The sequence below is a fragment of the Euphorbia lathyris genome, chromosome 10 (assembly GCF_963576675.1).
Source record: "Euphorbia lathyris chromosome 10, ddEupLath1.1, whole genome shotgun sequence".
NCBI classification, from domain to species: domain Eukaryota; kingdom Viridiplantae; phylum Streptophyta; class Magnoliopsida; order Malpighiales; family Euphorbiaceae; genus Euphorbia; species Euphorbia lathyris.
Genome location: NC_088919.1, coordinates 11,466,994 through 11,611,172, shown reverse-complemented (window position 1 = coordinate 11,611,172; position 144,179 = coordinate 11,466,994). Strand labels below are relative to the sequence as shown.

General features: G+C 36.4%; 5 protein-coding genes, 1 long non-coding RNA gene, 3 other non-coding genes and 2 pseudogenes across 21 annotated transcripts; 2 read left to right on the top strand and 9 right to left on the bottom strand.

The window, feature by feature from the left end:
- Window positions 1-44,125: 44,125 nt before the first annotated feature.
- On the bottom strand, window positions 44,126-44,232 carry LOC136210177 (small nucleolar RNA R71). The gene has a single exon (XR_010677888.1). It is a non-coding gene; the product is annotated as a small nucleolar RNA R71 (small nucleolar RNA).
- Window positions 44,233-52,981: 8,749 nt separating this feature from the next.
- LOC136208012 (pentatricopeptide repeat-containing protein At2g17525, mitochondrial-like) lies at window positions 52,982-54,523 on the bottom strand (annotated as a pseudogene).
- A 12,068-nt stretch (window positions 54,524-66,591) lies between these two features.
- TRNAR-UCG (transfer RNA arginine (anticodon UCG)) lies at window positions 66,592-66,664 on the bottom strand. The gene has a single exon. It is a non-coding gene; the product is annotated as a tRNA-Arg (tRNA).
- Window positions 66,665-67,438: 774 nt separating this feature from the next.
- On the bottom strand, window positions 67,439-79,464 carry LOC136208230 (uncharacterized). 8 transcript variants are annotated; one of them, XM_065999016.1, is made up of 6 exons: window positions 79,363-79,464; window positions 75,997-76,087; window positions 70,631-70,924; window positions 69,693-69,831; window positions 68,147-68,232; window positions 67,439-68,039 (listed from the first exon to the last, which is right to left on the bottom strand). In XM_065999016.1, exons 2-6 carry the CDS (start codon window positions 76,006-76,008, stop codon window positions 67,908-67,910), a joined length of 663 nt encoding a protein of 220 aa, XP_065855088.1. In that variant the 5' UTR covers window positions 76,009-76,087; window positions 79,363-79,464; the 3' UTR covers window positions 67,439-67,907. The 8 variants fall into 8 exon arrangements, with proteins under 8 accessions (XP_065855088.1, XP_065855094.1, XP_065855087.1 ...); XM_065999022.1 differs by lacking the exon at window positions 79,363-79,464 and adding an exon at window positions 78,154-78,230 and having other exon boundaries at window positions 70,631-70,910; XM_065999015.1 differs by lacking the exon at window positions 79,363-79,464 and adding an exon at window positions 76,238-76,348 and having other exon boundaries at window positions 75,997-76,089.
- Window positions 73,999-75,990, bottom strand: LOC136208229 (pentatricopeptide repeat-containing protein At2g17525, mitochondrial-like). Its single transcript, XM_065999014.1, has one exon. It carries the CDS (start codon window positions 75,755-75,757, stop codon window positions 74,273-74,275), a length of 1,485 nt encoding a protein of 494 aa, XP_065855086.1. The 5' UTR covers window positions 75,758-75,990; the 3' UTR covers window positions 73,999-74,272.
- On the bottom strand, window positions 76,236-79,469 carry LOC136208232 (dolichyl-diphosphooligosaccharide--protein glycosyltransferase subunit 4A). Of its 4 annotated transcripts, none has more exons than XM_065999026.1 (3): window positions 79,363-79,469; window positions 76,492-76,643; window positions 76,236-76,368 (listed from the first exon to the last, which is right to left on the bottom strand). In XM_065999026.1, the coding sequence occupies exon 2, from the start codon at window positions 76,641-76,643 to the stop codon at window positions 76,530-76,532; it is 114 nt and encodes a 37-aa protein (XP_065855098.1). In that variant the 5' UTR covers window positions 79,363-79,469; the 3' UTR covers window positions 76,236-76,368; window positions 76,492-76,529. The 4 variants fall into 4 exon arrangements, with proteins under 4 accessions (XP_065855098.1, XP_065855097.1, XP_065855095.1 ...); XM_065999025.1 differs by having other exon boundaries at window positions 76,243-76,371; XM_065999023.1 differs by lacking the exon at window positions 76,236-76,368 and having other exon boundaries at window positions 76,377-76,643.
- On the bottom strand, window positions 77,879-77,951 carry TRNAR-CCG (transfer RNA arginine (anticodon CCG)). Its single transcript has one exon. It is a non-coding gene; the product is annotated as a tRNA-Arg (tRNA).
- Window positions 79,470-90,256: 10,787 nt separating the features above from the next.
- Window positions 90,257-91,722, top strand: LOC136209764 (uncharacterized). Its single transcript, XR_010677656.1, has 2 exons — window positions 90,257-90,537; window positions 91,384-91,722. It is a non-coding gene; the product is annotated as an uncharacterized lncRNA (long non-coding RNA).
- A 12,388-nt stretch (window positions 91,723-104,110) lies between these two features.
- On the bottom strand, window positions 104,111-111,049 carry LOC136208541 (tRNA-splicing endonuclease subunit Sen2-1-like). Of its 3 annotated transcripts, none has more exons than XM_065999502.1 (3): window positions 110,774-111,049; window positions 108,787-109,512; window positions 104,111-104,518 (listed from the first exon to the last, which is right to left on the bottom strand). In XM_065999502.1, exons 2-3 carry the CDS (start codon window positions 109,506-109,508, stop codon window positions 104,359-104,361), a joined length of 882 nt encoding a protein of 293 aa, XP_065855574.1. In that variant the 5' UTR covers window positions 109,509-109,512; window positions 110,774-111,049; the 3' UTR covers window positions 104,111-104,358. The 3 variants fall into 3 exon arrangements, with proteins under 3 accessions (XP_065855574.1, XP_065855576.1, XP_065855575.1); XM_065999504.1 differs by lacking the exon at window positions 104,111-104,518 and adding an exon at window positions 106,403-107,893 and having other exon boundaries at window positions 110,774-111,040; XM_065999503.1 differs by lacking the exon at window positions 104,111-104,518 and adding an exon at window positions 106,404-107,914 and having other exon boundaries at window positions 110,774-111,040.
- A 239-nt stretch (window positions 111,050-111,288) lies between these two features.
- LOC136208540 (glutamate receptor 3.6-like) lies at window positions 111,289-115,177 on the bottom strand. The gene is made up of 7 exons (XM_065999501.1): window positions 114,945-115,177; window positions 114,498-114,804; window positions 113,063-114,414; window positions 112,705-112,982; window positions 112,578-112,609; window positions 112,080-112,486; window positions 111,289-111,991 (listed from the first exon to the last, which is right to left on the bottom strand). Exons 2-7 carry the CDS (start codon window positions 114,751-114,753, stop codon window positions 111,506-111,508), a joined length of 2,811 nt encoding a protein of 936 aa, XP_065855573.1. The 5' UTR covers window positions 114,754-114,804; window positions 114,945-115,177; the 3' UTR covers window positions 111,289-111,505.
- Window positions 115,178-141,672: 26,495 nt separating this feature from the next.
- LOC136208536 (putative disease resistance protein RGA3) overlaps window positions 141,673-144,179 on the top strand; it is a 5,958-nt pseudogene continuing 3,451 nt past the window's right edge.

The window sequence follows — 144,179 nt, the reverse complement described above, 5'->3', positions numbered from 1 at the left end:
AATAGTTCAATAACCAACTCAATAGTGCAGTAACCACCTATTTAATTAAATAAACAGTAACCACCTATTTAGAAGGAACAATTGATTAGCAAAGAAAAAAAAGATTTCAGAAAAAAATAAAGAACGATCGATCGAGCAACAAGGAAAAAATCGGTTATTTGGGACTGAGTGATTGCAAAGAAAAGCCAAGGCAACCGATTTTTGGAGAAGAAGATCGAACCAGAGAGATCGATTTCTAGAGAAGGAGATCGAACCAGAAACAGGGGACGATAGAATATAGGGGATCCAACAGATGAGGAAAGGATCGTAATCGGGAATTAAACCCTTAATGCTCTAATACCATGTAAGTTAAGTATATCTGAGATAATTTGCTCTTATGTTATTGATAGGGGTCAAAAACCCCTATCTTTGGGTACGGTTTTAGGATGGTTTTTAGCGTTATTTCATGAATAAGCGAGCAATTCTCGCATTTATATGCTTTTGTGTGAGTTAGTTAGAAATTGGAAATGTTTTATTTACTTTTCGTTGTTTAGGCTCGTTTTCTGGTTATTTTAGGCAAATATGGCCAAAATAGCATGTACGTTAAATTTCCATTATCTTTTATAGCTAATTGATCCGCCAAAAGTCGCACCAAACGGAGTGTTTACTCAAAATGAGCGATTGGCGGGTCAATTTAGCCTCAAAACTAATGTTGTTTGGAGTTTATGTGTGTTTGCAGGTTAAAACATGATCAATTTCTGGCAAAAATCGCGTCTCGGGGACCCCCGGCAGTCGCTTGGCGAATTAGGCATCGGTGAGCAGCCCAGGCGATGCTCGGCGCGTAGCCCAGGCGCTACTCGGCGCGCAGCCCAGGCGCTGCTCGGGCGAGTTGGCCCCTGGAGGCCAGCTCGCGACGAACTGCCCTACGGGAATCAGTCAAAAAACTGATTCCCGGCCCAACGAAGCCACGATTGACCCCACGACTTCCCACCTGCAAAAGGATACGAATTAGGTCAGAAAGAGGGCTCGAACCGCGTCTATAAATAGAACTTTTCAATTGTAAATTAGATATCTTTTATCTTTGTAAAAACCTAAGCTCTCACCTTGAGAAATCCTCTCCACCTCCTCCGTCTCCTTCAACCTCCATTGAAGACAGCTCCGAAACTCCGTTCACCGAGGATTGCTCAAGTTCCATCCTTAAGTCCTAGGAAGACGTATGCATTGGTAGACAGGTTCCCTAAAAGGGATTTTTCTTCTTTTATATTCTGTCTAGCCTCTGATCCATGTTATGAATCCTAGGCTCATTGTATCTTCGTGACAATACTTTTCATCTTTGATATATATTATAGTTTTGTTTGTTCAATTGCTTTATTGCTTTAATCTTTGTCTTACGCTTTGTCTGATTGGTTTAACTCATTCGATAATCCCAAAATTAAGTTGGCACATATTGCGAGCTGAATCTGACCTAGTCAGTGCCTATAGGATTGACGACCCTATAGAAGATTAAGCCCAAATTGTTGAGCCTTAGACACAAGTGAATTACAAGGGAATCACGAACTAGGGACCTCAGGAGGATAGGTAGGGTTAATCGCCTCAGACACAAGTGACTTAGATTAGGTTTTAATTCCGTTGTCTAAACAATCTATTTTCATTATCATCGTATCCCCTCATGTTCCTTCGGGTAATTACATTGGTAAAAGATCACCTAGGAGTAGTTTAACTTAATTAGGAGTAGAATAACTTAGTTCGAATTAGTATAACTTAGCTAGAAGTAGAATAATTCAACTAGGAGTGGGTTAACTTAATCAAAACAAACTCAAAACCCACACAGCCTAGGTAACACCTGAAATCGAGTAGCTCGATACTTGTAGTAAATAAATCATGTGGATTCGATACCTGGACTTGTCCAGATTTTATTACTTGATAACGACGGGGTACACTTATCCCTTAGTGAGTCTTCTACGGAGACGCATCAAGTTTTTGGCACCGTTGCCGGGGATTTATTTCTTCTGCAATATCGAACCAAAGGTCGATTTGTTAGTTTAGGCATTCCTTTGTGAATATCCTTTGTTTATATCGTCTATACCTGTTTATACATATACTTTTTTATACATACACTTGTTTATATACGATTCTTTTTGTGAATATCCTTGTTTATATCGTTTATACTTGTTTATACATATACTTGTTTATACATACACTTGTTTATAAACGATTCTTTTTGTGAACATCCTTGTTTATATCATTTATACTTGTTTATACATAATTCTTCATACATGTTTACCTATACTTATAATCGTACACATGTTTATATTATTTATACTTGTGTATATATAATTCTTTATACTTATTCTCTATACTTGTTGATATATAATCTTTATAACTTCTATACTTGTTCATATCTTTTGTATTTGTTCATAACTATATACTTTTACTTATCAACTTTTGTGCTAGAACTTCACTTTTTCTCAGCATTCTCTGATCAATGAATTGGCAAGAAAGAGTCGAGTGGCAAGCTCAAAAGTTTACTATCCCATCAAGACAATACATTCATGCCCTGGAGAATGAGGCTCTCAATCCCTCCATAATCGGGTTAAATAAGAAAATGGATATCTTGATGGCGAAACTGAGCCTCAACACCAATGAAAGTGTAAGTTTTGTGGGTAATCACCAAAGGTATAATTCTAACCCCAATTCTTACAACTTTTATGGTAGTGATTGGAGGAGACCTCTGGTGGGTGTCGAATCCACCAAAGATAAATATAACTTTACTTGACCGAAATATGGATTTGTAACAAGGGTAAGCAAAGGTCGAACCCAAGGGAATATTACTGACTCAAAACAATAACGACTTGATAAATAAACAAGGGGTTTTGATTTGTGAGATTTAACCAATTGTGAAGAGAATTTCAAATAAAATAAAATCAGCAAGAATAAATATGATTTTGTAAACAATGTTTGGAGAAATCCGATCAAGGGGGTTCGCAGGTAGATAATTCACTCAGTATCGATCACAGACAGATAAAATAGACTCTTATACACATACCGGATCGGTTTGGAGTATTCTTCCTTAATATTAAACTAGTCAAGCACGCGCGAATAACCAGTTCCTAATCAATAAATAATCTTGCCTCAGCGGTCAGGATTTAATTTATTGACAGCCTGATGAATTAGAAGAACCCGACCTTAGCCAACCGACACTCAGCGTAGACGATTCAGAAACTAAATCACTTGTTCATTCGACTCAAATAAACCTAATTAATTTTGTATTAATGTCACATGAAAGAAAATCTCAGGTTGTCAAATCTGAATCTATTCAGGTTGTCAAATCTGAATTTATTCTTTCAAATACAAAACTAACCTAATTTATATTATCGATTGCTACTATGATTGGTTCGTTTAGGTGAAACTCTAACTTTACCAATTCAGCCGTATGACAATCCAATTCAAAGAACGACCTGCAGTTATCATTCGAAGATTGAATAATCAATCGAGAATAAATCCCTAAATGCAATGAACAAATAAACGGTACATTAATAAGAATAATTAAAGTGCAACAGTCTCACGATAATGAAGAAAAACCTCCTTTGAATTAAGGCTAAGTATAGCAGCGGAAATATAAAAAATTTAGCCTACTTCCTTTTAACCATAGGATCCGTTAATCGTTATTTCATATAAAGAGGGATAAGAAGAAATACCTTTCGATGATCAATCTACCGTTGCAAACGAAGTGCCCACAACTTCAAAGGAGATGTAAACTGTTTACCAATCTGCCCCTATCCGAAACAGACCTTCCCGACCTCTTAACGACAATCCCTTCGGTGGAAACGTGAAAGAATATGTCTAGAAGCTACTGTCCAAAAATCGCGACGATCCGACGGTTCAATCTCCGGGAATCCTCGAAATAGTGAACTGACCTGATGTAGGCGAAGAAAAACGAATTTCTCCCTTTTGATTGTTTTTCCTTCTTTCGTGAACACGGTGAGATTAAGTTAGAATCAACCCTTATGAGATGCAACCAAAATAGATTGCCTCTAATAAACCAACACGAGATCAAAGAGAAAGAGGGATGAATAAAATTAATCAATCGATGGAATGTCATATGAATTCTTGTTCACGAACTTGGGAATAGAATTCTTTTCTCTCTCTCTTAAGCAATTTCGAAAATCACAAGTGGGGAGGGATATGTGCATTAGTCGAAATTCATTAGGGGAGGGGGTATATATATTAGCTTGTATCTAAACCCTAGTTAGATAGGAATAGGTTACTTAATAAGAATCCAATTCGGAAAAGGATTCCTAATTATTATCTCACTATATATCTAATATATTTAGGATAATAATAAATAACCTAATTGGATAATAATAGGAGAATATTAATCTAATTAAAACTCCTAATTAAATTATCTCTTAATTAATTTAATTCATAATCCTAATCTAATTAGGATTAATGGAATAAAATTAATTCCTTACTAATACATATAAATTTCGGCCCCCTCCTAGTATTTGGGCCTTACTGGGCTTAATTGGGCTTCCATATATTAATCATATCCATCTCTCTTTTGGTTCTAAGTCTTATGTGTGATCCATTAGGTCCTTACTACTTCTGGCTGTATGCAACCTATTAAATTAATTTCTTCAAGAATTATATTTAATCCCTTGCATAACGGAATGATGTACAGAGTATGTTATTGGCAAGTCCGTAATCATTCCCCCAGAGTCCGTTAAGAAGACAGGTTGATTCTGTCGTTAACCCTTCCGTATTAGTTACGGTATAATACGATCCTTTATCAACTACATCCTTGAACTGAATCTTATGACTATGGGTAATGTCAAGTCACATATAGCGAAACGTTCATTTTACTTGTTATTGGCCGAGTCAACTCAAAAAGATAGGTTAAGTGAAATCCGAATTTCTACTCTTAAGCTATCACCTTGCAAGGGTTTAGAGTCGAGTCTTCCACAAGTGATCCTTGGATGTATCTCCCATTAATCGGGAGTGATAAATGCTCAATCCAATGTATAACTACCCTGAAATTACTTCCTGTGACACCCAACCTTTGCAGTTCACACCCCAGAGTCATCTCTGTTAAGGATCGTGGGACCACAGGATCAAAGTCTCACATTCAGTAATTCAGGATGACCAATTAACATTCCTTTGAGTCTGAGGATTAGTTACACCTATTAATACCAATGAGATGAACAGTTGACAAGGATGAATCTACCCATCCTGTTATCTCAAGTCGGATCCCCAATCCTAATGAACAACATTTCACCGGATCTATGTAACTGTCCAGATATCTATATATCTGAAGCTTGTGAGATCAGCTTTCTGTCGGACAGAAGACATTGTTACATACAAGTCTCAACTGTGATATATCAATCCTAAATATATCACTTGACTTGGGGTGGTTTTAAGTTTATTAGTTTATTATAAAGTTTTGTCTCACTTTATGCTTGTATGAACACTTTATAATCACTTTAAACAAACTTACGGATTTCCTTTTATTAGACTTTATTTAGTGCTTAAAAGGGATTGCCTTTATAGAGTTATAAAAGATATATCTCATTAAAACAAATGATATAAAGAACAATTCATTTACAATAAGTTTGTATCCTGCAACAATTGACTATAGGACACAAAACCCCAACATACTCCCACTTGGACTAAAGCCAATTATTTCTAAAACTTATCCCAGTAGAAGTTAAATGACGATCATGTACTTTCTGGGTTAAAGGCTTTGTTAACGGATCTGCAACGTTGTCCTCTATAGGTACTCTTTCTATTCTCACATCTCCTCTAGCCACAATCTCTCTAAGGATGTGGTATCGCTTTAAGTAGTGCTTGGATGCATTATGAGACCGTGGTTCCTTTGCTTGCGCAATGGCTCCATGGTTATCACAGTACAGAGTAATGGGATTGACAATGTCAGGCACCACACCTAGTTCTGTAATGAACTTTCTAATCCAAACCGCTTCCTTTGATGCTTCCGCATCAGCGATGTACTCTGACTCGGTCGTAGAGAAAGCTACGCTTCCCTGCTTGGAACTTTTCCAACTGACCGCGCCCCCATTTAGGATAAACAGGTATCCTGATTGTGATTTAAAATCATTCTCATCTGTGAGATGAGTAGCGTCTGAAAATCCTTGTATTTTCAGATCTCCTTCTCCGTACACTAGAAACATATCTTTAGTTCTTCTCAAGTACTTAAGAATGTTCTTGACGGCAATCCAGTGCTCGTCTCCCGGATTCCCTTGGTAACGACTCGTTACAGATAACGCGAACACTACGTCGGGTCTAGTGCATAGCATAGCATACATAATCGAACCGATCGCGCTGGCGTACGGGACTACAGCCATGCGTCGTTTGTCATCATCAGTTTTAGGACATTGATGATTGTTTAACTTTACTCCATGTACCATGGGTAAGTTACCTCGTTTCGATTCAAGCATGCTAAACCGATTTAGCACCTTTTCAATGTATGTAGCCTGTGAAAGACCAATCAGTCTACGTGATCTATCCCTGTAGATCTTTATACCAAGTATATAGGCTGCTTCACCGAGGTCTTTCATTGAGAAGTTACCGGATAACCATATTTTCACTGACTGTAAAAGAGCAATGTCATTTCCCATTAACAGGATATCGTCCACATATAGTATGAGAAATGCTATAGAGCTCCCACTTGCTTTCTTGTAAATGCAAGCTTCTTCGCAATTTTGTTCGAAACCAAATTGTTTTATGGTTTCGTCAAAACGCTTGTTCCAGCTTCTAGATGCTTGCTTGAGTCCATAAATGGACCTCTGAAGTTTGCAAACTTTATTTGCATCCTTTGATATGAAGCCTTCAGGTTGCATCATGTATACATCCTCAAGCAGGTTTCCGTTTAGGAAAGCTGTTTTCACATCCATTTGCCAAATCTCATAATCAAAATGAGCGGCAATTGCAAGCATGATTCTGATTGATTTGGACATAGCAACGGGAGAGAAGCTTTCGTCATAATCAACACCTTGTTTTTGACGATATCCTTTCGCTACCAACCTAGCCTTGTAGGTGCTAACCTTTCCATCCATGTCAGTCTTCTTTTTGAAGATCCATCTGCACCCTATGGGTTTTATCCCTTCGGGTGGATCAACCAAAGTCCAAACTTGGTTAGTATACATGGAATCCATTTCAGAATCCATGGCCTCAAGCCATGCTTTAGAATCTGGACTAGTAAGAGCCTCTTCGTAGTTTTTGGGTTCGTCGTCTAACACGGGAACCTCGTCATCATCTTCCACTAGAAAACCATATCTAACTGGGAGTTCACGAACTCTTCGTGATCTACGAATAGGTGCCACTAGAGTCTCATCTAATGGGACTTCTTCGGGTACCTCGACCGCCTCCGTTGTTTCAGTTGGTGTTTCTTCCTCTTGAACTTCATCGAGTTCAATCACGCTTCCCTTTTGTGTTTCTTCGAGAAACTCTTTCTCTAAGAAGGTTGCGTGTTTGGATACGATCACTTTCTGATCATCTGGATGATAGAAGTAATATCCCATAGTTTCCTTAGGGTATCCAATGAAGAAACATTTATCAGATTTAGAATCTAATTTGTCGGACGCAACGCGTTTGACATATGCTGAACAACCCCATACTCTCATGAAAGAGAACACGGGTTTCCTACCAATGAACAATTCATATGGCGTGGAACTAGCGGATTTAGTTGGTACTCGATTCAGGGTGAAGAGGGCAGTTTCTAAGGCATAGCCCCAGAACGTCTTTGGAAGTAAGGCCATGCTCATCATGGATCGTACCATATCTAATAGGGTACAGTTTCTCCTCTCGGATACACCATTGTGTTGTGGTGTATAGGGAGGTGTCCATTGTGAGCATATCCCACATTCAGTTAGATAATTCAGAAAATCATCAGAAAGATATTCGCCACCTCGATCAGATCGAAGTGTTTTTATTTTCTTTCCTAATTGATTTTCCACTTCATTCTTGAAGCATTTGAACTTGTCAAAAGCTTCTGATTTGTGCCTCATCAAGTAGATATAACCATAACGAGTATGGTCATCTATAAAGCTAATGAAGTATCTGAATCCTCCTCTTGCTTGGACTGACATAAGGCCACATACATCTGAATGAATGAGTCCTAGAGTGTCTGATACACGCTCACCTTTATTGCTAAAGGGTGTCTTTGTCATTTTACCTTTTAAACATAATTCGCATTCCAATGATTCAGAATCGATTAGATCTATAAGCCCATCTGAATGTAGCTTTAGCATGCGTCTCTTGTTTATATGGCCTAAACGACAATGCCACAAGTAAGTTGAATTATCTAGCTTATGTCTTTTGGTATCAATTGAAAAAACAGGAATTTTATCATCTAACACATAAATCCCATTTTGTGATATTCCTGAAAAATAAAAGATCGAATCTTTATAAAAATTGCAACTATTGTTCTTTATTGAAATATGAAAACCGTCGTCAACGAGACGGCTAATAGAAATAATGTTACGAGACATCTCAGGAACGTATAAATAATTCCTTAATTCTATTACAAGCCCAGAGGGCAAAAGTAAAACATAATCTCCAATTGCGAGGGCGGCAACTCTTGCTCCATTTCCCACTCGCAAGTTTATGCTTCCTTTCTTTAGTTCCTTAGTCTGTTTTAGCTCTTGCATATTTGTACAAATATGAGATCCACATCCGGTATCAAGTACCCAAGATTCAGACAATGAAACCATATTTATTTCAATATAGAACATACCAGATGAAGAAGCACCGCCTTTTCCCTTCTTGAGGGTGGCTAGATACTCCTTGCAGTTTCTCTTCCAATGCCCGTCTTTACCACAGAAGTGGCACTCTCCTTTGGGCTTCTTAACTTCCTTTCCCTTGGACACATCTTTCTTACCTTTCTTGGGATGTTTAGAATTGGGAAATTTCCCTTTTCTTTTCCTCGATCCCTCGATTACAAGAGCCGGTATGGCCTTGTCTTTCTTCATATTGGGCTCAACTGATTTGAGCATGTTTGCAAGCTCTTCAAGAGAGGTTTGCAAGTCATTCATTTGGTAGTTCATGATGAACTGTGAATAACTCTCTGGGAGGGACTGAAGAACCAAGTCGGTACTTAATTCGTTGTCCATCACAAATCCAATACTAGAAAGTTTGGTAATATAGCCTATCATCTTGACACAATGTGTCATGACAGATGTGCCCTCTTGCATCCTGCAACGATATAACATCTTGGATATCTCGTAGCGTTCGCACCTGGTCTGTTTCCCAAACAATTCCTTTAGGTGCATGATGATGGAACAGGCATAGTTGCCTTTGTAATTCCGATGTCATCGATGCAAGTATGATGCATCCGGCATGATCGTCATCAGCCTTGTGCTTCTGATAAGCATCGATCGGGAGCATCATCCTCAGAGATAGGGGGTATCGATGTATCAAATACATACCCAATTTTCTCGAACTTCAAAACAATTTTGAGGTTACGAAACTAGTCGGTGAAGTTTGAACCATTCAACTTGTTATCGGTAAATGTTTTGCAGATTGGTGTTAGTCATGATTTTAAGAGTGTGTGTTTAAACAAAACCTGAGAGTGAGAAAGAGTAAACGTATGTCATTCATTTGCTTTAAAGTTTAACAATCTAAAATTATAGGCCTTTTAATTTATTTCAGATTGCTCCCACTATTTTGCCAAATTAATAACCCTCCATATTAATTCGAAGAATTTCACAAATCCTTTAGTGAGCTAGGATCCTAACTCCTGAGATTTCGCCTTGAGTTTACTCAACAAGCTAGTCTCATTTATTAGGTAGATTCATATAATCAATCACATCTCTAATGTGATTCCTAGGTTATTGGGTTACTAACCACATTAGTAACTAATATGCTATTCATATTAATCCCAACCGTTTTGCCCATTAGTTTATGACAACATGAGTTTACTCATCCAATTATCATAATCTAATTTAAGTATTACCCCATATTCATGAAAAATAATTTTCGATAATTCAGGTGTTACCATAAGACCCCGAGCTTGAGTTTACTCAACAACCCAAAGGCCCCCAGTACTGCCGGCTCAATTATAATATTAGGGAGGGGCAACCGATTTTAATAACTTACTTATTTACTTAACTTTTTAATGAGGGATTTTATTTAAGTCTCATAATCTAACTTAGTCTTGATTTGCTTTAGCATACATCAGACATACATACATTCACATACATTGGCGTTATGGACATATCATCTAAATTATTCCGTCGAGCCAGAGACGGAATAAAAGGCCAAACCTAAGGAAATACTAACTATTACATATTTCTCTTTAGGTCCTCCGTCTTCTCCTTGGCGCCTTGAAATTACATATTAATTTCTATACTACTATAAGAAAACTTCAATTGAATTGAAGGGAATCAGATGAGAGGAGAAATTACAATAGATAGTAGAAAGGCAGGACGCGCAGGCCCTATTTCAAAAATACCAAAAGACTAAAAGAGGGTCCAAATATGTCCATAACTCCAAACATGCATAGACTCAATTAAATAAATTTAATTGGTTGATTACATAATCGGCTTATGTAATATTTAGGTTAATCACATTAACTCGTCAAATTAACTTTCATCCAATTTTACTTCTAATCGTTTTGTATCTTTATATTAATCATTAGATTAATATAACCATATAAAACGTTGATTATGCTCGTCCCATTTATTTTGATTTTAATTCATTTAACACTTTGATTTACATATTGGTAAAAACAAACATTTAAACGAATTATTCATTCGATAATCAAAACAGAAAACTATTAATTTCTGAAAACATTCTAAAACAATTTTAAAACGGTTTTCAGAAATAGGATAATCTACAATAGATTTTCGTTTTATCATTTAGAATTAATAAAACTAATTTTATCAACCTAACTATAAAACTAATAGATTTTGTTATAATGATTATCAACTGAAATAATTAGGAACATAAGCATAATCAGTTTTAATTAACAATTAATCAAAACTTTATTTATCTTTAGAATTAATCAATCAATACTATTTGTCAATTAATCCTAACCATAAATATTTATTCAATCCTATTGAAAACTTCTATATTTTCATATATGAAATAACGGATTTAACGATGGCTCTGATACCATTGAAGGAAATTAAGGCTAAGTATAGCAGCAGAAATATAAAAATTTTAGCCTACTTCCTTTTAACCATAGGATCCGTTAATCGTTATTTCATATAAAGAGGGATAAGAAGAAATACCTTTCGATGATCAATCTACCGTTGCAAACGAAGTGCCCACAACTTCAAAGGAGATGTAAACTGTTTACCAATCTTCCCCTATCCGAAACAGACCTTCCAAACCTCCGAACGACAATCCCTTCGGTGGAAACGTGGAAGAATATGTCTAGAAGCTACTGTCCAAAAATCGCGACGATCCGACGGTTCAATCTCCGGGAATCCTCGAAATAGTGAACTGACCTGATGTAGGCGAAGAAAAACGAATTTCTCTCTTTTGATTGTTTTTCCTTCTTTCGTGAACACGGTGAGATTAAGTTAGAATCAACCCTTATGAGATGCAACCAAAATAGATTGCCTCTAATAAACCAACACAAGATCAAAGAGAAAGAGGGATGAATAAAATTAATCAATCGATGGAATGCCGTATGATTTTGTAAACAATGTTTGGAGAAATCCGATCAAGGGGGTTCGCAGGTAGATAATTCACTCAGTATCGATCACAGACAGATAAAATAGACTCTTATACACATACCGGATCGGTTTGGAGTATTCTTCCTTAATATTAAACTAGTGAAGCACGCGCGAATAACCAGTTCCCAATCAATAAATAATCTTGCCTCAGCGGTCAGGATTTAATTTATTGACAGTCTGATGAATTAGAAGAACCCGACCTTAGCCAACCGACACTCAGCGTAGACGATTCAGAAACTAAATCACTTGTTCATTCGACTCAAATAAACCTAATTAATTTTGTATTAATGTCACATGAAAGACAATCTCAGGTTGTCAAATCTGAATCTATTCTTTCAAATACAAAACTAACCTAATTTATATTATCGATTGCTACTATGATTGGTTCGTTTAGGTGAAACTCTAACTTTACCAATTCAGCCGTATGACAATCCAATTCAAAGAACGACCTGCAGTTATCATTCGAAGATTGAATAATCAATCGAGAATAAATCCCTAAATGCAATGAACAAATAAACGGTACATTAATAAGAATAATTAAAGTGCAACAGTCTCACGATAATGAAGAAAAACCTCCTTTGAATTAACCCTTAACCGAATATAGAAGTTTAGCTACGAATAGCCATGGAAGAACACAGTTTCTGTTTCAAAAAGAGAACAAAATTATTACTGAAAAATAGAAAACCTAAAAAGAAGCTATTTTAAGAACGTAAATCAGGCCTTTTGTAGAGAAAAGCCTCTCCTACAAATTAGCTAACAAAAAGATAGTTTTTCCTAATCACAAATCTTTTCTAATCTGTCATATCTCCTAATTTCGTGCATGCGTAGTCATTCCCAACTGTCCAGGTTCATTCTTGATAGAATAAGGGAGAGTCCTGATCAATTCTGGAGTCTGTGATTCCCAAAATCCTTAGTCTTGGGCAAGACTAACTCCATTTTCGTTTCAGCTCCTCCGAATCAGCTCCAAATTCCCTTCTAGTCCAAATTTGCTTCAATTAAGTCCAATTATGCTCCGTTTAATCATTTGAGTCATGTGGAGGCAAATCAAACCAAAACAAGCAATAATACCCAAAATAACACCAAATTAATTAAATAACCTAGCATTAAAGTGGACATTTGAACGTTGAATTGGACACTTATCAAATACCCCACACTTACCCAATGCTTGTCCCTAAGCATATCAGATCATGTCAACAGCTCTTTTACTCTTATGATTTCGTGTTAACCAACCTTTCCCAATTCCCCCTCGTAATGTGAAGATTATTAGCCATCAACTCTTAAAGCCAAGACATTATTCATGTTTGAACATACAATATAACCACTTGAAAAATCTCAGCAAACAAGCTTTTGACCATGTACATAAGGTGTGAATTAAAATCAACAGCACCCTCACGAAAATCACTCATTACACTCAAGTGTTTAGGCTATGATTAATTTTCAAGAAATCGCTCAATTCACAACCTAGAATGCAATTGCCATAGGCTTGCCAATATATCAAATCTCCACCACTTAGTATGAATTCAAGTCAATAAATCAAAGGGACTTAAAACAGGGTGCAATGCAGGCTGGGGTTAAGGTTTGAAAAAGAAAGGGAGAAGAAAAGGAAACCAAGAGTAGTAAAAATATACATTCTACTCTGAAAAAGGCCAAAATGAAAAATCAAAACTCAATTATTTACAAACGACTTACAATTCTTGAATTTCAATATGAATGAATGTTCAAGATGAACTTAGATAACTATTAACATACTCTTTCTTTTCTGCCTCTGATTTGTTTTTTTTTTTCTTTTTTTCTTCTTTTTTTTCTTTCTTTTGAGGCTCTTTTCCTGGGTTTTCTTCTTTTCTAAAGATAATACTGGAATAAGAAATCGTCTATTTAAACACCTTTTGAAGCACAACCACATATAACTAAAGGACTATTCAATTGAATCCTTATACTTTAACGAATTCGTGGTTTTTGAACATGGACACTGCTCAAAGCAACAACTAAACATAGAAATAAATGAAAGAATGTACATACTCTGATGGCTAGAACGTCCCTGGCCAAGGGACTCGAACAAAGGTGTGTCAAGAATGGGAAAAGGCTCAAATGTGGCTAACTAAGGGCTGGTACTGTTATTTTTGTTTGTCTTGAGCAAGACTACGGGTTCGAATTTTATTTGAAATGGCTAAGAAAAGAAACCTACTGCCCTTATCATTTTTAATGCTTGAATACATCAGTGTGGTCTCGAAATGCATAACATGGCAAGTTCTAGAATTCCAAACTAGAATTGGATAACTCTCAGAAAGAATAGAACAAAGTGTAATGTTTTTGTTCTTGTATTTAGGCTAAAAAACTTTCCAAAAATTGGGGTAAATTGGTGTTGTTTCATTCAAAACGTCTGTCATGTAATGGGAAATTAATCAAGTGGTTCATATGCATGCTCAAGACAATTGTGTAACCCTGACCTTTTGAAATCGACAGCTTTACTCAAAACAAGACTTAGGGGTTTCAATACTAAGTTGGCAACCTAGTTTCAACCGAGTGCAAAACTGATAGCTAGCATTGTTATTTCTAGGGACAAAACAAAGGGTGGACACCCCACACTAGACTCGAGCATATTTTCCGGTTTTTTTTCCACTTGAGGTGGACACCTCACACTAATTTAGCACATATTCCATAAAACTAAACCGAGAAAATTGCAGCAGTAAAATAAGGAAATTTCAGCAACAGTAAATTTTCAAAACAGTCAGAAGCCCTTCAACAAATTAACCATCACAATCAGCCAATTAACCATGAAATCAAACACTTCTATAGCAAAGATCCTTCCCCCACTTTTCTCCTCGCATTGTCCTCAATGCGAAATTCAAATAATCAGGGGAGAAGGGCAGCAGATAAGAGAAAAATTAATTAAAAAGAAAAGTGTGCTTACTGCCCTGTTTTGAGGAGGATTTCAGAGAAGAAGGAGGTTGTCGACGTCGAAGTTAACGGTGGCACTGCCTTGGTGAGATGGGTCTGAAACGGTGATAGCAGGTCTGAAACGGCTGAGAACTCACCGATAGCAGGTCTGATCATCAATTCTTAGGAATTTCAGCATCAAACAGGTTCCGTCCCTTTGTTTGTGGTGGTTTTGACGGCAAGGCAGTGAAGGTGGGAGTCGAAGTGTGAAAGAGATGGTGTTAGGGCTTCAATTTTTTTCTTTGAGTAAATGAGGTGAAACCGTGAGAATTGTAAAAAAAAGAAAGGGATAAATATCATGGTTAAATTATGATTCACCCCCTCTTTTTATTTTTTAGCACATCAGGCTTCCCTTAGGGTCTATTTGACCCCCTTATTTCACCAATTAAGCCTAGTTCTCCATTCTTTCCTTTCTTCAACACCTGAAAATTAGATTCATGACTCCATTGTAGAAGATGATGGCAGTTAAGTGAATTATTGTGAGAAAGAAAAAAAATATAAAACAAAACAAAACAAAAAATAAAGGATAACTTGGGTCTTGAGAAAGACCAACTTGGGCTGCCTCCCAATAGCGCCGCTAGTTAACGTCTTTGGCTAGACACTCTTGAACTGGGTCAAGATATTGAACTTCTCCAGAGACTCCAATTGGGATATTCTTATAAAATGGCTTGAGTCTGTGGCCATTTACTTTTTGCACTTTCCCATTCTCCAGGCTCTTAATTTCCACAGCACCTTGAGGGTAAATCTTCATGACCATGAAAGGTCCTATCCATTTGGACTTTAATTTTCTGGAAAACAATCTCAATCGATAATGGTGTAAAAATACCTTCTGTCCTATTCGAAATTGTTTCTGGATAATCATATCATCATGAAATTTCTTAGTTTCCAACTTATTGATTCTCGGGCTTTCGCAAGCTTCATTCTTCAACTCTTCAAGCTCCTGTACTTGCAGCTTCCTAACACTTTCAATTTCGATGCTCTTTTCAACAACCACCTGTAATTCATCTTCCCTATGGAACTCAAAATCATGTTGTGTTATTGGTTCGACAACATCTATACCACAAACAGAATGCATTTCGTTAGGAAATTTTATGGCATCATAAACATTAAATTGAACTATTTTACCATCGAATTCCATAGTCAGTGTCCCTTTGTGAACATCTATCTTCGTCTGAGCAGTTGTTAGGAATGGTCTCCCTAACAAGATTTCTGATGCCTTTGAGGAATTATCATCATCTTCCATGTCGATAACAAAGAAGTCGGCTGGAAAAATTAATCCATCAACCTGCACCAAAACATCTTCCAACAACCCTTCAGGGTAAATAATAGATCGGTTAGCAAGTTGGATTACTACTCCTGTTTCCTCTAAAGGACCAGCATTTAAAGATGAATAAATTGATTTAGGCATGACATTTATGGACGCTCCTAAATCACACATTACCCTTTTAATGCTGGTATTTCCAATTTGACAAGAAATAGCAAACATGCCTCTGTCCTTGCACTTTTGGGGCATTTTTCCTTGTAGGACAGCAGATACATTCTCACACATTGTTATCTTTTCATATCCAACTTTCTTGGTTTTATTAGCACACAATTCTTTGAGAAATTTTGCATATCGGGGTATCTGTTTTATAGCATTAAGCAAAGGAATATTTACCTCCACCTTGCGGAATGTCTCAAAGATGTCTTTCTCCTCCTTTTCTTTCTTTGATTTGGCCAAACGGCTAGGGAAAGGTGGTCTAATTACCAAAGGTGTGTCTTGATTTATGGCTTTTTCTTCAGATGACTTACCAACTGAACCTTCTGTCTCTTTTTCTGTCACCCCCTCTTTGATTGCAGATTTCTCTGACACAGGCTGTTCTGATTCGGAAATAGACTTAGTCTTGGGTAAGACTAATGCTTTTCCGCTGCAAAGCGAGATTGCACTGACATTCTGTCTCGGATTCACCTCAGTTTGTGAAGGTAACTTCCCCTGGAATTGTATTGCACTCAGAATGGTCGATATCTGACTCATTTGCTTCTCTAAATTTTGGAAATTTGCTTGAACATTTAAATTGATATTGCTTTGTTCTTCCTGAAATTTCAACAAGTTAGAAAGAACAGATTGGTCATTAGGATTTGGGAGCATACCTGAATTTGGATCTGTTTGAACATGTCTATATTGTTGAGGTCTTTGCTGATATTGTTGGGGAATATTTGGTTGAAGCACATTATTTTGCTGCTTGTAGCTGAGGTTCGGATGATCACGTAATCTGGGATTATATGAATTTGAGTATGGGTCATACTTATGTGGAGGTTGCCCCTGATATCCGAGGACGGTATTAATCTGTTCCGGTGTTCCTTCATGCAATGTGGGACATTCATTTGTGGCATGTCCAGTAACTGTACAGATCCCACATGCCTTAACTTGAACTACCTTTCCTACAACCAAATTTTATACAAGAGATGTCAAAGCATTTATTTTTTCTTCAATGGAAGAAGTACTTACCTCATAAGCTTCTGCCATACTTTTGATCAAATCTTTAGCCGCATTTGGTGTTTTATCAATAAGACTTCCCCCACTAGCAGCATCTATCATCTTTCTTTCCATGCCTAACATTCCCTCATAAAAATATTGAATAAGAGAATGTTCAGTTTGTTGGTCCCTTATAACGTTGCAAGTATAGTTCCAAGGGGGGGTTAGGAACTATTTAAACTTTTTCTCAAGTTTGGGCAAACTTCTTTTCTTAAGAGAAAAGGTTTTAACAGCGGCGCTGAGTGATCGGTAAGATACTGGCTTAGTCAACTGGTGACTAAGTCAGTTTCTTGACTTGAGTCAGGAGATAGCACTTAAAGTCTATTCTTGAGCTCAGATGTTCGATGCACACAACTCAGGTTGACCTTTTTACTTGGTCAGTTTTGGTTATTTAAGCAAGCAATATATATAAGGAGTTTAAGGTAAGAAATACGTTACTCAGCAGATTTATCCAGGTTCGGCTTCTTCTAAGCCTACGTCCTGTCCCCGGAACACGTTCCGAGATTTCAAATCCTCTACTGAGCTCTTTAAAGGTAGAGCCTCAAACCTTTTACAATCTTAGCAACTGAGTATAACAAGAGTACCTTCCTCTATACCTCTACTCAATCCTAAGCTCTCGCTGAGTACTATAACCGAGTACTCAGCCTCTCCTTTCTAATCTCTAGAAATGATAAGTGTTTGTCCTAAACAATGATTTGCTAAGACACCTTAGATGATTGAATAATCACTCTAGACTTTTACACAAAAGATATTGAATGTAGTGTAAGGTTTCTTTGCTTTTTGCTTGCAGAACTTTGTGTAGAGATTTGGTCAGCGTAATGGCTTGATCAAGTTCTGTGTTTTTGAAGCTTCTGATGGCACTCTATTTATAGAGACGTCTGGGCATCGGTCATTTCGAATTTCGAAATAACCGTTGGAGGGAAACGGCTTCCTGTCGTTATCATCCTGACTTGCTCAGAGCTCTCGGCCAATCAGATTTGTGTATCTTCTGTCCTCGGTCAGCTTTTGGTCAGCTCGGCAGAGTGTCTCACTATTTATGGTAAAGTCAACTGGACAGCATACTGTGTCGTCTGAATTTTACCCAAAGTGGAAATGCTTTGTCTGGAAGTTTTCCTTAGCCAGCTGCTGTCTTGTACGTTTGTCGAATCTACTCAGCAGCTTCATCTTGAAGTTGTTCCCGAAGGTCTTCCAGATCCTTCAATTGCTGAGTTGCGTTTTGTACACAGCGACATCGTTTTGAGTAACGCGGGCCGAGTTGTCTTGAGTTGTTTGACTTGGGCTTTGACACTTGTATTGGGCTTGTGCCTTTTAATTCTTGTGTCTTATAAACAATTTAACTCAACATTGAACAAACACATTAGTAGAATAAATCAAAGCATTTAAACTTAGTGTGTTTAGAATATGTATTTCAATTATACTTAAACAATTTTGTCAAATCAAAATTATGTGGAAAGGTGTTTCAACAAACTCCCCCATTTTGATGTTGGCAAAACTATTCAGCGAGAAACTCAGTATTGAGCTCCCCTATGATAGTTGACCTATTATAACTTAGCAAACTCCCCCGTGAGGGTTGAGCTACTGACTTAGTTTTACTCTAAACATTTAAAGGTTTAGTCGAGTAAGTCTAAGGTCAGTTTTCAGATATAGGTCAGCTTATGTAACATATTCTATTTACTCAGTATTAAGCGGAAGATTTAATCATTTAGAGTGCGCTGAGTAATTTGTTGTTCAATGAGTTCTTAAAAGACAATGTTTTATAAACACATAGGTCAATGTCAAACATGTTATCAGCATTTGATTCATAAGTATTAAACATAGCTGATTTAATAGAAGATACAGAATAACATAATACATAGCATTGTAAACAAATAATTCATAACTCAGAGTTTTGAACGGAATATGCAAAGTATTGATATTAAAAATAGGTATTCAGTGTTTACAATCAACAGTTCAAAGATAGGCAAAAGAAGTACAGACTACATACTTAGCCTATACTGAGCTAGTCTATATATCTATTTCTTTTTCTTCTGTTGGGACTGACTTGACCCATGATGTGTTCTTGCTGGTGTTCTCGCTTGTTCTTTCTCCCCCGTTTTGTCAGCATCGGGAGGAGGAATCCTAAAGCTGTCGGTTAAGACGGCCCTAGTCAGTTCGTTGGACAGCGCTTTAAGGCGGTCATCGCTTTCATTTACACCATCAAAAATGGCAACTCCCTGATTTGAGACTTCATCAGGTATATTGAGTTTGGTAGCGCTGATCATACTGACGATGAAGGCTTCAGACTTACCAATCCATATAAGTGCATCAGTCAGTCCAGCAATGACTTGATGAAAGGTTTTGAGTAGGTAGGTGTCAAAGTACTGACGCTGAATATTTGTGTGACGGATGTGATTGAAGGTTTGTCTTGTGATAGACAGCATCTCGTTTTGTTTCATTGCGTCAGTGTCCATCTCCTGCTTGTTCAGATTTAGCAATAGAACAGCTTCACCAATTTGCTCCACTGAGCACTGAGAGTAAGAGACCATTTGCTCATTGGTCTTGAGTTGCTCGGTGTGAAGCTGAGCAAAGAGCATCTTGACCTCAGCAGAGGTTGCATAGCCTTGGTTCGCAGCTGACAAGTTTTGAACCTGTTGTTGTAGAGAATTCAAGCGTTGAACGGTTGTCAGCTGGATCTCAGCCAGCTTGGCGATGGCGTCCTGCTTAGCTTGCTGTGTTTGATAAGTGATGATGACGTTCAGCAAGTCCTTGAATCCCTTAACTTCGTTGAGAAGCTGAGTGACCTGGGAAAGCTGAGTAGTCTCAATAGATGAAGATCCAGCAGCAGGAGTAGTGGATTGTTGAAGGTCTTTGATCAACGCTTGCACTGAGTCGATTATCCTTTTGCCGGACTCAGTGGCATTCAGATAGCTTTGAGAGCCTTCAGTGACATCAGTGTGACCGGTAAGAGGAGGAGTCAAAGGAATGACATGGTCAGTGGCTGGAATGGTGTTTTCAATCTGCACTTGGTTCATATGAGTACGAGTTTGATCGGAAGATAGAGGAGTTGGAGAAGTAGTAACGCGAATACTGTCAGTGCTGACGGGGGCGGATATGTTTGGAGTCAGCACCATGCTTGGAATAATAGCATTTACAGTAATCGGCTCAACTTGACTGGTTGAGTTGGCGGAAGCACTTAAGTCGGCATGTTCCTGTTGAGAAGAAACAGAGGCTTGCTTTTCTATAGATGCCGATGCAGTAGAAGGTTGTTGTCGTTTGAAAAATGTGAGCTTAACTGCAGAAGGGTCTTTTGTTGGTTGTTGATTGACGAAGTCAGAAAGAGTTGGTAGATCAACAGGAGTCTCACTGACTTCTTTCTGACTTGCCTGGATAAGTTTTCTTCTTCGAGGAGGAGGAGGATTGTCAGCTTGAATTGAGTGAGAAGGAGAGGTTTCTTCCTGATCATGATGAAGGAGGTCATCTTGCTTTTGGACTTGATCAACATTGTGTTGGTCAAGTTCTTGCTCTTCTCCAGCAGCCAACCCAGTATTGGCGTGCTCAGCTTCGATTTCACTAGATGTCTCCTCGGAGTCAGCATCATCGTTGTTCTCATCATCGTTATCAGAATCCCCATCCAATTCTTCCTCAACTTGTGCAATGAACTGGTCATCCAGATGCACTTCTTCTTCTTCATACTCAGCCTCATTTCCTTGACATTGGGTGAAGTGAGAGTCACCAGGCACAACTATGTCAGTAGGTATAGCGTCGAGGGGAGTCAGTGTAGAAGGCTTCTGTTTCTTCTGAGGTTGCTCATCAGTTTCCTCAGTTTCAGGCTCATCTCGCCTGCTCCATTTCTCAGCTGACTTAGCAGCTGACTTCTGCCTCCTTGGCTAGAGACTCAGCATCATGTGAGGTAGTCTCAGCAGCTTTTCTTTTTCGGGAAGCTGGGGCCTTAGTCCTTCTCACTTTCTTTGGGACAGCAGTTTCCTCAGCTTGTCCAGCAGCAGCTTTTCCTTTCTTTAGAGGCTGACCGAACTTCAACGCTCTCAACGAAGCCACTGTGATCTCAGATCCTCTAGCTGTTTCTTCATCGGTCAAGTCTACCTGATGATCAATGAGGATCCTGGTGATGAGCGATCCTAGCCTCAGCGTGCCAGTACTGCGTTGAAAGCCAGCGATAAGGAATACTGGCATGTTGATCGGTTTGTACGTCAGCATATGCCAGATGAAGCATTGTTCGAAGTTCGTTGCTGAGGTAGTGCAGTTGATCTTTGGGTAGATAAAATAACTCAGTAGGTAATGAGCCATCTTCTGGTGCTGACCCATAGATGAAGCTGAGACTTCTCCTGAGTGGCCTGCAGGTTTACAGAAGTTGACTTCATACCCAGTGCCATCCTGATCTCCAGATCTCCTTAGCCTTGCTCCCTCAGTCTTTAACTTGAGCAAATTTCCTAGGTAGAGAGGGTTGACGAAGATGGTTTTCTCTTTCACTACTGTTACCAGATAGTCCTGGTTGTCGTCAGCAACGCGAAGGTTGTGGTAAAACTCCTTTACCAGGTCAGGATAGGTGTGATCCCTAATCGAAAACAGCTAAGTCCATCCATTTTGTGAAATCCAATCGCAGAAGGGTTGTTCGTTTTGTACGAAGGCTTCAGATACCCATCTTGAGGGCTCAACCTTCCATTCGCGGATGTTTTCGAAAAACTTTGTATAGGTCCTGGCTTTTTCAGGCTTTCCCTTACCAGAGGATTGGCCAGTTTTACCTTTGCTCGGCGAGGTGACCTTGGTAGATTCCGGCACAGAGGTTTGCCTGGAAGTGTCATCGGAGCTGGGCTTAGGGTGGCCAGCACCGGAGATGTTGAAGGAAACTTTAGTCATAGTTTTGGAGAAGAAGGTATGGAAATCTCAGAGAGAGCGAGTGTTTGGAGAGAAAGCTTTCTTTGCCTTAGTGATTCGATAATCGTAAAGAATAAAGAATGGGGAATTACCCATTATTTATAGAGGTGAGGTGTGGTGTGGATTTTATCGAATCCATGTGTCAGTTTTGCCTTGGGATTGTCAACCGACAAAGATCCTGGCATTTATGACACATACGGCATATACGTCATCCTAGGGGCTATACGCGTGCTATTGCATTTATTCTAACGGATCTAACACTCAGCGTTTAGAATACTAAGCGTTTGGTATTCTGAGTGGTCAGTATTGCATAAACGGATGATTTCTAAGTTTAAAACTAACTTACTCAGTGTGCAAGTTTACTCAGTATTTGCTGTTCAATCAATTTCAATGAGCATATAGCAAAAACAATCATTCAGCATAGTAATTCACTCAGCATGCATATTCATTTAGTTCAGGAATTTACTGAAGAGGATTAAACATACCAATATCTTCTCTCAGTATGCTGAACTGCTCACGGGCCAGTGGCTTCGTGAAGATATCCACAAGCTGCTCGTCTGTTGGGACAAAGGTCAGCTTGATCTCACCCTTGAGTACATGATCTCTAATGAAGTGATGTCTGATGCTGACATGCTTCATTCTGCTGTGTTGAATTGGGTTCTTTGAAAGATCAATTGCACTTTTGTTGTCACATTTGACTTCAATTGTCTTTGTTTGAACACCATAGTCTTCAAGCTGTTGCTTAATCCATAGGACTTGAGCAACACAATGACCAGCAGCAATGTACTCAGCTTCAGTGGTAGACAAGGCTATTGACGCCTGCTTTTTGCTGAACTAGGACACAAGACAGCTTCCTAAGAAGTGACATCCTCCAGAGGTGCTTTTTCGTTCCAGCTTATCCCGTCCATAGTCAGCGTCAGTGTATCCGATGAGTGTGAAATCATGAGTATTGGGATACCATAAACCTGTGTTCACTGAGCTTTGCAAATATCTAAGGATTCTTTTTACAGCAATGTAATGAGATTCCTTAGGGTTAGATTGATATCTAGCACAGTAGCATACTGAAAACTGAATATCCGGTCTGCTTGCTGTTAAGTAAAGTAGAGAGCCTATCATACCTCGATATAATTTGCTGTCTACCGACTTACCATTCTCGTCAGCGCATAGGACAGTGTCAGTGCCCATAGGAGTGGATATTGGCTTGCAATTTTCCAAATCATATTTCTTTAATATCTCCTTGGCATATTTGGCTTGACTGATGAAGATGCCATTCTTTCCTTGTTTAATTTGAAGACCGAGGAAGAAGTTGAGTTCTCCCATCATGGACATTTCAAACTCAGTCTGCATTTGTTTGCTAAACTCCTTGCACATTGATTCGTTAGTTGCACCAAATATTATATCATCAACATAAATTTGGGCCAGCAGGGTATCTTTACCCTTTCTCTTAATGAATAAGGTTGTATCAGCTTTGCCCCTGACATAATTTCTAGTCATCAGAAAACTGGTCAGCCTCTCATACCAAGCACGTGGTGCTTGCTTGAGGCCGTACAGAGCCTTTTTGAGTTTATAAACGTGGTTTGGGAATTTAGGGTCCTCAAAACCTGGAGGTTGATTAACATAAACCTCCTCGTTTATAACTCCATTAAGAAATGCACTTTTGACATCCATTTGGAATAATTTAAAGTTCATGTGAGATGCATATGAACATAAGATCCTAATAGCTTCTAGCCTTGCCACTGGGGCAAAGGTCTCACCGTAGTCAATACCTTCTTGCTGACTGTAGCCCTGAGCTACAAGCCTTGCTTTGTTCCTGACTATATTTCCTTGTTCATCCATCTTGTTCCTGAAGACCCATCTTGTTCCAATGGTCTTTTGACTCTTTGGATGAGGCACTAGCTCCCATACATCGTTTCTTCTGAATTGATCGAGCTCCTCTTGCATTGCGTTCATCCAGAATTCATCTTCCTCAGCATCAGCGAAGTTCTTAGGTTCCTGTACTGAGACGAAGGCTACATTGCTGAGGTACTTCCTGAGTTGATTCCTCGTCATCAGGGTATTCCCAGCAGAATCAAGGATTGCACTTTTCGAGTGCCCTCTTGGAATCCTTATCTCTTTAGGTAGATTCATGTCTTGTGCTGTTTGTGTTTCAACAATCTCTGCAGAGGTAGATGGGTCAGTAAAAGTAATCTTAGGTTCACTCTTACTCTTGGTCAGCCTTTTAGTGAATGACTCAGTAGCTGGTTCTTGGTCAGCGGTTACTGAGTGTGGATCATCTTCGGTCAGCGGCTGGTATCTACCTGCAGGGTTAGTTTCGTCGAACTCCACATGTACTGACTCTTCTAGAACTTGAGTTCGCTTATTAAAAACTCTGTATGCTTTGCTGTTTGTTGAGTAGCCCAAAAAGATAGCCTCATCAGCTTTTGAATCAAACTTTGCTAAGCTATCTTTGGTATTTAAAATAAAACATTTACAGCCAAAGGCACGAAAGTATCCAATATTAGGCTTTCGTCCTTTCCAAAGTTCATAGGGGGTTTTCTTTAATATATGTCTAACTAGAGCCCTATTAAAAATATAGCACGCTATGTTAACAGCCTCTCCCCAAAAATACTTTGGAAGCCTATGCTCATCCAGCATTGTCCTGGCTATTTCAACCAGAGTTCTGTTCTTCCTTTCTATAACCCCATTTTGTTGAGGTGTTCTAGGAGCAGAGAAATTGTGGTCAATGCCGCTGGCTTCACAGAATTCAACAAACTTTTGGTTTTTGAATTCTCCACCATTATCGCTACGGATGTGAGCTAATTTTAGGTCTTTATCATTTTCAATTTTTCTAACCAAATTTGAAAATGTCTCAAAGGTCTCATCCTTGCTAGTCAGCAAGATGACCCACGTGTACCGAGAGAAGTCATCTACAATGACCAAGGAAAATCTTCTTCCACCCAGACTCAGCGGCTGGACTGGACCGAAGAGATCCAAGTGTAGTAACTCTAACGGACGCTTAGTTGAGACAATGTTTTTGCTATGAAAAGATTGCTTGGTTTGTTTTCCAGCTTGGCAAGCGTGGCATAATTGATCTTTTTCAAATTTAAGTTCAGGCAGTCCCTCAACCAATTGCTTTCTTGCTAATTTGGCCAAGAGGTCCATGCTTACATGACCAAGTCTCTTGTGCCATAGCCAGGAATTTTCTTCCTTTGATACTAAGCATACAGTTTTTGAAAACTTTTTCTCTAAGTCTAGCATAAAGACATTATCTATGCGAGGGGCAGTTAAAATTAACTCATTTGATTCACCCTCGTATATTTTACATCCAGTAGCATCAAATATAACTTTTCTCCCATTGTCACATAGCTGAGCTACACTGAGTAAGTTATATTTGAGTCTGCTGACTAGGGAGACAGATTCAATAGTAGGATTACCTCCAATGGTTCCTGACCCTACTATCTTACCCTTCTTGTTGTCTCCAAAACTTACACTTCCTCCTCGTTTACGCTCAAACATGATGAACTGAGTTTCATCACCAGTCATATGCCTCGAGCATGCGCTGTCAATATACCACATCTTTGACTTCTCGGCACATCTCAGGCTTACCTGCATTGTAACTAGTTACTTTTAGGTACCCAATTCTTTTTGGGTCCTTGCTTGTTAGGTGCAACAGGTAAAGCATCATATTTTATTTTATGGCGACATACTTGGACAGTATGGCCATTCTTTCCACAGAAGTCACAGCTGACCTTCTGTTTAGGATGTTTCACTAACTTGTCAGCACCCCAGTGCTGAGCGTGCCAGCACACCTTAGTGGTGTGTCCTTTCTTCCCACAAAAGTCACACTGGATTTTTCGCTGGGGATTCCATCTCTGCTGAGTACCTTGGTACTGAGTTCTCAGAGAAATGTTTCTTTTATTTGGAACCTTTAATTGGTTCTGGATAGTTGTGACTTCCTTTCTCAGTTTCTTTGAAACTGATTGGACTTCAGAGACAGACTCATGTATGATTTTCATGTTATCATGCAACGTTGAGTTGTCCTGAAGAAGGTATCTGAGGTCACTCAGCTTGACCTCTTCAACCTCATCACAGCGCCTGCTGAGTGCTCTAATTTTCTTATTACACTTTTTGATAAGTGTATAGAGATCACTCAGGGCATTACCATTTCGTTTCTGAGCAGAGAAAGTGATATTACCTCATTTGATTGCTCCTCATCGTCAGATTCAACGGAGGGGTCAGCATGCTCAGAGACGCATGGCTCAGCAAGTTCGTCAGCCATGAAGCATATCTTCGCTGACTCGGTGGCCTCAGCTTCTGTTGATGAAGACTCATCACTGTCGCTCCATGTAGCCACCATTGCCTTTTTGCCATTCTTCTTATCTTTCCTCAGCGTGGGGCAGCTTGACTTAATATGGCCAGTTTGATGGCACTCAAAGCATGTAATGGGCTTTGAGCTGTCCTTTTTGTATTTGCTGTCGCTTGAGTCAGCTTTATACTTATCAAACTTTCTATAAGGCTTCTTAGAATATTTGTCATTCTTCCTGAATAGCCTTTTCATCTTCCTTGTGAACATAGCCATCTCCTTGTCATCAGTTGAGCTCCCGTCAGTGGAGTCAGCTTTCATGACAAGAGATTTCTGCTTCTTGTCTTCAGATTTTTCCTTCACCTCGAAGTTTTTCATAGATATATCATGGGTCAGCAACGAGCCGATGAGTTCGTCATATTTGTAGGTGGTTAAATCCTGAGCTTCCTCAACAGCGGTCTTCTTTGCTTGCCGGTCTTTAGGAAGACTCCTGAGTATCTTTTTGACTTGTTCTTCCTCAGTGAAGATTTTCCCAAGTCTCTTGAGCTCATTAATGATGTTGGTAAACCTTGCATTCATATCTGAAATGCCCTCATCATTGTTCATTTCGAACAGCTCGTACAGTCTCATCTGCTGATTCACCTTGGACTCCTTTACTTTATTGGTTCCCTCGTAGGTGACTTCCAGCTTTTTCCAGATCTCTTGCGCCGACTCACAACCTGAGATTTTATTATATTCTGCAGCATCGAGCGCACAGTGAAGCATATTGATAGCCGAAGCGTGATTTTGAAGCTTCTTAAGATCATCCTCTGTCCATTTGGCCTCAGCTTTTACAACTGTTTGGCCAGCCACAACTTCGATAGGTACAAATGGGCCTTGAACTATAGATAGCCAGGCACTCATATTTGTAGCCTGAATGAAATTTTTCATCCTATTCTTCCAAAAGGTATAGTTAGACCCGAAGAATAGGGGAGGCCGAGTGATGGACAGCCCCTCAGGCAGTATCTGAGTTGTTTGGTTTCCTGGGAGAAACCGAGTACTGTTTTCGCCCATGGTAGGGATCAGCTCAAGGTTGTTAGACCTTTTGCAGTGAGCTTTTAAGCTCTGATACCACTTGTTGGTCCCTTATAACGTTGCAAGTATAGTTCCAAGGGGGGGTTAGGAACTATTTAAACTTTTTCTCAAGTTTGGGCAAACTTCTTTTCTTAAGAGAAAAGGTTTTAACAGCGGCGTTGAGTGATCAGTAAGATACTGGCTTAGTCAACTGGTGACTAGGTCAGTTTCTTGACTTGAGTTAGGAGATAGCACTTAAAGTCTATTCCTGAGCTCAAATGTTCGATGCGCACAACTCAGCTTGACCTTTTTACTTGGTCAGTTTTGGTTATTTAAGCAAGCAATATATATAAGGAGTTTAAGGTAAGAAATACGTTACTCAGCAGATTTATCCAGGTTCGGCTTCTTCTAAGCCTACGTCCTGTCCCCGGAACACGTTTCGAGATTTCAAATCCTCTACTGAGCTCTTTAAAGGTAGAGCCTCAAACCTTTTACAATCTTAGCAACTGAGTATAACAAGAGTACCTTCCTCTATACCTCTACTCAATCCTAAGCTCTCGCTGAGTACTATAACCGAGTACTCAGCCTCTCCTTTCTAATCTCTAGAAATGATAAGTGTTTGTCCTAAACAATGATTTGCTAAGACACCTTAGCTGATTGAATAATCACTCTAGACTTTTACACAAAAGATATTGAATGTAGTGTAAGGTTGCTTTGCTTTTTGCTTGCAGAACTTTGTGTAGAGATTTGGTCAGCGTAATGGCTTGATCAAGTTCTGTGTTTTTGAAGCTTCTGATGGCACTCTATTTATAGAGACGTCTGGGCATCGGTCATTTCGAATTTCGAAATAACCGTTGGAGGGAAACGGCTTCCTGTCGTTGTCATCCTGACTTGCTCAGAGCTCTCGGCCAATCAGATTTGTGTATCTTCTGTCCTCGGTCAGCTTTTGGTCAGCTCGGTAGAGTGTCTCACTATTTATGGTAAAGTCAACTGGACAGCATACTGTGTCATCTGAACTTTACCCAAAGTGGAAATGCTTTGTCTGGAAGTTTTCCTTAGCCAGCTGCTGTCTTGTACGTTTGTCGAATCTACTCAGCAGCTTCATCTTGAAGTTGTTCCCGAAGGTCTTCCAGATCCTTCGATTGCTGAGTTGCGTTTTGTACACAGCGACATCGTTTTGAGTAACGCGGGCCGAGTTGTCTTGAGTTGTTTGACTTGGGCTTTGACACTTGTATTGGGCTTGGGCCTTTTAATTCTTGTGTCTTATAAGCAATTTAACTCAACATTGAACAAACACATTAGTAGAATAAATCAAAGCATTTAAACTTAGTGTGTTTAGAATATGTATTTCAATTATACTTAAACAATTTTGTCAAATCAAAATTATGTGGAAAGGTGTTTCAACAAAGTTATCCTATGTTGGGGACAACTTGCACATAGCCTTTTGAACCTCTCCCAATAGTCATGGAGTGTCTCAATATCTTTTTGCCTTATTCCACTAATCTCCCTTCGAATCATTGCTGCTCGAGAAGCTGGAAAATACTTTTCTAGGAATGCTTGTGCCATACCCATCCATGTTGTGATGGATCCAGAGGGCAGGTTGAGAAACCAATCTTTAGCCGCATCCTGCAAAGAAGAAGGAAAAGCTCTTAATTTCACTTGTTCCTCGGTTATTCCTTGGGGACTCATACCTGAGCAGACCGCATGAAATTCTTTGAGATGATTATGCGGATTTTCGCTTTCCATTCCATGAAACTTAGGCAAATAATGAATCAATTCCGATTTAAGTTCAAAAGCCGCATTTAGGACTGGGTATGTGACGCATAAGGGCTGTTGTTCAGCTTGAGGCGCATGAAGCTGTCTTAAGGTTCTGTCTTCCATCGTTTTTGCTTCAGATGACTCGTTTTCCTCGCTGGAAATTTCCTCTTCTTCACTAGAACTGGAAGTTTCAGACCTGGTCATAAATTGCTTTAAATCAAGTTAGAATATTCCCCGGCAACGGCGCCAAAATTTGGTGGGTGTCGAATCCACCAAAGATAAATATAACTTTACTTGACCGAAATATGGATTTGTAACAAGGGTAAGCAAAGGTCGAACCCAATGGAATATTACTGACTCAAAACAACAACGACTTGATAAATAAACAAAGTAAATAAACAAGGGGTTTTGATTTGTGAGATTTAACCAATTGTGAAGAGAATTTCAAATAAAATAAAATCAGCAAGAATAAATATGATTTTGTAAACAATCTTTGGAGAAATCCGATCAAGGGGGTTTGCAGGTAGATAATTCACTCAGTATCGATCACAGACAGATAAAATAGACTCTTATACACATACCGGATTGGTTTGGAGTATTCTTCCTTAATATTAAACTGGTCAAGCATGCGCGAAGAACCAGTTCCTAATCAATAAATAATCTTGCCTCAACGGTCAGGATTTAATTTATTGACAGCCTGATGAATTAGAAGAACCCGACCTTAGCCAACCGACACTCAGCGTAGACGATTCAGAAACTAAATCACTTGTTCATTCGACTCAAATAAACCTAATTAATTTTGTATTAATGTCACATGAAAGACAATCTCAGGTTGTCAAATCTTAATCTATTCTTTCAAATACAAAACTAACCTAATTTATATTATCGATTGCTACTATGATTGGTTCGTTTAGGTGAAACTCTAACTTTACCAATTCAGCCGTATGACAATCCAATTCAAAGAACGACCTGCAGTTATCATTCGAAGATTGAATAATCAATCGAGAATAAATCCCTAAATGCAATGAACAAATAAACAGTACATTAATAAGAATAATTAAAGTGCAACAGTCTCACGATAATGAAGAAAAACCTCCTTTGAATTAACCCTTAACCGAATATAGAAGTTTAGCTACGAATAGCCATGGAAGAACACAGTTTCTGTTTCAAAAAGAGAACAAAATTATTACTGAAAAATAGAAAACCTAAAAAGAAGCTATTTTAAGAACGTAAATCATGCCTTTTGTAGAGAAAAGCCTCTCCTAAAAATTAGCTAACAAAAAGATAGTTTTTCCTAATCACAAATCTTTTCTAATCTGTCATATCTCCTAATTTCGTGCATGCTTAGTCATTCCCAACTGTCCAGGTTCATTCTTGATAGAATAAGGGAGAGTCCTGATCAATTCTGGAGTCTACGATTCCCGAAATCCTTAGTCTTGGGCAAGACTAACTCCATTTTCATTTTAGCTCCTCCGAATCAGCTCCAAATTCCCTTCTAGTCCAAATTTGCTTCAATTAACTCCAATTATGCTCCTTTTAATCATTTGAGTCCTGTGGAGGCAAATCAAACCAAAACAAGCAATAATACCCAACATAACACCAAATTAATTAAATAACCTGGCATTAAAGTGGACATTTGAACGTTGAATTGGACACTTATCAACCTCAACACTCAAATCTGTCCTACGGGAACCCTAACATGTTGAGGCCTCCAAATAGGTTTGTTAATGAGCACAGGGAAAACGAATTGGGAGTGTTTCCTTACGAACAAGCAAGCCAAGTTTCTCCACAACCCTCTAGTTCACAAGATGAGGTGCTGTCCCTTTTGAAAGGAATATCAGCCCGACTTACAATCAATGAGGAGGTTTGCAAGGACTTGAGCAACCAATTGGCTCAAATAAACCATGAGATGCAAGAGCAATCCCGAGATGCTCTCCCAAGCATAAAGGAAAACATAGAAATCTCACAAAGGGAATCAGTTCAAGCCATCTCTTTGAGGAATGACAAAAAGGTAGCACCAAGTCCACTGTCACATACATCACTCAAGGTAAGCGAGGACCCGGAAGCGGTAAGCAACCCCGGTTCGAAATCTGAAATTCTAAATCATGTGAAAGAGATAAAAGATCAAATCAAAACTTGTGTATCTCAACTACCTTTTCCTCAAAAGTTGGAAAAGTTTAGGTTTGCTTCATACTCAGAAGTTTTCACTCTCTTCAACCTACTAAGAGAATCCAAAAGGTAGCAAACCAAAAATTTTCATAATATGTTTAAATTTGGCCGCTTATTTTCATTAAACTTATTTGAGGCCCCTAATCTGTTTTGTAGGTACGGATTATTTATTAAGGAATTCGAGTTCCTAACGCGGATAGAAGCTTATACTTAGGAAGGAACTCTATGTCGAGCTAACCGACTATAAAAGTAGCGCTTCTTAGGAGGCAACCCAAGTTTGAATACAACTTTCAGGTTTTTACTTTTTAATAAATTCTATAGATATACTTTTAGGTTGGTTTAGTTCTTTTACGTTTTTATTTTCAGTGCTCGGGTTAAAAAAAAGCGTAATTTCGCCCCGGGAGGCCCAGCTCGGCGAGCTGGGCACTGCCGCTCAGCTCGCCGAGCTGCTCGGCCGAGATAAGCAACAGTTTGGGATTTTTTCCCGAACGGAGCTGAAATAAATATAAATAAAAAAAGGAAAAAAATTGGCACCGCAAATCATCAAGTTTTTGGCGATTGCGATAAAATCAGTAAGTTGTCTATTCCACCTAACTTTTTGCACATGCGATTGATGGTTTTTAGATGCAATGTTGGAACTTATTGCATATTTTAAGTGTGAGGAGGAGGGGTAGACAAACTTACAAAAATTTGTATAATTTTTAAATTTTTGTGGCGTCGTGTCTAGTTTAGTTTAAACGCTTTCGGGTTTTATTTATGTTTTTGCATGTTTAGGACCTAAAACTGTAAACCTCCTTCGAATCTAAACTTCGTTATTTGTACTTGAGGGCTGAGAACCGAATCTAAGGTTGCATGACAACTAGTTTAGGTGTAGGACACAATCCTTGTATCTGTAAAAGCATGAGCTAAAGTTTGCATTTAGACCCTACTTTTGAAGAAATGCTAAAATCATTACTTAGGTAGATAACTTAAGAATTGAAGGCATGTGATATTAAACTTGAGTTTGGGGAGAACTAGTAAGCACAAAATTGAAACCCAAGAACTGTGAGTTGAATTTGAGCCCAAGAGCGAACATCAAAAAGCTCTTTTTCTTGACATTTTTGTGTGAATGCTTTGACTTGTGGAAAGATTACAGATTTTGCACCTAATACTGAGTTGAACCTACATGCAATGATTTGAGATGATAAACGATGAATCAGCCTCATTAGAATTAACCTTTTCTTTACCTTCTTTTTCTTTTTCATCTACTCTAGGAAGCCCCTTTGAGCTTGTATTTTGTACTTTATAGTTTTTCTTTCATTCTAACCCAATTTTTGCAAACCATCACTTGGTTTGTTACTTAACCCGAGTTTTTGCAAAGCTCACATTGAGCCTTTGTTTTCTTCTAGCGCTTTATCTTTGTTTATGGCATCATAGTAGCAAGCCAAAAGGCTAAGAAGTGAATGAGCATTACTATCCAAAAGAAAAAGAAAAGAAAAAAAAACAACAGAAAAGGAAAAGAAAAGAGACGAACAGAAAAAAAAGGGAGAACTCTATCTCCCAGTTCTTAAAATTAGAACGTCTCAGAAAAAAAATATATGTGAATAAAAAGCTCAATCACTTCACAATTTGCTAAAGCCATTTTAAACTTTGTTTTTCTAACGCTAGAACTCCTAACCCTTGTTGTACCTTTAACCCTCTAACCACATTACAACCCCAATTCGAGGCTGTTTTTGATAGCATCGAAGTCATATAGCATAGTAGAGGAACTCAGATGAATGTGCAAAATCAACGTAATCCTAAGCAAGAACATAAGCCGAGAGTAAACACTTTAGCCACCAAAATTGTATGAATTGAGTGAACTACCTATGGTGAGGTGTTTTATTTAGCTATCCCCTTAAGCTCATTTAATTGAACATGTGTCCTTTTTCTTAAACATATGACCTGTGATAATTGAAATGCGACTTTTGGATATCGTGTCTCTACTTTGTATTTCCGAATGCATGTAATTACAGATGCTCGAAATTGTGTCAAACACCTAGTCAAACCAGGAGGTTTTCTAGCTTGCTTGTGATTGTGGGTTTAGGTTTTTTAGTTTACTTGGGGACAAGTAAAGTTTTAAGTGCGAGGAGGTTTGATAGGGGTCAAAAACCCCTATCTTTGGGTACGGTTTTAGGACGGTTTTTAGCGTTATTTCATGAATAAGCGAGCAATTCTCGCATTTATATGCTTTTGTGTGAGTTAGTTAGAAATTGGAAATGTTTTATTTACTTTTCGTTGTTTAGGCTCGTTTTCTGGTTATTTTAGGCAAATATGGCCAAAATAGCATGTACGTTAAATTTCCATTATCTTTTATAGCTAATTGATCCGCCAAAAGTCGCACCAAATGGAGTGTTTACGCAAAATGAGCGATTGGCGGGTCAATTTAGCCTCAGAACTAATGTTGTTTGGAGTTTATGTGCATGTGCAGGTTAAAACATGATCAATTTCAGGAAAAAATCGTGTCTCGGGGACCCCCGGCAGTCGCTCGGCGAATTAGTGTCACGGACACAGCCTCTTGACTATCTGTCGACAGTGCGGCACTAGTAATTTCACCTCGATTACTAGTTCAGCCTTAACCTCGTTTGCTTAGCTCGTATGCTAGGCAAAATATCACAGTGGAAAACAAGGATCTTGCATAAATGCTAAGTGAGGAAAACACTCTTTATTACAAAAGAATGCTTTACAAAGGATAGCTTACAAAGAAGCACTCACACTTGCTTACACTTTTTGTGTCTTATGAAGTTGTGATTTACAAATGAACACCTTCCTCCTATTTATAGGCAACCTAGGAAGGTTCTAGAATACTTTACACATAAAAATCCTAGAATATTCTAGATAAAGAACAAATAAGAAATAATAAGAAAGGTTTGGACATTTCTAAGATGTCCCTAGAAGTTTCCCGGACCATTCCCGCACATTCCGGAATATTTCCCATACCTTCCGAACTATTCTGACACGTTCCGGTACGTTTCGGCACCTTCCGCACGAATCTAGCACGTTCCGGATGCTTCTGGCTCGTTCTGGCACGCTCCGGGCCCGTTTGGATTTTTCTAGGCCCGTAGCTCGGCAAACAGAGGTTCTGTCGGCAGGCTTCCTCGCAGCTCCTGGCTGTCGCTCGCAGCTCCTTGCAGTCCCTGGGCCTGCTGCCTGCTTGCCCCGCACGAACAGAGGCTAAGCGTGCCTGCTAGCACGCACACGGGCCCGACGGCTCCAGCTTGGGCCCGTAACTTCCCACCATGGCAATTTTTTCCATACTTAATATTTTCCCCGCACATCCTTGAGCACATAGCTCCATAATGATCCTAAGGAATCACATACTAAATATGGATGGATTTGGAATCCTCTAGACACACCTTTGGAAAATCTGCGGTGTGTGGAGCTTGGTAATGTTCACCGATAGTCTGTCACCGGCAGGCACGGGCCCGCTGCCCAGTGTCACGGGGCCCATCCGAAGGCCTAGCCAATGCCCCATGTGGCGCCGAGGTTTCCCCGAGTCTCGGCCAGCCAACATCATCCGAAGGGGTCTATCCCCATTTAACTGAAGGCATCCCGTCAATTCATATATCCATAGTCCGTCCCGGGGGGGTTTATCGTGGATAAGCCTCTACGTAGAAACAACTCGCACTATGGGCCCACCCAAAGTGTCCGCCGGGATTCCACCCGAACGGAGACATCCGCCTCCCTTCCCGAAGGCCGGATGCCCGACTCTCCTAGTCCCTGGTGGACTAGGGTGGATCACTTAAACCAGTCCCGACAACTGGCCCAGGGGTTGGCGGAGATCCGACGCCTGAGACCCTGTCCCCCCCTATAGTGTGTCTTATACCAACTCGGGTCCTACTGTCGCTGGACACACATAAGCCCCATACACCACAACTTATCCAAAGGTACGTCTAGAGGTTCCCGTTTGTTCTAATCTTTTAGGGAGATTCCTTATAGGATATATTAACCATATAGCCTTTGAATCATGTGGGGAAAGTTGCCCCATTTGGGATAATTGGCGTGGACATTCTCCACGGGCCCGATCTTCCTGCCGCTGCCGCAATTCCCCGCCGATGGCCAGATTTTCCACAATTCGGCCGCAAACCTTCTGCGATGCCTTTTCTATGCCCATATTAACACTTTGGTTTGAGCCACAAGCTGAGATTTTCCTACGGCCAAATCTCCGCCCGTGACACTCTCCCCCACTTGGATTATCAACGACCTCGTTGATGGATTCGAAAAGAGAAATTCACTTCACCTCGAACAACAATCAAGGTTCAACAATAATCGACCCCCGCTTCATTATCCCCACTAAACTCTGCTTGCTTCGAGTTCTTCGACCTTTACCCTTTGAAAACTTGACCCAATTCCAACCACCATTCCGCGACTTGCCAAACCTTCAACTGACGAAGAACTCTAGCCACTGCACTTGAAAGATTACACTTCCACAATAACAGAAACAAAAAAGAAAATTCATCAAAAGTTTGAAAAATGTAAAAAATTTCTTCTAGTGTTTCTAATATCATTTATCCGAGTATTCCATATCTTATACGATTATATACTTATATTCACGGTCCACATAGGGATTATACTTATATTATACTTATATCCATGGCCCTTACGGGTCCATTCCCCCTCCCCCACTTGAGGTATCGCTGCCCTCAGCGATAGGGGAGAAAGGGGTTTGGAACACCGATGACAAACCTGAATACCGACTTGGTCCAACAACAAATCCTCATACGAAAATTAATCAGCCATGATTGAACTGAATGCCCAAGCATCGAATCAATTTCCAACTGACATCACAATTCCCCACTGCCGATCCACTTCTCCATAGTCAACAGACTCAAGACATGCTCCTGATTGTTGCTTGATCGTATTCTCGACGATTGTCGACGAACACAACTTCACGATCGCTTTGCTAACAGCATCTTGCAAAACAAACACTAGCGCACCGTATTATTTTGAAAAAGTTTTGTGAATGTTGGTATTTCCATGCACGATAAACATTGGAACTACCCGAATGATCACCAACATTCACAAAACTTCCATAATAAAGGAAATAATTCATCAAGAAAATATTATAACATCAAATTATATACAAATTACCACCCTTGGTGCTGCCTCCAATTGTCATCGTTTTGGGTTACTTTGTCATCTCCCTCGGGAAGAGTTCGAGGTCGAACTTGAAACCCAGCATTAAAACCCCCAGCATTGAGAGCCAGAACTAAAAACCCTGCATTAAAAACCCCGGGGTTTTTCCATCGATGGTCTTACACTCTGCCTCCGTCAAATCTTTGATTAAGCTCGTTCTCATGATCATTGTCTTCATAGGATCTGATAGGATTGCCTGGTCGTCTCACGTTTCAACTCATTAGTAAATTGCCTCTTATCTGGTTGGGGATGTTCCCAGTTTTGCTTGTTAACTTCTTAATCATCGAACTCGTTGGCTCAATATGCTCGCCTGTCTCGAGCTTCATAGAGTTCAAAGTACCTGCATAAAACACATTTTGTACAACAATATGTCTTGCATTCAATATATTCTTACACTAAAACCATGTTCATTTTGCACGAACTACGTCCAGCATGAAACACATCCTGTCTGGAACATGTTTTGTCTGTCGTTGAGACTTTTTGCATTCGTCACACTATTCTGCTTCCTTCCATTGATGCCTCATTAGGCTCAACGATTATTCCTTCGTTGAGTTTGAATGAACGCACGATCCTGGGTTAGACTTTGCTTTAGCTCCGCCCACCAAAAGGCTTCCTCTTGTGGTTTCCTCAAAGCTCAAATCATCACTTTAATACCTGCACCAAAACACACGTCCGGTTCGTACATGAGATGTTTTGGGCGTCCCCTCCACAGAGCTCACTACAAACTCGGACAAGATCTACGAATTATCTCGGGCGTCCCCTCGATACATTCGTAGTCGCACAACAAGGGTACCCCCGACCCTGATTCCAAAAAGGCCTCTGCCTATATATATTCACAAGTTGGCCCCCGCCAACAATTTACTCGAGTGATCACGGCCAAATTCACAACATTTCCACTTTTCCATCGGGGCCCCGGGGCATTAAAATCCATATATTCCATTATAGGACCACCTTGGGTCAACCGAGTTTACGCAACATGATTTCACGACCTTCTTAGGTCAAATATAAACTTTCGAATATTTATTCACATGAGGCCCTACAAGGCCACCGAGTATCCCACCCGAATTTTCTACCCGATTCCCACAATCACTTCCGAAGTCTATCTTTCGTAATGATAGACGAGGCAATAATTGCCCATTCGATATTCATATATTCCGTATTAGCGTCAATTTTCACCGTATGGATAGTTTCCAATTACTCCGCAACTCTTTAACGAGTTTTTCCGATTACCCGAGAAGGCACAAGCAATTTTCCATTGAATCCTGGTATGCCGGAATTCGGACTACCCAACGTCCTACTTCGTCAAACCAGGACCCAACAGTACATTCTTGCGACACTTCGTCTCATCCCGATTCCGACAATCCGCTTACGGACTCTCCCCCACTTAAAGGGGTAGTATCTTGTATCATTTTCCAATTCCCGTTGGTCATTTCCGCATTCCCACAAATTGGGTAAAAGTTTCACAATATGGCCCTGGCAACCCACGGGCTTTACATTAGCCCGAAAAGCATCCCACAATAATCTCAGTTAAAAGCATCGTAAAAATATTGTCCGTCAACTCATTGGGGAAGTTTGTTATCGCCTACCCGACAAAGAGCTTCCTTAGTTAAGGCCTCATTGCCCACTTCGTAAAGCCTTTGCAAGGTTTAGGCTCTGATACCACTTGTCACAGGGCCCATTCGAAGGCCTAGCCAATGCCCCGTGTGCCGCCGAGGTTTCCCCGAGTCTCGGCCAGCCAACATCATCCGAAGGGGTCTATCCCCATTTAACCGAAGGCATCCCGTCAATTCATATATCCGTAGTCTGTCTCGGGGGGGTTTATCGTGGATAAGCCTCCACGTAGAAACAACTCGCACTATGGGCCCACCCAAAGTGTCCGCCGGGATTCCACCCGAACGGAGACATCCGCCTCCCTTCCCGAAGGCCGGATGCCCGACTCTCCTAGTCCCTGGTGGACTAGGGTGGATCACTTAAACCAATCCCGACAACTGGCCCAGGGGTTGGTGGAAATCTGACGCTTGAGACCCTATTCCCCCTATAGTGTGTCTTATACCAACTCGGGTGCTACTGTCGCTGGACACACATAAGCCCCATACACCACAACTTATCCAAAGGTACGTCTAGAGGTTCCCATTTGTTCTAATCTTTTAGGGAGATTCCTTATAGGATATATTAAGCCTATAGCCTTTGAATCATGCAGGGAAAGTTGCCCCATTTGGGATAATTGGCGTGGACATTCTCCACGGGCCCGATCTTCCTGCCGCTGCCGCAATTCCCCGCCGATGGCCAGATTTTCCACAATTCTGCCACAAACCTTCTGCGATGCCTTTGCTATGCCCATATTAACACCTTAGTCTGAGCCACGGGCTGAGATTTGCCTACGGCCAAATCTCCGCCCGTGACACCCGGCTGCCTTGTGCACCACTGCACATACGATTGGCCCGATGTCCACCGGCATGTCCCGTAACGTCCCGATGAACAGTAATATGACCGTTTTGCCCCTGGACCGCTTCTCCTAGCCCTTTGGGCATTTCGCTCGGGCCTTCTTCCAGATGAATTAAGGCGGGCCGTGATAATTAGGCATCGATGAATAGCCCAGGCGCTGCTCGGCGAGCTGCCCAGGGGCCTGCTCGAGCGAGCTGCCCTGCGGGAATCAGTCAAAAAACTGATTCCCATCCCCACGAAGCCACGATTGACCCCATGACTTCCCACCTGCAAAAGGATACGAATTAGGTCAGAAAGAGGGCTCGAACCGCGTCTATAAATAGAACTTTTCAATTGTAAATTAGATATCTTTTATCTTTGTAAAAACCTAAGCTCTCACCTTGAGAAATCCTCTCCACCTGCTCCGTCTCCTTCAACCTCCATTGAAGACAGCTCCGAAGCTCCGTTCACCGAGGATTGCTCAAGTTCCATCCTTAAGTCCTAGGAAGACGCATGCATTGGTAGACAAGTTCCCTAAAAGGGATTTTTCTTCTTTTATATTCTGTCTAGCCTCCGATCCTTGTTATGAATCCTAGGTTCATTGTATCTTCGTGACAATACTTTTCATCTTTGATATATATTATAGTTTTGTTTGTCCAATTGCTTTATTGCTTTAATCTTTGTCTTACGCTTTGTCTGATTGGTTTAACTCATTCGATAATCCCAAAATTAAGTTGGCACATATTGCGAGCTGAATCTGACCTAGTCAGTGCCTATAGGATTGACGACCCTATAGAAGATTAAGCCCAAATTGCTGAGCCTTAGAGCTAGTTTCGGGCTTACAAGGGAATCACGAACTAGGGACCTCAGGAGGATAGGTAGGGTTAATCGCCTCAGACACAAGTGACTTAGATTAGGTTTTAATTCCGTTGTCTAAACAATCTATTTTCATTATCATCGTATCCCCTCATGTTCCTTCGGGTAATTACATTGGTAAAAGATCACCTAGGAGTAGTTTAACTTAATTAGGAGTAGAATAACTTAGTTCGAATTAGTATAACTTAGCTAGAAGTAGAATAATTCAACTAGGAGTAGGTTAACTTAATCAAAACAAACTCAAAACCCACACAGCCTAGGTAACACCTGAAATCGAGTAGCTCGATACTTGTAGTAAATAAATCATGTGGATTCGATACCTGGACTTGTCCAGATTTTATTACTTGATAACGACGGGGTACACTTATCCCTTAGTGAGTCTTCTACGGAGACGCATCAGTTATTCAATAGAATAAACCCAATATATATACACAGAGGATCCTAAACCAATACTAATTAGGAGAATAAAAAATCTAACTTAACTCTATCTAGGAGAACCGACTTATACATAGTTCTAACTAAGTTTAACAACGTGTAATAACAACTAAGGAACGACATACTTATCACTCTATTTAGGAGAACCGGCTTATACATAGTTCTGATTAGGTTTAACAACGTGCAATAACAACTAAGGAACGACATCCTTATAAACCAAACTCACTATAAAATAGTAGGCGTATAAAGAGACATTCTCTAGAAACTTTCTAGAGTTACAATGGGATAAAATCAAAATACTAGTACTCATGTGTTTCCCGAAAATACCTTAAAATAATTATTTTACTATTTTGTATATCCCCAAAATGATTGGACTATCCTCTCAAAATTGAAAAAAAAACTCCTCATAAACTTACAAGACACAATTATGCCTTTTCACTCTATTGTGTATGTAACCCCCCTTTGGCATTTTATACTGCCAAAAGGGGTCAAACCTAATAAGAATATTAATTGGTCCCTCATTAATTGGGATTTACTAACAATTCTTCCTCTCCCGATTACATGAGGGTCTTGTTACTCCTCTAACCATTCGACAGAACTTGAATTTTTCTCTTGGTAGAATCTTTGTTAACATGTCTGATCCATTTTCATAAGGATGGATCTTCTCAAGTTGTAATAGCTTCATCTCCAAAACATCTTTGATCCAATGATATCTCACATCAATATGCTTTGATATGAAATGGAAAGAGGAATTCTCTCCAAGGTGAATAACACTCTGACTGTCACAAAATAACTAATATTTTTCCTGACAGAAGCCAAGTTTGTTAAATAAATTCTGCATCTATAACAACTCTTTACATGCTTCTATTACTGCAATGAATTTTGCTTCAATTATGGAAAGTGCAACACACTTATGTAGTCTTGACTATCATGACACAGTTCCCCCTGCAGATGTAATCAGGTAACCTGATGTAGACTTCCTTGTATCAGAATCACCAACCATATCTGCATCTAAGTAGCCAACTAGCACAAGTTTGGCATCTCTAGAACATAAGCACATTTTGGAAATACCACGAAGATACCTGAATATCCACTTAACAACTTCCTGATGTGACGAAACCAAGCGGGAGCTCGACGGGCAAGACAAAGAGAAAGAAGAATGGCTGGGAGAATACCAGAACAACCAGTTCAACCTCCTCCTGAAGAAGAGGATGAAAACAACAATCCTCTAGTTATGAGAATCAGAGATTACTCCAGGCCTACCACGGAAGGACACTCGTCGTGTATTGTGTTGCCTAATGAAGGAAACAACATGTTTGAAGTGTTGAAACACCTTTCCACATAATTTTGATTTGACAAAATTGTTTAAGTGTAATTAAAAAATATTCTAAACACACTAAGTTTAAATGCTTTGATTTATTCTACTAATGTGTTTGTTCAATGTTGAGTTAAATTGTTTATAAGACACAAAGATTAAAAGGCCCAAAGCCTAATACGGAAGTCAAAGCCCAAGTCAAACAGTTTAAGGCAACTCGGCCCGCGTATGTCAAAACGCTGTCGTTATGTACAAAACGCAGCTCAGCGGAAGAAGGATCTAAAAGACCTTCGAGACGAAGCTGCTGAGTTAATTCGACAAAGAGTACAAGACAGCAGCTGAGCAAGAACAACTTCCAGACAAAGTGTTTCCACTTTGGGTAAAGTTTAGAAGACACAGAATGCTGTCTAGTTGACCTTACCATAAATGGAGAGACATTCTGCCGAGCTGACCAAAAGCTGACCGAGGACAGAAGATACTAAAATCTGATTGGCCGAGAGCTCTGAGCAAGACTGGGTGACAACAACAGGAAGCCATTTCCCTCCAACGGTTATTTCAAAATTCGAAATGACCGATGTCTCAGACGTCTCTATAAATAGAGCCCTTCAGTTGCTTCATTCAACACAGAACTTGATCAAGCCATTACGCTGACCAAAAATCTACTCAAAGTTCTGCAAGAAAAAGCAAAGCAATCTTACACTAAATTTCATATCTTTTGTGTAAAAGTTTAGAGTGATTATTCAATCATCTAAGGTGTCTTAGCAATCGTTGTTTCGGACAAACACTTATCATTTCTAGAATTAGAAAGGAGAGGCTGAGTACTCGGTTATAGTACTTAGCGAGAGATTAGGATTGAGTAGAGGTATAGAGGAAGGTACTCTTGTTATACTCAGTTTCTAAGATTGTAAAAGGTTTGATGCTCTACCGTTAAAGAGCTCAGTAGAGAATTCGAAATCTCGGAACGTGTTCCGGGGACAGGATGTAGGCTTGGAGGCCGAACCTGGATAAATCTGCTGAGTAACATATTTCTAACCTTAAACTCCTTTATATATTTATTGCTTGCTTAAACAAAAACTGACCAAGTAAAGAGGTCAAGCTGAGTTTTGCGCATTGAATATCTGAGCTCAGGAATAGACTCTAAGTGCTATCTCCTGACTCAAGTAAAGAAACTAACCTAGTCACCAGTTGACTAAGCCAGTATCTTGCTATTCACTCAACGCCGCTGTTAAAACCTTTTTCTCACGAAAAAGAAGTCTGCCCTAACAAAAAAATTTAAATAGTTCCTAACCCCCCCCCCTTGGAACTATACTTGTAACGTTATAAGGGAACAACTTTGGGACGAAGCTGCTGAGTTGATTCGACAAAGAGTACAAGACAGCAGCTGAGCAAGAACAACTTCCAGACAAAGTGTTTCCACTTTGGGTAAAGTTCAGAAGACACAGAATGCTGTCTAGTTGACCTTACCATAAATGGAGAGACATTCTGCCGAGCTGACCAAAAGCTGACCGAGGACAGAAGATACTCAAATCTGATTGGCCGAGAGCTCTGAGCAAGACTGGGTGACAACGACATGAAGTCGTTTCCCTCCAACGGTTATTTTGAAATTCGAAATGACCGATGTCTCAGACGTCTCTATAAATAGAGCCCTTCAGTTGCTTCATTCAACACAGAACTTGATCAAGCCATTACGCTGACCAAAAATCTACTCAAAGTTCTGTAAGAAAAAGCAAAGCAATCTTACACTAAATTTCATATCTTTTGTGTAAAAGTCTAGAGTGATTATTCAATCATCTAAGGTGTCTTAGCAATCGTTGTTTAGGACAAACACTTATCATTTCTAGAATTAGAAAGGAGAGGCTGAGTACTCGGTTATAGTACTCAGCGAGAGATTAGGATTGAGTAGAGGTATAGAGGAAGGTACTCTTGTTATACTCAGTTTCTAAGATTGTAAAAGGTTTGATGCTCTACCGTTAAAGAGCTCAGTAGAGAATTCAAAATCTCGGAACGTGTTCCGGGGACAGGACGTAGGCTTGGAGGCCGAACCTGGATAAATCTGCTGAGTAACATATTTCTAACCTTAAACTCCTTTATATATTTATTGCTTGCTTAAACAAAAACTGATCAAGTAAAGAGGTCAAGCTGAGTTGTGCGCATTGAATATCTGAGCTCAGGAATAGACTCTAAGTGCTATCTCCTGACTCAAGTAAAGAAACTGACCTAGTCACCAGTTGACTAAGCCAGTATCTTACTATTCACTCAGCGCCGCTGTTAAAACCTTTTTCTCACGAAAAAGAAGTCTGCCCTAACAAAAAATTTTAAATAGTTCCTAACCCCCCCCCTTGGAACTATACTTGTAACGTTATAAGGGACCAACATGAAGTAAAAGCATCAATGATACAGATGTTGCAAGCAGCTGTAAAATTCAATGGATACCAGTCTGAAGATCCAAACGCACATATCCAGGAGTTTGTCACACTGTGCAATACTTTTCGATCAAACAGAGGAGTAACCGATGATGTGATAAGACTGAAGCTGTTTCCTTTTTCTCTAAAGGATAAAGCTAAGAACTGGCTAAAAACATACAGCCAAGAACCATCGCAACTTGGCAGGATCTGGCCAATGCTTTTCTGATGAAATACTTTCCACCTAGACAGGCCATAAAGCTCAGAAATGAGGTGTCCCGATTTGTACAAGAAGAGGACGAGTCGTTGGCAAAAGCATGGGAAAGATACAAAGAGTTGTTAAGAAGGGTACCAAATCATGGCATCCCCATGTGGATGCAAGTGTAGAATTTTTATAATGGAGTCACAAACACGTACAAAATCCACATTGAGTCCATTGCAAATGGTAATCCGGAGGATCTTGAATTGCAAGCTTTGTATGATCTCATCGAGAAGGTGGTAAGCACAAGTTATAATTGGAACTCCGCCAGGAGTGAAGGAAAAAGAACGGCAGACGATGATGTTGTTTCAAAGCTGACCACCCAGGTGGAACAGCTTGCAAGGTAGCTCAGCAAGATAAATGTATCATCCATTCATAGCGAACCACCATTCAATGATGTATGTGATTTTTGTGGAGGGCCTCACTTCAACATAAATTGTCCTGGAGTCAAGCAAGGAAAAGGTGAGCAAGAACAATGTGATTATGCTGGATATAATCAAAGGAACCCACCCAATCCATACTCCAATACATACAATCCAGCCACAAGAAATCATCCAGATTTTGGATGGACTGAATAGCCAAATCAGCAGGAGCAATCAAGATATCAACAGCAACAAGGAGGACATTACTAGAGGCAACCTCAACAACCTTACAAACAGCCTGTTCCACCAAAGGAGGATGTAGAATAGGACATGAAGACGATGATGATGCAATTTATGAAGCAGACACAGTCTTCCATCAAAAATTTGGAGACATAAGTTCATCAACTGGCTGCTTCATCGTCAAAAGGAAAAGGGGTGATGCCGAGTAATACCGAGCCAAATCCTAAAGGAGATGTCATGGCTATCACTCTACGATATGGTAAGGAAACTAACCCTCCTTTGTTGGCTAACAAAAGTGCTGAGTATGCAGGTACCTCTAAAAAAGATGAAGAAGAGAAGGAACAAGCTGTTCCTAACCAAGAAGGGCCAGCCGAGATAGAACTGGCCTATGATCGAGACCAGGAGGAAAAAGGGAAGAGGTACAAACCACCTTCACCCTATGTACCACATGTACCTTATCCGGCGAGGCTGGTAAACAAGAAGCTTGAAGAGCAAAATTCAAAAGTGCTAGACACCTTGAGGAAGTTGCATATCAACATCCCCTTCGTGGAAGCACTTGCCCAGATGCCCACATATGCAAAATTCTTGAAAGATATCTTGTCCAATAAGAAGAAATTAGAGAATATCTCGATGATCCAACTGAACAGGGACTGCTCTTCAATACTCCAGAACAAGCAGCAGCTTCTGAAAAAGCTAAAGGATCCAGGGAGTTTTTCAATTCCATATTCTATTGACAAGTTAAATATTGAAAATGCATTATGTGACCTAGGAGCGAGTATAAACCTAATGCCATATTCTGTGTATGCTAAGCTAGGGCTAGGAGAACCACAACCAACTAGAATGTCCATTCAGTTGGCTGATAGATCTGTATGCTACCCTAGGGGAGTTGTGGAGGATGTGTTAGTCAAAGTAGGGAAGTTTATACTATCTGTTGATTTCATCATAATGGACATAGATGAGGACTTGCATGTTCCTATTATTCTAGGTAGACCGTTTTTAGCAACGGGTAAAGCATTGATTGATGTAGGAGAGGGGCAATTATTTTTTAGAATTAATGGGGGAAGAAATCATCTTCAAGATGAATGAAGCTATGAGACGAGCTAACACTAGTAATGACACATGTTATTTCCTGGATGATTTCCAAAGTTTATCTGATTCGCAGGAACAGGGACATGACACTTTGGAGGCACTCTTGGGAGAAGAGGTGAATCTATGTGAAGGAACAGGATGTTCCATCGAGACCAACGCTTCAACACTTCCGCCAGATCCCACTGTTCCCACTCATCAAGAACCGCCTGAAATACCCACTGTTCCATTGTCTAAACCTGAATTAAAACCTTTGCCATCACACCTAGAATATGCTTTCCTTAAACCACCAAGCGGAAGCCCGGTGATTATATCTTCAAAATTAACCCCTGATCAGAAAGCTCAACTCATGGAGGTATTGCGAAGAAACAAGGATGCTATTGCGTGGAAAATTGATGATATCAAGGGGATTAGTCTGGCAGTGTGTGTTCATAGGATTCTAATGGAAAAGGACCACAAACCGTCTATCCAGCCACAGGGCAGATTGAACCCACACACGAAGGAGGTTGTGAGGAAAGAAGTGATCAAGCTGTTGGATGCAGGAATTATTTATCCCATTTCGGACAGTGTCTGGACGAGCCCTATTCATGTAGTTCCAAAGAAAGGGGGTACCACGGTTGTTCTAAATGAGAAAGATGAACTGGTCCCCACACGGACCATAACGGGATGGAGAGTATGCGTGGACTATCGAAAGCTTAACGAGGCAACAAGGAAGGACCACTTTCCTTTGCCCTTCATTGATCAGATGCTGGAACGATTGGCGGGGTATGCGTTTTACTGTTTCCTTGATGGGTATTCGGGGTACAACCAGATTCCCATCCATTATGAAGATCAAGAGAAAACCACCTTTACCTGCCCCTACGGAACTTATGCTTACAGACGCATGCCGTTTGGATTGTGCAATGCCCCAGCTATGTTTCAGAGATGCATGATGTCAATATTTCATGATATGGTGGAATGAACTGTGGAAATCTTCATGGATGATTTCTCTATGTATGGAAATTCATTTGGAAGCTGTCTGAACAACCTAGAGGCCGTGCTAGTGCGATGTAGGGAGACCAATTTAGTCCAAAATTAGGAGAAGTGCCATTTCATGGTCACTGGCGGCATTGTGCTCGGGCATCAAATCTCTGAAAAAGGGATGGAAGTGGACAAAGCCAAGGTGGAAGTAATAGAGAAACTCGTTGTTCCTGCTAATGTCAAAGATGTGAGAAGTTTCCTTGGACACGCGGGGTTCTACTGGAGATTTATAAAGGATTTCTCAAAGATCGCGTTGCCATTGTCGGCATTGATACATAAGGATGTGGACTTCTCCTTTGACACAAACTGTGTAAAGGCATTCGAACTATTGAAAGGCAAGCTGATCAACTCGCCTATACTGGCAGGACCAAATTGGGAATTGCCATTTGAGATGATGTGTGATGCTAGCGATACATGCGTAGGACCTGTTCTTGGGCAGAGGATTGAGAAGAAGTTCCGGCCTATCTATTATGCAAGCAAAACATTGAACGAGGCTCAGCAGAACTACACCACAACAGAAAAGGAGCTCCTAGCGGTGGTGTGTGCTTTTGACAAATTCCGTCCATACTTGGTTTTGTCAAAAGTGGTCGTCTACACTGACTATGCTGCTTTGCGCTACCTGTTTGCAAAGAAAGATGCAAAGCCACGCCTAATTCGATGGTTGCTCTTGCTACAAGAATTTGACCTCGAGATCAAGGACAAGAAGGGAACAGAAAACGTAGCTGCTGATCATCTGTCCAGAATTTCTTATGAAAATAGCCAGGAACAACCAGAGATCTTAGAGATTTTCCCAGATGATAGTTTGTATTCTCTACAACTTACTTCATGGTTTGCTGACATTGCCAATTACCTTGCTAGTTCAATTAAACCTCACAACTCGTCCACTAACCAAAAGAAGAAGTTATATGCAGAAATCAAATATTATTTTTGGGAAGAACCATATCTTTTCAGGTTGTGCGCAGATCAGATCATATGAAGATGCATCACCCAAGAGGAAGGACAGGCTGTTCTGAGCCATTGTCACGATCGAGAAGCTGGTAGGCATCATAGCGCAAGCAGAACAGCCGCAAAAGTGCTCCAATCAGGTTTTTTTCTGGCCAACCATCTTCAGGGATGCCCACATGTTCGTAAGTACTTCTAATGAGTGCCAAAGAATAGGTAATATCTCGGCCATTAATGCTATGCCCCTCAATAACATAGTTGTATGTGAAATATTTGACATATGGGGCATAGACTTCATGGGTCCATTCCCTACATCTTTTGGTAATAAGTATATATTAATATACTTATTGTGTCGCTCTCAAGAGCGATGCAAAGTTCTTGTGTTGCACCCCTATTAGTGCGACACAAGTAAGCATTTCTGTACTAGTGATTGGTTGCAGTAGAGTATGTGAGAAAGTGGGTTGAAGAAATTGCTAGTCCCACCAATGACGCCCGTGTGGTTGTAAAATTCCTAAACAGGCTGTTTACCCGATTTGGTATCCCACGAGCGATCATTAGTGATCAAGGAACCCACTTTTGCAATGCTCAATTTGAAAAGTTGATGGGCAAGCTTGGAGTCTCTCATAGAATTTCCACACCATATCACCCACAAAATAGTGGGCAGGTGGAGATTTCCAATCGAGAAATCAAAAGAATCTTGAAGAAAACTGTGGGCAATTCTAGGAAAGACTGGTCAAACAAGCTTGACGATGCTTTATAGGCTTATAGGACTGCATACAAGACACCAATAGGAATGTCCCCATTTAGACTGTTATATGGTAAATCTTGTCATCTTCCAGTAGAGATGGAGCATAGAGCCTTATGGGCGTTAACTTTTCTGAATTTTGAGAAACATGCTGTGGGCGAACAGAGAAGGTTGCAACTATATGATATGGAGGAATTCAGGCTGTTTTCATACGAAAATGCGGTGAATTATAAGGAAAAGACCAAGAAATGGCACGACAGGAAAATACAGGAGAAGGTCTATCAAAAGCGATTGTAAAGTATTGACTTTCAGTCTATCAAAAGCGATTGTAAAGCGTTTGAACCCCTCGAGCGATTTTAAATTTCGACACACTGTTGTCTGTATTTTGACTAGTGCCATTGTTCTATAAACTGTCACTGTCGACCAAAGTCACCCTATACTTCTTTTGAAAACTTTTGGATCCAAAATTATTTTTCTATCGACCGTCGTCTGTATTTTGACTGGTGTCACTGTTCTGTAAATTTTTACTGTCATCTGGGATTGTCTCCCCTGATAATAGCCACTGTTTGGCATGAATCATAGGCTGAAACGGACTACAGATTGGAGATCGGTGCACTTGGTAACCATTTATTTACTTTTTACCTTTATGTCACATCGTACCTTTTTCATTATTATATTCATTTTTTACCCTTTATAAAAGGGTGGTGGGAGCTCATTTTTACCACACACCTTCTCTCGCTTCTTCCTCTCTCTCTCTCTCTCTCTCTCTAACTTTAAGGGTTTTTGTGATGGCGTCCTCGGATTACGACAGTACGAAGGGTATGCAGATAGCATACGAGCATTTAACGGCCATTCCTCCTTTCTTGGATCCGGAAACCCACCTTAGCAGGACTAACAAAAATAAGGTAAGTGTCTTACCTCTATTTATTTAAAATGACCTTTAGCTTTTAGTGAACCTACTTGAATATATTTTTGCATGCTAATGCGATGAACTTTATGCATATGAGCCCTTTAGTTAGAAAACGTGAATTTTATGCATGTGAATATCTTTTGCCATTATGAATGTGAATATATGTTTTTTAGAAAACGTGAATTTTATGTATGCGAACATTTTTTTAGAAAACGTGAATCTTACGTACGTGAATATTTTATTTAGAAAACATGAATTTTATGCATTTTAGCACTTTATTTTTAGAAAACGTGGATTTTATGCATGTGAGCACTTTAATTTAGGAAACGTGAATTTTATGCATGCTAGCATTTGAATTGTGAACTTTATGCATGTGCCTACGTGAATTTTTAAACTTAGAATTAGTTACATAGATTCCCCGGGTATTTACACGTCATATTTTGATTAGACCCTACACCCAAGCATGTTAGAAAATCTTCTCGGGGATGAAAACACTTTTGAATTTAGTTAAATTCTACGTAAATGCACGTGAGAATAAAAACATTAAAGAATTTAGTTAAATCCTAGGTAAATGTACGTGAGAATAAAACATTTTTAGGAAAGAATTAAGAATTTAGTTAAATCCTACGTAAATATACATGAAAATAAAACATTTTTAGGAAAGAATTAAGAATTTAGTTAAACCTTACGTCAACGCACGTGAGAATGAAACATTTTAGGAATGAATAAAGAATTTAGTTAAATCTCACGTAAATGCACGGAGGATAAAACATTTTAAGAAAGAATAAAGAATTTAGTTAAACTCTACGTAAATACACGTGACAATGAAACATTTTAGGAATGAATAAAGAATTTAGCTAAATCCTACGTAAACGCACGTGAGAATGAAACATTTTAGGAATGAATAAAGAATTTAGTTAAATCCTACGTCAATACACGGAGGATAAAACATTTTAAGAAAGAATAAAGAATTTAGTTAAACTCTACGTAAATACACGTGATAAAACATTTCAGGAAAGAACAAAAAATATCGAATCTTACTCTTCCTTGCGGGGTTGTGCTATCCCTTCTCAGTCCATCAGGATTTCTGGGTCCACGATCGATATCTGCGCTTGGTTCCAGGTGCTTCCAGAGGCTGTGAGGAGCCGTATGTGTGACCTAGGTTTCGAGCCTTTTATTTCTTCTCTACCGCACTACGCCAGCATCTGTGATTGTCATGCCTTGCGGGCTCTCTATGATAGATGGGTTGACTCTACCCATACCTTCCACCTTCCGTTTGGAGAGATGACCATCTCACCGAGAGATTTTTCACTACTAACGGGCTTACGGGTATGGGTGGGCACGGTTCGATTAACCGGTCTATTAGGCAAAAAAATTAACTGAACCGTCATCAACGATTTTTTAACCATCCAAACCGAAACCGGTCCATATCAACCGGTTATCCATCAATTGTTTAACCATTAATTTCGGTTAGGTTTTTCGGTTAACGGTATTTAACCAATTCTCACTAGTTAACCAAAATCAACGGTTACATTTTTACCCAAACCTAAATTTTTAAACAATATTAAAATACACATAATTTCAAAAATTCAAACGAAACGAATTCATATAAAAGTTTAGAATTCAAACATAAGTATCGAACTAAAAAACAATCCATCAAGTTTACATTTAAAACATAAAGAAATGTAAATAATATTTTGTCAAAGTACTTATTACAACATAAAAGAGTATAATCTATGTTATATATTTATATTAATCTATTTTATAATCTATGTACTTATATTAAGCAGTATAATCTATGTATTTATATTTATATTTGCCTTGCCTTTATCATCAAATTGCCTATATATTTTTTTTTAAATTTATATTTATTAAACGGTTCAATTAACCGTTAACCGCGGTTTTTTTAACACTCTAGCTCGAAACCGAAATCGAAACCGGTACCTATCTATTTTTTAACCATTAAAAAAACCACTGGTTCGGTTAACCGCTTTTTGCGGTTCGGATTATCGGTTTTTGGTTCGGTTTGATCGGTTTTTTTGTCCACCCCTACTTACGGAGCACGGTGCCGGTGCCATTTGATTACGACATGGTGTGTCCTGTAGTCGACCCTGACGGGATTGCAGCCTTGATCGGCCTCGGGGTTCTTCGGAACATGAGGGCCCCTCCCTCAAGGTTTATTACTACTTCCCACCTGCTGGCTCGCTAGGATCACTATTTTACTGATAGCATGGACCAGGCCACGCGCAGCTTCCTTCTCTATGCCCTGGGTGAGATGATCTTCCGAACCCAGAGCGATGCAGTACATGCAGGCCTAGTTCAGGCATTTCGACATCTAGATAGGGTGGCTTCGTATGATTGGGAGGGTGCTCGCCTAACCTATTTATACCGATTCCTGGATTTGACCTGCCGCGGGCGCAGGGACTTCGGGGGCTACACTTTCGCACTTCTGGTGCGTTTCTCAGAACCGGCTTACCTTTGCCCCTTTTTAAGTTTTAGTTCTTCCCTTTTGGGGGCTTATTTTGTTATTTGTAGGTTTAGGGTACGAGCGGAGGATACTTTTGCGTGTCCGCAAGTCTAGCCAGCGCGGAGACCTCCTTCCTCTTATGGAGGGGTGGAGTGAGTTTCAGTTGAGTGTTAAGAAGACGACTACTATAGCGGCGGCTCGAGCTTGGATGGACGCTCTGACTCTGAGTCAGGTGGGTGTTTCTTGATTATGGAATGTGACTTATATATGCCCGTATCTAACTCTTTGTGTGTTTTAGATTTTCTTCGGATGGGATCACCGTGACTTTGGGGCGGAGTATGCGCACGTCACCCGTATTTTGACTATGCGATGTGTACTGACCGGGCTGTGTGCGCCCGCTTGGTACCTGGGGGATCAGAGCTTTACGAGGCGTAGTGCCATTTGAAGTACACAAATAGTCTTGTGATTTAGCCGAAAAGACGAACATCGCGATTTAAAAGTTTGCAAATGAGAGTTCGTACTTTATGAATTTTACGGTTAAAGGATATATGAGTGAATTTTTCGACCAAACAATAGTTTTTGCAAATTTAAATCTTGAATTTTGAATAATTTGCAAAGTCAGTCTTTTTAATTACTCTAAATCGTTCTCTTTTTGGTAAATAGTCACGACAATGATTTTTAAAGGAATGGCCAAATTTGTAAACTGTAAAAAAGCAAAGTTACATGTTTGCAAACATTTAAAACGCAATGACCTATAAAAATCAATAATTCATGACAATAGTTCATTTACATGTAACATCTTTATGCACTCTAACCAAATTGCTTCTTTACTAAGGTGATATGTTGTTTGATAAAACTGAAAATTAAGTACTAAAAAAATAAGTATTGATAAATGTTGAATATTATAAATGCTAAAAGTATTAAATGACGCAACTTTTATAGAAAATATTAATTGATCATGTATAACTTAAAATGTTAAGTTAAATATTTTGACTGATTTTTAACTTAATTAACTAATTTAAATGTTAGAGAAATAATTATTATCAAACACACTTAAATTAAATAAGTGTTTAGCATTTTAATTTAAATGATTAATTCGGTTATCAAACAAGGCCTAAGACAAAGAAGCAATGAGTTCCACATCAAATAATTAGGAACTATACCTTTTTCCACCATTTCAAACAAAAGACTTGAAGCCTTTTGAAGATTCCCTTTCCTACAAAGAACATCAATTACATCACTATAACTTCCTCTATCAACTAAGACACCTCTACTAACCATCTCATCAAGTATCTTCAAAGCACTCCCATCTTTTCCTTGCTCGCAAAATCCCCGAATAAGACCATTAAATGTCGAAGCTATAGGAACATAATCGCGCTCAACCATCTCGTTCATCAACTCGAATGCTTCTCGAAGACGCCCTTCTTCACATAATGCGCGAATCAAGCTATCGTAAACAAGAACGTTCGGACTTCCACCTTCACTGAAAACTATCTTTGCACTATCAATGTCACCTATTTCTCATGAGTTCAATACCCTTAAGCTCCGATCAATGGCTTTAGCAAACAAATTTCTCATTTTTATTAGAAATTCAAGTGCTTCGTCCCACGTGTTTTTCTTATAGAGACCATATAACACGCTATTGTAAGTACTAATGCGACTGGTAGAGCCCTCTTTAGATTCCTCCATTAGTTCTAGGATCTTAAACCCTTCTTCAATCCTTCCTTTGGAAAACAAGCCCTTGATTAACGTATCAAACGTATCGAAATTCGAGGTAATCCCGTCTGTTTTCATGTCATTGAACATATCAAGAGCTAAATCGAACATCCCATCGTTGCAGAAACCGAAAATCAATGTATTGTAAGTCTCTACATTAGGAAGGCATCCTTTTCTCTCCATCTCCTTCAACAAACCATACCCAACTTTCACTTTTCCTAAGCTACAAAAGCCCTTTAACAATGTGTTATGAGCAACAACATCAACCTTACTCCCCTTGCTTTCTACTCTATCGAATACCTCAACGGCCTCCAGTAACCGACCTGCATTGCAAAGAGTTTCAATCAATTTTGTCACCGTTATAACATTCAGCATGAATCCGGATTCGAAACACTTCTCTAACATCATAAGAGCTTGTACCAAATTGTCTTCTTTACAATATGCAGAAATCAAAATATTGAAAGTAACATCATTAGGTTCTTCTATCTCATCCATCAAGCTCCTTGCTCGTCCGATTTTCCCATTCTTACATAGGGCATGAAGCAAAGTGTTGTAAACAACAACATTAGGGTTTACATCTCTGGTTTTCATCACCTGTAATAGCTTAAATCCATCCCCAATTCTATTCGTTAAATAAATACCTTTCATTAAAATTCCATAAGTATAATCATCACCCTGAACACCACTTCCCATCATTTTAACTCTGTAAAACTTTCTAGCCAAATCAATATCTTCCTTAACAAGAAGATCGAGAATTGAATTGAATATTTTCAGAGATGGTTTCTCATCGAAACTAGAAACCAAGTCGAGAGCTTTAATAACATCTCGGATCCTTCGTACTCGTCCAAGACCCCTAATGATTGTTAGAAAAATGTGTTCATTTGGAGAAGAGTTAATTGAGTGAGGCATTTCGTCGAGCAGATGGTGGACAATGTCGAATCGAACATAGTTTTTGAATTACAACTTGATATGTGGATTGGGAATGAGTGAAATTAGGAAGATTTGAGGCCCAATTGAAGGTTTGTAGAGATTGATCGACTGAATTACCTGGATTATGTGTTGATGAGATGGGATTGTGTTGATAATGAAGAAAAGCTTCTAATTTTGCAAATGAAATGTAATTTACGAGGGATTAAGCTTGTACATACCTTAACCCTTGTTTGGGAGGAGGTTAATGGGAGTAAATGGGAGTAATGGAAGGTTAAGTATTAAGTTAACCTTGTCTAGGAGTTATTTTTTGAGAGTAAATAGAGGTTAATGGGGTTAAATGTTTACTTCCTCTAACCTCCAAACTCTAACCTCCAAATTGGGGGTTAATGGGAGTAACGTAAACTTTTTTAAAATTTTTTGTCTCTGCAGAGTAAATTTAACCTTCCTTCCCCTCCATATTTAAACTCCCAAACGAAGTTAAACATTTAACCTCATTTACATCCAATAAACTCCCAAACAAGGTTAATTTTTAACTTTCCTTTCCATCACTTCCCTTCCCTTTCCATTACCTCCTTTAACTCTCACCTCCGTTAACCTACGAACTCCCAAACAAAAATTTAATCTCCATAGAATTGCAGTAGCAGTAATAGGATCAAGAGAATATTGAGAATGACGAAGGTTTTCAAGTCGTGAAAGAGGATCAATATCTGTGTACAGAACCATAGTTCAGGAATTTCTGCTTAATCAACAGAATTCAAACCCCGAACTCCATATTTATGCAAAATCTAAAATCAAAAACCACATAATAATGCAACAATAACTAAACCAAAGATATGTAGGGATTACTATTAGTACCTTAAACCAAAATTGATCTAGTCTAGTGATGCAGGTGCTGATGAAAGAGTCGGGACTCTTCGGCGATGGAGGTTCAGTTGACGAGTGACTAAATCAGTCAAAGATGAATCGCTAACTGTAACGATGATGGATACTACTAAAAAAAAGAAAAAAATTGCATTCAGTTGTTGCTAACCAGTTACAAAATTCATGGCTCAATGTTATCTTAAGATGTTAAATTGTTCGTACGAGAATGGGTTTGAATTCATCTTATTACATATGGTTCGGCTTTCAATTCATCTTATTACATATGTTTCAGTTGCCTTCATATTTTGGGTCAGCCATCTGATGGGGCCTAAACGGCTTAGGTAGAGCTTTACGAAATATATATTATGATAAGTGCGTTACGACTACGGATGTGATCTTCCTAAGTGCTCTATCTCTACTAGACGCTACTACTTAGGGGCAAGTGTACCCCGTCGTATCAAGTAATAATCCGGTTAAGACCGGGTATCGAATCCACGGGATTTATAACTACAAGTATTAAACGACTCGGTTTTATACGTTATCTAAGCGATGAATACTTTGAGTTGATTTGGGGAACAACTACAAACTACTCCTAGCTACGGGTGAGACAAATTTATATAACAAAAACTCTACGAAATGATATGGATGGTGATAAGTTATAAATATGACAAACAATGACTCCCAATATATATATACGGTTAATGATTTACTCTTGCAATGACGACTACGTGTAGTGTGGCCGACCTGTGAAGTACTTAGACTACGTGGTTCCTAGTCAAGGCATGTCTAATGCTTGGGATCAGAAATTGGGGCCCGTAAGTTCCGTGGCTTGTCAATTCCTACGGTTTCCGGAACGTCACTTTCGGTAAGGCAACACCTATATGAATCCCTAAAGATAGCCCGAATGGCGTCGGAAATCGCGTTCTCCTACACAATAATCAATTACGAGTATCAAAACAAGTAACAAACATCAACACATATATAGAAAAGGAGATTATAATTCATAAATTATAAATATGGAGAATGTAAATATGGAATACAACCAAGCCTAGTACATAGGAAGAGTGCAAGCTAATTAGCAAGTGAAAAGGGAAGAATCCACCCTCGGAACTAGCTAACCGGACTCAAGGCCGTCTCTTAGGACTTGGAGGTGGAGCTTTCGAGCTTGGTGAACGGAGACGGAACGAAACTTTGACGGAATGCCGGAATCAACGAACAAGCTCTCAAGGTGATAGAGATTTGCTATATAAAAATAAAATCTAAAACTAAGTAGCAAGAGCTTAATCTATAACAAGAGTTGTATGTCAAAATCTATCTAAATGAGTGCTAGTCACTCTTATTTATACACATCAAGCTAGGGGTAAAATTGTAAGTTTACAAGGTGCAAGTATGGAGGAACATGATTTTCTGCAGATTTCCCATGATACGCCTCGCGTATGGTGGAGTACGCCCCGCGTATTTGCCCATTCCGTCAGAAATCTCCTGCATGTGGACCAAATCCAGATCTTGTTGTCTCAACCACGCCCCGCGTAGACTGGGGTACGCCTCGCGTGGTTGAGTTTCTGAGATTTTATTGCTTGAATTGGGTCTTTTACGCCACGCGTAGTCTGAAGCACGCCTCGCGTATGTAAGTCTCTGGTTCTTTGGACTGAAGAACTTCCCATACACGCCCCGCGTGTATGGTTGTACGCCCCGCGTATTGTCAGTTGACTTAGAAGATCTTGCAGTCTGAGATTCATGATTGAGACATTATTGCTTATCATTGCTCATACGCCCCACGTGGGAGGTGCCCCGCGTGGCAGTGGGTAAGTTCCACGTGGTGCCTGCGGATTGAGCAATTATTTCTGACAATGTGTTTCACGCCCCGCGTGGAGGGTGATACGCCCCGCATATGTCGGAGGATTTTTGCTCCTTGCTCGTACCTGAAATACAATTCTCGAGAGCCGAGTTAGCTTGACGTTTTATTTTCTAAATTAATCAAAAATAAGGAAAATTAACCGAAAGTACGGAATTTATTTTTATTTCGTTATTTTATTAAAACATTCTATTTTTGCAATTAAACTTATTTATTTCATCTCAAATTAAACCGTAAATCACGCTAAAAGATAGGGACGAAACGCCCCTATCAAACCTCCTCGGACTTTAAAGTTTTACTTGTCCTCAAGTAAAAGAAATCGAAAGACAAGGGATGGAGATTATTAAGAAACAAACCGCCGGTTGGTTTTACCAAGTGCGTGATTCCGAAGCTAAAGTTTTATGCAAAGTTTTCGGCAAGTACCTACGCAAACAAATGAGTGACCAAAACTTGTTTGAAACCTCCATGATCAAATTTAATAGGCAATATTAACGGGGGTCGATTATCTTTTGAGAACCCGACAGTACCTCACCGAGGGATTTCACTCTTACGCTCAAATTTTGGTGGGTCGGTGTTTTTGCACTCTCCTTTGCACTTACTCGAAGTCACTTTGAGTTTGCATTTTCATCCGGGTTTTTCCTACTATGTTATGGTCTAGGCAATATTAAAAATGAACCCGGAGGGGGGTTGTAATGTGGGTGGATTTTTAGTGGTTAATTTTTGGAAACTCGAGTTCAAACACCATTTTGATGATCGCACCGTGCTTTTATTTTGGCCTTAGTAAGTTCGTAAAATATAACTTGAAATTGCTCGGGTGGAGCTTGAGAATGCCTTTTGCTCTTTATTGTGTTTTTCTTTTTCTTTTTGTTTTGAGAGCGGCACAAAAACGATTTCGAAAGCTTATGGTGCTTACTTATCAAGGCCTTGGCTTATTTCTGGTAGTTTTGGTGCTATTTGATTTTGTTGGTATTTAAACAAGAGGAAAAAGGGTTAAATGTTAAAAGGGTATTAACAAAAAAAGTCGGTTAATAGGCTCGAGGGGGTTTCCTAGAGGTTAATGAAAATGAGAAAAATAAGTTAAGAAAATAATTAGCCTAAGTGGGTTTGTTTTATCATCTATTGCCATTTTTACCAAAATAAGTGTACTTAACCCGGTATTAGGTGCAAAACTCTATGAATCGAGTGAAGTCAAAGCTCTCGAAAAATTGTGAAAGAAATAGAGTTCTCGTACGAACTCTTTTAGGCTAAAAAATATCTCACAAAATTTCGGGTTAAATTGTGTACGTTCAAGTTCTCGTCAAATTTTCAACTATCCCGTATTTATTGTCTTTTTTAATTTCATTATGGTGATGACCTGTGGGTTAGGACTCAATGCTTTTGTTTAGTACGAATCTAGGCTTTGCATAAATTCTACAACTTCAGAATCGAGACTAAAATTTCTTACTTAAACTGATCCTTTGTGTTAACGTCTTTACATTTAAGAACAAATAACGGAACTTTTAATTAATTTCCGAGGGGGGTAGTGTGTCGGAAAAATTTAAGAATTAAAAAATTAGTTTAATTATTTTGTTGTTTATTTAATTTTTTATTTTTGTTTTTGTTAGTGCAAAACAAACGGTGAGTGCGGGGTTGCACGGCCCTCCGTGTTATTAAAATGACGTCTATTCCAAGGACGTCGCAAAAGAAAAGAAAACAAAAACAAAAACAAAAATAAAGATGGAATTGAAAAAGGACCCTTGAAGGTCAGGTCCTACGCGTGGTGTGCCTAGGGGGGCGCCCCGCGTAGGAGATGCGTTTTAAGTTTATTTTAGCCAGAGACTCAGATACGCGGGGCGCACTAAGAGGGGCGCCCCGCATGTTCCGAGCTCTGGGCCAGTTATACGGGTAAAACGGTGGGCACGCGAGGCGTGGAATGGGGTACGCCCCGCGTGGTTGAGATTAACTTAAGCATAAACAGAAAAAATCGAATACGAGAAGAAGAAATAAACGAAACTAAACACAAAGGGAAAGCAGAGATATATTAAAAATAAAAAGAAAGTACAAGAAGAACACAAAAGATAAAAAGAAAGTACAAGGGAAACACAAAATGAACTAAAAACATAAAACATGAAAGGAAAAACATAAAACAAATAAGAAAACATAAAACAAACAAAGGTAAACTAGGGTGGAGGCGGAGGAGGATTGCCGTGGATGTTGAAGTAGGCGGAGAAGGTGTTGGTGAGGGCATCGAAGCGAGCATCGAGATGGGCCCGATCCTCACACTGTTGGGCCTCAATGGAGTTGAAGCGGGTGATGTAGGTGGAATGGTCCATGAGGCGATTAGCCTCAAGGGTGTCAAAACGGGTGTTGAGGTTGGCGAATTGGGAGTCGAAGTGGGCGCGATCGGCACGTTGGTGGCCCTCCAAGGCGTCTAACCGAGCATATATGGAGTTGAAGTCGTGGTTGGGCGGTGGGCTGAAGTTTAGGTCCATGTCCGAGTCCGATCCCTCGTCCTCTTGGGGTTGGGCTGCCCCCGAACTCTCACCCGGGCCGGAGGTGGGGCGCTTGAGTGATTTGAAGGCATTTTTGTCCAAGGGCCGCGGCTCCATACTGGGAAGGCGGTCAAGGGCAGCTTCGCCAAGAGCGGAGGTGGCGAAGATGGTGATGAGATGGCCCAACCCGAGTTTGCCACATTTCCGGGTGGGCATGTGGTGGAGTTGGATGGCCACGAGGTAGGGAAGGTCGTAAGTGAGGCCGTTTGCACAATAATAGAGGGCTAAAAGCTCGTGCTTATTGACCTTGGTGGACTCGGACTTCCCCGAGAAGTATAAGGAGATGAAGCGGTGGAGAAGTTGGAGGATTGGATCGCGGATGCAGGCCGGGTGGAGGTTAGAGACATCATAATCGTCGGACCCGGTGATGGAGGTCCAAAAATCATGAGGGGAGACACCCTCAAGCCAATGCGCTATGTCGTCCTCTGCTTGACGGGTGAAATGGTTGCGGAGCCATTGTGTGTCGATGGAGAAAGGGTGGTTGTGAAGGCAGAAGTTGAAGAGGGCGGCTCCGAGAACCCCGTTAGACTCGAGGGTGGTGTAGAACTCCATGACCAATGATGGATAAACGTGTTGGCGTGCATGATAGTGATCGAGCCAATTAAGAGCGCGGAGGCGGTCCTCGAAAGCACCTCCGAAGTTGTAGCGATCGAGAGTGCTACGGTTGATGTACGGGAGTTCCATTACGTGGGCAGCGGAGAGTGTTTGGTAGGATTGGGCCTCCTCTTCGGTGAGGAGATGGAAAGGAGACCGATATTGGCGGGTGAGTGGCGGTGTTTCTTCTCGTTCGGGGGGTGGTGGTGATTGGCGTGGTTGGGAACGAGAAGAACGGGCCCGTGTGGACCGCGGGGGGCGCATGTCGGCTACATGCTTGCGTCTTGCCATGGTGTTAGTGAGGGATTGAGAAAGAGTGTGGGGAGTAAAAGTGAGTTGTGGGGGAGAAGAAGGAAAAAGGGAGGAGTATATATAGGGGAGGAGTGGGGAATCCAAGTAAAACTCGGATTCCCAGAGGGGTACGCGAGGCGTGAAGGGGCCACGCCATGCGTACCCCTCTGGGAATCCGAGTTTTACTTGGATCCCCACTCCTTCCGATCTTTATTTGACACAAAAACGGCACGGCACGCGGGGCGTGCGGGGAAGCACGCCTCGCGTATCGCACCTCCTGACCATAAATTGATGGGAGATAGGCGAGGAGGCGGGGCGTGCATGGTGGTACGCCCCGCGTGGAAAAAAGGATAAACTGAAGTTTTCGTGGTTTTTAATTATTATTTAATGTTTTATGGTTTTTTATTACTTTTTAATGTTTTTATGGTTTTTAAATTATCATTAAGAGGGTGGTTAAGGCAAAATTTATGATGGAGGGAGGTTGAAGAAATTTTGAATTTTGAAAAGGTGGGATGTGATTGGAGGGAAGAAGAGGTGGAGTGGAGAAGTGGGAAAGACTTTTGGGAAAGAGGAGAGAGTGATGGGAAAGGTGGAAGAGGAAAAGGCTGCCATGGGGAGTTGCAATTCGCAACTACCCTAGGATACGCGGGGCGTGCCCTATGGGGCGCCCCGCGTGTCCGTACACGTGGCTTTTATTTAACGGAAGTCCCAGCGGTTGAAGGTACGCGGGGCGTGGTAGGATAGACGCCCCGCGTAGCATGTCTTTAATTAAGAAAATGGGGACAGACACGCAGCTGCGCGGGGCGTACTGGTGTGTACGCTCTGCGTGGCTTATTTTTTTGGATTGAAAATGGGATTTGTTTTTCTTTTGATTTATGAGATGGGAGAAAATAAAAATAACTAAGAGGAGAAAACTAAAAACAACATAAAAGAGAGAAATATAAAAATAAATAATAAACAAAAATAAGGTGAAAAACGGTTATGATACATATAAACAAGGGGTTTGAGAAATTCAAACCGATGCTACGTTTAGAGTCGGAGTAGCTCAACTTTCTCATGCGAAGGCTTACTGCAGGCTGTCCGAGTTGGAACTCGACGGGTCCGAACTTCTACTATTTAGGAGAGTTATCGCCTATCCGGACTCTCTATTTTTGCCCCGCGGGTTTTGCTCGGTGTTTGCCGGGAGGGTTCCTAATGGCCTCTCCTGTTGCTGACGATTCAAGTGGGCTACCTGGCGGCTAAGGTCCCTGCAAAACACCTCACTATCGGCAAGACGGGTTAAGATATCCTTTAACAAGGACGTTACTGACACCATGCACATCATCGGGAGGTGGAGTGTTCCGATTACCGGGCATGGTTTGTGATTACCCTAGCCCATTTTCTCGATATTCTTGATCAAAGTCGGATGGGGGCCTCAATACATTATTATTATTGCCATACGACAAGTTAGGGTGTTGGTACCGAGGCCTCCATCCGCTGTTATTATTATTGTGGTGGTGTGAGTAGGAGTTCGGGTTGGGGTTGTACCTTTGATTGGCTCCTATGTAACTTACATTTTCGGTGTCGCTGGCGGAAGGGCTACCGGCTTGGCAGTTAAGTCCGTCATGATCTCCACCACAATGATTGCACATCAGGGCCTGTGCAACTTTGTTAAGGCTCAACTGGGCTATCAAAGCGTCAAGTTTTTTATTCATTTCCGCCATGGAACTTTTCGGAGCCTCTTTCTCCACGGTGAACGTTTGATGTCGCGAAGGTCCGACAAGCCGATCTTCTTGCCACTGTACGCTTTTCCTTGCGAGCTCGTGGATGAGCTCATATGCTTCACTGGCCGACTTCCTAAACAGGTCCCCACCTGCTGCGGAATCCACGGTGGCATGATTAGTAGGTGTTAATCCGTGATAAAAAGTACTTACCAAATCGTGCTTGGGGATATCGTGGTGTGGGCAGCTTCGAAGAAACTTTCGGAATCTTGCCCAAGCCGCATGAAGGGCTTCGTGTTCGAGCTGCCGAAAGGTAGTGATGTCGTTCCTCAACTTAACCGTTTTGGAGGGCGGAAAGTAATAAGAAAGGAACTCCTTCTCAAGTTCCACCCATGATGTAATCGAACCCGCCTCCAATGAGTGCAACCACTCCAACGCTTGTCCTGTCAAAGAGAAAGGAAACAACTTTAGTCGGATGGCCTCAACCGGAACACCGTTTTGCCGAGAAGTTTCGGCACACATAAGAAATTTATCGAGGTGTTCATTAGGGTTTTCATGGGGTTCCCCTCCGAATTGACCAAGTTGTTGGATGAGTTGGATCATGCTAGTCTTGATTTCATATGTGTTGGCCGGGATGGTGGGGGGCAACGATTCCGTTGCGATTTTGAGGACGGTGCGGAGCAAGAATCTCCATCATCGAGCGCATGTCATTGCCTCCACTATTGCGGTTGTTGTTCACGGGTTGCACCGGCGGCCTTTGGTTGACCTCGGGCTGGTTAGCTTCATTGTTGAGGTTTTCCATTTTCTCTCTCCGAATCCTACAAAGAGTACGTTCAATTTCAAGATCAATAGGAACGAGAGTATCACTCCGGGATCGGGAGTGCATAAAATAAATAAATGAAATAAATTATAAACAAGAAAGAATGTTGTTAGTAAAAAGTATATATAGACAATTTATATAAAAATAATGCTTAGACTAACAATAAAACGTTTTTGTCTAATATTGCAAGAAATTATAAATCCCCGGCAACGGCGCCAAAAACTTGATGGGGCGTAAACGGCTTAGGTAGAGCTTTACGAAATATATATTATGATAAGTGTGTTACGACTATGGATGTGATCTTCCTAAGTGCTCTATCTCTACTAGACGCTACTACTTAGGGGCAAGTGTACCCCGTTGTATCAAGTAATAATCCGGTTAAGATCGGGTATCGAATCCACGGGATTTATAACTACAAGTATTAAACGACTCGGTTTTATACGTTATCTAAGCGATGAATACTTTGAGTTGATTTGGGGAACAACTACAAACTACTCCTAGCTACGGGTGAGATAAATTTATATAACAAGAACTCTACGAAATGATATGGATGGTGATAAGTTATAAATATGACAAACAATGACTCCCAATATATATACGGTTAATGATTTACTCTTGCAATGACGACTACGTGTAGTGTGGCCGGCCTGTGAAGTACTTAGACTACGTGGTTCCTAGTCAAGGCGTGTCTAATGCTTGGGATCAGAAATTAGGGCCCGTAAGTTCCGTGGCTTGTCAATTCCTACGGTTTCCAGAACGTCACTTCCGGTAAGGCAACACCTATATGAATCCCTAAAGATAGCTCGAATGGCATCGGAAATCGCGTTCTCCTACACAATAATCAATTACGAGTATCAAAACAAGTAACAAACATCAACACATATATAGAAAAGGAGATTATAATTCATAAATTATAAATATGGAGAATGTAAATATGGAATACAACCAAGCCTAGTACATAGGAAGAGTACAAGCTAATTAGCAAGTGAAAAGGGAAGAATCCACCCTCGGAACTAGCTAACCGGACTCAAGGCCGTCTCTTAGGACTTGGAGGTGGAGCTTTCGAGCTTGGTGAACGGAGACGGAACGAAACTTTGACGGAATGCCGGAATCAACGAACAAGCTCTCAAGGTGATAGAGATTTGCTATATAAAAATAAAATCTAAAACTAAGTAGCAAGAGCTTAATCTATAACAAGAGTTGTATGTCAAATGCTATCTAAATGAGTGCTAGTCACTCTTATTTATACACATCAAGCTAGGGGTAAAATTGTAAGTTTACAAGGTGCAAGCATAGAGGAACATGATTTTCTGCAGATTTCCCATGATACGCCTCGCGTATGGTGGCGTACGCCCCGCGTATTTGCCCATTCCGTCAGAACTCTCCTGCATGTGGACCAAATCCAGATCTTGTTGTCTCAACCACGCCCCGCGTAGACTGGGGTACGCCTCGCGTGGTTGAGTTTCTGAGATTTTATTGCTTGAATTGGGTCTTTTACGCCACGCGTAGTCTGAAGCACGCCTCGCGTATGTAAGTCTCTGGTTCTTTGGACTGAAGAACTTCCCATACACGCCCCGCATGTATGGTTGTACGCCCCGCGTATTGTCAGTTGACTTAGAAGATCTTGCAGTCTGACATTCATGATTGAGACATTATTTCTTATCATTGCTCATACGCCCCACGTGGAAGGTAGGACGCCACGCGTGGCAGTGGGTAAGTTTCACGTGGTGCCTGCGGATTGAGCAATTATTTCTGGCAATGTGTTCCACGCCCCACGTGGAGGGTGATACGCCCCGCGTATGTCGGAGGATTTTTGCTGCTTGCTCGTACCTGAAATACAATTCTCGAGAGCCGAGTTAGCTTGACGTTTTATTTTCTAAATTAATCAAAAATAAGGAAAATTAACCGAAAGTACGGAATTTATTTTTATTTCGTTCTTTTATTAAAACATTCTATTTTTGCAATTAAACTTATTTATTTCATCTCAAATTAAACCGTAAATCACGCTAAAAGATAGGGACAAAATGCCCCTATCACCATCACATAATGGTAAGCTATCACCAGAACAAATATAAAAATCCCAAGAAAATTGGCAAAGAATCCCAGAACTTGATCATCAAACATCTGCAAATGGAACATATATCCAAATCTATCAGCAAAGTTAACTGTACAAATCTCCAGTTTTTAACATAGCAGAGCAACCATATTTGTAACGACCCGAATGGCGATGAGAACGTAAATGAATTGAATCTCACATTGAAAATGGAGCGAGAGTGACTTAACTATATCAGTTAGGTGTGTGTTACTAATGTACATAGATGTGTTTTAAAGCGGTGAAGCTCAAGTGGTGAAAATTGGGCCAAAACAAACAATACTTACATAGTATTGGACCAGGCTCTTATGATATGAATACAATTGCATGAGGTAATTACATTGAAAATGGAGAGAAATTGACTTAACTATATCAGTAATGTGTGTTTCTATCACACGTAGAAGCGTTTTAAAGCGGTGAAGCTCAGGTAATGGAAATTGGGCCAAAACAAACAATACTTATATGGTATTGAACCAGACTCTTATGATATGAATACAATTGCAGGAGGTAATCACATGACATGAAACAAAAGAAAAGGCATGAGCCAAATGATAGATCTCAACATGGTGGTGGTGATGTATAGATGATGCCCAAGCTTATTAACTTTAACTAACAGTTGAAAAATAAGTAAATTTCACATAAGATTAAAGAGATACAAATGCAAATCAACTTCAAGAAATACAAATGCAAGCCCTCCCCAACCTCATACCAAACGAGGGAGGTTGAAGTCTTTTTTATTTTTTTATATAAAAAGGAAAATTTTCCAATTCCTATTAGAATTTTAGACTGCCATGAAAAAAATTCAAAGTAAATTCTTTGTAAACAACCAGAGGTGAAAAACACATGGCCGGATTATATAGGTAAAAAACGACACAAAATCGACATTAATCCATTGAAGCAATTAAATCAGAGAATATTTTTTTGAGTTAGTTAGGATGGACTCATTTTGAGTTAACATCATACCAACATTATCATTGCCTGCTTAAATTACATCCTATCAACAATTAAAAACATCTAATAGCATCTCTAAAAGCTTTTAGTCAAGTTCTTAAATTAAAATTAATACATAAAAAAACAAGTCCAATAGCGAGTGACTTCAATAGTGACTCCACTCGAGAGGGTGGATTGTTCATATTATTTTTATGTTCCTGAATTAGGGCTGAAAAAAATTCCCAAGTGAAGCACGCGAATCTATATCAAATAGATAAAAACACAAGTGATAGAAAACAAAAGTGATAGACCCAAATTCAAAAATTCTGGCAAGAAAGCCAAAAAACAGGCAAAATCAACGGCAGAAAAAGGGCAATCACAATGGGATTCGAACCCACGACTTTTAGATTCGAAGTCTAACGCGATATCCACTCCGCTATGCGATCAAATTTGTTCATTTCATTGCTACTTAACTTTAATTGATTAACACAAACAAGCATACAAATACAAGATAAAAAAAAATGCCGGAAATGTAATTCCCCTAAATAACATCAAAGAAAAGCTTAAATGCCGGAAATGTAATTCCCCTAAATAACTTAAGTTACATCATTTACTATTTTTGGTATTTAAAATATTTGATATTTAAAATTTAGCACTTCATTTTCAATTTTATGTATTAAAGTGCCAATGTGTAAGTGTGCGTTAGAAGAAAAACAACATATAAAACCATAAGTCATAAAAACTACAATTTTATAAATTTTTTTTGGTTGGTAAGGGTATCCACCACCGACAGCAGTACCCTTTCGCAGATGGTTTGGCAGCAATGATTATCCTTAATTCTAACCATAAATAAATTTCAAATTGGCTATTAACTCATTCATAATTCTAAATTTATTTACCGGAAGATATTGGATACAAAAAAAAATTTTATTGAAAAATAAAATATTTTTCGATATTTAGCTACGACACCAGCAAAAAAAGTAGTGGACGACTAGTGCTTTCAAAAGGATAAGAAGGAACAAATTAAGATTCTAAAAGTTTAAGAAAATGTTTTACTCTTTAAAATAGTAAAAAAAATTCATAACTTTCCTCGTTATATTTTCCTATTGACTAACCTAAAATTTTCAATTGATGAGCAAACAAATATCAGAAAATGAAAAATATTTCCCTGCATAATTTTTTTTTTGGCAAACAAACAGAACCTAAATCTAAACACTTAATTCAATTAAAGTTGCTATAATCTATATTCATTCATCACTTCACTTATAATCATCTTTGTCATCATCTCTAACATCAAATTGAGTATTTGACGGAAAAGAATGTCCGTGTAATAGAATGAGCTACTGTGCAGACAGGTTTGAATCCTGATGCACGGAAAACTTGTACAATGTGACGTTCAAAGACGGGAGGTTGTTTGAGGCTCAGACAAACAGGAGCATATCAACAGATATACTGAACCATGGTAATTGCGTAAGGTACCGTACCCTGAGTATAGAAGTAGCAAAAGCGGCAACTCCATGATTAATCAAGCTTTTCGGGGGATTGACTACCAGATCCTCGGGGCCATGATGTATACAAGTGTAGTGTGGACCGTAAATTGTCAAATGGCACTCTCAATAAATTACTTCACGTGGATCCAACACTTCTTTTTATCCACCCCATTGACAAGCCTAGCCTACTTTCAACAGATTACCGATTCTTCTTAAGATTGGAAGTGAAACTCAATGGTTTGGCATCCTGCCTCCGAGAAGTTGTAATGATGAAAAGGAAAGTTTCTACGAGCATTCCACCGACTAATCCAAGTACACCTCCAGCTGCACTCTGGATTTAAAAATGTGTAATAATCAACAAATTCGAATACACTCTCAAACTCCTTATTGTCAAATATGGATAGATTTTGAAAAGAATATATACTGCAAGTGTCTTACCATTGCGGGACTGCGGCCAAACAATGCCCTGAATGCTGCATATCCAACCAGGTACCCAGTAAACATGATAAGAGCGACGTGTAATCCTGCACGGATTCATAAAAGCACTCGAAATTAGAAGAAAAATGAGACAGCAACATTGTGATTTCTGGAATCGAGTCCCAGGACCAATCATGAGATTTTGGAAGCGTAGGAGCAAAGTAGCAAATAAAGGTCGTAATGAATAAGTACAAGTAAATTGAAAAAATCAATTACAGAAAAGAATAATTACTTAAAAATGATATATTTTTATTAGAGTTAACAAGGAATCTAAATACATCCAATTTCATATTAAAAAATATTTTTTTTCTTTTGCAGTTGCTCATAAAAAAGTTTATCTACGAGCATTTCTAGATGAAAAGCTATAACATATTTAAATAGTTGATGATCTCAAATAGGTTTTTAATAATCTAAACTTCGAAAAATCTCTATCGGTAGATACAACAATTGTCACTGGCATAGTTAGGAGTATTTTAAAAGCAATTGAAATATTTCGATAATAATACACTGGTTTGACAAACTCAAAAATTTCAATTGCAACCCTTTCATTTCTGAAAAAAAAAAATTCATCTCCATCAACTTGCGGAAAGTTATTATAAGAAAATGTAATCATAATTATTGTTGGTACATCTTTTGGGATTTTAATTTCTGTACTTTATTTTACAAAAATTTATTTTTGGGCAAAGTAGCCATGGCTCTAGGACCCCTTGTGCCTTAGTGCACCATGTACCTTTACATGATTGAGAATTAGGTTTGTGCGTATTTAGAAGCTATCAACAAATTAATGACAAGTGCACAAACACTATATTATATTGCACTTCAAACACATGAGAAACGAACTTTGTACAGCGACGAAAACAAATACTTATAAATCAGGATTGGATAGCATTGAAATTATCAAGAGTTCTTCGATATCAATTCATAAGGTTATACAGAAGCCAAACCATACTCTCAAGTATTAAAGTAGCTTTTGTGAGTTAGTAATGGATTGAACTTTTAAGACCTATCTTCACTGTTGTTAGAATCATACAATTCACAATTCGAGTCGAGTCGCCATTTCAAGCCGACTCTATAGGCAGAAATGGAAATCATCAAGAATCGGTGGTGAATCGGACGACTCGGTTCATGAGTCACGATTCACAAAATGAGAATTTCGATCACGAGTCCAATCTCGATTTGACACCTATGCCCGTCTTACATATGATCATACAATACAAAACAATAAGAAGGACTCTCCTTACCCACGCTCACACCATGCCCTCAGCAATCAGAGGACTAATGCAATGATCTAACTAAGTGTCGTTTTAATACAAAATGAGGATTTGATTGAGCTAGGATAGATAGCCATGGTATGTAAACTAGCAACACTCTAAAATGATGTGAAAATTACGACAGCATAAATCATTTTCCATAATGAAACCAAAATTAAAATTTAACTAAATAAGAAGTATGCATTCAAATGATAACAAAATAGTAAAATAATCAACGTGAGTATAGTAACAGTTACCAAAACCAAGCTGATCCTTATAAGAGGAGAAAGGCTGGTTGTCATCCTTCTTTGGTGTAATGTCCTTTACAAGCTCTTGATAGGCCTTCCTCTCTGCCAATTCCTCAAGTTTCCTGAGTCTAGCCTTTAACTCTTCACTCTAAACCAATCCCAAAAGAGAGAAAAGAAATTACTAGAAAAAAAAAAGACTAAGAATTAAGAATAAAACTGTTGACTATAGTTGTTATTGTTAAAGGCGCACTAAGGCGCTAAAGGGTCCTGGAGTTCAAGGTGCAACGCAAGGCACGCTCCTTAGGTAGAAAAAAAAATATTCTTTTACTAGTTAAAGAATACACACAGTTATGACCACACAAACAAAACAAAACCATATAAAAACATAATACTAATTCATAAATGTCAGAAACACCTAGTTAAGTTCATACTTCATAGAGACATCAACATATACTTAACGTCTTAACCTAAATACCTAACTAGTGCTACTAAACTAATAACCATTCATTATGGAAAATGAAAAATGGAAGCGCGCCTTGATGCAGGCTCAGGCGAGGCGCACAAGACGATAGCCTTTTAAACAGGGCCTCACTTTCTGCAATCAAGGCTCACTACCTTGAGCCTCGAGTGAGACGCGCCTTTAAAAACTATGCTGCTGACAGCTAGACAAAAGAATTTTATTTCGTTGCAGTACAAGTATTTACTTAATTTACATTAAGTACAAGTATTTTCTGTTCCATTTTTTGTTAGTGAAAAATAGAGGAAAACTTTAGATTGTAAAATAGCAAAAACATTATTGACAAGCATTATAATGAATTTTAAACGAAAACAGATAGTACATATTTTAATTGCAATTTTCTGACATTCCCTCTATTTTCAGGAAACCAAACAGAAAGCATAGCATACACGTATATAAGCAACAAGATATAACGATTACTAAAGCTAACCTTTTCTCTGGGCTTAGGACTGATAAAGATGGGTTCAGATCCAGATAAAAGAGAGGTCAAGTGAGGTCTTGTTGACGGCTGAGACGCTATCCATATAGTACGGAGAGAGTTATAAGGCAGATTAGTTTGAGGGATGAGGTCAGAAGCAAGATCTTGTAGTTGCAGAGAAAGAGTTTCTTCTTTGGTAGCTGAGAGAAGAAAGGAGCGAATAGGTTCGGTGGATGATATGTTCAGTCCAACTGGGTTTACAGGCTCTTTCATTTCGTATCTTACTGATTTTCTGCGAGAGACAACCTAGAAACTCAGAGAAGATAATGAATTAAACATTATATATCAATCCATTCAAATAAATTAATACATTGAAATTTATAGGATAAGGTCCAAATTTGCTTCCAATAGGCGCTATTATATCTCTGACATAATAAATGATGTATAATTTTATCCTCAAATTTTCAACATGGAGAAATTTTGAGCAACCACTGTTTGTTGAAGTGCAAAAAATAAACCCAGCCGATAAGTTGGGTTAAAAATTCTTCTGCCCTTACCCAGGCCAAGATGACGCTGTTTTAGCCTGGGCTGGGGTAAAAGAAACTGCACACCGGTTCATCTACTGAAGTGCAATCAACAAACCGCAGATGAAGATGGAAGGGGTAGGTACTGAACCACCCTTATAAAGGGTGATTCCCGATGGTTGAGAATGCTCGGGGACCCATGCCCCTGCCTCCACCTATAGGCCCCAGGTAAGAATCCCGTTTTATAAAATCTATTATCTGGGCCAAAATTGCACTATGTACCGTTCTCTACACCAAAATTGCTCCAAGTTAGAAACTAAAAGTTTACTGTTTCTTACATATATATGTACCTCCCCAAAAATATTAAATGGAAATTCAGACCTTATCCCAAAGGCTAATTCATGAATTGAATCATGACGCTAATAGTTTAGCACATTCTTTGTTATTACTATGGGGTCCTGTTTCAAATTGAGATTTGAGATACTAACAAAAAAAAGTGGTTCTGTGCTTGTCATAAATAATTCAAAAATACATAGAGACTGAAAATAATTGGACAGCAATCAATCAACAAGTATACTAAAAAGCAGAAACTAAAAAGATTTGGAAAGTTTATGGAATTTATATCTATCTATCTATAATACTATATATAATAGGGATAAAGTACCAAAAATAGGACTAAGGTTTTTTGGGGGGAAATCAATTTAGGCTTTATGTTCAAAATATAACCTTTACAAAATAGTAACAATTTAGGTCTCGATAACGTAATGTGTCACATATGCGCGTAGGAACAAGAAATTAAAGGACTGAATTGACTCTTTGCCTTATAGTTAATTAAGGTTGCTGTAGTTGTTCTGTATTGGAACTCTGTTAATTATTCTATCACTATGTTGTTATTAGTTAATGGTAGAATTTGTTAGAATTTGTTATGCCAGCTATTGTATTTCAGCTGCATAACCGTTTGCTTTGTCGTTTTCCCTATTTAGAGAAAGGACCTCTGTATGACTCTGTTATGCAAATGATTAATGAAAAGCTTCAATCCTTCTCTCTAAATTCTCTCTTCCTTACCTCACTATTCTTCTTCTCTAAATTCTTTCGGTCAGAAACCTAAACCTATATGCGCGTAGGAACAAGAAATTAAAGGACTGAATTGACTCTTTGCCTTATAGTTAATTAAGGTTGCTGTAGTTGTTCTGTATTGGAACTCTGTTAATTATTCTATCACTATGCTGTTATTAGTTAACGGTAGAATTTGTTAGAATTTGTTATGCCAGCTATTGTATTTCAGCTGCATAACCGTTTGCTTTGTCGTTTTCCCTATTTAGAGAAAGGACCTCTGTATGACTCTGTTATGAAAATGATTAATGAAAAGCTTCAATCCTTCTCTCTAAATTCTCTCTTCCTTACCTCACTATTCTTCTTCTCTAAATTCTTTCGGTCAGAAACCTAAACCTAACATAATGTGACACGTCATTCATATTACTCCAGTTTACAACTGTCACCTATTTGTAATTGTTGCTTCAAGTTCTGAAAAAACCAACCGCAATTGCATGAATTTCATGTCAAGTTTCGTTAACGAGACCTAAATCGGTACTATATTGTAAGCAGAGCCTAAATTGATACTCCCAAAAAAGCTTAGGCCTATTTTGATACCTTATCCCTAATATAATGTTAAAACAACCAGTCTAACATAGGTGTTAAACAAGAATCTACATTAGAATACCAACATTCCTTTTCCCATTCCTTTTCAATTTCCTCTTTAACTCATATCTTAAATTCAATACTGATTGTGTAAGAAGCCCTTCCTCTTCCTTTTCCTTCCTACTCACATCTTAAATTTAGTATTGATTATCTTAGAAACCCTGCCTCTTCTTTTTCCTTCCTACTTAAATTCTGACATCACCCGTTCTAAACCAAGATACAAAATTCCCTTTTCACTGAACAGTTTCCAATACTGAATCAAACTTGAACTTTTGGCCACACAAATTGATGAAACCTCACAATGTAATCTATCAAACAAATAAACTAGGCTTAATATATTATTTGCCCCCTTAAATTGTCCAAAAAAGTTGATTGGCCCCTTGCACTTTCAAAGTGTTCCCATAGCCCCTCAACTTGCTTAAAATGTCCATATAGCTAACCCAACTTGGTTAAAAGTGCAGTCCATTAATCACTTGGTTGTAAGTTGCATGCGTAATTCACATAATAGATTAAAAAATTCTACCTTAGTCGTTTTCCAAGATACTGTTTCCCGGTGCAACTTACTTTTTTGCCACCAAGTGATAAATTGACTGCATTTTAAGCAAGTTGAAAGGCTATTGGAAGACTTTAAAAATTCAGGGGCCAATCAAGGAAAGTGCAAAGCCAGATGATGTATTAAGCCAATAAACTAAATACACCGAAATTATCGATTGAACCTCTGGCAATGAATAATATTACCGATTTATTGTGTTTCAAGTTCATCCTCACATATCACAGATAAGTACTGAACCATACTTCAGGAATTTCTGCTTAATCAACAGAATTCAAACCCCTAACTCCATATTTATGAAAAATCTAAAATAAAAAACAACATAATGCAACAATAACTAAACCAAAGATATTTAGGGATTACTATTAGTACCTTAAACCAAAATTGATCTAGTCTAGTGATGCAGGTGCTGGTGAAGGAGTCAGGACTCTTCGGCGATGGAGGTTCAGTTGACGAGTGACTAAAGCGGTCAAAGATGAATCGCTACCTGTAACTGTGATCTGCTTGCCAGAAACGAGGGGTCTCCACGAAAGATCGTCATATTTCTGATGGTTTTTCTGCTTCTCACGGCTGCTCTTTTCTTTTCACACCTTTCTGGATATCTTTGGTTAATCGGATTGAAAGAGAGAGAGAGAAAAAAAAGTAATTTGAAATTGTGAGTCGGCTTGTTAAGTAATTTGAAAAAAGGTGATGCGGAGTTATTAAAGCAGTCTCCAATTAATTAAGGTTATTACTAATTTTGTAGGATTGAATTTGGGGTTTTGTTTTAAGGATAAAGACTACAAATACCCGCGGATATCCAGTACTATCCGATTCGTTCCAAAAAAAGGATTTCATATTTTTTATAATTTAATAATATAATTGAAGATTAATATTTATAAATTAGGTGGATTTTTTGAATTTTTTTTTGTCCAATTCGTACAAAAGACTTGAAGCCTTTTGAAGATTCTCTTTCCTACAAAGAACATCAATTACATCACTATAACTTCCTCTATCAACCAAGCAACCTCTACTAACCATCTCATCATCAAGTAGCTTCAAAGCACTCCCGTCTTTTCCTTGCTCGCAAAATCCCCGAATAAGACCATTAAACGTCGAAGCTACAGGAACATAACCGCGCTTAGCCATCTCATTTATCAGCTCGAATGCTTCTCTAAGACGCCCTTCTTCACATAATGCGCGAATCAACCTATCGTAAACAAGAACGTTCGGACTTCCACCTTCACTGAAAACTATCTTTGCACTATCAATGTCACCTATTTTGCTTAAGTTTAATACCCTTAAGCTCCGATCAACAGCTTTAGTAAATAAATTTCTAATCTTTATTAGAAATTCAAGTGCTTCATCCCACATATTTTTCTTGTAGAGACCATATAACACGCTATTGTAAGGACTAATTCGACTTGTAGCGCCCTCTTTAGATTCCTCCATTAGTTCTAGGATCTTAAACCCTTCTTCAATCCTTCCTCCGGAAAACAAGCCCTTGATTAACGTATCAAACGTATCGAAATTCGAGGTAATCCTGTCTGTTTTCATGTCATTGAACATATCAAGAGCTAAATCGAACATCCCATCGTTGCAGAAACCGAAAATCAATGTATTGTAAGTCTCTACATTAGGAAGGCATCCTTTTCTCTCCATCTCCTTCAACAAACCATACCCAACTTTCACTTTTCCTAAGCTACAAAAGCCCTTTAACAATATGTTATGAGCAACATCATCAACCTTACTCCCCTTGCTTTCTACTCTATCGGATACCTCAACGGCCTCCAGTAACCGACCTGCATTGCAAAGAGTTTCAATTAATTTTGTCACCGTTATAACATCCGGCATGAATCCGGATTCGAAACACTTCTCTAACATCACAAGAGCTTGTACCAAATTGTCTTCTTTACAATATGCAGAAATCAAAATATTGAAAGTAACATCATTAGGTTCTTCTATCTCATCCATCAAGCTCCTTGCTCGTCCGATTTTCCCATTCTTACATAGGGCATGAAGCAAAGTGTTGTAAACAACAACATTAGGGTTTACATCTCTGGTTTTCATCACCTGCAATAGCTTAAATCCATCCCCAATTCTATTCGTTAAACAAAGACCTTTCATTAAAATTCCATAAGTATAATCATCACCCTGAACACCACTTCCCATCATTTTAACTCTGTAAAACTTTCTAGCCAAATCAATATCTTCCTTAACAAGAAGATCGAGAATTGAATTGAATATTTTCAGAGATGGTTTCTCACCGAAACTAGAAACCAAGTCGAGAGCTTTAATAACATCTCGGATCCTTCGTACTCGTCCAAGACCCCTAATGATTGTTAGAAAAATGTGTTCATTTGGGGAAGAGTTAATTGAGCGAGGCATTTCGTCGAGCAGATGGTGGACAATGTCGAATCGAACATAGTTTTTGAATTACAGCTTGATATGTGGATTGGGAATGAGTGAAATTGGGAAGATTTGAGGCCCAATTGAAGGTTTGTAGAAATTGATCGACTGAATTAACTGGATTATGTGTTGATGAGATGGGATTGTGTTGATAATGAAGAAAAGCTTCTAATTTTGCAAATGAAATGTAATTTACGAGGGATTAAGCTTGTACATACCTTAATCTCCATAGAATTGCAGTAGCAGTAATAGGATCAAGAGTATATTGAGAATGACGAAGGTTTTCAAGTCGTGAAAGAGGATCAATATCTGCGTACAGAACCTTAGTTCAGGAATTTCTGCTTAATCAACAGAATTCAAACCCCGAACTCCATATTTATGCAAAATCTAAAATCAAAAACCACATAATAATGCAACAATAACTAAACCAAAGATATTTAGGGATTACTATTAGTAACTTAAACCAAAATTGATCTAGTCTAGTGATGCAGGTGCTGATGAAGGAGTCAGGACTCTTTGGCGATGGAGGTTCAGTTGACTAGTGACTAAATCGGTCAAAGATGAATCGCTAACTGTAACTATGATGGATACTACTAAAAAAAAGAAAAAAATTGCATCCAGTTGTTGCTAACCAGTTACAAAATTCATGGCTCAATGTTATCTTAAGATGTTAAATTGTCCGTACGAGAATGGGTTTGAATTCATCTTATTACATATGGTTCGGCTTTCAATTCATCTTATTACATATGTTTCAGTTGCCTTCATATTTTGGGTCAGCCATCACATAATGGTAAGCTATCACCAGAACAAATATAAAAATCCCAAGAAAATTGGCAAAGAATCCCAGATCTTGATCATCAAACATCTGCAAATGGAACATATATCCAAATCTATCAGCAGAGTTAACTGTACAAATCTCCAGTTTTTAACATAGCAGAGCAATCATGTGTAACGACTCGAATGGCGATGAGAACGTAAATGAATTGAATCTCACATTGAAAATGGAGCGAGAGTGACTTAACTATATCAGTTAGGTGTGTGTTACTAATGTACATAGACGCGTTTTAAAGCGGTGAAGCTCAAGTGGTGAAAATTGGGCCAAAACAAACAATACTTACATAGTATTGGACCAGGCTCTTATGATATGAATACAATTGCATGAGGTAATCACATTGAAAATGGAGAGAAATTGACTTAACTATATCCGTAATGTGTGTTTCTATCACACGTAGAAGCGTTTTAAAGCGGTGAAGCTCAGGTAATGGAAATTGGGCCAAAACAAACAATACTTATATGGTATTGAACCAAACTCTTATGATATGAATGCAATTGCAGGAGGTAATCACATGACATGAAACAAAAGAAAAGGCATGAGCCAAATGATAGATCTCAACATGGTGGTGGTGATGTATACAAATTAACTTTAACTAACAGTTGAAAAATAAGTAAATTTCACATAAGATTAAAGAGATACAAATGCAAATCAACTTCAAGAAATACAAATGCAAGCCCTCCCCAACCTCATACCAAATGAGGGAGGTTGAAGTCTTTTTTATATAAAAAGGAAAAATTTCCAATTCCTATTAGAATTTTAGACTGCCATGAAAAAAATTCAAAGTAAAGTCTTTGTAAACAACCAGAGGTGAAAAACACATGGCCGGATTATATAGGTAAAAAACGACACAAAATCGACATTAATCCAATTTAATTGAAGCAATTAAATCAGAGAATATTTTTTTGAGTTAGTTAGGATGGACTCATTTGAGTCTAACTCAATAATTAACATCATACCAACATGATCATTGCCTGCTTAAATTACATCCTATCAACAATTCAAAAACACCTAATAGCATCTCTAAAAGCTTTTAGTCAAGCTCTTAAATTAAAATTAATACATAAAAAAACAAGTCCAATAGCGACTCCCCTCAAGAGGGTGGATTGTTCATATTATTTTTATGTCCCTGAATTAGGGCTGAAAAAAATTCCCAAGTGAAGCACGTGAATCTATATCAAATAGATAAAAACAAAAGAGATAGACCCAAATTCAAAAATTCCGGCAAGAAAGCCAAAAAACAGGCAAAATCAACGGCAGAAAAAGGGCAATCGCAGTGGGATTCGAACCCACGACCTTTAGATTCGGAGTCTAACACGATATCCACTCCGCTATGCGATCAAATTTGTTCATTTCATTGCTACTTAACTTTAATTGATTAACACAAACAAGCATACAAATACAGGAAAAAAAAATGCCGGAAATGTAATTCCCCTAAATAACATCAAAGAAAAGCTTAAATGCCAAATTATGTAGCAGATCTGTGTCAAGTTCTAAGATCGGTAATATATTATTAGGTATAAAGAGAAATGATGAAAAGTACCTTGTGAAGAAATTGATAAGAAGACGATAGCAGGTGAATAAGAACAGAGTAGCTTTGCTGCCTCGCTTGATCTGGATCGCGACGTCGATGTTCTTGTAAGGGTTCTGGAACTGGAACAAGGAAGAGAAGGCAGTTCTAATTTAACTTGAAATGGAGTGTGGGATTGGATCACAGCCGTTAGATAGTCATAAAAACAAGCTAATTGATACGAGCCGTTTTATGCAATTTTCATTAGTGCATTATTTATATATATTGGAGAATATTTAATCATATTAGTGCCCACTTAAAGCAAATTTGGACCTTATCCCTATAAAATTTCCATGTATTTAATTTAATTTTTTCAGCCCTAATTCAGGGACATAAAAATAATATGAACAATCCACCCTCTCGAGTGGAGTCGCTATTGGAGTCACTCGCTATTGGACTTGTTTTTTTATGCTATTAGGTGTTTTTGAATTGTTGATAGGATATAATTTAAGCAGGCAATGATCATGTTGGTATGATGTTAATTATTGAGTTAGACTCAAATGAGTCCATCCTAACTAACTCAAAAAAATATTCTCTGATTTAATGGCTTCAATTAAATTGGATTAATGTCGATTTTGTGTCGTTTTTTAATTTTTACCTATATTGCCCCCTGAAATTGTCCAAAAAACTTGATTGGTCCCTTGCACTTTCAAAGTGGTCCGATAGCCCCTCAACTTGCTTAAAATGTCCATACAGCTACCCCAACTTGGTTAAAAGTGTAGTCCATTAATCACTTGGTTGTAAGTTGCATGGATAATTCACATAATAGATTAAAAAATTCTCTCATATTAGACCCCATACCAAGGTATGTGTTTCCGGGTGCAACTTACTGTTTTTACATTTTAAGCAAGTTGAGGAGGCTATCAAGTTGAACGGCTATTGGGACACTTTTAAAAGTTGAGGAGCCAATCAAGGACAAGTTGCCAGATGATGTATTAAGCCAATAAACTAAATACACCGAAAATATCGATTGAACCTCTGGCAATGAATAATATTACTGATTTATTGTGTTTCAAGTTCATCCTCACATATCACAGATAAGTACTGAACCATACTTAAGGAATTTCTGCTTAATCAACAGAATTCAAACCCCTAACTCCATATTTATGCAAAATCTAAAATAAAAAACCACATAATGCAACAATAACTAAACCAACGATATTTAGGGATTATTATTAGTACCTTAAACCAAAATTGATCTAGTCTAGTGATGCAGGTGCTGGTGAAGGAGTCAGGACTCTTCGGCGATGGAGGTTCAGTTGACGAGTGACTAAAGCGGTCAAAGATGAATAGCTACCTGTAACTGTGATCTGCTTGCCAGAAACGAGGGGTCTCCACGAAAGATCGTCGTATTTCTGATGGTTTTTCCGCTTCTCACAGCTGCTCTTTTCACACCTTTCTGGATATCTTTGGTTAATCGGATTGAAAGAAAGAAGTAATTTGAAATTGTGAGTCGGCTTGTTAAGTAATTTGAAATATCAAATCGCAGAGATAGCATTTTGAACTTGAAAATTTTGGAAGAAAACAGAGTCGTGATATAATTCATCTAAATTGAAAGGAACAGTCATATTTCATATATGAGATGCCAATTTTTCTAGCCAAACGACAGCCTTCACTCTCTCATATACAGTACGACCGGCCATAAACCCGGAATATATACTAATAACTTTTACAATGAAATCTCGAAACCGTCTGATGATATGCAAAATAAATTCCTAGCTACAATCAATAAAAAGAAAAACAAATCAGAACCTAAAATCATCTACCTTGTTTTACAGTCAGAATTCAGAGGACATAGAAGAATAAAAGATGGAAGAAATCTTACCATTTTCTTTTTTTCTGTTGATTACTCTCTTCTTCTCAAAGTAACTGATCAGAGAAGCCGGCTCACCCTATAACAGCAAAGAAAAGAAAGAGTACCGCAACCCTAAAATTTATTTTGTTTGTATTTCCGTAAATGCCTTTCTCTTTTTCCTCAGTGAAATCTGTTGTTGAGTAAGGCTTAATACGTCATTTGCTTGTACAAAAAGCTTGATTGCCCTCTGAGCTTTTAAAGTGTCTCGATAGCCCCCTTAACTTGCATAAAATATTCAGTTATCCCTTGAATAAATACGGGAAATATATTTCACATATTTTAGAATGTTATTACATAACTCAAAAATAAATTAAAAATGAAGTTATTACTTGCTCAACTATACAACATGTCTTCTCTAATAGTAGAATCGCATAGCCTGATCTTGGTAATTTTACCTTTTTTAAGACTCGTGCAATACATATTCCGCATTTAACTTACTTTTTTACAACTGAGTGATCAATTTATTACATTTTGCGCAAGTTCAGGAGGCTAACTAAACATTTTATACAAATTGAGAGGGCTATTGGGACACTTTGAAAATTCAGGGGGTCAATCAAGCTTTTTGAACAAGTTCAGAGGACAAATGATGTATTAAGCCATCGAGTAAATTACACATGCAATAACTAAATTTTAATCCCAATTCACTTTTGTATGATTTAGGGTCTGTTTGGTTCAGTTGTTAGCTAATAGCTGTTGCGGTTGCTGTTAGCTGTTTGCAGTTGTAGTAAGCTGTTAGTTGTTGTTGTTGTTAGCTGTTTGTTATTAGCTGTTTAATTACTAGTGTTTGGTAAAATTATATTGAATTGTTGCTGTTTGGATTTAAAATATCTAAAATGGACATGTCTTAAGTTAATCAACGATGAAATTATAAAAGGAAAAATGTGAAAAAATGCTCATAGTGTTTACAACTAAGAATAATTTTACTTTTAATGTCTAAAATGGTGCAATTTTATCCATAACACTTGCAGCTAAGAGCAATTTTACCCCTAACATTTGCAGGTTGGGTTGATTTCAGATATTATTAGAAAATATAGATATTTTATTTCTTCTTATACACCAATTACATACCAGTAGTTATAAAAAAAAGGGTAAATTACACTCATGGCCACTGAACTTTACCCAATTACAATGGTCGTTTTTAGGCGTTAAGTGGTCACCAGTGTTAAAAAGTGTAAAGTTCAGTGGCCATACCGGGAAGAAATGAAGTTCAGTGGCCATAATGTGAAATGGATAAAGTTCAGTGGCCATGGGTGTAATTTACCCTTTAAAAAAAGATTTCATATTTTTTATAATTTAATAATAAAATTGAAAATTAATATTTATAAATTCGATGAAATTTTGAAATTTTTATTATCCAACTCGTACAAATGACAATATATATTTTTTTATTTTCTTAAAAAAAAATTCACGTCTAATCATATGTTTGTGATCTGTTACTAACGGTGATAAAATGGTAATTATGTTGTAGAAATATAAATAATTTTCTAGTAACAGAACCTTGTTTTCTGGTAATTATGTTGTAGAAAATAAATAATTTTAAAAAATAAACATATTTTGTGGAAATAAGAAGGATAATTATGTCAATAACAGCTAACTACAAACATCTGTTTATGAAAAGCTCCAAATAGGAGCTTTTCGTGAAACACTCCAAACACTGCAGTTTCCAGAGAAAATGTTCAACGCTGCGTTTATATAAACTTAACCAAACGCTATATTTCCTGCCGTTTGGAGTGAAACGTTAAACGCTCCTCTGAAAAGCTAAAACAATCACCTACTTAATTTTAGAAAAAAAAAAGTGTTGTTAAATTGTTTTTGAAGTTATTTTTTTCTCTCTAAGGAACGCGGGCGTGTGAACATCACGCCTCACCACGTGGTGAGGCGTGATGTTCACACGTCCACGTGGAATTTTTTTTCTAATTTTAAATTTTAATTATTATTATTCTAAACAATTCAAAATATTATAATTATTTTAATTTAAAGAATTCTAAATATTATCATTATTAACATTATAATTTGAATTATAATTAGGGATAAGTAAAAAAATAAACCTTGTGGTCACATCTGTTTTTGATTGGAGCCTTGTAGTTTAAAAATTTATAAAATGGTACCTTGAGGTTCATTCCGACAGCAAACACATACTAATTTGACTAAAGTCAAAAGAAAAAGAGTTAATTTTGTCCTTATATTTATTTACTTTATAAATTAAACCCCTTTATTGTCTAATTATTACAAACAAACCCCAAAATTAAAAATAACAACCAAATACACCATCTTCTCCATCTCTTTAATTTCATTTCTTTCTCCCTCTTCTCTCTATTTTCTTTGTTAATTTCTCTCTCTAAAGTCAATTAAATTTCCAACTCTTTTGTAAATCTAATCTTTACTTAATTTAATTTTCTTGAGAATTGCATTTTTTTCATCCTCCAAGCTCAAATTATCCTCCATAAACTGCATTGGAACACCACCATCGCCCACCATTTTATCACTGCCTGTCAAACTCTGAAAATGAGGAATCGAATCCATATTACTTCCCAAACAATCATCTCTGATCCCAACAGTTAGTTCAGAGCTTGAAGAAATCCTATCCAACACCGATTTCACTTACTTTCACCGACTCCGAAAAGCTGTTTTTCTCGAGCTCAAAACACTGTTTTACCTAGCAGGACCATCAGTTGTCGTTTACTTGCTTAACAACGTCGTTTCAATGTCTACTCAGATCTTTTTCAGTTTGCTGCTGCTTCTCTTGGTACACCGGTATCCAACTTTTCGCCTATGGCCTTTTGGTCCGTAATTAAAAACACACAAACCATCTGATTGTTGAGAAAATTAACTATTAATTTAAAACAATTAAACAAAAAAAAGAAATTGTTATAAAGTCCCAATTAATGAGAGATTATTTTTGTAATTTGTAATAATGATGGATTGTTTTTATAATTTGTAATTATAAAAAAAAGTAAGAAAAGAAAGTTGACCACCGAATTCGGTGGTCAAAGGAAGAATTAATTGTGCCAGCAAAATGCTGGCACAATTAATTAGAGGAAGCTTCATCCTTGGCTATAAAAGCCAAAGATGCCCATTTGATTTGAGTATTGAAAAAAAAAAGGAAAGATGTAGCTTGACAGGAGGCACAATTGTGCTTTATGAGTTTGTGAGAGTTTATTTTAGAGGGCCATGGGTGTAATTTATCCATTTTCTAAGTAAATACTAATGAAAATTAGTGATGGATTTCCTTGTAAAAGGGTAAAAAGGAAATAGGATTTCTGGTATGGGGGCAAAATTGAATTTTCCAATAATCTTAGAGGTAAAATCACTCTATCCGTTTATTGAACATAAGGAAAACGAGCCTTGACCAATAAAACACAGGGTAAAAAGTTCCTAGGGTCATTAAAGTAGGGGCGGGCTTGGTGTGTCGGTGATTATTTTAACCCAATAAAATCATTAAAGTAGTAAAGCTATGTCAATAAAGTAATTATAGCCAGATTCAATGATCTGAACCACCGGAAAACTGACGTACCTGTCATGTCAACACCACCTCATGAATGTTTGACATGTGTTATCACGTGAGCAATATGGTAACATGTGGCAATTTAAAAAGAAAGAATTTTTTAGAGTTAGGCCGTGGTAATTAAAAAAATGGATATCCCAACTTGTAACCCGTATCTTGTATCCCGAATTGATCCAATTTTATTTTTTTATTTTTATTTTTGATTCCGATGTGACAACATATGTCAGAATGAGATGTTGTTGATGTGATAGTCATGGAAGCTTTTTAGTGGTCCAATTCGTCGGATCCGACCATGGTGACTTTCTTTGACACAAATTTGCTTATAAAATTTGTGTTCAAAGAATAGTTTTTTGAAATTCTTGAAATTCGGATAAACATCAATTTGATCCTTCAACTTATTATAAGATTAATGTGTGAAAATTTGAATTAAGGGTCAATTAGGCTCCTAAGTTAGCATACAGGTTCGGTTTAGCCCTAATGGAAGTTTAGGTATAGAGTTGATATCTAAACTTCCGTTTGGGCTAAACTGAACCTGTATGCCAACTTTAGGGACCAAATTGACCCTTAATTCGTACGTTAACGTGTTAGTGCGGGCATGTGTAATTTTGGACTAGTTGAAATTGATATTGGAAGTCTATTTTTAGTGGTAAAGTCCGAATTTGTTACTATCGTTTTTAAGAGTGCAGATTTATCATTATTGTACGAAATAATACAAATTTACCCCTAATGTTTTCAAGCAAAATCAATTTTATATCTGTCTAACGAAAAATTTGAGCGGGCTCGTTGGACTGTTATTTGACTACCATAACGATGTTCCAAACATGTTTGATGATAAATTGAAACCGTTTCGTGTATTTTGGCAGGTAGTTTGTAACTATCTTGGTAACACATTAAACATTTTAAACATGTTTAGTATATAATTACATACTTAAACTTGCCACGTTTTCTCGTTCGGCATTCTGAACTTATAGCTGGACCTATCATACACTTAAATTTATTAATTTTGAACCGTCCACACTCTTATTTACTGATTTGGAACGGTACCTAATAATTAAACTTTCAGCTAAGCATATCACATGTCATATTAGCTCATACGGGTTTCAGAGGTCCAAATTTGATAAAGTTCAGGGTGTCATCAATCAATTCTTCTCGTTTTTCTGTGTTATATTTCAAACACCGGAAAAATGTTTTAATTTCCGATTAAAGATTTCTCTTATCTAATACTTTTCGACAAACAAACCTAGGTGCGTAATTGTGTATTAAGCCATTTTAAACACTTTGACAGTTTTATAGTTATTTGTAAATGGGTTACTAACACAAACGCAATATACGTTTTTGACATAATTGATGTTTGAAAAGTCCGATATGACAGTTAAATAACGGTCAAATTAGTCTGTTCAAATTTTCTGTTATATAGTGATAAATTGATCTTGCTTATATATGTTAAGAGTAAATCTACCTTTTCTCGGAAAAAAAAAAAAGATAAATGTACCTTTCCCTAAAAACGAAATGGCAAATTTAAACATTATCCTTTAACTAAACGTTCAGTATCAATTTGGTCCAATCCAACTAGTCTAAAATGACATATGTCCGCTAAATATGAGAAAATGTAATAATAATTTTTAATATCCGTATCATTTTCAGGAGCTCGTAGGAGCAGTTCCAGAGGGATATGAAAATTATTTTTCAAGTAGATTTTTGAAACTATTAATTGAAGTATACAAAGTTGTCCGTAAATTCTGTGGGGATGAAGATTGCTTTCACAAGTATTTTGGGGAAAGCTGTGTTCGGTAAATAATCAAACCATATGATTAATGTACAACATTTGTATAATCAACCGTACTAGACAGTGAAATTTGTTAAGGGAAGATTAATCGTTGAAAGCTTGAAAAATTCGGTGTCAGTTGAAATTCCTTAAGATTGACAGCTGATGTTCTTGGATCTTCTCGATATATCGGTTACAGTATGAGAACGGATGTTCTTGTTGCAAGCACTCTAATCCTAAAATCAATAGACGTAATAATTACTCTGAAACAACCAACCCTTGTAATATTGAATGAAAATAGCTATTTATAATCTTATAGATGGAAGTTACTTGATTAGTCGAAGTTATCTCAATTTCCACCAACCAGGTAACTTCCATTTCTGAAACTATAAATAGTTGTTCATTCAATGGTTGTTTTTTTTTGGAGAACTTTAGCATCAGAGTGTTTGTGAGAAGAATATCATTTTTTTATTGTAGCAAGTACACCGAGAAGATCCCAAAACTATCAACTTTAAAGAAATTTCAACTGGTACTAAATTCGTTAAGCTTTCAACGATTAATCTCTACTTAATTTTTTACTATTTAGTTATTTAGTTTAGATGGGATGAGATCAGGTGTGACACATTTCTTATGGTGTAACAAGCCTTATTGTGTGACAAGGACCAATTTTGTAATTAACCAAAAGGAGGTGGCAAATTTGTAAATAAAAAGAAAGAGATTTTTTTTTATTTTTTTTCTTTAAAATGCATTTTTCCAACTTTTCCAACTTCATTTTCTAAAAAATTTTATACCGTTGGACTCGTTTTAATTAGACGGTCATTTTAAGATCCATGAAGCTCAAGTAAAAAAAAATTCTGGTGAACGGAATCCGGGTGGACGTTTTCCGGCGAGAAACAAAGTGCCCATTAAATTCTCAAAAAATTTCAGAAAATGTAAAATATTATTCTAAGAAACTTTAATTCTTGGATCGAAATGAGATTTCTTACGGTTTAGTCCCAATAAAACTTTTTCCTTAATTTTATCCATTTTACATGCTTCAACAATTTGTTGGGTCAAAACTGTAAGGAATCTCGCTTTGAGCCAAGAATTAAAGTTTCTTAAAATAATGTTTTACATATTTTGGAATTTTTTGATAATTTTCTGGGTACATTTTTTGTCCTACTTCCATTGTTCCAAATCAGTGTACCATTTGTTCCAACATAATACTTATATCAAGAATTTTCACATGCACCTTAATGAGCAAGTGAATTTACTCATTCACCGTTAGATATAGGCTTATTAAATTTAAGCCTCCAGATGCTTTGAATCTCCACCTTAGGATTCTAATAAGCATAGATCTAACGGTGAATGAACAAATTCTACTTGCTTATTAAGGTGCATGTGATCAAGACCGATACTTATATTGTTCCAACATAAAATTGTTTTATTTCTTTTCATTAAAATACATTTTCCCGACATTTCTACCATCGTTTTTCGAAATTTTTTATACTATTAGACTCGTCTAAATTAGGCAGTCATTTTAAGATCCCTGAAGTTCAAGTAAAAAATATTCTGGTGAACGGAATCCGGGTGGGCGTTTTCTGGCGAGAAAAAAAGTGCCCAAAAAATTCTCAAAAAATTTCAGAACATATAAAACATTATTCTAAGAAACTTTAATTCTTGGGTCGAAGCGTGATTTCTTACGGTTTAGTCTCAATAAAACTTGTTCCTTAATTTTATCCATTTTACATGCTTCAATAATTTATTGAGTCAAAACTGTAAGGAATTTCGCTTTGAGCCAAGTATTAAAGTTTCTTAAAATGATGTTTTACATGTTTTGAAATTTTTTGATAATTTTCTGGGTATATTTTTTTGTCCTACTTACATTGTTCCAAATCAGTGTCCCATTTGTTCCTAATTAGTGTCTCATTTGTTGCAACATAATACTTATATTGTTCAAACAGAAAAATATTTTATTTCTTTTCTTTAAAATATATTTTCCCGACATTTCTAACCTTGTTTTTCAAAAAATTTTATACTATTAGACTTGTCTAAATTAGACCGTCATTTTAAGATCCCTGAAGCTCAAGTAAAAAAATTTCCGGTCAACGGAATCCGGATGAGCGTTTTCTGGAAAGAAAATAATTGTCCAGAAAATTCTTAAAAAATTTCAGAAAATGTAAAACATTATTCTAAGAAACTTTAATTCTTGGGTCGAAGCGGGATTTCTTACGGTATAATCCCAACAAATTGTTGAAGCATGTAAAATGGATAAAATTAAGGAAAATGTTTTATTGGGACTAAACCGTAAGAAATCTGACTTCGATCCAAGAATTAAAGTTTTTTAGAATAATATTTTACATTTTCTGGAATGTTTTGAGAATTTTCTGGAAACTTTTTTTCTCGCCGGAAAACGTCCACCCGAATTCCGTTCACCGGAAATTTTTTTACTTGAACTTCAGGGATCTTAAAATGACCGTCTAATTTAGACGAGTCTAATAGTATAAAAATTTTTAAAAAATGATGTTAGAGATGTCGGAAAAATGTATTTTAAAGAAAAGAAATAAAACAATTTTCTCTATCATCTCTTTCATTTTATTTACCAATTTGTCACATTCCCTTTTTAATTATCATCAAAACTACATAGTTTTGTTATGTCACACAATAAGGTTATTGTCACAACTTAAGCTCTTGTCACGTTGGATCTCACTCCTAGTTTAGATTATGACAAATTTAATTTGTATAATCGAACTGTACGACTAATGTACAACATTTGTAAAACTATATGTAATCTCAATTTGCAATAATTTAATTATATGTAATTATTGATAACTATATGCATAAAAATTTGTTTCAATTCTTTTTTTTTTTTTTTTTGAAAGATTTCAATTCATTTATTGTAATCTGATTTTAATTATTTAAATTCACATGTTCTCAATTTGACATAGACCTGTTCATGGTTCGAGTCGGGTCCAACCGGATTTTACTTGTAATTAGTATGTCTAAGCCTAGCCTAGCCCAGCCCATACTATATTTATATTGGGCTCGGGCCAGGCTGGGCCTAATTAGGAGAACTAATTCCCAAGCCTAGCCCGGCCCGCCCAACTAATATATTTTATATTTAAAAATTAAATTAAAATGTTTTAATAATCAGTTAATTAGTTAATTAAATATGAAGTAAAAATAAATTAATTAAATATGGATCAGATTAGTACTTGTTGGTATTTCATTAACTGATCTACGTGAATTAAAAGAATATGGATGTCTATACATATAGTCTATTACTATTATAGGCATTATATTTAGTGGATTACTATACCCAGCCCCAATTTCACACTTCCAGCCCCGAAAAAAGACGTAACCGCCCTTTAACCAAAAATTGAAAATTCCAAACCCTCCCAAATACATTTTGATCCGAAATCAAAGACAACACGTTTGATGGAGAGCAATCCGTTATCACCGGGAAGAGACGAGAGTGATGTTGTGTCTGAAGTTGAGGTAATTTTCCGATTGAACTTTGTTTGATTTCTGTAAAAAAAAATTTTAAAAATTCGCTGGTTCGGCCCACGGGCGTGTGAGCATCACGCCCCACCATGTGGTGGGGCGTTTCACATTACTGCTTGCGTGTACTAAATGATGAGCTCAAGCGTATGCACGGATTGAGTATGGATGTCGTAAGTGAATGCGGATGCGTGTTGCCCATGACTCATGGCATTCCGTGTGCATGTGAGCTTAAAACGTATATTGACACAGATGAATCGGTCCGTGCTGACCGAATCCATCCTTTTTGGAGATCTCTTGCGTTTGAAGGTTTGAGTGACATACCAGTTACTGCTCCTGTCGCACCCTGGCTTCCGGTTGTTTCGCAGGTCGGGGTGCGTGGCCGGCTCGATCCGCCTTTCTGGTGTTTTAAGGGTTTCGAGTCGCCACCAATCATCACTTGGAAATATGTGTGTGCGGGCGTGATTGGTCGCCCTATCTGTTTGGATTGACTCTGTGTGGTTTGGTTTTGGTAAGGACGATCTTCGGAGAGATTCAAAGGTTCGTTTTTCCGGTTACGTGTAGGGAAGAGATATGATCCCACCCTACCCCGCCCGACGTATCGGTACTATTGTGATATTATGTGTTTGCTTATTTGCTTTGCTTTGAATTGTCGATATAAACCAGGCACTCTCGTGTTTTGGGGTCATTGGGTTTTATATTGAATTCTAATGACGTTTTCACATCGATTAGAATTAATTTGATTATGAATTCGAACGACGTTTTCACATCGATCAGAATTAATTTAGTTGAGAATTCGGATGATGTTTTCACATCAATCCGAATCGATTTGGTTTACGAATTCGAGTGACGTTTTCACATCAACCCGACTCGATTTGATTTATGAATTCGAGTGACATTTTCACATCAACCCGAATTAGTTCAGTTATGAATTCGAATGACGTTTTCACATCGATCCGAATTGATTTGGTTTACGGATTCGAATGACGTTTTCACATCAATCCGAATTAATTTGGTTAATTCTATTGATCCGAAATGACATTTCAGATTGATTTATTAGATTTTTTTGTAGTCGTGCATATCACATATACACGACGCATTTATACTCTTTTTTTTATTTAACGAACTAAACGATTTATATAAATTCGTAAAATAAAATCATTATTAAACTTAACGAAATAAAGTTTTAACGAACTGTATACGGCCCGAGTTGACCCATGTTTTAATGTTAGGATGAAGGGAATTTTAATTGTATATTTTTAACATTTGTTTAGCGGATGATGTTCAAGTTATACGATTAATTATCTTGGATCAACGATACCCGGGACCGGAGAATTAGACTTGAACCGACATGATTCAATTAAATGGGCTTATTTGTTCTAAACCAATTTAAAGGCCCAAAATTAACACCTATTTCTAAGCCCAGCCCCTTTGTGTAGATCCCCACATTTCCTCATTTCTTCTTCTCCTCTCTTCACTTTCTCGATCTTTCTTCTCACCCCTCACTCCCATCCATTCTCTCTCATTGGCTCCCATGGATTCCGGCCACTCTTCTCGCCATTCTCGCCCCGTCTACTCTTCTATGGGTCATTTTTTGGTCGTCTCTCTGTACTTTTGACACGGTTCGGACCGTTGGGTCCGTTTTTGGGCGATTCGGAGACGGTTGCCGTCCCTCACCTCCGATGACAAGTTCGAACTTCTGAGGGGGTGGCTCTAATCAGTGGGAACCTACATGCAAAGGTGAGCTATGAGGTTTGTGTCTCTTTTGCTCTTACTCCTCCTCGACCTCGGTTCTTCTCGGTTTTTTTTTTACGGGTCTCTGTTATATCTCTTGGATTTGAGATGCTATTTGGATTTTCTTAGTTGATGATGGGTTGTTTGCTGTGACTATTTGATCTATGATGCCTATGGGTTTATTCACTTTGTTGGTTTGATTTTTTTTTTTGCGATAATCTACTTCCTGTTTCTAATTCCCATTGTTACTTAAGTGAGTTTGATTTCTTTGTGTGAGAGAGTCTTTTAGGACTCTCAAACTGGGTTCAGGGATGCAACCAGAGCCATTACGGGCTCTGGAGGGTATTCCGATCCTCCGGACCGATTCGCCCCGGAATGAAACCTAAGTCTCTGTTCTTGTTTTAATGATATTGTGTGATGAAAAATGACAAGAATGATGAAGGAACAATGGTCTAGAGACAATTCATATAGATATACACATGAATGGATAAATTGGAAACGTGTTAACCTTGCTCTTTTGATTGATTGTTTGCTGTTACAATATTGAAGATGAGCTTGTTCTTTTGCTTTCCACCCCTGTTTCAGTGAAGCTCTTCTCCTATTACAGTGAGACGAAATTTTTTTCAACCCCCCTTTACATTGAGATAACAAAAAATTTCTCCCTTTTTACAGTGATGAACCTCTGTTATTTATAGTAAAAATTTCCAACTGTGAATTACTGAGTTTCATCATTTCTTTCTATTTCCAACTGTGCCTTGGTCTTTTTGCTTGTCCATTTTCACTTCTCGATGCCTGTTGAATGATATCATCTCATCTTTTTGGTAAAAATGCTGTTTGGTCCCTGAGATTGAATCTTTTTTGCAGATTGACGCCGTTGGACTGAATTCTGATCTGAATCTGACGTGGATCCGGATTGAATTTGAATTAACTTTTACCCGAGCTTGATGTGGATCCGGATTGAATTTGAATTATTTCTGATCCGAGCAGACTCCGTTTGACTTGTACGGATAAAATCCCGAGCTTTGGAATTTATTGGACTTGAATTGACAATTACCCGTGCTTTGGAATCGGAATTGAGCTAATAATTACCCGTGCTTCGAATAATTCTCCGAACTTCTGATTTGTTGGAACTTGTACGAATAATTTTCTGAACTTCCGATTTGTTGGGACTTGTACTACAATGAGATAATTCAGTCACTTGAATATGATTCGATCACTTTTTAGAATATTCTTGCATCGAGTGTGCGTTCTGATCTTGCTTTTTGGGGACAGCGAGAATTTCTGGGTATCTCAGACAGACGAGCGGGTTTTTGGATCCTATCAAAATTACTGTAAAAACAAAAATAATAAGAGAAATATTTATATTAATAATGTAATATTTATTTATTACTAAAAATTTCATTTTTAAGCGTTCAATTGTCGTTAATTTATTAACTTTTCAATTTTTGAATCCATTTGTCATAGTGCGTTATTTAGAAATTAACTATATTCTAAACGTTTAATTATAATATAAATCGTAACCAAAGTCAATATTAACTTTAACTTTAATATACGATATTACATCATAATTCGCAATTCAGACTATAGACATTTCTAGATATATTTTACGATAAATAAATAAACATTGAAATGTTAATTTGATTGATTGATATCTGAACCTTAATAAATTATAACCCGGATTCAAGCAAATTCAATTTTATTCTCAATTCTATTAAGTCGCATTTTGAATATAATTCGATATTACCGATGTATACCGAAATATGACAAATTAGTCTTAAGAGCACAATTTTTTCCGCAAAAATTATTTTCGAGATACTACCATATATTTTGGATAATTCATGAATTGTTCAAATTTTGAGTGAAATTTATTAAAAACTTAAAAATTGGCCCGGACAAAAATGGGTATCTACAGCTGCCCCCCTTTGTATATCTCCATTAAAAATGGAGTATACAAAGTACACATAGATAGCCATTTTTGCATTTTATTGAGCGAAAAAGTAAAAACTCAAAAAACAATGATCTGACTTGATTTGTGCTGATTTGATTATGAGATGCGAGCTTTTATAGCGACTCCCCGCAACTGATATGTGAGTGTTTAGAGCGGCTCCCCACAACTGATGGGTGAGTGTTTAGAGCGGCTCCCCGCAACTGACATGTGAGTGTTTAGAGCGGCTCCCCGCAAGTGATAGGTGAGTGTTTAGAGCAGCTCCCCGCAACTGATAGGCGAGTGTCTAGAGCGGCTCCCCGCAACTGATGGGTGAGTGTCTAGAGCCCGCTATCCTCACTTCCTTTAAAAACAAAGTAAATTTACTTTGTTTCAATAACGAATAGTATTGCGACATGTGTCTAATTAATTTAAAATAAATTAAATTATATTAAAAGTTGACCTGCTATTACAGGTTACCACTAAATAAGGAAAATTAAAGTTACACAAAGTAGAATATAATTCTATCCACCAAACTACTTTACGGAAATTGACACTACTTTACGGAAAATCTAAAAAACCTTTACAAATTTCCGTAACATTTCTATAATTTTCCGTAAATTAATTATTTTTTATTAAATTATTAATAAAAAAATAATTTTAATTATATCCACCAAACCACTTTACGAAAATTAACACTACTTTACGGAAAATCTAAAAAACCTTTACAAATTTCCGTAACATTTCTATAATTTTCCGTAAATTAATTATTTTTTGTTAAATTATTAATAAAAAATAATTTTAATTCTATCCATCAAACCACTTTACGAAAATTAACACTACTTTACGAAAAATCTATAAAACCTTTACAAATTTCCGTAACATTCGTATAATTCTACGGAAATTAATTATTTTTGGTAAATTATTAATAAAAAATAATTTTAATTCTATTCACCAAACAACTTTACGTAAATTGACACTACTTTACGGAAAATCTATAAAATATTTATAAATTTCCGTAACATTTCTATAATTTTATGTAAATTAATTATTTTTTGTTAAATTATTAATAAAAAAATAATTTTAATTCTATCCACTAAACCACTTTACGAAAATTGACATTACTTTATGAAAAATCTATAAAACCTTTACAAATTTCCGTAACATTTCTACAATTTTACGTAAATTAATTATTTTTTGTTAAATTATTAATAAAAAAATAATTTTAATTTTATCCACCAAACCACTTTACGAAAATTGACACTACTTTACGGAAAATTTATAAAACCTTTACAAATTTCCGTAACATTTCTATAATTTTTCGTAAATTAATTATTTTTTGTTAAATTATTAATGAAAAATAATTTTAATTATATCCATCAAATCACTTTACGAAAATTAACACTACTTTACGGAAAACCTAAAAAACCTTTATAAATTTCCGTAACATTTCTATAATTTTCCGTAAATTAATTATTTTTTGTTAAATTAGTAATAAAAAGATAATTTTAATTATATCCACCAAGCCACTTTACGAAAATTAACACTACTTTACGGAAAATCTATAAAACCTTTACAAATTTCCGTAACATTTGTATAATTCTATGGAAATTAATTGTTTTTGATAAATTATTAATAAAAAATAATTTTAATTCTATCCACCAAACCACTTTACGAAAATTTACACTACTTTACGGAAAATCTATAAAACCTTTACAAATTTTCGTAACATTTGTATAATTCTACGAAAATTAATTATTTTTGATAAATTATTAATAAAAAATAATTTTAATTCTATTCACCAAACAACTTTACGTAAATTGACACTACTTTACAGAAAATCTATAAAACATTTGCAAATTTCCGTAACATTTCTATAATTTTATATAAATTAATTATTTTTTGTTAAATTATTAATAAAAAAATAATTTTAATTCTATCCACCAAACAACTTTACGAAAATTGACACTAATTTACGGAAAATCTATAAAACCTTTATAAATTTCCGTAACATTTCTATAATTTTACGTAAATTAATTATTTTTTGTTAAATTATTAATAAAAAATAATTTTAATTCTATCCACTAAACCACTTTACGAAAATTGACATTACTTTATGGAAAATCTATAAAACCTTTACAAATTTTCGTAACATTTCTACAATTTTACGTAAATTAATTATTTTTTGTTAAATTATTAATAAAAAAATAATTTTAATTCTATCCACCAAACCACTTTACGAAAATTGACACTACTTTACGAAAAATTTATAAAACCTTTACAAATTTCCGTAATATTTCTATAATTTTCCGTAAATTAATTATTTTTTGTTAAATTATTAATGAAAAATAATTTTAATTATATCCATCAAATCACTTTACGAAAATTAACACTACTTTACGGAAAACCTAAAAAACTTTTATAAATTTCCGTAACATTTCTATAATTTTCCGTAAATTAATTATTTTTTTGTTAAATTAGTAATAAAAAGATAATTTTAATTATATCCACCAAGCCACTTTACGAAAATTAACACTACTTTACGGAAAATCTATAAAACCTTTACAAATTTCCGTAACATTTGTATAATTCTATGGAAATTAATTGTTTTTGATAAATTATTAATAAAAAATAATTTTAATTCTATCCACCAAACCACTTTACGAAAATTAACACTACTTTACGGAAAATATATAAAACCTTTACAAATTTCTGTAACATTTGTATAATTCTACGAAAATTAATTATTTTTGATAAATTATTAATAAAAAATAATTTTAATTTTATTCACCAAACAACTTTACGTAAATTGACACTACTTTACGGAAAATCTATAAAACATTTACAAATTTCCGTAACATTTCTATAATTTTATGTAAATTAATTATTTTTTGTTAAATTATTAATAAAAAAATAATTTTAATTCTATCCACCAAACAACTTTACGAAAATTGACACTAATTTACGGAAAATCTATAAAACCTTTATAAATTTCCGTAACATTTCTATAATTTTACGTAAATTATTTATTTTTTGTTAAATTATTAATAAAAAAATTATTTTAATTCTATCCACTAAACCACTTTACGAAAATTGACATTACTTTATGGAAAATCTATAAAACGTTTACAAATTTTCGTAACATTTCTACAATTTTACGTAAATTAATTATTTTTTGTTAAATTATTAATAAAAAAATAATTTTAATTCTATCCACCAAACCACTTTACGAAAATTGACACTACTTTACGGAAAATTTATAAAACCTTTACAAATTTCCATAACATTTCTATAATTTTCCGTAAATTAATTATTTTTTGTTAAATTATTAATGAAAAATAATTTTAATTATATCCATCAAATCACTTTACAAAAATTAACACTACTTTACGGAAAACCTAAAAAACCTTTATAAATTTCCGTAACATTTCTATAATTTTCCGTAAATTAATTATTTTTTGTTAAATTAGTAATAAAAAAATAATTTTAATTATATCCACCAAACCACTTTACGAAAATTAACACTACTTTAGGGAAAATCTATAAAACCTTTACAAATTTCCGTAACATTTGTATAATTCTACGGAAATTAATTGTTTTTGATAAATTATTAATAAAAAATAATTTTAATTCTATCCACCAAACCACTTTACGAAAATTGACACTACTTTACGGAAAATCTATAAAACCTTTACAAATTTCCGCAACATTTGTATAATTCTACGAAAATTAATTATTTTTGATAAATTATTAATAAAAAATAATTTTAATTCTATTCACCAAACAACTTTACGTAAATTGACACTACTTTACGGAAAATCTATAAAACATTTACAAATTTTCGTAACATTTCTATAATTTTATGTAAATTAATTATTTTTTGTTAAATTATTAATAAAAAAATAATTTTAATTCTATCCAGCAAACAACTTCACGAAAATTGACACTACTTTACGGAAAATCTATAAAACCTTTACAAATTTCCGTAACATTTGTATAATTTTACGTAAATTAATTATTTTTTGTTAAATTATTAAAAAAAAAATTAATTATATCCACCAAACCACTTTACGTAAATTGACACTACTTTACCGAAAATATATAAAACCTTTACAAATTTCTGTAATATTTGTATAATTTTACGTAAAATAATTATTTTTGGTAAATTATTAATAAAAAATAATTTTAATTCTATCCACCAAACCATTTACGTAAATTGACACTACTTTACGGAAAATCTATAAAACCTTTACAAATTTCCGTAACATTTCTATAATTTTACGTAAATTAATTATTTTTTGGTAAATTATTAATAAAAAATAATTTTAATTCTATCCACCAAACAACTTTACGTAAATTGACACTACTTTACGGAAAATCTATAAAATATTTACAAATTTCCGTAACATTTTTATAATTTTACGTAACTGACCCCCGAATTTAGATTTGTGATAATTTATCCCCCACCTTGGTTATTTTAAAGGTTTAAGGTGCAAAAATACCCCTAACTTTTTAGATTAGGAGCAATTTTACCCCAAACGTCTAAAATGGTCCAATTTTACCCCTAACGTTAGAAGCCAGGAGCAATTTTACCCCTAACGTTAATAAATTGGATTAATTTCAGACACTATTATAAAACACATATATTTTTGTTTCTTATTCTGCACAAATTGTATAACAATTCGTTTTTAAAAAAGAGATTTCATATTTTTTATAATTTAATAATAGAATTGGAGATTAATATTTATAAATTCGGTGATTTTTTTGATTTTTTTTGTCTAGTTCGTACAAAAAGACAATATATATTTTTTATTTTTTTTTCACATCCCAACATATGCTTGCGATCTGTTACTGATAAAATGATGCACATGTGAAATATAAATGACAAAATTCATGACCGAGAAGACAGTCAATTATTTCTCAAATTGAACCAATTTAAACGTTAGGGGTAAAATTGCTACTGGCTTCCAACGTTAAGGGTAAAATTGCACCATTTTAGACGTTAGGGGTAAAATTGATCCTGGCCCAAAATGTTAGGGGTATTTTTGCACCTTAATCCTATTTTAAACAAATAACTCATGAAATTGCTCAAGTGGAATAAATAACTCCTCAAGTTGCTTATTTGGAACAAATAACTCCTAAACCCTAAAAAACATTCAACATAATATTACATTAGATATAAAAGATTTCAAAATATCGGTTGCTACATCTAACTAATCTACTGATACGTTAACTAAAGCGCAAAAAAACTCCCGAAAAATTAATTTACGTAAAATTGTTCAAATGTTATGGAAATTTGTCAAGATTTTATGGATTTTACGCCAAGTATTGCAATTACTTAAAATAGTTTAGTGGATAGAATTAAAATTATTTTTATTAATATTTTACGGAAAAATAATTGCTTTACGTAAAATTGTACTAATGTTACAGAAATTTGTAAAGGTTTTATAGATTTTCCGTAAAGTAGTGTCAATTTTCGTAAAGTGGTTTGGTGGATAGAATTAAAATTATTTTTGATTAATAATTTAACAAAAAATAATTAATTTACGTAAAATTATAGAAATGTTACAGAAATTTGTAAAGGTTTTATAGATTTTCCGTAAAGTAGTGTCAATTTACGTAAATGGTTTGGTGGATATAATTAAAATTATTTGTTATTAATAATTTACCAAAAATAATTATTTTACGTAAAATTATACAAATATTAAGAAAATTTGTAAAAGTTTTATAAATTTTCGGTAATGTAGTGTCAATTTACGTAAAGTGGTTTGGTGGATAGAATTAAAATTATTTTTTTATTAATAATTTAACAAAAAATAATTAAGTTACGTAAAATTGTAGACATGTTACGAAAATTTGTAAAGGTTTTATAGATTTTCCGTAAAATAGTGTTAATTTTCGTAAAGTGGTTTGGTGGATAGAATTAAAATTATTTTTTATTAATAATTTAACAAAAAATAATTAATTTACGTAAAATTGTAGAAATGTTACGGAAATTTGTAAAGGTTTTATAGATTTTCCGTAAAGTAATGTCAATTTTCGTAAAGTGGTTTGGTGGATAGAATTAAAATTATTATTTTTATTAATAATTTATCAAAAATAATTAATTTCCGTAGAATTATACAAATGTTACGAAAATTTGTAAATGTTTTATAGATTTTCCGTAAAGTAGTGTCAATTTACGTAAAGTTGTTTGTTGGATAGAATTAAAATTATTTTTTATTAATAATTTATCAAAAATAATTAATTTCCGTAGAATTATACAAATGTTACGGAAAATTTTAAAGGTTTTATAGATTTTCCGTAAAGTGGTTTGGTGGATAGAAAATTATAGAAAGGTTACAAAAAATAATTAATTTACAGAAAATTATAGAAATGTTACGAAAATTTGTAAAGGTTTTTTAGATTTTCCGTAAAGTAGTGTTAATTTTCGTAAAGTGGTTTAGTGGATATAATTAAAATTATTTTTTTATTAATAATTTAACAAAAAATAATTAATTTACGGAAAATTATAGAATTGTTACGGAAATTTGTAAGGTTTTTTAGATTTTCCGTAAAGTAGTGTTAATTTTCGTAAAGTGGTTTGGTGGATAGAATTAAAATTATTTTTTTATTAATAATTTAACAAAAAATAATTAATTTACGGAAAATTATAGAAATGTTACGGAAATTTGTAAAGATTTTTTAGATTTTCCGTAAAGTAGTGTTAATTTTCGTAAAGTGGTTTGGTGGGTATAATTAAAATTATTTTTTTATTAATAATTTAACAAAAAATAATTAATTTACGGAAAATTATAGAAATGTTATGGAAATTTGTAAAGGTTTTTTAGATTTTCCGTAAAGTAGTGTCAATTTCCATAAAGTAGTTTGGTGGATAGAATTATATTCTACCTTGTGTAACTTTAATTTTCCCTATTTAATGGTAACCTGTAATAGCATGTCAACTTTTAATATAATTTAATTTATTTAAATTAATTTGATACATGTCGCAATACTATTCGTTATTAAAACAAAGTAAATTTACTTTATTTTTAAAGGAAGTGAGGATAGCGGGCACCTATTTATTTATTACTAAAAATTTCATTTTTAAGCGTTCAATTGTCGTTAATTTATTAACTTTTCAATTTTTGAATCCATTTGTCATAGTGCGTTATTTAGAAATTAACTATATTCTAAACGTTTAATTATAATATAAATCGTAACCAAAGTCAATATTAACTTTAACTTTAATATACGATATTACATCATAATTCGCAATTCATACTATAGACATTTCTAGATATAGTTTACGACAAATAAATAAACATTGAAATGTTAATTCGATTGATTGACATCTGAACCTTAATAAATTATAACTCGGATTCAAGCAAATTCAATTTTATTCAAAATACGAGGAACATATCTCGAATAAAGTTCATAAAAGGTTAAAATTATACCTCAATTCTATTAAGTCGCATTTTGAATATAATTCGATATTACCGATGTATACCGAAATATGACAAATTAGTCTTAACAGCACAATTTTTTCTGCAAAAATTATTTTCGAAATAATACCATATATTTTGGATAATTCATGAATTGTTCAAATTTTGAGTGAAATTTATTAAAAACTTAAAAATTGGCCCGGACAAAAATGGGTATCTACAGCTCCTGTATATGCTGACGGGTCTGAGGATCACCGGTTTTTTCACTCTCTTGTGGAAAAGGTTGAAAAATTAGATCCTTCAATGGTGCGTAGCATATCGATGATGATTCATGATCAGATAAACCCGGAACAAAGTGGCTTCAAAGAACCTGAGGTCAAAGACACTGTTAGGGGTAGACCAAAGGGGAATTCATCAACGAAACGAAATCCGAGTGCATGGGAGTACAGTTAGGCACCACGAGGTCGAGCACGGTCCTCAGGTTCGAGGAGTAGTCGTAGTCGAGGCCGTTCCTCATCCTCATCTGTGCATAACAACGAGATGCCGGGTATATTTTATTTTATTAATATATATGTTGAAGTTAAAGTAAATATATTTTTATTGATGAATTTCATATATTAATATTTTCAGCCGGATTTGATGCGGATATCGCCGATTACCACCATTTACATCGGGTTCAAGGTCTCATCGTACCGTTTATTACTGGATTCCATGATGTTGTAGCAGATGGCAATTGTGGATTTCATGTTTTAGCCGATGCCATCACCTATAACCAGGAGGAGTGGAAGTTGATGAGAGTGCTCATAGAGAATGAGATGCGGGCAAACCGTGATCTGTATGCGCCAGTGTACAGGAATGGATTTGATGCTGCCCTCACGCGTATTAAATGGGCAGGAGCGGGGTATAGTGAGTCCCACTGGATGGTGAGTCCGGATGACTTATATGATGCTGCATCTGTTTTGAATGTAGTAATATTCCTTTTTACTACATCACAGTTAGGATGTTGCACTATACTGCCGATGCGTTCGGAAGATGGAAGACCACCAGAGCGAGAGATTGTGAATTGTCATTTGGGGAGTTATCATCACTACATACGTCTTTATTTACATCCTGCATTTCCAGTGCCTCCCATTGCCACCCAATGACGTATATTTCATGATCCGAGTGTTCGTCACTTGGACAATCTATACACTGAAAGGAGAGAGGCTTGGACTAGATTATATTAGTTTTATATGTTGTAATTAATAATATTTATTCACTAACTTATATTATTGTTACTGATTTTAGTTAAAAGTGTATAGTATTTTTAGGTTTTAAGTACAATTCTGTAGTTACGTGTGTAACGGCCTATTTACGGGTTTGAAAACCTATTTTTTTTGCCAATCCGACACGCGGGCGTGTGGGTATCACGCCTGACCGCGTGGTCGGGCGTGATAGCCAAACGCCCGACCTTGCGGTGAGGCATTGGCCTATCACGCCCGACCACGCGGTGAGGCGTGTGAGTATCACGCCTGACTGCGTGGTCGGGTGTGATAGCCACACGCCCGCGTGTCGGATTGGCAAAAAAAAAAGTTTTTCCTCCCCAAAACCCATGAAAGGGCATTTTCGTCCTTTCACGGGGCTAGGGGTGGGAATTTGGGGCTGGGTTTAACAACACCCTATATTTATTGATAAAAACCTTGAAATACAAAATATAATCTAATATAATTTTCAACAAAATAATAATAATAATAATATAATATATAATATAAAGGTGGGCTGGGCTTGGGATTCTGAGGCAAATCTCAAGCCCAACCCATTGATGTGCGGGCTTGAACGGATTTGGACCGGACCGGATCAAACATAAAATATACATGTCCAAGCCCAACCTATACAATACGGGTTTGGACGGGTTGGGCGGACTAGCGGGCTCTTGAACAGGTCTAACCTTCGTGGATATTTACATCAAACCAAATTTTATACTACCTAACATTTTTTTTATACTACCTAACATTAATACTATAACTTCGTGTTAAATATAACACAAGGTAAAAATATTAATTGTGTTCTAAGTAATTACATTTTTCTTAATGAAAGAATAAATTTAATAAATGAATCGATCATATGCCTATGGGAATAATGTCTGTTATCATTAGCTCAGTAGAAGATTATTCTAGTTTAGCTGTCTCGTTAGTCACTTGATTTCCGGACCTTATGATGAATTGAAACTCACAATGCGGAATTGATTCAGTGATAGTACGACAATCAGCTAACACTAGCTCGATATTTGAAAAACCGTCTTCTAGTTCTTGACATAACGCGTTGATAATAATTTGGACATCCCTCTCCACACATACCATATCATCCCCTCTTTCTTTAATCCAACTTAGAGCTTTCCGGCACGAGATTGCTCCTGTCATTGTTGGCGAGAATCGACCTTGCACTGCATGGAATAATTACATTGTATGCCCTATTTGATAACTTTATTTAATAAATTCTACACTTGCTTATTTTAAATTTATTTGAAAATTGTAATTCTTTAACTTAAATTATCCAATTAAGTATCATTTGCGAAAATAAATCAGAACATTTAATTTAAAATTTAAAATTGATATTATCAAATACTCCCTTCATTTCAAAATAATTGTCACATTTCACCAAATCACACGTATTAAGGAAATGATTGATTTGCATTAAATTTATGTAACATGGACTAGAATACCATCTATCTCTCTTCATTAATAATTCTCATTTTTTTGTGTCACTCATTAAATTGAACCACTCTACATACATTGAAAATCTAAAATAGCAAAAAGTGTAATTAATATTAGGGTAAATTTCAAATAAAACCCTTGTGGTTTCACTAATTTTCAGATAAAGGATTGTGGTTTACTTTTTATCAAAATGAGGATTGAGGTTTTCAACTTTAGCAAAATAAGGACTTTTTCGATTGATACTATTAAAATCACACTTGACGACTTCAAAAATGACATATTTTAAGAACTACTAATATTCTAAGAAACTTTAATTCTTCAACTTTTTTATTTTAAGATCATTTAGATGAAGTTTGGTAAAGAGAGAGAAAGTTAATGTTTAGAGAGAGAAAGTTCCAAAAAAGATGATTTTTGAAAATCGAAAATGTAGTTCCATAGAAAATATGACATTGAACAACTTTAATTCTTGAAAATTTTCATTTTAATGTCGTTAAAGATAGTTTTAATAGCATTAATCCAAGTATGAAACCTCAATCCTCGTTTTGACAAAAAGTAAACCGCAGACCTTTATCTGAAAATTAGTGAAACCACAGGGGTTTTATTTGAAATTTACCCTTAATATTAAGCTCATTAATAAGGGTAAAATAGGAAAAAATTGTATTGGAAACTAAACCTGACAAATAATAGGAAATGAAAAAATTTGATCAAAAATGACAATTATTTTGAAATGGAGGGAGTAACATTTTTATATTCATTATTTATTTTCTATATTTAACAAACAGTTACGTCATTTACTATTTCTGACGTTTAAAATATTTAACACTTAAAATTTAATACTTATTTTATCCGCGTTTTAATTTTCAAATTTATCAAATAACACTATATCAAAGGGCCAAGGTGTAGGTGTGCGTCTAAGTGATATAATATAAAACGCACCGAATAAAAACAACATTTAAAATCATAAGTAACTACAATTTTAGAATGCGACATATAAAACCACAATAATTACAATTAATATTTCTAAAGTGCAAAGAAATAAATAAATACTAAAGTATTCAATTACCATAATTTTAAAGCAAATGATACATACAACCGTAAGAGTCGTATATAAGAATTAATTCTCCATATATTTTCAATAAAATAAAATCTTAATTCTAAAGCATTTATTTGTATTGGAAATATAATTAATTTATTAGTTTTTATGAGTATTTAATAATTTAATTTTTAAATAGCAAGAAACTTTATTATAAGATTATCTTGAAAAACTAAATTAACACTAATAATAGTAATTTGTGGGTTTTATTTACAGTTCTTAGGACTGTAAATATTAAGACCCTAATTTTAATCATAACATTGTAACATAAATAGATTTCAAATTGGCTATTAACTCATTCATAATAATAGATTCTAAATTTGTTTGCCGGAAAATATTGTGTTTTGAAAAATATTGGATAAGAATTTTTTTGTTGGAAAATAAAATATTTTTCAATATTTAGCTACGATACCAGAAAACGAAAAAAAAAGGTGGATGAATAGTGTTTTCAAAAGGATAAAAAGCAACAAGTTAAGTTCCAAAAGTTAAAAAAAAATCTCCTTTTCAAAATAGTAAAAAAATTTCATCACTTTCCTCGTATATTTTTCTGTTGACTAACCTAAAATTTTCGGTTGATGAACAAACAAATATCAAAAAATCAAGAAAATATTTTCCTGCACAATTTTTTTTTGGACAAACAAACAGAACCTAAATCTAAACACTTAATTCAATTAAAGTTGCTATAATCTATATTCATTTGTCATTTCACTTATAATCATCCTTGTCATCATCTCTAACATCAAATTCATTTTTAAAATTCTCAATCTCTACAAAGCCAGATTCTTGTTCCTCATCTTTAAGAATTGTCGGAGTTCTTTCTCGAACAATAGAAGATGGTGCTTTCGCCTTCTCGTTTGGCCTAGACCTAGTACGTGAAGTAGAGGTATTAGTACGTGAAGTAGAGGTATTCATGATATTTGTTTCTACTCTAGTATGGTAATAACCATTTTTTTTTAACTTGGAACCTATAAAAAATTTGTCTAACTTATAAAATGGCACCTAGACGTGCCTCCAGCAAGGCGCTAGGCGCACAAAAGTGCCCGAGGCATATGCCTCTTGAATAAAGCCCGTCTTTTGACTTTTCATGTGACATACTTGGAGCCTATTGCCCCTTTCGAGCATAAGATGCGCCTTTAATAATTATGAACTATGCAATAACATTTATGAATAGATTTATAGAAAAATGAAAAATTATAAATCGTTATATTCAAACGCCTAAGAAATTTAAAACCGCCTTTTTATCATCTCTTCTTGCTTAAATTGTCATGGTTGATTTCTTGTTTCTAATTTAGCTGTATTGTATGGTCTTAGCATCATTTGAAGTTTAAGCAAAGCAAGTTGAGACTAGATAGATTTAGGCGCTTTGTTTGGTGAAAAGCTTTTTGGAGTAAAATGAGAGGTTTCAGTCACTATAGAGATTTTGACTAGTCAAACCTCTAATAATAGTGAGAGCTTATTGGGTCCAAAAAGCTAATTTTGAAAACGCGCATTTTATGAGCTTTTTCAATTAGCTTATTGCTCCATCTCTTTTTGTGGACATTTTTACCTCTAATTAATATTCTTTAATCCCAAATAAATGCGTTACCATGTCCTTATTTGTCATTTTACACAAACAGCTAAAATTTACCAAACAATTTCACACAATCCGCTAACCAAAAAGGTAATAAGCTAATGTAATCAAATAATTGCCAAAAATGGCCTTAAGCTAGTTGAGGTGATAAAAATGGGATTAAATGCACCATTGGTCACTCAACTTACATGGTTGCCTCAAAATGACCACTCAACTTCAATTTGTCTCAATAAAATCACTCAACTTTGAGTTTTGTCTCAATTAGGTCACTCTGACGATTTCAGTGGTTAAAATGCATCGGAATAATGCCATGACATACACGTGAGCATGAGTTAACTTGGTGTCTAACAGTAACGACACGTGACAACCACATGTCGGTTATTTTTATGAAAAAAAAATTATTTTATTTTTTCATAAAAATAAACGACACATAGCACATGAATAAATGTCATTTGTCGTTCCGACCAGATATCTGAGTTGACTCGTGTTGGTGTGTCACGCATGTCATTATTCCGATGCATTTTAACCAATGAAATCGTCGGAGTGACCTAATTGAAACAAAACTCAAAATTGAGTGATTTTATTGAGACAAATTAAAGTTGAGTAACCATTTTAAAACAACCATCTAAGTTCAGTGACCAATGGTGCATTTCACCTGATAAAAATGTATCGGTAGAAGTTTGAAGAGTTATTAAGTGTTTAAGTACAAGTTGGAGAAGCTCAATATGTAATAAACTTTTATAAATCCATTAGAATCTTAACCAAAATTCATTGCACCGAAATTATAAACCCATTAGGTTGATTGTAAATTTTTGATAAAAATGAGGATAAAGTCTAAATGTTCTCTATCCTTTTCTTAGGGAGCACACATTTGTCAATAATGTATAAAACACGCCTAATATATCACCAGCTTCCTGAACTTTGTAAGTGTCTCACCAACTATTATGGACAAGTGCTGGTGATACGAAATAAGCAAGTTTAGAGAGTTGATGAAACACTTGCAAAGTTCAGGGAGTTAATCTACTTTTATGGACAGGTTTAGGGAGCTGGTGATACGAAATAAGCAAGTTTAGGGAGCTGGTGATACGAAATAAGCAAGTTCAGAAAGATGATGAGACACTTGCAAAGTTCATAGGTCAATCTACTATTTTGGACAAGTTTAGAGAGCTGGTAAAATTATCCCTAGCTAACAGAAAATTTAAATAAGCTGATTTAGTGTTATTTGACTCGTTATTTCACTGTCACATTATCCCTTTCGAAAAACAATTACGTATATGTATACTATATTATTGAAAAACAATTACGTATTTATTCTGTTACTAACATGGTTGCAAACAAGTTGATCACAAAAAAATTTGCCTAATATGTTTACTATATTATTGAAAAACAACTTAGGAAGCATCGACACGGGTGTGGGTGTGGGTGCGACAAGTGTATTTTTAAATAAATATGAGATACAGGTATGTAGGAACACGCCATATGAAGCACGGACACGGGTGCGGACACGACATTTTTAGAAAATATGAGACACGGGTGCGGCGGGAACACGTCAAATTTTATATAATTAATTATATATATATTAGATATGAAAATATATAAAAAACTTAGATAAATCACAAATAAATCATTCTCTGATCTATAAAAAAAACATCATAATAAGATATGTCATTAATTCATTACAAAAACAAGGGAGATGAAGAACCCCAAAAGAAGTATGAAATCCGAATATCCCAGGAGAAGGAATGGTTTCTGTTTATCCCAAAAGAAAAAGGAAATTAGAATCCCAGGAGAAGAACTCAGGAGAAGAATTGCAGCGCATGAGAAGGAAGAACCCAGGAGAGAAGAAATTGTTTCTGATTATTCCCTAAACAAAAATGAAATCGTGATGTTGATTTGCGCAGGAAGGAGATGGAATCGTGATTTGCAGGAGATGGAATCGCGATTTGCGCAAGGAAGGAGAGAGGTGAGATTATAATTTAGGTTTTTTGGTAAATTGTATAATTGATCCTTAAATTTTATAAATTAAAAAAAAACCCTAATCTTTAACTTTTTTTACCCCAGCCGAGTCCCTATCCGTGTCCCCCGCCGTGTCCAACTTTCCGGCTGTGTCCCGCCGTGTCCCCGAGTCCGGCGAGTCCGACTCGGCCACGGCGACCCCGGGGAAGAGTCCGTGCTTCATAGAACACGCCATATATATATATATATATATATATGCGGGGATGGAGTGACAGAAGTTTTGAGAATTCAAAAGAAGGTCACGGCGAGACAAGCCGTTTATCATTACAATAGGTGTCAAGTGAAAGTGCAATGATGTATGCAGCAGAGGCATCCTAACAGACCGGTAGACTTGAACCTTGTTCCTACATGACCCGATCAATTCGATTAGGTACTCGCCATCTATTTTTATTGTTCAACTCTTTGACAACATGAAAAAACCAAAAGCTCTGCCCTCCCTCTCTATTGATCCAAAGGATGGAAGGGCAGAGGCCTTTGGTGTCCCCTCCAGTCAAGAATTGGGGCCTCAGAATCACTAGCCAATATGCTTTTCTCTCATGCCTTTCTTCGTTCATGGTTCGATATTCTGGTGTCCTAGGCGTAGAGGAACCACACCAATCCATCCCGAACTTGGTGGTTAAACTCTACTGCGGTGAAGATACTGTAGGGGAGGTCCTGCGGAAAAATAGCTCGACGCTAGTGTATATATATATATCATCCATAATAAGTCATTAATTCATAAAAAAAATAAACATCTAATACTTCAAACTTGTCATGGAACCATTTGAACTAAAAGCTCAAGCTGATAGTTCAATACCATGTCATGGAACCATTTGAACTAAAAGCTTCAACTGATGATTCAAAGTCCACTTCATATTAATATCTCACAAAGCTATTTAAACTAAAAAATGGACGACTGCTATAGATTTTGATTTCTTTTTTTTATTAATGTTTTATATAATTTTTTTATATGTCAACCCCTCTTTTGGATTGTCCCTAGAGTGTGGGAGTATCCGACACTCATACGTTAATCTCCTAGAAGTCCGATGCTTCCTAATAAACAACTTATCATAATACACGAAACTATCTCAGTTTATCGACAAACTTATTTGTAGATGTGACCGTCGAAAAGTAGTTAAATCAGTCCGTTCAATTTTTCTATTAGGCAAGTGTAAAATTAATTTTGCTCGATCACGTTAGGTGTAAAATCGCACCATTTACTGCGTTAGAGGTAAATTTCGACCTTAAAAGGGCAGTCCGGTGCACTACGCGTCCCTGCTAAGCGAGGGTCCGGGGAGGGGTCCCACCACAAGGGTGTATTGGGGGCAAGCCTTCCCCTGCCAATTTTTTTAGCAAGAGGCCGCTCCTAAGGCTCGAACCCGTAACCTCTCGGTCACACGACAACAACGTTTACCGTTGCGCCAAGGCTCGCCCTCTCGGTAAATTTCGACCTTATCCCATAAAAATAACAAATCAATAAATACAACTTTGATAGAGTTGTTCAAGAATTACCCTATAATTCCAAATAAATCAACCAAAACCCAAACTTTTCAAGGAGAATTTCTTACTTGGTTCTGTTTTCAGAGCTGGTTTGATCCTCACGGCTTTGTTCTGAACTCCATCTAGTGATTATATGCTCTTGAACAGAGTATCCATCCAAACACAATGGAGAAGGATCACCATTTCCATGTTTACTGATATTAACAACTAACAAAGTTTTTGCAACACTTCCGCAAAGTCGAATCGTGCAATAAAAATCAGACCAAACTCTCAATCTCCCATTACTATCTTCTTCTGATGAAACAATAACAGCATATTCAGAATGAACAAAAGACGGATGATGACGATAAGCAACGAAATCCACACCATACTGTGATCCTGGCCTCACAACCCAGTTTTTCTTCCGGAGATGAGAATAAGCTTTGAATAAATCAGGGAAAGTTTTCGTCTTTGATTTCATATACTTCCATAGCTCATCAGAACTCTTCTCGCAATCATCATCATCAACAATTTTCAGGCATTTTAAGTAATATTGTAAGTAAAATGCTTCTTCCGTACCTAATTGAAACCATTGTTTATCTTTCGAAGCATTTATGATTGGCCGGCCGAAACATGCACGAGTAAGAAGTTCAGTCTGCTCGGGTTCTACTGCGATCAGTACACTGCATCCGGTGAGTAATCCACGAGTATTTGATTGAGTTAGAGAAGAAGAAAGCTGTGAAACAATCTTCGACATTGGATCTTCAAGTGCTTTTGCTTCTGCGCTCTTTCCTTTCCATCTTGGGGCCATTTAGCTGTATCATTGTAAAATTAAGCAGTTCAACAAAATAATTAATTGTGAATTGCTTCAATTGAGCATTTCATCGAACACAATAATTAATTGTGAATTGCTTCAATTGAGCATTTCATCGAACACGTAATATGCAGAAAATTGCTTCAATTGAGCATTTCATTGAACAGGTCATATGCATAAACTGAGCATTTCATCGTACAAGTAATATGCATAGAATTGCTTCAAGTGAGCATGTCATCGAACAGGTAATATGCATAAAATTGCTTCAATGGAGCATTTCATTGAGCAGGTAATATGTAAGACTGTAATCGAGCCCAGCCGAGCTGCTGCTCATACTCGGCTCGTCATAAAATTGACAAGCTCGAACTCAACATTCTGTTCGTGAGCTGGTTCATGAGCTTTGCTCACGAGCAGCTCGTTATTTCAGTTTATCGACTTCGTTCGCGAACAACTTACTAATTATATCCGTTAATTATATTGATTTGAAATTTCTTGCCACAGAACTACATAGTTTTGAAATCTACAAAACTAAAATGCATACAAAACTACATTGTTTTAAATTTCCAATTTATAGAAATATTATTATTAGAAAAATAATAGAACCAAGTTTGTTCGGTGAACGTTCATGAACATTATAATCAAGTTGGTCATGAGATTACGTTCATGAACATTATAATCAAGTTGGTCATGAGATTGTTCATGAACTTATAATCGAGCTTTTGTCCGAGCTTCGATGTGCTCAATCTCGGCTAATTTATAAATCGAGCGAAACACAATAGAGCTTTTATCGAGCTGAGCTACTTACCCTAGTAATATGCATAAAATTGATTCAATTGAGCATTTCATCTAAAGGGTAATATGCATCGAATTGCTTCAATTGAGCATTTCATCAAACAGGTAATAGGCATAAAATTGCTTCAATTGAGCATTTCATCAAACAGGTAATATACATAGAATTGCTTCAGTTGAGCATTTCATCAAACAGGTAATATAAATAGAATTGCTTCAGTTGAGCATTTCATCAAACAGGTAATATACATAGAATTGCTTCAGTTGAGCATTTCATCGAACATGTAATATGCTCAAAATTGCTTCAATTGAGCATTTCATCCCACAGGTAATATGCATCAAATTGCTTCCACTGAGCATTTCATCGAACAGGTAATATGCATAAAAGTAAACAGATTTTGAAGATCAATTGCCCATTATTCTAGTATTTCAGGAGAAAAACAAATAGAAAAGAGGAAGAGAGAAGATTGTACCTGTTTTGGAACTTAGAATCGTATGAAGTATCGCTGAAGAACCTTATTCAACCAACTCTTCAATGACTGTTTCGCTTATTCTAGACTCTTGCAACTGAGGTGAAAGATTGAAGTTTGAAACCGACTAATATGCTCCATGTCCAACCGTCGAATTGAATCGTTGGGATTTTTAGGTTTATTTGGCCAAAATTTCAATTTGCTCCTCAACTTTTAAAAGTTGCAAGTAACTCTATTTGTCACGTTATTATCACTTTGACACATGACAGTGTTTCCAATTTTTTGCATCAAGAAACAAAAAGTGTTGAATACAATTAATCAGGAATAGAAAATCATTTGAAACTTTAAAAAATTAAGGGGACAATTGAAGTTTTCAGCGCCGATTTCTTAAGATTGAACTCTTGATTAGAAACATCTTGACCTTATATTATATCTTTCCGATTTTCAATGATTGAGCTATTCAGGGCGCCTTTGTGAGTTTCATGTTTGCTAATAATTGTCTTGTTAACTAAAAGCTCAATGTATAATATATACAATTATAATTGATCAATAATTTAGTGTGTCGAACTACAAATTCATCAACAAAAATAGAATCACTTGATGTACAAGTATAAACGATCTCATTATCAAAAACTAGATGGTGAAAAACAATTTTTCGATGCGAAAAACTGTTTTTTACCATAAAATTAATCCAGATTCGAGCCGAGAATGATGCAAAAGTTGTTTTCATTCAAGTTAAACTTGATTGCCATAATCAAAACCGCTATCTGAAGTTGATTCCAGATTTGTTCTTCTTGAATTGGTTGTTTCCATGGAATTGATCTCTTCACCTCTCCTTGAGATCATTTCGAGTTGCCTTCTTTTTGACCGGTGTTTCGATTCTTCCTTCTCGTCAATAAACGACATAAATGTCTGAAGCCGAGAAGAGGTTAAGCTGGGACCGGAAGATGATACTTGATCAGAAGAGTTATGCCTACTGAATAGCCTAAACATCTTCCCAAAATATAACAAGAGAGCAATCAGGCAAGTTAACCCGCATATCGCGAAAAGGCCCGAAAAGCTCCTCAATGCGAGCTGATCTACTTCTAACGTTGTGCTTGCTGAGCTACAAGCACTTCTCATTAGCCATTTGTCATGAATCCTCTGCAGATCCCCGTTTTCGGATAGTTTTAGAATCGCAGTCGACATGTCGAGTGCTAAAGGCGAGTCCCGAGGAAATGCCTGATGATTTCAAAGCAATCAAATGAGTACTCATGTTTGGTGATATGAACAACAGAAGTAAATAAGAAAGAACGAAAATTTTACTTACAAAACCCCATCCACTCTTGGTGAACTCTGGGCCTATGATGCTGAATTCACATCTCGTCGAGAGGAAGAGCTCCATATACGCTCGTTCATCGATGATAGCAACAACACCGCCTTTATGAGGACCGGATTTCAAGGCTTTAGCATACTCTTCTGGTAAGAGAAGTGGCACGAGTCTAGACTCGTCGAAGCCAAGTTCATTAATCAGATAATCCCTGGTGTATGAACCTTGCTGGTAGCCGATAGGACCGTTGCTTGTTTTCAAGTTTTCGATGTCTTTAATCGGAGACGAAAGCTGCTGCACTGTGAGTATTGAGGTCAAGCTTGCAGTGTAACTTGAGTTAATTATAAGCACTACAAATAGCCATATGATTAGGACAAGCCGACCGAGCGTGCTCACAGTATTTTCCCCTGCACGAAACAGGAAACCGAATTCTTGTTAACTTCAATTCGAATTGCTTATTCCAATATATATCAATAGAGAAGTTTCGCTCGAACTCACTATGCGCGAAGAACATGGTTGATAAGCTAAACCTGCAGCAGAAGTTAACATTATGTCAATATTTCTCCATAGCTAAAGGACTCGAAAATGTCAGAAAAACTCGAAAATGTCTCAGTTTGTAACTCACCATATAATAGTGATGCATTGTCGTCGAGGTGAACCTCTGAAATCATCATTCAATCTGTGTTCCAGAATCCAAATAACTACACCAATTACTACAAAAGAGCAAGCAGTAACTCCCCACATGCTTCGGCTAAACGGCCTCAGGAAAGCCCATGCATCAGATTCCTTCTTCTTAACCGGTGCTACTATGACTAGACCAGACTCGACATATGGCTGCGTAAAGTCTACTGCCCTTGTTCGGTTTGTAGTAATCGTAATATCACCAATTGCTGCATCAAAAACCTGAAGATAAAATGTAAAATGGTTTGATGTTAAATGAACCAGTTTTCGATAAACTTCAAGTTTCGGTTTTTAGTACTTACACCAGCTGTGATCAACCGGACTAGCTCATTAATGTTTGGATTGTTTTTTCCATCTCCGAACGGAATCAATTTATATGGAAGAGAATATGGCAGAAAGTTAACAGCAGCAGTAAAAACATCAATGCAGTATCCAGCAAACATATCAGAGCTTACTTGCGCGATAAATTCGCGATAACTAACACGATTAGGAATTCCAATTTTTAAATGTTTTCCATTGTTTGGGAACACCCATCCGCGAGGTTTCTCTGTTGTTTGTCCTGGCCAGATCACACCGAACAGCTTCTGACTCGAATCAGAACCATTCAGAGGCCTTGAATAAAATGTCTCCGGAGGCTCAACTGATAAACCTGAATAATTAGACCAATAACCGATCTTTCTATACCCGTTACCAATCACATTGATGATTTCATAAGCCGGACGAATGAGATTACCATCAGAACTAAACTTCATCCGACCTGTCACACCTTCCATATCAGCCTCATAAATGTTCTTAAGCAACAATTTTCCTCCATCAAAGATGCTTAATGCATTAAGATTCAAGCCACTGCCACTTAGTTGAGCTAGTCTTGAATCATTAGAAAACGAAATCCTCCCCCCTTCATCGAAAAACGCATCTATTGCTCGTGCAAGCAGCCAAATAGTGTCATAAGCATACAAACCATAAGTATTCAACCCAATATGGACATCATCATCAGCTATTCCATTTGTCAAGTTGCTCCACCTGGACACAAATTTTCTCTTGAGTTCCGACTCAGGCGTGTACATTCGCAACGTAAGAACTCCTTGAATGTTATTGGTCATATCTTCAGGAAGCGGAGAACTCGTATCTATAAGACTCGAAAGCCAATTAGTAGCTATCCAAACATATCCAGGACCCATCATGCCAAGATATTGAGCAACATCAAACACAATTGTAGCCCAAGGATACAAAGAATGCACAACAAGAATCCGAGATTCGGTTAAAGCAACCTGAACTAATGCATCAGTAATCTCATCTCTAGTAGCAGTAGGACTTAAAGGTGCTTTATATGAAATTTTACATCTATTCTCAGCAAGCTTATCGCCTAAGGAAGCAATCCCGTTTCTTCCAGAATCATCATCTGCATAGATAGCAATCACCTCTCTCCATCCATAATACTCAACAACTTCAGCAATTGCAGCCATCTGAAACAAATCATTCTGAGTTGTTCTTACAAAAAACGGGTATTGAAGTGAAGATAGAGTTGGATCAGTAGCAGAATATGATAATAAAGGGACATGAAGATCTTTTGCAACAAGTGATACTACATGAGCTGTAACTGAGGATTGAGGACCAACTATAGCAACGGTATCTTTCGACATGAACTTTAAAGCTGCAATTACAGAACCTAATCTAATTAATTCTGTTTGTCAAAGCAATAAACTAAACAATATAGTAGAAAATCGAAAAATGTACCGTCTATAATGCCGAGAAATCCACTGTATTTAGTGTCTTGCATAACGAATTTTAGCTTGGTTCCACTAAGAACAGATGGATCAGAATTCACATCATCCACAGCTGTTTGAAGAGCAATTCGTGCTACTTTTCCAATAGTTGAATTGAATGCCAAAACAGCTCCAATGTTAACGAATTCAGGTCTTTCTGTGATGTTTTTAGCATAAACTCCATTACAAAACATCATCGAAACCACCAGAATCCAAAATCCTTCCATCTTAAACCCTAATTAATCAATTCCTCCTTCATAATCAGCTTGCTAATTCCGCTAAAAACACAACCAGTAAACAAAGAAAGAACCAGATACTCAGAGATTTTTCTACTTTAAGTGATATCAAATCTGGAAAGTGAAATAAAACAAGCTTAAAATCACGGATTCTTTCTCTAGAAAAAGGAAAAAACACTCACCAGATGCCAAAAAAGATGCGAGTCACGTTGTATAACAAGCAAGCAAGCTCTAGAAATGGAATCGAATCGCTTGGTTATGGATGAAGCCACCATTATAATAAAGTCAAGCTCGCCTGAGTGAGATTGATAGATATTTATGTATGGCGAAGAGAATTTGTTGTTTCTCATATTTTACCTGGACGACTGGAGAAGAAATAGTGAGAGTGGAGATCAAAATATCAAAGGCTAAATGATGAGTGGTCCTGCCTGTAGCATATAATATAATAAAGTCCAGATTTATGGTGACCAATCAAATCTAAGTTCTAGAATTAATATATCAAATGTTTATTTAATTTAATTTAATATCAAATGTTTTTTTTTTTTTGGAAGAAATTTAATATTTACAGATATTTTTTAGGGATATTGCCAAATTTGATTGTAAAAAAGTATACTCCTGAACCATACGCAACCCTTGAACTTATCAATTTTGGTCATTTTGTTCCCTGAATTTACGGGACGACTTATTTGTCCTCTTAACTATTTAAAAGTGGTATTAGCAATCCCCTATTTTCATTATAACGGAAACAAAATAAAGTGCCAACATTAGTACAAGTGTTCGTGAAAATATTAGAACCGGCCTGTATATATGTAACCTCATTTGTAGCTTGTTTTAGTAATGCACAACCCTATATGCAATTTTTACAAGAGAACTTGTGTAATATCTATACTAACCTCATTTGCAGCTTGTTTTCGTAGTGCACAACCCTTTTTGCTATGACCTTGGTGCTTGCAATGAAAACATGTCATAGTTGTTTCTGTTATAATGAAAACAAGGGTTGCTAATACCACTTTTAAATAGTTGAATAGGCAAATGGAGTGTCCCGTAAGTTCAGGAGATAAAATGACTAAAAACCAGCTTGACTTTTATTTAAAAGATAAGTACTAAAATAGGCCTATAATTTTTAGAAAAGTATCAATTTAGGCTTTACGTATAAAATAACATCAATGTAGGTTTAACGTTTAAAAACATGTACTAATTTAGGCCTCAATAACGGAACGTGACACGTCATTCATATTACTATATTAAATTCTGTAAATTGTACGTGGTGAGAGAAATCATAACTTAACAGAGTAATAAATGTGACATTTTGTTATCAGAGCCTAAATTGACACTTTTTTAAACGTTAAACATAAATTTGATTCTATTTTGTATGTGGAACCCATAGTGATATTTTTTCAAAAACTTTAGGCCTATTTTGATACCTTATCCCTTTATTTAACTGCTATGAAGCAACACTCTTCCGGGGGGTTGGAGTGATGGTGTCGAACTCGCATCTGATACGGCAAAATGTATCCCACTATGTCCATGTCGTGTCCAGTTTCTTTTGAAAAGAAAAGAACCAAGAGGTTATCCCTCTCGAGTAAGGAGTAAATCAGAATTTACTCTTTATATGTTTAAAAATGCACATTTACATTTATTAATATTCCTAAAGTTAGTCTCTAAAATAATTGCTTAAACAAAGGTGTCTTCTATGGTTACTTTGTTTTTAACAAAGTAAAACTTACCCACTGTATACAAGAAAATAATTGGAATTAATTTATGTACTTCTATCACTTTTAAATATGTATATATTTTTATAAGTAATGTATATATAATTAATTATATAGAAAATTATCGTATTCCGTTTTTGTGTCTCATATTTTTTTTAAAATTAAGTTTTTCGTATTTGTATCCGCACCCGAGTCAGTACTTCATAGTTTAACTGTCATATTAGACATTTCAAATGAGTTTGTTGATAAATTGAAGCAGTTTCATATATTTTTTTTCTAACTATAACTGATGTTTGGAATGTCTGATATGAAAGTTATATAACAATCAACCCAACCTTTTCAATTTTTTAGTAACTTAGAATTAAATTGATATTGCTAGAAAATGTTAGAATTAAATTTAGATCATTTTATAGGTTAGAGTTAAATTTACACTTTACAGAAAACAATTTAATCTTTATTATTATTATTATATATATATATCATTTTATTAAATTATAGAGTATGATAAACGTCGAATAAAGTACAAGATTTATAAAAGGAATAAGAAGGACCACAAAAAACAATAAAGCTTTAACACCTTAAAAAAATTAACTATAAACCACATACTTTTAGGGTCCGTTTGGTATGCGGTAATGCAATGTAATGTAATCAAACTTGTAATGTAATGGAATGGAATGGTGATTCCATTACCATGTTTGATTGTTAAATAAAAAGAAAATGAAGAAATGTAATTACCATTACAATATTTATGTTTGCCTAAATAAATATATAATCATAAAATTTTATTTGTCCAATTAAAATTAACGAAAAACATGATAACGTGAAAGATAAGATGAAGCGAAAAACGAAAAACACGAAAAATGCAAAAAATAAATAAATAAATTTGAATCAAAATCAAATACAAAATTAGATTAGCTGAAATCAATTTAATTAGTGCATATATATAAAAAATTACTTTTTTTTCGTTTTTAAATTTTCACGTTTTTCTACTTTTTACATTTTTGAGAATGATAAGAGGTTAGATTGAGGTGTGAGATTTGATAAATGAGAGGTTAGAGAAGCTTTGAGAGTAATAATTAGGATTAGATGCTTTGGATGTAATGAGAATTCAACTCTTTTTTCTATGTAATAGGGATTACAAGTTTTATTGAACAAAATGTAACCTATGATTTTCTCATTACATTCCAATAAAATTAAAAATTGCATCCAAACATAGTAATGGGCTTTTGATGTAATGGGCATTCCATTACGAAGTCCATTACGTCTTACCAAACGTACTCTTAGTAAATTTACAAAACTCTAACATTTTCATTGCTGAATTCGGATTAAAGATTAAAAATAAAGTAAATTTGGATACATAAGCAAAATAATACAAATTGGAATTCAAAAATCGAGTTGTGTATATTTTAGGTAAATAATAAAATATACTACTTCGTAATTTTCATAAACTGTGAAGTCTGACAAAACTACGAAGGAAAAATACTATTTCAGTACATGAATTTGCTTCGCAGTTTGTGAAACTGCGAAGTAAACTCATTATGCGAAGTAGTATTTCTTTTCGCAGTTTGCAAAAAATGCAAAGTAAAATCATACGCGGGAAGTATTATCCTAGGCAAAACGTACAAAATGCTAAAGTTGAAATGAGTAAGAAGAAACATTTTCCTTTGCATTATCATGGGCAAATTATGATTAAAAACAGAGTGACACATATGATTTAGTGATGTTTTCGAGTTTGCAAACGAAGAGAAAAAAAAAGGGAAAAAAAAAATTCTAAGTTATATATATATAAAAGGTATTTTGAAAAAAGTCATAAATAAATAGTATACATATGTAATGAGTTGAGTAATTGATCTAAATATGTAAATTGGTCTTCAATTTGATCCATTTTTGTAATTTCTCCATCTTTTATATAGTACTAATAGATAATATCAGTTGTATTCACATGGACCCTGATGACCCCGTAAATTTGGTCATTCACAGTTAGATATCAGCTGATTAAAATCCAATTCGTTTAATTACGAGTTGAAGAAGCCGACTCACAATTTCAAATTACTTTTCTTTCAATCTGATTAATCAAGATATCCGGATTAAATGTACCATTGGTCAATGAACTTACATGGTTGTCTCAAAATGGTCATTTAACTTCAATTTGTTCCAATAAAATCACTCAATTTTGAGTTTTGTCTCAATTAGGTCACTCTGTCGATTTCTGCAATTAAAATGTATCGAAATAATAACACGGATGATACGTCAATATGAGTCGACTCAGATCTCTGACCGAACGAAACGTGACAGCCACGTGTTGGTTATTTTAATTAAAAAACTTATTTTTTTCATAAAAATAACCGACACGTGATAGCTAGGTGGCGCATACATGGATGTCAGGTCTGAGTTGAATCATATTGACGTGTCATCTGTATCATCATTCCGATGCTTTTTAATCACTCAAATCATCACATTGATTTAATTGAGATAAAATTCAAAATTGAATAATTTTATTGGCACAAATTCAAACTGAACGGTTTTAAGACATTGAAATTGCATTTAACTCCAAGATATCTAGAGGTGTGAAAAGAGCAGCACTGAGAAGCGGAAAAACCATCAGAAAAACGACGATCGTTCGTGGAGACCCCTTCTTTCTGGCAAACAGATGATAGTTACAGTTAGCGATTCATCTTTGACCGATTTAGTCACTCGTCAACTGAACCTCCATCGCCGACGAGTCTTGACTCCTTCATCAGCACCTGCATCACTAGATTAGATCGATTTTGGTTTAAGGTACTAATAGTAATCCCTAAATATCTTTGGTTTAGTTATTGTTGCATTATGTGGTTTTTGATTTTAGATTTTGCGTAAATATGGAGTTAGGGGTTTGAATTTTGTTGATTAAGCAGAAATTTCTGAACTAAGGTTCTGTACTTATCTGTGATATGTGAGATGAACTTGAAACACAATAAATCAGTAATATTATTCATTGCCAGAGATTCAATTGATAATTTCTGTGTATTTGGATAACGGTTACGAAATTGATTGATCACAGTTACAGGTAGCGATTCATCTTTGACCGATTCATCTTGGAGATAAGGATATCAAGGAATGATGGAGGTCCTATTTTGATGACTTATTTAATGGAGATCGCCAACAAGATGTTGGAGATATAAGTATCCATCACGATATGATAAATCACGAATGCCTGCGGAGAATTCAAAAGGGTGAAGTCAAAATGGCATTAAGTAAGATGAAGTTGGCAGTAGGACCTGATGGCATCCCTATTGAGATTTGGAGATGTTTGGGAGAAAGAGGAATCGAATGGTTGACGACGTTCTTCAACAAAATTTGGAGAAACAATAAGATGCCATCAGAATGGAGGAAAAGTACCTTAATCCCTTTGTATAAGAACAAAGGCGATGTCCAAGATTGTGCCAACTATCGGGGAATCAAATTAATGAGTCACACTATGAAACTTTGGGAGCGAGTGATCGAACAAAGGTTAAGGAGGACGGTGAAGATCTCGGAAAACCAGTTTGGCTTTATGCCGGGAAGATCAACTATGGAAGCCATCCATCTAATGAGACAATTAATTGAGCACTATCGAAATAAGAAGAAAGACTTGCATATGGTTTTCATTGACTTGGAGAAAGCATATGATAAGGTACCAAGGGAAGTACTTTGGTGGGCCTTGATAAGGAAAGGCATTTCGCGGAAATATATTGACATCATAAAGGACATGTATGAGGGAGTATGCACGAGTGTACGTACTAGTGTTGGGAAGACTGAAGAGTTTCCTATTACGATTGGAGTGCATCAAGGTTCCGCACTAAGCCCATTTCTTTTTGCCATCGTTATGGATGAACTAACAAGTTCACTTCAAGATGGTATACCATGGTGCATGCTGTTTGCAGATGATATCGTGTTGGTTGATGAGACGAAAGAAGGAGTGGAGAGGAAGTTGGAACTATGGAGACAAACTCTAGAATCTAGAGGCTTTAAGTTGAGTCGAAGTAAGACAGAATATTTGGAGTGTAAGTTTAGCGGCCGTAGGAGTAGGGAGGCAGGGACAATCACCCTAGATGGGAGAGTTGTTCAGGCCTCGGATTGCTTCCGGTATTTAGGATCTATTATCCAAACGGATGGAGAAGTAGATGGAGATGTTGCTCATAGGATTAAAGCTGGTTGGTCGAAGTGGAAGAGTGCTACGGGTTTCCTTTGTGATCTCGGCATGCCTAATAGATTGAAGGGAAAATTCTACCGGACGGCAATTAGACCAGCATTGTTATATGGTACGGAGTGTTGGGCAGTGAAACACTGCCACATCCATAAGATGTCGGTGGCGGAGATGCGTATGTTGAGATGGATGTGTGGTCATACGAGAAAGGACCGGGTGCGTAATGAAATAATTAGGACAAAAGTAGGGGTCACATCTATTGAGAATAAAATGAGAGAAAACCGACTAAGGTGGTTTGGCCATGTGAGACGTAGAGCGCTTGATGCGCCGGTTAGGAGAACCGAAGAGTGGCAAAGGGATGTAGTGGTGAGGGGTAGGGGAAGACCTAAGCAAACTTGGAGGAGGGTGATCGAGAGTGATATGAGTTTACTGGGAATTGAGGAAAATATGGTAGTGGATAGGACGGATTGGAGGGAGCGAATCTGTGTCGCTGACACGACTTGACTTTCACGGTTTTATATGATGGTTCATGTTAGCCGACCCCGAATCATTTCGGGACTAAGGCTTTGTTGTTGTTGTTGTTGTTGTTGTACTAATAGTAATCCCTAAATATCTTTGATTTAGTTATTGTTGCATTATGTGGTTTTTGATTTTAGATTTTGCATAAATATGGAGTTAGGGGTTTGAATTCTGTTGATTAAGCAGAAATTCCTGAACTAAGGTTCTGTACTTATCTGTGATATGTGAGGATGAACTTGAAACACAATAAATCAGTAATATTATTCATTGCCAGAGGTTCAATTGATAATTTCTGTGTATTTGGATAACGGTTACGAAATTGATTGATCACAGTTACAGGTAGCGATTCATCTTTGACCGATTTAGTCACTCGTCAACTGAACCTCCATCGCCGAAGAGTCCTGACCTCCTTCATCAGCACCTGCATCACTAGATTAGATCAATTTTGGTTTAAGGTATATCTTTGGTTTAGTTATTGTTGCATTATGTGGTTTTTGATTTTAGATTTTGCATAAATATGGAATTAGGGGTTTGAATTCTGTTGATTAAGCAGAAATTCCTGAACTAAGGTTCTGAACTTATCTATATGCAGGTTAAGGTGTATAGAAGATATTGATCCTCTTTCCCGACTTTAAAACCTTCGTCATTCTCAATATACTCTTGATCCTATTACTGGTTCTGCAATTATATGGAGATTAAGGTGTGTACAAGCTTAATCCCTCGTAAATTACATTTCATTTCCAAAATTAGAAGGTTTTCTTCATTATCAACACAATCCCATTCTGTTCCATCTCATCAACACATAATCCAGTTAATTCTAGACCAAAAATCAGTCGATCAAGCTCTACAAACCTTCAATTGGGCCTCAAATCTTCCCAATTTCACTCATTCCCAATCCACATATCAAGCTATAATTCAAAAACTATGTTCCTTCCGTCGTTTTGATATTGTACACCAGATGCTCGACGAAATGCCTCACTCAATCAACTCTTCCCCAAATGAACATATTTTTCTAACAATCATTAGAGGTCTTGGACGAGCACGAAGGATCCGAGATGTTATTAAAGTTCTTGACCTGATTTCTAATTTCGGTGAGAAACCATCTCTGAAAATATTCAATTCAATTCTCGATGTTCTTGTTAAGGAAGATATTGATCTGGCTAGAAAGTTTTACAGAATGAAAATGATGGGAAGTGGTGTTCATGGTGATGATTATACTTATGGAATTTTAATGAAAGGTCTTTGTTTAACGAATAGAATTGGGGATGGATTTAAGCTATTGCAGGTGATGAAAACCAGAGATATAAACCCTAATGTTGTTGTTTACAACACTTTGCTTCATGCCCTATGTAAGAATGGGAAAATCGGACGAGCAAGGAGCTTGATGGATGAGATAGATGAGCCTAATGATGTTACTTTCAATATTTTGATGTCTGCATATTGAAAAGAAGGCAATTTTGTACAAGCTCTTGTGATGCTTGAGAAGTGTTTCGAATCCGGATTCGTGCCGGATGTTATAACGGTTACGAAATTGATTGAAACTCTTTGCAATGCAGGTCGGTTACCGGAGGCCGTTGAGGCTTTCGATAGAGTAGAAATCAAGGGGGGTAAGGTTGATGTTGTTGCTCATAACACATTATTAAAGGGCTTTTGTAGCTTAGGAAAAGTGAAAGTTGGGTATGGTTTGTTGAAGGTGATGGAGAGAAAATGATGTTTTCCTAATGTAGACACTTACAATACATTGATTTTCGGTTTCTGCAACGAGGGGATGCTCGATTTAGCTCTTGATATGTTCAATGACATGAAATCAGACGGGATTACCTCGAATTTCGATACGTTTGATACGTTAATCAAGGGCTTGTTTTCCGGAGGAAGGATTGAAGAAGGGTTTAAGATCCTAGAACTAATGGAGGAATCTAAAGAAGGCTCTACCAGTCGAATTAGTCCTTACAATAGCGTGTTATACGGTCTCTACAAGAAAAATCTATGGCATGAAGCACTTGAATTTCTAATAAAGATGAGAAATTTATTTACTAATGTCGTTGATCGGAGCTTAAGGGTATTAAACTTATGCGAAATAGGTGACATTGATAGTGCAAAGATAGTTTTCAGTGAAGGTGTAAGTCCGAACGTTCTTGTTTACGATAGCTTGATTCGCGCATTATGTGAAGAAGGGCGTCTACGAGAAGCATTCGAGTTGATGAACGAGATGGTTGAGCACGATTATGTTCCTGTAGCTTCGACATTTAATGGTCTTATTCGGGGATTTTGCGAGCAAGGAAACGAGGGGAGTGCTTTGAAGCTACTTGATGAGATGGTTAGTAGAGGTTGCTTGGTTGATAGAGGAAGTTATAGTGATGTCATTGATGTTCTTTGTAGAAAAGGGAATCTTCAAAAGGCTTAAAGGCTTTTGTTTGAAATGGTAGAAAAAGATATAGTTCCTAATTATTTAATGTGGAACTCATTGCTTCTTTGTCTTAGTAAAGAAGCAATTTGGTTAGAGAACACAAAGATGTTACATGTAAATATAAATGAACTATGACAATTATTGAGTTTTTTTATAGTTGTAAAAGACGGTTATCACGGTTTAAAAGTTTGTAAACATACGACTGTGTTTTTTTTTTTTTTTTTAGTTTACAAACTAAGTTATTCCTTCAAATATCGTTGTCGTGACTATTTATCGCGATTTGGAGCAATTAAAGAGTCTGACTTTGTAAATTATCCAAAATTCAGGGTCTAACTCTACAAATTAACTAAAACACACATATTGTTTGGCCGAAAAATTCATTCATATATCCTTTAATCGCAAAATTCACAAAGTACGCACCCTTGTTTGTAAACTTTTAAATCACGATGACTGTCTTTGCAAATTGGCTGTATCTCAGGATTATTTGGGTACTTCAATATTTTTCAAGGTTAGATGGAATTTAAATTGGGGTTAAAAAAATCATTAAAACGTCGGGATAAGGTGCAAAAGTACTCCTAACGTTTACATCCAGGAGCAATTTTACCCCAATTTAAGAGAACCTTTCCTAATTATTTAATGTGGAACTCATTACTTCGTTGTCTTAGTAAAGAAGCAATTTGGTTGGAGAACACAAAGATGTTACATGTAAATGAACTATGACAATTATTGATTTTTTTTTATAGTTGTAAAAACGGTTATCGTGGTTTAAAAGTTTGCGAACATGCGACGGTGCTTTTTGCAGTTTACGAATTCAGTCATTCCTTCAAAAGTTGTTGTCGTGACTATTTACCCGAAAGTAGGGGTGAGCAAAAGAAAACCGAAAACCGAAAAAACCGAACTAAAAAAACCGAACCGAACCGAACCAATTCATTATTTGGGTTGGTTCGGTTTTCGTTTGAATAGAAATTTGGTTTTCGGTTTGGTTCGGTTTGGTTTGGTTCTAAACCGAATAAAACCGAAAACCGAAAGCTAATTAATTAAATATTATTTTTGGAAATAACTTAATTGGACCGTACTAAAATCCAGAGACTTCTTTCAATTGTTTGTGGTTTCTAATATTTATTAAATTTGTTGAGAGTATTTTGGTTTTTAATTATCAAACACTTAAAAAACAATTAAAAAAAACAGTGAGTAGGAAAGATTAGGTTCTTAGTCTACAAATATGAAAAAAAAAAGCTAGCTTTCTCTGTTCAACTATTTATAATTATATAGAATTGAATTTAAAACTTGCATAATTTTTTAAATTTCCAAATAACTGAATGAATAATTTTTAATTGTCATGAATGAAATATTTGATGGTTTGATAATTGATATATATTATATATAAATAGAAAATTAATAGAAAGATACTTTTAATGAAAGATAGATAGTATTTGAATTTAAAAGTTGAAAAAACAAACGGAATGAAGTACTGTTTGGTTTTAACTTGAACCAAACCGAACCAAACCGAATTAGTTTGGTTTGGTTTGGACCGAACCGAATTAAATTTTGGTTCGGTTTGGTTTCTAAAAATCATCAAAATATGGTTCGGTTTTTTATGGTTCGGTTTGGTTTTTGGACCGAACCGGACCATGCTCACCCCTACCCGAAAGGGAGCGATTTGGAATAATTAAAGAGACTTACTTTGCAAACTATCCAAAATTCAAGAACTTTATAAATAAACTAAAACATAAGTATTGTTTGGCCGAAAAATTCACTCATATATTCTTTAATCACAAAATTCACAAAGTACGGATCCTTGTTTGCAAACTTTTAAACCACGATAACTGTCTTTGCAAATCGGATAAATCATAAGATTATTTGTGTACTTCAATATTTTTTTCAAGGTTAAATGGAGTTTAAATTGGGGTTAAAAAATCTTTAAAAAGCTGGGATAAGGTGCAAACATACCCCCTACCGTTTACATCGAGGAGTAATTTTACTCTAACATTTAAAAGAGTTCAATTTTAACCCTAACTTTGATAGCAAATAAAAATTTTACTCTAATGTTTAAATTACTTAGGGCAGTGGCAGAACCAGGACCCCGGAAGACCCGGGGCTCAAACATATCACTAAAAAAAAATTCAAAACGTCAAAAAAAAATCGAAATTAACTGTGCGGTTAACGGGCTGGGCAAAATTTTTTTAGCCTCCAACGCATTAAAACTGTAAAAATGTTATCATTTTTTTTAGAAACTAGCATTGAACTAATAGAAAATTAAACATGTTTATTTTTTTTTAATGGAAAGACATAATAAAAATGAATATTAAATATGTTTACATTTTTTTAATGGTAAAGACATATTTAAAATGGGTAAAGGCTATGCTAAACAAAGTAAGCCTTACTTTGTGTGTTTTTACCATTGGATTAATTTTCTAATCCATCATCCAATGGTGAAAACACACCAAGTAATGGTACTTTGTCAAAAACAAAGTAACCATAGAAGGCACCATTAAAAATGAATTCAAAAGTGTTATCAAAATAAAAAGGGTAAATTACAAAATTAGGTAAAATGGGAAGCCCATTTACATATGTAACTCATTTACTCAACCTACTACATATCTAGACTGTTTTTGTGTGACTTTCTCATAATACCCTCAATATTTACGTGCGTCTCGCCCCCTCCCGTCTGACTACGCAGATTCCATATTATGCGAAGCCTGCGAAGCTAATGTTTGGGTTTATATGCGAAGCATGCGAAGTCTGCGAAACTAAAGTTTGGTTTACTTGATGAATTTAGTTCGCATATGCGAAGCCTGCGAAGCTAAAGTTTGGTTTACTTGATGAATTTAGTTCGCATATGTGAAGCCTGGATATGTTTAGAAGCTAATGTGCGAAGTGGTATATAACAAAAAATGGCAAACAACAACGGATTCTAACATTAAAATCATAACATTATCAAAATTTACAACAAGATTGCCACAATAACAACATTAAAATCATAACAACTTCAAAATTTACAACAAGATTGCCACAATAAACTCCTAACAAAGCACATTCACTCCTAAAATGGTTGGTTAGTAGAGATTGTACCAATAATCCGGTACCAATTTTAAAGCGGATGAGTAGTCTTGGTGTGCAGCGTGAGACACATCCATCCCAAAAGGTCTGGACTTCCATTTCTCATCCCAAAAGGTCTGGACTTCCATTTCTTTTTGAGATGAGAAATGGAAGTCCAAACCTTTTGGGATGAGAAATGGAAGTCCAGACCTTTTGGGATGGATGTGTCCCATGGTGCACACCAAGATTACTCATCCGCTTCAAAATTGGTACCGGATTATTGGCATAATTTCTCCTAACTAACCATTTCAGGAGTGAATGTGTCAATCTTGAGAGAAGTTCATCCCTATACAGGAAGGAAAGTTATCTCCCGTGCAGCCCAGTACGTCGCCTTCCAGAAAGGGATGTTACGTATTCAACCACCTTCAGAAAAAATTAATCGTGTTAGGCAGCGAAAAAGACGATTTTGGCTTCGCGAAATGAGGATTAGCGAAGCATGCGAATGTAAATGTGCAAGGAAAGAGGTGATTTTACTTCGCTAATCGATGTTTTCGCGAGGTATGTGAGGTCTAAAACATGACGATCTACGTCGCATATCGATGCTTTCGCGAAGTCTGCAAGGTCTGAAACGTGACGATCTATTCGCAGACTTCGCGAACTAATCGATTCGCGAAGTAGATCCACACGTTTCAAACTCTTTCTCTTCGCAGATCTTCGCGAAATCATCGATTCACGAAGTAGATCGTCCTTTCCAGGCTCTTTCTCTTCGCAAATCTTCACGAAACCATCGATTCACGAAGTGTATTCATGAAAAAATGCAGAAAAAACAACAGATACTTACATTTTTCGCCCCTTTCACCCTTACAAGCGCCAATAACAATATAACGAAGGAAATAACGTAAAATAACCATTTCTAACATGGTAACAATAAGAAAGAAACCAAGTAACGAACAGGAGGATGAAGAACCATGGCTTCGTTTTCTAGGGTTAGGAAGTTGCAGAATCAAGAGATGAAGAGAGGAAAAAGAGAAATTCATTGTGATTTGGCAAAATGGTACAGATTTTGTGCAATTTAAAGGAAGAAAGGAAGATCAAAAGTCTTGAAATCATTAATGGAGGAGCCAACTTTTTGCGTAACCAATGAGATAGGGGGAGCGGCCGTTCGCGATGTGGTGGAAAGTGGGAAGGTTAGGGGTATTATGGGAAAGTCACACAAAAACAGTCTAGATATGTAGTAGGTTGAGTAAATGAGTTAAATATGTAAATGAGCTTCCCATTTGACCTAGTTTTGTAGTTTTCCCAAATAAAAGTAAAGAGTTCATTTAAATTAATTAATAATGGTAACATGTTTTTATAATTATTGAAAAATAAAATAAAAAAAATAAAAACTTAAAAAAAAATGAGGTTGAAGGGAGTCGAACATAGGATCTCTAAAAAAAAGCATCCTTAACAATCTCATCTACCTTTAAACATTGAAATAATACTACATAAAGTCAATATAATTCTTTCCAAAATATTACCAGACACCATTACTAAAAAAAAAAAAATTCTCAATTCTCTGGCCGCCTATCGGGGCTCGAGCCCCCCTAACCCCCCTTGGTTCCGCCCCTGACTTAGGGTTAAGGTGTAAAAATACTCCTAACGTTTTGGGTTAGGAGCAATTTTACCCATACGTTTAAAATGATGCAATTTTACTCCTAATGTTGGAAGCCAAGAGCAATTTTACCCCTAATATTGATAAATTTAGTTGATTTGAGAAATAATTTATCAAACTGTTTTCTTAGTCATGAATCTTGTCATCTACATTTCACACGTATATCATTTTATCAGTACAAATCACAAATATATTTTGTGATGTGAAAAAAAAATAATGTTTTTTTTTGTACGAATTGAACAAAAAATTCAAAAAAATTCAGAATTTATAAATATTAATCTTTAATTAAATTATTAAATTATAAAATACATGAATTTTTTTTAGAATAAATTGATATGCGGCGTTTGGTATTCTATTGGGATATGTATAAGGATAAAGGTTGGGATATGGACAAGGATAAATAGTTGGGATAAAGATAAAAATATAATTCGAGAATTATTATTCAATGTTTGGTATGTGGGATAGGGATAAGGATAAAATAATACATTTTACTATTTTAACCTTATTTAAACTACATAACATTAATTTGAGGGATAAGATAGACTTTTCCATCCTATTAAAATCGCAGGAGCTTATCCTACCTCCTTATACCACCCCCTCCTGGGTATAGGATTTGAGGGATAAGAGACTTATCCCTCATCTGTCTCACCCTTCTATCTCATAAACAAACGCGAGATAACTTATCTCGTATTTTTATCCCTATCCCACCTCCTATATCTCTCCTAACAAACGCCCCGTTAGTGTAGAATAAAAAATAAAAATATTTGTGTTTTATAATAGTGTCTGAAATTGATCCAAATTATCAACGTTAGAGATAAACTTGACGTTAGAAGTAAAATTACTCCTGACCCAAAACGTTAGTTGTATTTTTACACCTTATCCCAATTAGTTATAACTTAAACAGTAAGGGTATTTTTATGCTTTACTTAAAAAAACAAAAAAACAATTTCAATCCTACACACGATTATAAAAAAAAAACACAAGCCGACTCACAATTTCAAATTACTTTTCTCTTTCAATCCGATTAACCAAAGATATCCAGAAAGGTGTGAAAGGAGCAGCTGTGAGAAGCGGAAAAACCATCAGAAAAACGACGATCGTTCGTGGAGATCCCTCGTTTCTGGCAAGCAGATCACAGTTACAGTTAGCGATTCATCTTTGACCGATTTAGTCACTCGTCAACTGAACCTCCATCGCCGAAGAGTCCTGACTCCTTCATCAGCACCTGCATCACTAGACTAGATCAATTTTAGTTTAAGGTGCTAATAGTAATCCCTAAATATCTCTGGTTTAGTTATTGTTGCATTATGTGGTTTTTGATTTTAGATTTTGCATAAATATGGTTCAGTACTTATCTGTGATATGTGAGGATGAACTTGAAACACAATAAATCAGTAATATTATTCATTGCCAGAGGTTCAATCGATAATTTCGATGTATTTAGTTTATTCGCTTAATACATCATCTGGCTTCGAACTTGTCCTTGATTGGCTCCTCAACTTTTAACCTTTCAACTAGTTTAAAATGTATGGATAGCCTAGTTGCACCCGGTTTGGAAAACGACCAAGGTGGGTGTATGGGGTCTAATGTGAGAGAATTTTTTAATCTATTATGTGAATTACGCATGCAACTTACAACCAAGTGATTAATGGACTACACTTTTAACCAAGTTGGGGCAGCTATGTGGACATTTTAAGCAAGTTGAGGGGCTATCAGTGCAATGGGCCAATCAAGTTTTTTGGACAATTTCATGGGGCAAATAATATATTAAGCCTAGTTTATTTGTTTGATAGATTACAATGTGAGGTTTCATCAATTTGTGTGGCCAAAAGTTCAAGTTTGATTCAGGAATGGAAATGCTTTAGTGAAAAGGGAATTTTGTATCTTGGTTTAGAACGGGTGATATCAGAATTTAAGTAGGAAGGGAAAAGAAGAGGAAGGGTTTCTAAGATAATCAATACTAAATTTAAGATGTGAATAGGAAGGAAAAGGAAGAGGAAGGGTTTCTTACACAATCAATACTGAATTTAAGATATGAGTTAAAGAGGAAATTGAAAAGGAATGTTGGTATTCTAATGTAGATTCTCTGTTTGACACCTATGCTAAACTGGTTGTTTTAACCTTATATTAGGGATAAAGTACCAAAATAGGCCTAAGGTTTTTGGAAAGTAGCAATTTAGGCTCTGCGTACAAAATGGTACCAATTTAGGTCTCAATAACGGAACTTGACATGTCATTCATGCAATTGCGGGTGGTTTTTTCAGAACTTGAAGCAACAATTACAAATAGGTGACTGTTGTAAACTGGAGTAATATGAATGACGTCTCACATTCCCTTATCGAGACATAAATTGGTACTATTTTGTAAACGTTAATCCTACATTGGTACTATTTTGCAAGTAAACCCTAAATTGATTCTCCCCGAAAACCTTAGTCCTATTTTTGGTACCTTATCCCTATTATATATAGTATAGATAGATAGATAGATATAAATTCCATGTTCAAACTTTCCAAATCTTTTTAGTTTCTAATTTTTAGTATACTTGTTGGTTGATTGCTGTCCAATTATTTTCAGTCTCTATCTATATATTTGTGAATTATTTATGACAAGCACAGAACCACTTTTTTTGTTAGTATCTCAAAACTCAATTTGAAATTGGGATAAGGTCTAAATTTCCCTTTAATATTTTTGGGGAGGTGCATATATACGTAAGAAACAGTAAACTTTTAATCCTTAAAGTTTCTAACTTGGAGCAATTTTGGCATAGATAACGTTACACAGTGCAATTTTGGCTCAGATAATAGATTTTATAAAACGGGATTCTTACCTGGGGCCTATAGGTGGAGGTAGGGGCATGGGGTGCCCGAGCATTCTCAACCATCGGGAACCACCCTTTATAAGGGTGGTTCAGTACCTACCCCTTCCATCTTCATCTGGGGTTGTTGATTGCACTTCAAAACTAAAAAAAGCCACTTCAAATTAATTACTTCCTATACACATATATACATTTTTCATTTTCATTTTTGCCCATTCTAGAAAGCTTATTGCCAGAATATAGAACCACCACTGTCTTCCTCCATTATGAGGTGGTCACCGAGAACCTCCACTCACTCTCAATGGGCAGAACTTCGATATTTCTTAAATGTAAAACAAAAAAAAATAGATTAGAGACGGGAATCAAGCAAAAAAAACTGAAAAAAGGCAACAAAGAGGAGATAATCTATATTACTCGAAGTGAAACAGAAAGAGTAGATGTCGATGAAAATGAAAAATGTATATATGTGTATAGGAAGTAATTAATTTGAAGTGGCTTTTTGGCATAGATAACGTTACACAGTGCAATTTTGGCTCAGATAATAGATTTTATAAAACGGGATTCTTACCTGGGGCCTATAGGTGGAGGTAGGGGCATGGGGTGCCCGAGCATTCTCCACCATCGGGAACCACCCTTTATAAGGGTGGTTCAGTACCTACCCCTTCCATCTTCATCTGGGGTTGTTGATTGCACTTCAGCAGATGAAACGCTGTGCAGTTTCTTTTACCCCAGCCCAGGCCAAAACAGCGTCATCTTGGCCTGGGTAAGGGCAGAAGAATTTTTAACCCAACTCATATCGGCTAGGTTTATTTTTTGCACTTCAACAAGCAGTCAAAGGTTGCTCAAAATTTCTCCATGTTGAAAACTTTGAGGACAAAATTTTATCATTTATTATGTTAGAGGTGTAATAGCGCCTATTGGAAGCAAATTTGGACCTTATCCCTATAAAATTAAATGTATTAATTTAATTGAACGGATTGATATTTAATGTTTAATTCATTATCTTCTGTGAGTTTCTAGGTTTTCTCTCGCAGAAAACCAGGGGTATACGAAATGAAAGAGTCCGTAAACCCAGTTGGACTGAACATATCATCCACCGAACCTATTCGCTCCTTTCTTCTCTCAGCTACCAAAGAAGAAACTCTTTCTCTGCAACTGCGAGATCTTGCTTCTAACCTCATCCCTCAAACTAAACTGCCTTATAACTCTCTCCATACCATATGGATAGCGTCTCAGCCGTCAACAAGACCTCACTTGACCTCTCTTTTATCTGGATCTGAACCCATCTTTATCAGTCCAAAGCCCAGAGAAAAGGTTAGCCTTAGTAATCATTATATGTTGTTGCTTATATACGTATATGCTATGCTTTCTGTTTGGTTTCCTGAAAATGGAGGGTAATGTCAGAAAATTGCAATTAAATTATGTACTATCTGTTTTTGTTCAGAGGTATTATAATGCTTGTCAATCATGTTTTTGCTATTTTACAATCTAAAAGTTTCCTCCATTTTTCACTCACAAAAAATGGAACAGAAAATACTTGTACTTAATGTAAATTAACTAAATAATTTGTCATATTTATCTGCAATGAAATAAAATTCTTTTGTCTAACTGTCAGTAACATAGTTGTTTGGCGCGCCTCACTCAAGGCTCAAGGTAGTGAGCCTTGATTGCAGAAAGCGAGGCCTTGTGCACCTCGCGTGGGCTTCAGAGCCTGAGTCAAGGCGCTCCTCTGTATTTTCACTAGGGTTCTTTTCTTTCTTTTTTACTGCTTTGTGTAAAACAAATGTTTGACTAATCTCAACCACTAAACTAATTTAAATAAGATTAAGCTTAAACCCTTGATCTAAATAGAATATCAAGACACGTAATTAAATATAGAAAGACTAGAGAGGGATTAAGAGTGGTCACGTGAAGAAGAGTCTCCTCCACTCCACTCAAACAGAAACTGCGATGGACACACAAAAGAATATCAAGTGACAATGAATGGTTATTAGTTTAGTAGCACTAGTTAGGTACTTAGGTTAAGACGTTATGTTAACATAATGTCTCTATGAAGTAAGAACTTGATGTTTTTGACATTTATGATATAATATTATGTTTTTATGTGGTATTGTTTTGTTTGTGTGGTCATAAGTGTACTTTTTTAGTTTGTACTTTAACTAGTAAAAAAGTATTTTTTTTCATGCGCCTTGTGTTCCTCAGCCGTGCACCTTGCGTTGCGCCTTGGTCCTAGGCTCCAGGACCTCTTAGTGCACCTTGCGCCTTTAACAACTATAGTCAGCAGTTTTATTCTTAATTCTTAGTCTTCTTTTTTTCTTCTAGTAATTTCTTTTACCTCTTTTGGGATTGGTTTAGAGTGAAGAGTTGAAGGCTAGACTCAGGAAACTTGAGGACTTGGCAGAGAGGAAAGCATATCAAGAGCTTGTAAAGGACATTACACCAAAGAAGGATGACGAGCCTTTCTCCTCTTACAAGGATCAGCTTGGTTTTGGTAACTGTTACTATACTCACGTTGATTATTTTAATTTTAATTATTATTTGAATGCATACTTTATTTAGCTAAATTTTAATTTTGGTTTCATTATGGAAAATGATTTATGCTGTCGTAAATATCCTCATTTCACATCATTTTAGAGTGTTGCTAGTTTACATACCATGGCTATGTGTCCTAGCTCAATCAGATCCTCATTTTGTATTAAAACGATAGCTATTAGTTGGATCATTGCATTAGTCCTTTGATTGCTATGGAGGGCATGGTGTGAGCGTGGCTAAGGAGAGTCCTCTTATTGTTTTGTATGATAATATCATATGTAAACGGGCATAGTTGTCAAATCAAGATTCGACTCGTGAATCGAAATCCTTATTTTTTTAATCGTGTGAATCGAATAGTAAGATTCAGTTCAAATCTTAATATTATAAAAAAAAAATATCAGCCAATTCACCACTGAGTCATCCGATTCTAGCTATAGAGTCGGCTCAAATCGCAAATACTAGATTCTAACAACAGTGAAGACATGTCTTAAAAGTTCAACCCATTACTAACTCACAAAAAGCTTATTGTGAGTATGATTTGGCTTCTGTGAACTCTTGATAATTGCAATGCTATTTGTCATGGAACCGTTTCAACTAAAAGCTCAAGCTGATAGCTAAAGGTCCACTTCATATTAATATCTGACACTATCCAATCATGATATATAAGTATTTGTTTTCGTCGCTTCAGTGAGTGCTCAAAGTTCGTTTCTCATGTGTTTGAAGTGCAATATAGTGTTTGTGAACTTATCATTAATTTGTTGATGGCTTCTAAATACACACAACCTAATTCTCAATCATGTACTCCCTGTGATTGACTTAGAGGCTTTGATATATATCAACAATGTGGGAAGAGAAACTTTTTCCCCATATTGTCATTTATGCATCCACATTTTGCACTTGAACATTTGATTTGTTTCATAGCTTAAAATTCATTTTTAGACTGATGTGATGCTTTTACGGACCCTTAGAACTTTCGCCAGGGGTCTTCATATTAGGAGTTTTTAGGACTCAATTTGCAAACTAGGAATTCCAGAAATCACAAAGTTGCTATGTCTCATTTTTCTTCTAATTTCGAGTGCTTTTATTCTTCTGTGCAGGGTTACACGTTGCTCTTATCATGTTTACTGGGTACCTGGTGGGATATGCAGCATTCAGGGCATTGTTTGGCCGCAATTCTGCAATGGTAAGACACTTCCGATATATATTCTTGTCAAAAAGCGTACTTAAGTCCTTGAACTTTGCCTATTTTAAGTATCAAACCCCTCATCAATTATTTTTCCACTTGATCATTGATTTTGTTATGGATTCAGCTCTTACTTTACTTTTCCATCGAGTTTGGGCGACACGAGCCTTTGAAGGATTTACCCTGTACGTGGGTATTTTTACTTCCGTGTGGACAAATAAAAAACAATTTTTTTTGACTAGGGCAGAAAATAAAAAGAAATTATAGAAATTGATTTCCACTAGGTTTTTTCAAACTGGAAATCGAGTTTGGAAGAACCTGCTAGAAATGGATTTTAGTGTTAAAGAAAAAGGTTGATTTGACGATTCTAATGCTGGAAATCGCGGAATGGGAGATGAGAAGATCGAGCTTTTGGAAGTTGATTTCTATAATTTCTTTTTACTTTTTATTCTCTATCTATCCTAGTCAATAAATCTTATTTTTATTTGTCCATGTCAATAGGCTGAATCGTCCTAACGATGCGTGCCGCCCAAACTCGTTCGAAAAGTTAAATAAGGGCCTAGTCCATAACAGAATCAATGATCAACAGCTGAATATGAAAAAATAATTGATCAGGGGTTTAATTATGCTTTTTGCCTATATTCTTTTCAAAATCTATCCATATATGACAATATGGAGTTTCAGAGTGTATTCGAATTTGTTGATTCACGTTTTTAAATCCAGAGTGCAGCTGGAGGTGTACTTGGGTTAGTCGGCGCAATGCTTGTAGAAACTTTCCTTTTCATCATTAGAACTTCTCAGAGACAGGATGCGAAACCATCGAGTTTCACTTCCAATCTTAAGAAGACTCAGTAATCTGTTGAAAGTAGGCTTGTCAATGGGGTGGATAATAAGGAAGTGTTGGATCCAATCGAAGTAATTTATTGAGAGTGCCATTTGACAATTTACGGTCCACACCACACTTGTATACATCATGGCCCCGAGTATCTGGTAGTCAACCACTTGACCGTCTCCCCGAAAAGCTTGATTAATCATGGAGTTGCTGCTTTTGCTTCTTCTATACTCAGCGTATGGTATGGTAGGCAATTACCATGGTTCAGTATATCTGTTGATATGCTCCTTTCAGTCTGAGCCTCAAACAAGCTCCTGTCTTTGAACGTCACATTGTACATATAGGGAGAGAAATTTATGCATGATTTTAGTCAGTTTTTGTGAGATCTAATTAAGTTTTCCATGCATCAGGAATTCAAACATGTCTGCACAGTAGCTCATTCTCTTCATTTCTTACAATTACAGACATTCTTTTCCGTCTAATACTCAACTCTAGTAACTGAACAAGATTATACATTCTAGAACATTGTTCAAAACCAAGGCCGTCGGGACCGTCTAGGCCCCACTTAGGTATTCAAAATCAAGAATCTGACTTGATTTTCTCTGATTTGTCCCTCTTGGTATTTTTTTGTCCCCTAGGCGATTTTTAGTCGCCTAGGCTCGGCCTAAGCGATGATGAACTAAAACGTTTATTATTTATTTATTTATTATAATTTACTTTTAAACATTGTTGCATGGTTATTCGAATTGTGTTTATTATTTTCGAATATTTGGGTCTAATTGTGTTCTCTAGTTGTTTTCATGATATGATTTAAGATTTGAAGGATATCTTTTAATAACTTTTGGTGAATTATATTACTTGTGAATATTGTATTTTATTGTTTTGAGTTGTTTTAATGATATTATTGTTGAAATGTTGATGCATTCAATCGACAAAAAAGAACAATGTGATTCACTATCAGAATTTAACGCATGTTTGCATCAAAAACTTGGAAATTTAATTTGCATTATCTCTAGATTGCTCCTTTTCATTTTCAAAACTTTGCATAGGCTTTCTGAAATGGTTGAGAACTAAAATTTACAATCTACTGAGCAGGAATTTCATAACATGTAGAGATGAAAAGTGGGTTTAAAAATTTGCAAATTATTATCCGCTAAACTTGTTCAAAAAAACTTAATTGACCTTTTGAATTTAGGCTTTCTGAAATGGTTGAGAACTAAAATTTACAATCTACTGAGCAGGAATTTCATAACATGTAGAGATGAAAAGTGGGTTTAAAAATTTGCAAATTATTATCCGCTAAACTTGTTCAAAAAAACTTGATTGACCTTTTGAATTTACGTAGTGTTTCATTAGGTCTTGAACTTATTTAAAGTGTTGTGATTAATCCCATAAATCTTCGAACTCAAAAAAAAAAAAAAAATCCCATAAATCTAGAAAAACGTTCTAAAAGTCTAAAAAATAGAAAGTTAATTTGTTTTAAAGATTTATAATCGCGAATTAGATATTTATTTTAAGTTTTGATTTTTTTTATTGATTTAGCTAAGTTGAAATATATATCACTTTAAACAAGTTTACGGGGGGCTAATGGATTACCATTAGCATGTTTAGAGGATCAATAGGTCACTTTAAACAAATTCAGGTGGTCAATAGATTATTTTAAGCAAATTAAAGAGCTAACGATATACTTTATTTATACAAGTATAAATCAAGATTTACAATGAGAAATTGCAATGTTCAAAATGAAGGCCACATGGATCGTTTAGGTGATTGAAATTGAAAATCTGTACCGATTCTCTCTAAGCGATTTTCAGTCATCTAGGTTCTGTCTAAGCTGCTTCGACACCGTCTAGACCTTGTAGATGATGAACAAAAATATTGTGAATTTATCTTTTATTTTATTATAATTCACTGTTAAGTGTAAATTAAGATTTACAAAAAGAAATTGAATATAGCTTGTTAAAATGCACTGTTCAAAATGAAGGCCATTAAACCGTTTAGGCGCTTGAAATTGAGAATCTGTTTCGATTTTTTCGATTAGTTTTCTTTAGGTGTTTTTTTCTTCCCCATAGGCTGTTTCGATGTAGTCTAGACCATCTAGGTGTCGTCTAAGTGATGATGAACAAAACCATTTTTTACTGTGATTTTTAAAAAAAAATAAGTAATCAAGTTTCCCAATACCTACAAATACACCATCACTTTTTTTTTAAATAAAACATAACTTATTATTATCTTAAATCAGAAGATAGAACATCAAGTATAAACGATGGTGGATAAGCCCACTCACAACGAACAGAACTAGAAGTAACAACCTTAGCAAGACTATGGGCTGCTAAATTCGCTGATCGTTTCACAAAAGAGATAGAACAAGTGTTCAACACCATCACTTGAAGCATAAAGTTCAAACCTTTCATAAGCAATTGGACCTTTAATGCTTCAAAGATTCAAACACTAGGAAAATACACAAGAGAGAAAGTTCTAAGAAGTGAAAATTTATATAAGGTACATTAAGAAAACTTAGAGTAATAAAACCCGACAAAAATTCAAATATAGAGTAATAAAATCCTACACAAATTTAAGATAAAATCGAAATAAGATTTACGAAGGAAAGAAAAAAGACCACGGTGATCAATAGAAGCTATAAAAGGAACACTTGAAAATAAAATTATAAAGGATGGTTACATAATAATAGAAAAATGATCAATATTTACGAGTGTCTTATGCTTATTAAACAAACCGTTTTTTTTAATATAAATAGACACATTCTTTAAAAAAAAAAATGACTTAATTGTTTGACAAAACAATAATTAAAAACATGATTTTTTAATATTTTAAATTAAAAATACCATGTGATAATAAAAGACAAAAATAAAGGATGATTAATTGTAAAAAACAAATTCAAACATGATTTTCTTTATAATTTCTTCTAATTATAAATCACATACTTCCCACAAATTCAAATCCAACATATGCATTTCATTCTTAGGTGCAAAAATACCCCTAATATTTACAGTTAGGAACAATTGTATCCCTAACGTTTAAAATGATGCAATTTTACCCTAAACATTTACAAGTTTAGTCAATTTCAAACATTATTATAAAGCACATCTATTTTGTTCTTTATTCTGCACCAATTACATATCCGTTTATAAAAAAAATTCATATTTTTTATGATTTAATAATAGAATTAAAGATTCATAAACTGTATGTTGACACTTTGAGTAGTGAGGATCGGTTAATATGGAAATTCCATTCTTCAGGACGTTACACAGTGAAAAGTGCTTACCGACTGGCTACAACGCTGGAAGCAGGAGAGAGATTTCATGTTCAGGGAGCTTGGAAAAAATTGTGGTATGCTGAAATTCCACACAAAGTCCGGCATTTTGGCTGGCAACTAACACGCAATTGTCTCCCAACACGGGTGAATCTCCAAATACACGGGTTACAGGTATGTAGTACTTGTGTGATATGTAACGAACCTTGAGAGGATGGATGACATCTTTTTATTGAATGTACATGAGCAATAAGAGTGTGGTAGAAGGCGGGACTTCTAGATCGAATTAATGCGGAGGCGGTGGCGGTTGAGAACTTGACAGCATGGTTTCATAATATGATTAGAGCAACATCGGAACAAATTGTAAAAAAAATTTTGATGCACATCTGGAGTTTATGGCAGGCTAGAAATACCCGTCTTTGGCTGTATGAGATTCGTACAACAGATCAAATAGTGGCTCAAGCTTCCACAGTACTTAATGATTGGTCAGAAGCAAATGCCTTGAGAAATCGGACTGGTACGGGAGAACAACAGATTGGGAATATAGTAGCAGGAAATATTTCATATGCTGGTTGCACGGCTTGACACCCGCCATCGGAAGGATTTCTCTCGTGTTGTGTTGATGCTGCATGTTTTAACGCTGATGGTCGTGCAGGGATGGGAGCAGCAGTACGAGATGCATATGGGTAGTTTGTAATGGGGAGATGTGCGGGTCTGTTATGTTATTCGACAACACGAGAATGTGAGGCCGAAGCTCTATTACAAGCTATGTAATGGCTACAAGCTGATGGAATAAGGAATGTGGTTTTCGAATCTGATGTTAAACAAGTGATTGATGCAATAAATTTTACTTCAGGTGATGATTCTGAATTTGAGGATAGAATTATTCAAATACGATCGATTCTAACATCAAATGACTCTTACTCAGTCAAATGGATACGATGACAAGCGAATGGGATGACACATATGTTAGCACAGTCTTCTTGTTTATCCACTTGCCCTTCTTTTTTTAATTTATTACCGAGTTCTGTTTCTGTTTCATTGTTACAATTTTGTCATGATCTGACTCATTAATGCATTGTTTTTTTGATTAAAAAAATAATAGAATTAAAGATTAATATTTTTAAATTCGGTGAAATATTTGATTTTTTATCCAACTTGTACAAAAACAATATAATTTTTAATTTTTTTGAATTTTTTTTCACGTCTAATCATATGCTTATGTTTATTACTAATTAGTGACAAAATGTCACATATATGAAGTGTAGATTGCAAGATTCATGACCGAGAAGACCGTTTGATGAATTATTTCTCAAATTGACCCAATTTATCAACGTTAGGGGTAAAAATCCTATTGGCTGCCAATGCTAGGGGTAAAATAACACCATTTTAGACGTTAGAGGTAAAAGTGTTCATAGTTGTCAATGTTTGAGGTATTTTTGCACATTATTTCTATAAAATAACAATTAAATAACGAGTCAAACAATAATAATCCTGTCTATTGAAATTTTCTGATAGGTAGGGATAATACTTGATAATAGGCATAACACTCATTTTAATCCCTAAACTAACACTTCAAAGTCAATCAAGACCTTAAACTATCAAAATCATCAATTAAGTCTCTGAACTAAGCAAAAATCATCAATTGAGTCCTTATGCTATCATAAAACAGAAACTGTGACTATTTGACATGGACTGTAATGATTTTTTTGTTGACTCAAAATGTATTTGGGGAAGAGATTAGGAAACTGTTTAACCGAATGATTTCTGATGATGACTCAATTGATGATTTTTGCTTAGAATATGGACTCAACCGATGATTAGTTTAGGGATCTGATTGTTGATTTTGATAGTTTAAGGTCCTAATTGATATTAAAGCTTTAGTTTAGGGACTTAAATGACTATTATGCCTTGATAATATTAAGGCTAAAATTGCACTATTTATTTTGTTAGGGGTAAATATGTAATTTTCTAAAAATGATAGGATTTAATTTGCAACTTATATTCCTACTCATTTTGAAAGAGATTAGGGCGGGTTTGTTAAACAGAAACAGAGAAAAAAAAAAAAATATAGGATTGCCTTCCCAATCCTATCTACGCGATTTCACCGATTCAAATCCAAATCTTATTTCACCGATTCAGAAATCCCAAACCTAAACCGTCATTTGTTCATCGCTCGCTGCTCCTAAGACTCAGACTCCACTGGTGGTTCGTCACTGCTGCCGCTTCACCTCACCGTCGACCGAGGCAAACAGATTCTGAGTTCTTTTGCAGGTTTGTGATTTGCTCTCCTCTCCATTTTATGTTGTGGGAATGAACTTTTCAATCACATTATTGCATCGGTTTCGGTTAATCAAATACACTTGAAATGTATAATTTCTTCCCAATTCCGTGATCGAATTGAGTTTAACTGTTGAAGATATTCTTTGAAATTAAGTTTAAATGTTGAAATTGAGTTTAAATGTCATGAAGATATTTTCTTAATTTGGAGGTTTTAGGATTTGACATAACAATTTTAGAATCAATTTGATTTTGAGTTTCATACAGTTAAAAAATTTAGAATCAAAGGTGTTAAAATATGCAAAATTATGTGATTTTTATGTTAAGTTTTGAATTTTAGTGGCATACTGTTAAAAAAAACAAAGTTCAATGGCTATGCGTGTAATTTACCCATTTTATTAGTTGGATTTACATTGTTGACCTATCGGTATTGCTAGTCAACTTTTCAGGAAATTAAAGATCTATAATTTACATTTCATTTCATTTGTTAAAGTTTCAAGCTTTTTCTTTCTACTTGAAATCAAGCTACCCAATTTAGATTGCTCCTGTTTCCATGGAAAAAATGGCAGAATCGATCCTTTCTGATATCGCTGTTGGACTCATTTCGAAGCTGGGTTCTGTGGTACTGAAGGAGATAGGGCTGTGGTGGGGTCTGAAAGATGAGCTTCACAAACTCGAGAGCACTGTTTCCACAATCAAAGCGGTGCTTCTTGATGCTGAGGAGAAGTCGATGGCGGATCATGCCGTCAAAGATTGGCTTGGAAAGTTTAGTGAAGCCATGTATGATGGCGATGATTTGTTCGATGAGTTTTTAACAGTGGACTTGCGTCAACAAGTTATGGATGGTTCTAAAACAGCAAAAAAGGTGCGTCTTTTCTTTTCAAGTTCCAACCAGTTTGTTTTTGGTCTCAAAATGGCTCGTAAGATTAAGGCCTTTAGAGAGAGATTAGATGAAATTGCTGCTGACAAGACTAAGTTTCATTTAAAGGAGCGATCTGTGGAGAGGGTTTCTGTAGTTGAGGGCAGAGAAACTCACTCCTCTCCACCTAAAGATGTTATTGGTAGACAGGTTGAAAAGGAGAAAATTGTAAAGTTTTTACTCTCTTCTGATTATGAAGAGAATGTGTCTGTTGGTGCCATTTTTGGAGTTGGGGGTTTGGGAAAGACTACACTTGCTCAGCTAGCATGTGATGATGACAAGGTTAAGAACCATTTTGGGTTGAAGATGTGGGTCTGTGTGTCTCATGATTTTGATCTGAAGTCACTGGTGAAAAAAGTTTTAGAATCTGCAACTGGAAAGACACCTGAAATTGCAGAGATGGATCCATTAAAGAAGCTCCTTCATGAAAATTTAAATGGGAGAAAGTATCTCCTTGTGTTGGATGATGTGTGGGATGAGAATCGAGATAAATGGGAGAAGTTAACAGACTTGTTTGCATGTGGTGCAAGTGGAAGTAGAATTGTAATCACTACACGATCCAGAGCGGTTGCAGAGGTTAGTGTCTTAGAGATGAGTAAGCCATTTGTACATGAATTAGAAGGTCTGTCTGAAGATGAAGCTTGGTCGTTGTTCAAAAAGATGGCATTCAAGCGTGGACAAGTGTCGAATCCGAACCTTGAACCTATTGGAAGGGAAATTGTAGCCAAGTGTTATGGAGTTCCTTTAGCCATAAGAGCAATAGGAGGTATGTTGCTTTGTAAGGAGGAGGCTGAATGGCTAAGGTTCAAAGATAAAGAGCTCTCCAAGATAGATGCGTACAAGGAGGACATTTTACCAATTCTTAAGTTGAGCTACAACCATCTTTCTTCCAATTGTAAGAATTGTTTTGCTTATTGTAGCTTGTATCCTGAAGACTATAAAATTCCTGTAGAAGATCTGATACAACAATGGAAGGCACAAGGGTATCTCAAGTCAACAGATCCAAATGAGTCTCTTCAAGATGTAGGCTATGGGTATTTCATGAATCTTTTTTGGTTGTCGTTCTTTCAAGATGTTGAATGGGATGATTTTGGTAACATTGAATATTGCAAAATGCATGATTTAATGCATGAGCTGTCGGTTTCAGTTGCTGGAGACAATTTCTATGGATCACATTATCGTATTGCAGAAAAAACTCGACATACGTCATTTCAGGTTGATTCAGACTCTATTTTGCAAGATTTTTCTCCATTGTGCAAGGCAAAAAAGTTAAGAACGGTATTATCGTTGGAACTTTTTCCCATCAAAGAAGAAGAACTCGATGCCATGTTTTGTAATTTGAGATGTTTGAGGGTGCTTAAAGTATGCGCCGGGGTTTCCAAATTAATAAACTGCCAAGTTCCATTTATAAATTGAAGCATCTAAGGTATCTTGATCTTAGCTTCTTTTCCGATATCGAGAAACTTCCATATTCAATCACCAATTTACAGAACTTACAAGTGTTGAAATTAAGTAGTTGTTTTAAACTCAAGGAACTGCCAGATAATATCACAAAGTTGGTCAATCTTACAGAACTTGACAATTCCGGGTGTATTAGTTTAACTCATATGCCGCGGGGTATTGGGCAACTGACACGGCTTGAGAAATTACCAACATTTGTGATAGCCAAGGATAATTCTATCGCCGAGCATAATGGTGGGCTTGATGAATTACAAGCATTGAACAGATTGAGAGGTTCGTTGGAAATCACGAATTTGCAAAACGTGAAAAATGTTGCATTTAAGGCAGCTAATTTGATCGAGAAGGACCTGCTTCAAAGTTTAAAATTAGACTGGAGCGCCTTTGATAATGTCAATGTGAATGATGAAATGGGATTGGAAGCTCTACGCCCACACCAAAATTTGAAAGGATTGACTTTGTCGGGTTACAGAGGAGTGAAGCCTCCAAGCTGGCTACCATCTATGACTAATTTGGTGTCCATTGGTATTTCGTTTTGCAGAAGCATACAGTGGCTCCCACCATTTGATCAGGTCCCTTGTCTTAAAAAGTTATGGATTGAAGATTTAGCTGACTTGGAGCTTATAGA

Bases quoted from the DNA above. Each gene is read 5' to 3' on its own strand.
- LOC136208229 (XM_065999014.1), bottom strand. From the start codon at position 75,757: ATGCCTCGCTCAATTAACTCTTCCCCAAATGAACACATTTTTCTAACA.
- LOC136208230 (XM_065999016.1), bottom strand. The intron at 69,832-70,630 runs GTTAGCTTTAGT...GGATTGGTTTAG, and splicing joins GTCCTAAGCCCAGAGAAAAG to AGTGAAGAGTTAAAGGCTAG. The intron at 68,040-68,146 runs GTAAGACACTTG...TTTTAAATCCAG, and splicing joins TTGGCCGCAGTCCCGCAATG to AGTGCAGCTGGAGGTGTACT.
- LOC136208232 (XM_065999026.1), bottom strand. From the start codon at position 76,643: ATGTTTGATGATCAAGATCTGGGATTCTTTGCCAATTTTCTTGGGATT.
- LOC136208541 (XM_065999502.1), bottom strand. From the start codon at position 109,508: ATGGCCCCAAGATGGAAAGGAAAGAGCGCAGAAGCAAAAGCACTTGAA. The intron at 104,519-108,786 runs GTAAGAAATTCT...TTCACGTACTAG, and splicing joins AGCTCTGAAAACAGAACCAA to GTCTAGGCCAAACGAGAAGG.
- LOC136208540 (XM_065999501.1), bottom strand. From the start codon at position 114,753: ATGGAAGGATTTTGGATTCTGGTGGTTTCGATGATGTTTTGTAATGGA. The intron at 112,983-113,062 runs GTAAGTACTAAA...TTTTATCTTCAG, and splicing joins TCCGGTTGATCACAGCTGGT to GTTTTTGATGCAGCAATTGG. The intron at 111,992-112,079 runs GTAAGTAAAATT...TGAAATCATCAG, and splicing joins CCAAGAGTGGATGGGGTTTT to GCATTTCCTCGGGACTCGCC.